The 144,179-nt window shown below is 35.2% G+C and overlaps 5 protein-coding genes across 5 annotated transcripts; 3 read left to right on the top strand and 2 right to left on the bottom strand.

The window, feature by feature from the left end:
• Positions 1–6,417: 6,417 nt before the first annotated feature.
• On the bottom strand, positions 6,418–11,845 carry LOC122307563 (ketol-acid reductoisomerase, chloroplastic-like). Its single transcript, XM_043120490.1, has 10 exons — positions 11,504–11,845; positions 10,875–10,967; positions 9,986–10,051; positions 9,685–9,825; positions 8,327–8,554; positions 8,131–8,248; positions 7,913–8,052; positions 7,630–7,797; positions 7,221–7,376; positions 6,418–7,007 (listed from the first exon to the last, which is right to left on the bottom strand). Exons 1-10 carry the CDS (start codon positions 11,795–11,797, stop codon positions 6,639–6,641), a joined length of 1,773 nt encoding a protein of 590 aa, XP_042976424.1. The 5' UTR covers positions 11,798–11,845; the 3' UTR covers positions 6,418–6,638.
• Positions 11,846–58,524: 46,679 nt separating this feature from the next.
• On the top strand, positions 58,525–66,072 carry LOC122307558 (pleiotropic drug resistance protein 1-like). Its single transcript, XM_043120484.1, has 24 exons — positions 58,525–59,122; positions 59,253–59,373; positions 59,483–59,571; positions 59,710–59,794; positions 59,887–60,046; positions 60,167–60,243; positions 60,587–60,640; positions 60,737–60,827; positions 60,908–61,209; positions 61,336–61,617; positions 61,738–62,054; positions 62,177–62,340; positions 62,437–62,540; positions 62,629–62,785; positions 62,868–62,990; positions 63,097–63,263; positions 63,361–63,693; positions 63,891–64,181; positions 64,272–64,355; positions 64,461–64,594; positions 64,736–64,963; positions 65,061–65,232; positions 65,352–65,606; positions 65,721–66,072. The coding sequence occupies exons 1-24, from the start codon at positions 58,824–58,826 to the stop codon at positions 65,976–65,978; spliced, it is 4,347 nt and encodes a 1,448-aa protein (XP_042976418.1). The 5' UTR covers positions 58,525–58,823; the 3' UTR covers positions 65,979–66,072.
• A 10,546-nt stretch (positions 66,073–76,618) lies between these two features.
• LOC122306361 (B3 domain-containing protein At2g33720-like) lies at positions 76,619–77,677 on the bottom strand. The gene has a single exon (XM_043118789.1). The coding sequence runs from the start codon at positions 77,675–77,677 to the stop codon at positions 76,619–76,621; it is 1,059 nt and encodes a 352-aa protein (XP_042974723.1).
• A 4,609-nt stretch (positions 77,678–82,286) lies between these two features.
• LOC122307559 lies at positions 82,287–93,096 on the top strand. Its single transcript, XM_043120485.1, has 6 exons — positions 82,287–82,440; positions 90,752–90,918; positions 91,322–92,057; positions 92,140–92,247; positions 92,419–92,588; positions 92,658–93,096. Exons 2-6 carry the CDS (start codon positions 90,823–90,825, stop codon positions 92,850–92,852), a joined length of 1,305 nt encoding a protein of 434 aa, XP_042976419.1. The 5' UTR covers positions 82,287–82,440; positions 90,752–90,822; the 3' UTR covers positions 92,853–93,096.
• Positions 93,097–98,638: 5,542 nt separating this feature from the next.
• On the top strand, positions 98,639–102,854 carry LOC122307560 (protein trichome birefringence-like 39). Its single transcript, XM_043120487.1, has 5 exons — positions 98,639–99,173; positions 99,268–99,439; positions 101,852–102,030; positions 102,110–102,268; positions 102,379–102,854. Exons 1-5 carry the CDS (start codon positions 98,872–98,874, stop codon positions 102,674–102,676), a joined length of 1,110 nt encoding a protein of 369 aa, XP_042976421.1. The 5' UTR covers positions 98,639–98,871; the 3' UTR covers positions 102,677–102,854.
• Positions 102,855–144,179: the final 41,325 nt, after the last annotated feature.

Here is a 144,179-nt window from a genome sequence, read left to right as displayed (position 1 = left end):
AAATGAGAAATGGCAGATGGGGAAGGGAAGGAACACCTGAGGGAAGCGTAGCAAAAGGGTGGTCGGCAGAGGCCCTGGAAAAAGGTCAGGCGATCCCTATCCCAGCTCAGGTATAGAAAACTACCGGAACAACTAGAGGCGACAAGATAGACTCTAGCTATTAGGGTTTGGAGTCTGCAGATCTTGAGGATAGTACAGATGTGATGAAAGCATATATCCTCTCTGTTTAGGGGGAAAAGACCGGTCGAAGACTAGGCAGGAAGATTTCAGGCTGGAAGATGAAAGGGAAATTGAAGAAAAAACTGGGCCAGACAAAGAGAACGAGCCTCACGAAACATTGGGCCTAACCTTAAAACAGAAAGGGCCCATCCCACTGGAGTTAGTTATCTCGGATGAAAATGGAGTGGAGGAAGTGTCGAACTCTATGCACAGGCTGTTAATGCAGAGAGATGCATGTAGATGGAAACGGAAGGCCAGAGAGCAGCAAAGGCCAACAACTTCCTCCATCTCCACAAGATCTCAAGGTGTTAAACAAGGTATAGAGGTAAGCCTTTCAAACTCTATCCCTCAAAAGAGAGTTAAGAAACTAGTTTTAGTGGACTTGTTGATTTCAAATAATGAATTCTCGGATAAGGTGGTGGCTGCGAGTCAGCCCCACCAAAAGCAATGAAGATCATAAGTTAGAACTGTCGGGGGCTTGGGAACCCTCGAACAGTTCAAACCCTTCGGTTACTAGTGAAGGAGAAGTTGTCTAATGTGGTTTTCCTTATGGAAACCAAACTAAATTACGTCAGATCAAATGGTATTGCAAAGTCTTTAAATTTTGAAGGGTGTTGTGTAAGTGAGGCAGATGGTAGAAGTGGAGGTCTCATTCTTATGTGGAAACAGAAAGACTTACTTGAGTTAGTTAATTTCTCAAAATACCATTTTAATGCAATGGTAAAAGATACCCTCAGTAATTTCAGATGGTTATTTACATGTTTTTATGGGCACCCGAATACCTCTTTAAGAAAACACACTTGGAGTTTACTTTATTCTTTCAAGCCTGGTGAAGAGGGGTGGGGGGTGATAGGTGATTTTAATGAGATTCTCTATAATGATGAGAAGGTGAGGGGAAATACCAGAAGTGAAAATCTCATGAGAAGTTTCAGAAACGTTTTAGAGGAAGGAAGCCTGTTTGATTTAGGGTGGAAAAGAAACAAGTTCACGTGGTGCAACCATCATGAAGATGAGTCATTCACCAAGGAAAGATTGGACAGAGCTCTAGCTAACCCAAGATGGAAATTAAAGTACTCAAAGGTTTCAGTGGAAACACTTCCAGCTATCTGCTCTGACCATAGCCCAATACTACTTTCTTGTAGTATTGAGAGGTGTTCAGTATCTAGATACCATTTTTCTTTTAAATATGAAGCCAATTGGATTAAGGAAGAAGGGTGTAGTGAGACAGTATCGACAACTTGGCAAGGCAGTAGTGGAGGAGAAACTGGTTTGACCAAGATCTTAAATAAGCTGGATAGAACAAGGAAGGGGCTTCAGAAATGGAGCAAAGATATGGTTAGAGATAGAAATAGAGCCATAAAGGAAAAGACTCAATTGTTGGGTGACTTGCAAAGCCGTGCAGATTCCAGGACTATGAAAGAACAAAAAATTTACAGCAAGAGCTTGATTTTTTGTTGGAACAAGAAGACACAAGGTGGAGGCAAAGGGCGAAGAGGCATTGTCTGATTAGGGGAGATAGGAATAAAAATTTTTATCATGCTTGTGTCAATCAGAGAAGGAAGAAGAACAACATCACAAGAATAAGAGATAGGGAAGGGACTGAATTGAGGGAAAAGGAAGAGATAGCAGCAGGTTTCAAGGATCATTTCACAGCAATTTACAAGTCGACACATCCTAGTTCAGCTTGTATTGAGCAAAGTATTCAGGGTTTGGAACCAAGAGTAACAGATGTTATGAAACAAGTGTTGGACAGGGAATTTACAACAAGGGAAGTGGAGGTAGCTCTCAAACAGATATCTCCTTTCAAGTCTCCAGGCCCTGATGGTTTCAGTGCAGGGTTTTTTCAAGAACACTGGGAAGTAGTGGGCCTTGAGATTTCAAAAGCAGTTCTGGACTTCTTTAAACCAGGTAGCTTACCAAGGGACTTAAACCACACACACCTGGATTTAATCCCAAAGTCCAGCTCACCTGTCTCAGTACATGACTTTAGGCCAATTTCTCTTTGCAATGTGGTCTACAAGCTTATCTCTAAGGTTTTGGCAAACAGAATGAAAGGCATGCTGGATAAGGTGATCTCGGGGAATCAAAGTGCCTTCATTCCCAAAAGGTTGATAACAGACAATATTATGGTGGCTTATGAGGTCCTTCATACAATGCAAACATAACAGAAAGGAAGAGAAGGAACCATGGCAATAAAGCTAGATATGTCAAAAGCCTACGATAGGGTGGAGTGAGACTTTCTTGAGACTGTGTTACTAAGATTGGGTTTTGGACAAAGATGGACAGATTTATTGGTGATATGTGTTAAAACTGTCTCATATTCAGTAATCATAAATGGAACCCCGAGAGAGACTATTATTCCATCAAGAGGACTAAGACAAGGTGATCCCTTGTCACCTTATCTGTTCTTAATATGTGTGGAAGGACTTAGTGCCTTGCTTCATCAAGCTGAAAGTAGAGGACATATTAAGGGAATGGTTGTAGCAAGGAGGGGTATTAGGATTAATCACCTCCTTTTTGCAGATGACTGTGTGATCTTTTGCAAGGCAAAGCTAGTGGAATGGTACATAATCCATGACATATTGGTTCAATACAAAAAAGCTTCAAGTCAGATTTTAAATAAAGAAAAAACCAGTGTCTTCTTCAGTTCCAACACAAGAGGGGAAGCAAGGGATTTCATCTTACAACAGGTGAATGGCTCGAGGCGCAATGATTATAATAAGTATTTGGGCCTACCTACAGTGATTGGAAGATCAAGATACAATTCTTTTAGAGGCCTTAAGGAAAAGATATGGAAGAGAATAAACAGCTGGAAGACAAGATTCCTATCTACAGCAGGCAAGGAAGTCTTGATAAAAAGTGTACTTCAGGCAATACCAGCATATGCCATGAGTGTCTTCAAGCTACCAAATTTGTTGCTAAAGGAGATTGAAGATTTATTAGCCAAATTCTGGTGGAGTAACAAAAGAGAAGGGAGAGGCATCCATTGGAAAACTTGGAAGTTTTTGAGTTCAATTAAAAATCAAGGGGGTTTAGGCTTTAGGGACCTCAACTATTTCAATAAAGCACTTCTGGCTAAACAGTTATGGAGGTTTTTGAAGGAACCAAATTTGTTAGTTTCTCGGATTTTCAAACAAAAGTACTTTCAGCACAGTGACCTTGTGGAAGCTAAACTAAGAGGCTCACCCTTTTATGTGTGGAGAAGTTTATGGGCCAACTTGGGACTGATAAAGGAAGGTATGGTCTAGAGGGTGGGGAATGGAAAGAGCATCAACATCTGGAAAGATAAGTGGCTACCTTGTCCACTGACTTTTCAAGTTCAAACCCCTATAAATATCTTTGATACAGAAACCAGAGTGGAAGTGCTGATTGATGAAGAAACTAAATCATGGAAAGAAGAGGTGGTGGCTGCAGTTTTCAGAGAAGAGGAAGCACGAGTGATCATGACAATTCCTTTGAGCAGTAGAGGGGCCAGTGACAGAAGAATATGGGCAGCTTCAACAAGAGGGAATTTCTCAGTAAAGAGTGCATATGTGTTGGAATCCACACTACAGAAAAGAAACGTAGGTGACACATCTTTTAGTGGGTCTGTTAGTGGTCAGTCTGGGGTCTGAAGGTACCAGGTAAAGTTAAAATGTTGTTATGGAAGTGTGCTAATAAGATCCTTCCTACTAGAGATAACCTTTACCGGAAGAATATAAGAGAAGATAATATCTGCCCAGTTTGTTTGAGAGAACCCGAAACAGTGGTGCATGTATGCTTGGAGTGCCCTGCAGCAGCAAATGTGTGGGGAGGGATTTCTGTTTTCAAGAAATGGAGGAGGAACTAACATGACTTTCAGTCCTTATGGGAGGAGATGGAGATGAAATTAAAACAGGAAGAACTGGAGCTAGCTTCTATAGTTTTACAGTCTTTGGTTAAGGAGGAATGGTCTGGTTTTCCAAGATAAATTTCAGTCTTCAAATACAATTATCACTGTAGCACAAGCTGATCACTCAGTGTATAGGGAGGTGTTGACAGTAGTTTCTGAGATAATAGCTGGAAGACATATAAGTGACTCTAGACAGGCTTGGAAACCTCCTTCATGGCCTTTTTATAAGGCAAATTTTGATGTAGCCTTTGATAAAGCAAGGGGAAGAATGGGAGTAGGAGTGGTTGTAAGGGATTCAAAAGGGGTCCTAATTGGGAGTCTGGTTGCGCCAAAGGAGCATGTCACCTCGGCTTTCCAAGCAGAAAGTTATGCTCTTCACAGAGCTATGGTTTTCTGTATTGAATTAGGATTGATACATGTGCTTCGAAGGGGACGCTAAAGCTGTTATTGATTCTGTTAATTCAGAAGCAGAAGACAACTCTTGGTGTGGCCAGATGATTGAAGATATCCGTCAGCTTATGGCAACCTATCCTGTGTGGAAGTTGGTTTTCATTCGCATAACTGCAAATGTTAGTACTCATGTAGCAGCTAAGCTAGCAAACAATGTATCTAGTGAGAGTGTATGGCTGGAAGATGGCCCAAGTGAGATTAGAAGATCCATCATGGATGATTTAGTGTGTAATGTACTAGTTCAACCCCAGTAATGAATATGTTTTTCATTTAAAAAAAAAAAAAATAGTCCAACAACATTATATGAAAATAATGCTATTTGTATCACACAAATCAGGGGTGGCTATATCAAATGTGATAGAACCAAGCATATCTCGCTAAAGTTCTTTTATATACATGAGCTTCAGAAAAAAGCAGTGATATTGATGTCAAGTAAATACGATCATGTGATAATTTAACGAATCTATTCACTAAAGCATTGCCAACATTAAGAAGTTGGAATACAACATTAGAATGTGTCAATTCAAGGATATTTTATTGTAAACGATTGGAGCTCTACATACTTTTGAAGGAGAGACAATAATCAAATGAATTGTACTCTTTTTCTTTCACTAAGGTTTTTTTTTCTATTGGATTTTCCTTTACAAAATTTTAACAAGGCAATCCTACAACATTTTCAAGGTACACAAGAATATTGTATTATTTTTCCTTTGCCCTTGATATTTTCTCATCGGGTTGACAAGGTTTTAATGAGGCATATTTCTTGTGTATGGTCATCTAAGGGAGAGTGCAGTAAATGTATACATGAACTTGGTGAATAACCAATTAGATTCCACCATTTAGAATTCTAACCCATTCATGTATCAACTATTGGGTTCCTAAATTCTTGAATGTATCCCCATTTCATATTTGCCTTATCCCCTTATGCCTATAAAATGGTATCTTGAGAAACATTTATACAACATAAGAAATTAGAAGTGAATGATATTAAGCTCTTGAAGAGCTATGTTGATATTACAATATTTGTATTCTCTTACTTCTCTTTAATTTCACAACTGTTAATTTTTTCAATAACAACCACACAATTGCTTTTAGCTTTAAGAAGTTTGTGTTCTATCTTATGGCCATTAGTTTCTTCTTCTTCTTTTTTTCTTTTTTTCTTTTAAAAAAGCATTTTATTAATATGAAAGGATCAAGACACATAAGAAAAGAGTGGAGTTCCCTGATAAACAACAAATACAGTGCAAAAATAGAAATTAAAAGGATTTATGGAACCAATAAACTAATCTCCACCCATTCCCTACGAAGTGAGAGCCATCTTAAACGATTTTTTACAGTCCGTATAACAAACCGTGGTGCTATTGTTGCAAATGATAGTTGTTGTGTGCTGCATCTTGTTGTTTTAAGTTGTAGCCAAACGAGGTGCGATGCGACAGGGCGTGGTCGCGCATGCGGGCTAAGCTGGGTGTGATTTCTAGAGAGCTTTCATTCTCAAACATGAAATATGTGCAATGCAAAAATACTTCAACATTGTCAATAACACGGTCTCAAAAAATCATCTCCCAAATAATATTTTTTTAAAAACATAAAGAAATTAAGAACCACCACCCCCTATAGTTATGGCTGCCACCTCAAGATGGCCAGTTTCGCTTTTCTTTACTATTTATTACATCTCTCATAAAAATTCTACTAAAAAGCTTTTACAAAACACTTTCAAAACCTCTTCTCGAAAGTTTTCACCACTATTGATGAACATTTCCCCAACCAACATCCCAAACATCCCATGTTTGTATGGTAACCAGGGGAAAAAAACATAAAATACAACCTTACAACCTTATAGAGACGACATATTATCCTAAAAATGTCCAACAGCATAATTTAGTCAACAGCACTAATAGAGCAGTGCCACGTTTCCTTCAATCAACAGTCAACAAAGAACATAAACACATAAGGGCTATTTATATAGATCTAAAAACTTAGCCAAGCATGTTAGATTTGAGTAAAAGCTACAGCACTCAGAATTTTTAGAACAACTCACCCTCAAACATCCTTCAAAAAGGAATTTTATTTAGCCATGATCTAGCGTTATACCCAAGCTTTAATTGCTAGACTGGCGCAGCTCTGGTCTAACAAAGTCTGCATCTGGGGGCACCGAAATGTCAACTGTAGGTCTCAGTTGAGCGCATACTTCAATCGCTCCATGCACAGGATCTGATAGGAAATTGCTGATGAGATCCTGGTTTATGAGTGCACCGTTGTCCACTGCAACCAAGGCCTGCTGAGTGATGATGTAATCAAAACGTGGAGCCCATTTCCTTGATCCCAATCGTGCTGTTGTTGAACAATTATCAACCATGAAAGAAACTCCACGAGCATGCATAAAGGGATTCAAGGAATCAACCGACTCAATCACACTTTCATTAATGATCTCAGAGTATGAGTGCCCTTTCTTCCTCAGTATCTCAATCTGGAGTTTTTAAAAAGAATATTCGAAAGAAATATGTTAGATAGCATGCAGAAAAGATTTTGTTCTTAGTCAAGAAAGCTTCAAAACTCAAGCATTGACAGTGTAATCAGATCCTATAGACATATACATGCAAATGAAACTTTTATTTTTTTGACAAGTATACATGCAAACTGAACTTCACGGTAGCTTCTCCTTAATTAAGGAGTTTCACACCTGCGCCATCATTAATGCCACATAAACACCAGCAGTGAAAGGATATAATGGGCCAAGGTCTCCTGCTGGCCGAGCTAATCGGACACGTTCACCAACTTTCCACATCCGAGTCTGATCAATTTTACCCATTGGGAAAGCTGGTAGACCATCTTTTTCCTGTAAAATAAGGCATAAGCAGGATTACTAAATATAACAACAATGTTATCCAAGTTAAATTTAATGATAGAAAGAGCTGAGACAATCATAAATGTTATATATATATATATATATTATATGTTGAGACAACCATAAAGTTTTAAAAGTAATAAAATAACAAATTCTCGGGTGGTACCACATTGAGATCACATATTAACTTCCCATCACAAATATATGAGAAAACAACTTTCAATAAATATAAGAGAAAACGTACATAAAAGCGACGCCCAGCCAACACAACACTGCGGATCTCACTACCACTGGCCACATCTTCATAGCATTCATACAGGATGTCCATGCAGGGATAAAATGATGCACTATACGCGGACTCAAATTCCCTTTTGCCCTCTTCAGACAAGGAGTTGTATACAGCCAACATACCCTTTAAGGAAGAAAACATCAAACCATTATCAATAAAGATACTCCCACATAATACATATAAACACAGATGCAAAAGAAAAAGATAGAATTTTGCAATTTCAGCCCTAGAATCCAACCTTGGTTGAGATGGTCTTTGATATTATTCCTGTGATGCACTCAACAGTGTTCTTGTAAGCCAGATCTTCACTCATTCCATTTTCTGTATACCTTCTAAATAAGGACTCCACAATTCCATGGACGGCACCAAGCAAAATGCCTATAGTTCACAAGAGCTAAAAGTTAAGGATCAAGTATTAAAGCAAAACGATGTAACACTGTAGGAAGCTACACTCACCACGCTCCCCAAAGATGTCACTCTTATATTCCTGCTCTAGTGTAGTGGCAAATGTGAAAGGAGAACCAAGAGCAACTGACCATCCTAGGGCAACATCTGTGGCTCTACCATCAACGTCCTGCAGAGACTCTGAATAATCAGTTAAGACGAACGAGAGAGAAAGAGATAGACACAGAGACACAGATAGATAGGCCACCTGGTGAACTGCAAAACTTGAATTAATGCCTGCACCATTTATCTCTTTGCCTTGGACATAAAGTCTCCTTACAGAAGGACCCATTCCCTTAGGGCACACAGCAATGACACTAATTTCCTTGGGGAAATCACGTCCCATTGACTGCAAATGGCCTAGAAGAAAACCATGTGAAAGCCCAAGAATGCTGTTTGGCTTCATGTGGGAGAATACTTTCTCATAATTATCAGCCTGAAAATTTTGTAAAATTAAATCCATTTAAGTGAAAAATCTTAATATTGGGAACAAAATAGAGCAGCATCAAGGGAAAAAAATGCCTAAATTAAAGATAAATTCAACTCGTTTAACAACCTTTCGACTAGTGACAGGTGATAAAAAATAAAAATAAAAATAAAAAAATCATAAAACTCAAGAGTGAATATATCAACACAGCAACTTCAAACCAACACAAAATCGTGTCACAACAATAATAGCCAAAGAATGGACAGAGAGATAAGGTGCAAATATGCAGACATTTAATATAGCTAAGCATTGGACCAAGGTCATCACACGCAATCATGCAGAAATTCTGAGATAAGAAATCAACATGAAATTTCAACCATCAAGTTTCTTCTTCTTCTTCTTCTTCTTCTTCTGTCAGGTTTTGGGTTTGCTCATCAATGGTCACTAGTTCAAGTCCCCTCAGGCCCACTGGACTTATCAGAAAATGTCCAACAAGGTTGAATTGAATGCTTGACGTCACAAACATTAAGGAAAATGCAACTTTTGTAAGGCCCCGTTTGGTTTCACATTTGATCTCAACCCAACTCATCCCGTTCATCTTACCTCATCTCAGCATCTAAACACCATTCAAATGCAAACACTTTCCAATTTCAAATTTTCTAACTTTTCAACTTTTTCATCTAATCATTACCCAATCATTACAACTTTCCCATACTTTCAAACAAAACACAATAAACAATTGAACTTTTTCAAATCTCAAAACAAAAATAATAAAAATTATATTAAAAAATTATATTCTAACAATACTTTAACTTTATAATATTTTTATTTAACTTTTTCTCTCATTTTCCAAAACCCCATAAAACATCTAAACTCAAATTATTTACCTACTATCCACAAACTATCTCACTACTATTCACAGATTTTTTATCTCATTTATATAACCAAACAAAGCCTTAAGTTTCAAGCATGTATTGCAGCAGGAATAAAATGTCTTGTGTTCTTTCTTATCCATTTTTCTTTCTACATCTGATTTTTTATGCAGAAGCAGTACAACATTTTACACCTCACACAAGGGGAGAATAAAAGGTTTAAACCAATAGTCAGGAATATAAAATTCAAGTGTACAATCAACTGGCCTGTGCAGAATCAGAAATCAGCAGCAACACAAGATCACTTCCTGAGACAGTTTCCCACATATCACCTAGAGTGCCATTCTCTTCAGTAAAGCCAGCTGCACGAGCTTCAGCAAAAGAGCGGGAGCCCGTCCTCAGCCCAATCTGTATTAATAGATTAAAAAAATCATTCTTGGAGAGATACAATACATCTCATATGAACCATCAATTAATTAGAAGAAAACAAAATTCAACCGAAAAATAAGATAGGAAAAACCACAAACGAACAAAATCCATTAGAACTTATGAAAAAAATAAGACTCACCTTGACCACAATATCAGATTTTGCTTCAGCGAGAGAATCCCTCAAATTCTGAGCTTGTGCGGGGCCCTAAACAGAAGAAAGAGAGATTACCATACCGATACAGAGGAGAGATGTCCAAACTTCCATTTGACAAGAAATTAAGGGCAAAAAAGTTATAATTTGTGGGGGAGAAAACACATTATACAAGCATAAGAAACAGTTAATGGCCTTTGGGCCAAATGGCACCAGCAGTCTCCATAAATATGGGGTGCTGGAGGAGCAAAGAGGTAAGATTCATATGGGTACGTGAGTTGATTTACATACTTTTTTTTCCTTTGAAAGTGCATAAAAAAAAAAAAGCATAAGAAAGAGACACTGCATAGAACAGCTAGCATGTGGTAACTTTAGTAGAAAAAAGTAACTAACTTACAAGTATCCGTTAATCAAGTGTAGAAAAAAAAAAAAAGTAATTTGTAATCAAGTACATTTTTATAAGTAAATGAATTTATTAGAGACCAAGAGGGAACAACCCAGATACATAAAAAGTATTCAGGAAAAAGCAACCAACTTAGGGGAACGTCAATCATATACTGCAAATTATTGCTAAATTATCTTCTAAAAAACCTAGAGTAAGAAATAGCAACACCGACTAATTGGGAAAGATTTATTAGTTCCCAATTCACCAACAACTTAAATCTCTATATATAACTAAGATTCATACAACTCGTACAAACAAAGTTATAATTCAGATAACAATCCTTTCAAAACTTAAAAGACACGTTCTTGGCACAAAATTCACATACCTCTGCGAAATAGCAGCCAATGAATACAAAAAACAACGATTCACATAAAGCAACGGAAGTAGTTATTTAATTAACCAAGAGATAATATTGAGAGTAATTAAGTCTACCTGTGAACCCCAGCCAATAATACCAATCTGCTTAATCCCCTTGAACGCATCCACCAGCAAAGGGAACAAATTTCTCCCTCCTCTCACAATATACTGCATTAACAATTATAAAACACTAATGCTTATAAAAAATAAAATAAATAAATAAATAAATAAAAACAATTATATAAACTAAAAAAAAAATATATATATATATATATATAAACTATAAAATATCATTCATGATATACAATAGAAATACCCATATATTCATGCGCAAGAAAACTTATGAATAAACACATGTATATGCTTCCGAAAAGAATCGATCTTGCTTGTAATTGTACTTTATTTTCCTCGTGCTCTATGTATACATCCAACGTACCAAAAGTTTTATCAAGTCAAGAAAATTTTCCCACAAATTTTTCCCACAAAAAAAAAAAAAAAAAAAAAAAAAACCTAAACTTTCCTTTTGGTTCCCGAGAAAGTGCCAGTGAAAATTAAATTGAAGATTAAGGCAAATCATCAAGAAATGCCGACATTTGATCGAGTAGGTAATAAAAAAACTAGCAATAATTTTCCACACTTCCCCTCATACATTTCCAGAGACTACGCGAGAGAAAGAGAGCGATAGAGAGAGAGAAATCACGTACTTCGTCGTTGCCAGCAAGGTTGACATTCTCCTTCTTAAAGACCTTGGTCTCGAAATCGAGCAAAGTCAGGGGCTTGATCGCCGGCACCGAAACCATTTTGGCGCCGAGAGCGGATCCACCGACAAAACCAGGAGTAGTAGCTCTGAGAGCCTTCAGGCCCTTCGAAAACGACGTCGCGAAACCAAGACTGAAGGGCTTAGAGACGGGTTTTGGGGTTTTACAGATCGACGAAGACGAAGACGACGTTCGCACAGAGAGGGATGAAGAGAATGAGGAGGTAGCTGCCGCAGCCATAAAACACCGAGCAAAGCGTAGGGCGATACTGTAGAAGGCTGACGCTTAAAAACAGCTGCTAGGGTGGCCTCTACGCAAAATTCATTTATTTTTTTTTTAAATCATAAATTTTTAATATTTTTTTATATTTTTAAAAATTATCAAAATAAATATCACTATATTAACGGTCTTATTTTTTTTTTTTTTTAAGATAATCGATCTTCATAAATTACAGATAATTACACTAAGTTATAACAAGCGCACAAATACTTTTTTTTTTTTTAAATAAGAAACTGATTTCATTGATATAACTTAAATCAATTTAGAGGTTACAACATAACGAATGCATGAAGGGCATTTTTCAATTTCATGCATATCCTCATCAACTAATAATGCAGACTTGGCAAGTATGTGGGCTACTTGGTTTGCCTCGCGAAAGACATGTGAAGCTACCCAAATGCATTGACTTGCAAGACAATATTTAACATCTTCAATAATAAGGCCCTTGTACTCCAGTCAGCAATGTTCTGGATAAGCTGGTCGACAACCTTCTGAGAATCTCCCTCGAACACGACGTTGGTAATGTCCATCTCCTTGCAAAACAGTACTGTTAAAAGTAAGCCCAAGGCTTCAGCATCAAAAACACTACCTGGAGATGGTCTATTAGCACGTAGAGTACCCATAACACACCCTCTATGGTCACGCACAATAGCTCCCACACCCACTTTTCCCCCCTCTGAACTAACGGCAACATCCCAATTAGCCTTGTAGGTGTCAACAGCCGACTTCCTCCAAGGTTGATTCCTTGGTGGGATCTGCTCCGAAACTAGAGGAGCTCTGTTCGCTTCTTGGTAAGAAGACAATGCACTCTTTGCTTTATGCATTACCATGTTAGGGGAAACAAATTCTTGTCCGTGAGTATAGGCGTTCCTCCTATCCTAGATTTCACGCAGGGTGTAGGCCACTACTTCTAGATCAGACATGATCAACTTCTTGGTGAGGTCTGCCCAGATATTGATAAACAGGTCTGAACTTATGGACATCTTCTGCACTTTGATGAAGCTCGCAGCCCAAATATCTTTTGCTGCTCCACACCAACGTGTGTCCAGAGGTCTCCGGTTCTAATTGGCAAATAGGACAGAGGTTGTCCATCACAACTTTCCTTCTCTTGAGGTTGGCTAGTGTGGGAAGAGCTTCATTACATGCTCTCCAGATGAAGGATTTCACAGAAGGAGCAGTTTTCATTTTCCACATCGACTTCCACACCTGGGTTTCTTCTCTTTTGCTTGAGGATTCACCTTCTGAGTCATCCACCTGCTGCCTATGAAGATGATAACCACTTCTCATTGTATACTGGCCATTAGGTGTGAATAACCACACCCTTTTGTCGTCCCTTCCCCCTACACTGATAGGAAGTCTCTTAATAGCTTGGCATTCTGCATCTGAGAACATCTCTACTAATAGACTATCAATGCATGTGTGCCTGACAGAGTCAATGATATCACTAACCTTGGTACACCAACATTCAGGTGGCTTCGTAGATGCAATGCTGGAATGATGCATACCAGGCAGCCACTTATCATTCCATATGTCAATACTACTCCCGTTCCCTACTCTCCATGCCAAACCTGATCGCAAAAGGTACACCCCCAAAAATACACTTCTCCATGAATAGGAGGGGTTACTGCCTATTTTTGCATCAAGTATATCAGAATTTTGGAAATATTTCTATTTTAAAACTCGAGAGACCAAGGCTGAAGGGTTTTGGATCATCTTCCAGCACTGCTTTGCTAGGATAGCTAAATTAAAGCTTCTAAAATCTCTAAATCCTAGCCCTCCCAAGTCTTTTGAGGAGCTGAGTTGGTCTCAAGGCAACCATTGGATCTTCGAATGGTCTTCATTGTAACCCCACCAAAATTTTCTGAGAAGTTGGTTGAATTTTTGTGATACCGAGAGAGGTAAAAGGAAGATACTCATAGAGTATGTGGGTATCGCTTGGAGGACAGCTTTGAGGAGAATTTCATTTCATGCGGATGAGAGTTGCTTTGTGTTCCAGTTTACAATTCTTGCCCAAGTTCTATCGATGAGAGCATGGAATGCGGCTACTTTACCTCTTCCTCTCATGGCAGGCAGTCCGAGATATTTTTCCACTGTGCTGATAGCCTTTATATTTGCAAGTTGGAGGAGTTTTGATTGTGTCTCTCGGCTTGTGTTCTTACTAAAAAACAGGGAAGATTTTTCTTTATTAATGACCTGACCTGACACATTTTCGAAGTGTTTTAGGATGGTCAGGACTTCTGAAAGTTCACTTGGAGACGCTTGGCAAAAGAGTAGGCTATCGTCAGCAAAGAATAAGTGGCTGACTTTGGTAGGGCCCCTACCGATCGGTATACTTGTAAGAATTCCACTTGTCTCTGCTTTATTCAGCAAAGCAGTCAAGGCCTCTGCACACATTATAAAGATGTAGAGAGACAACGGGTCCCCTTGTCTGATGCCTCTGGTTAGCTTAAACCGTTGTTGCGGTTCCCCATTAACGATGATGGAATAAGTAACGTGATGCATTTTTGTACCATCGAAACCCACCGATGGGGGAAGCCTAGCTTGGTCATTAGGGCCTCCACAAACCTCCACTCTACTCTATCGTATGCTTTACTCATGTCTGTTTTTAGAGCAATGAAACCTCTTTTTCCTTTCATGTGTGCCGACATGGAGTGTAGCACCTCATACGCTACCAACGTGTTATCCGAAATAAGACGGCCAGGTACAAAAACACTTTGGTTGTCGAAGATGATACATGGAAGGATACTCTTCATTCTGTTTGCTATAATTTTGGTCACCAACTTATAACAAACGTTGCACAAACTTATGGGCCGAAAGTCTGTAACTCTCTTGGGATTCTGCACTTTCGGAATAAGAGAGATATATGTATCATTTACAACATTGATGGAACCATCTCTGTTCAGAACATTTAGTACAAATGAAGTGACTTTAGCTCCCACAATTTCCCAGTTTCTCTGATAAAATTACGCTGGAAATCCATCGAGTCTAAGGGAGCCCAATGGTTTCATCTGGAAAATTGCACTCTTCACTTCTTCAGCCGTAAAAGGCTTGGACAGATTCTCTCTCATGGAACAAGTGCACAAATACTAGGAATAGCAATATCATTTGTCCTGTTTGTAATCTCACAAATCAAATCTTATCATTTAAATAATGCAGATGATATAATCTACACACTGACTTAATAATAAAATAACTCTTTTCACAATGATATTTTCAAAATAAAATATTGAAACACCGCATTAAAATTGATGATAAGAAAAAAAAATGTTTTACCTACAAACAGATCTATAAAAGTAAACTCATAAATTAATATGATTTAATATAATGCATTAGACTGTAAAATGACTTTTTGTAAAATAGATTTAACCTATCATATAAAGTAATGTAAATTTATGAGTTTATTTTTATAAAATCTCTTTTATATATTTCTTAATTAAAAAAAATACTGTGCTATTAAGACCACTATATATGGCATATGGTCATTTCTTACCTGCACGAGAACTCCATAACAGGTTCTTTAACAAAATAACTAACAGAAAGAAACAAAAAATCATGATGATTAGAAAAGAAAGAACATGGCATTCTTCAATTTCATTAAGGGGCTATTTGGATTGAGAAACTATCTTATATCATCTCATTTTATCACATATTATCATTATAGTTTTTTTAAAATTCTCATACAAAATATAATAAACAATTCAACTTTTTCAAATCTCAAAATAATAATAATATTAAAAAATAATATTCTAATAATATTTTATTTAACTTTTAACTTTTATCTAAAAATATCTCATCTCATCTCACTATCTCGAAAACCCCTAATAAAACACAAAAAAGATACTTGATGAGCATATGGCAAAGATCAAACATAGAAGTAGTACTCTAACAACATGATATTAACCCACATCCTAACACAACTTCAGTAGATCAGGACAAATCTATATTAATTTATCCAACATCCAATTAAAAACTGGCTCAGATTGGTTACACAATACTAAAAATATAATCTCAATTTATCATTATAACTTTTTCAAATCCTTGTACAAAATATAATAAACAATTTAACTTTTTCAAATCTCAATAAAAAATTAATATTAAAAAATTATATTATAATAATATTTTATTCATTAATATTTAAAATATCTCATCTCATCTCATCTATATAACCAAACGGGCCTCGGAGATTTTGCTGAGCAACCAGATCAGCCCAACGTTGTAGAACACTAAAATGGAGAATTGAATCAGCGGGATTCCAATAAAGTCCAATGACATCCCCTTCCTTCAAGTTCCTCTTGTTCACAAAATTTTTGTGCGTCTTCATCAAAACATTACTCTTAGAGCTTTTTCACTTCTTGAGAACCAACTCATGTGTGGACTGAGAATCGTGATTCCAAACGTTATCGTGCATGCCTTCACTCTCAACTTATCTAATGATAGTAAAAAAATAAAGTCCCAACGGGAGCCACCAGGAGAAAGAGTAGCATTTTCCCAAGCTATCACACCCTATGTCGTAGTATATATCTTAAATAATTTACTATTGCCAACTCCTTGGAGATAAAGAACAAAAACATAATCGTCAAAGAGTAATGCTAGCTAATCGAAAAGACAGTGATTTTTTAAAGATGGAGAAATTGAAGAAACCCTAATAGAATGGAAGAAAGGAACAAAGGAGAAATGAAGAGAAAATACCGTGAGAGGAATAAAGGAGAAATACGTTCGAAAGAGGAAGAATTGAGGGAGAGAGAAAGCATTTTTTATTCACTTTGGTCTAGGTACAGTAAAAACAAATATAACCTCCAACCCCAAATTACTATAGCTAAAAGTCATATTCTTTTGAAGTTGCATAATCCAATATAGACTATTTTTGGGCTCTATTAGCGAAATTCCTCATTGTATTTGTTTTTTTATAATCCAATGAGAATGCTCTTAGAATTCCAAATGTAGTTTTTGTAAAAATATGGTTCCCATTAAGAAAAAATAAATTTTTTATACTTTTCCATTAGATGGTCCACTTTTTTTTATAAAGGGCTTGAGTGAGATTTGTGCATTTGAGACTTATATATATTATTTCTTAATGCCAAATACCATTAGATGATGCACATAGACCTCTTAAGAAAGATGGACAATATGTAAGGCTCAGGCCAGAATATTTTTTTTTCTCTCTCTTTAGAAGACCCTCAGAAACACCGGTTGTAACCTTTTTTTTTTTTTTATTTTTTTTTTTATCTTTCTTTCCCTTTTGGTTCTTTCTTCCTCCCCTCACTCTAGACTCTTTCTCCACCACGCCCAAAACTTTTCTCCCAATCTCATCCCCTTACTTTCTAACAGTTTATTTTTTGTATCTACCTCACTTTCAAAATTCCCTCAATAGATTTCATCTCTCTCTCTCTCTCTCTCTCTCTCTCTCTCTCTCTCTCTCTCTCTCTCTCTCTTTGATCTTTGGTTTTTGCTTGTTTCGTATTTCGCTCTCATCAGACTCTCCCTCTATCGCGTTGTCCTTTTTTCCTAGTAATTTTGGGTGTTGCGAGTGATGATAGATTTTCAGTTTTGGGGTTACTGAGACCCTCACATTGGTAAGCCTTTATCTCTTTTCTTTCTCTTTTGATAAATTCTATGTTTTTTTTTTACTATAAACTCTATTGAATAAATTTTCTTGCAGTTTGTGCTATAGCAAACCTTTATTTTCCATTGGGTTTTCCATCACCTACACGAAGTATAAACCATCCTTTTAAGTGTAATAGTGATTCCTTAAGTCGTTCGAGATAACTTTCATCGCGACACTCTTAGGTAAATTTTCTCTCCTGGTTACACTTTTCTTTGACAAGTTCATCATGTGACTCTTGTAAGGAGGAAACTTAGCAATGGTACTATTTGTTGGTGCATAGGACGGTGACTTCATATCTGAGTAGTGTTATTTCACTCTCTTATTCCCTTGGGAGAGTGTGGAGTCTTGCGACAACGTATAATGCGATAGATTTAGGATTTTTTATTTGACTTTTTTATTATAAAAGTTGTCTCATTTGATCACATGATCATGAAGATGAAGTAGTGGACTTTCCAAACAACCACTTCAAAGACAAAATGCAGTCACTACAGTCACCATGCCTTTAATCATGGAACTACAATCCCTCTTTTGGATTGTATAAAAATCACCACTTTGTGTAGCTCCCCCTTGGCGAGGGAAGGTCAAAAACATTTATTTATTTCTAGTGTCCATTTCTTTTTCTGTTTTCTATAGTCCTGCACTAGTTAAGAAATGGTATTTTTTAGGGTCCACCCCTTATTCATGTATTTATATATCTTTTAATTGTGATATATCGAACTTGTTTAAAAACAATTGTTAATTGGGAGCAAAATATATTGTACAAATAAGTGGGTCCACTTATCTAAATATTATCAGACTACCATATTAATTGGGATTGATATAATTTAGAGTATTGTTTTAGAAAAAAATAATAATTATTATTTTATAAGTTTTTATTACTAACTACATATATAGTTGAAAAAATAGCTTCATTTTATCAAACTACAAGAAATATGGCTAGTTCAACAAATTACAAATATTATAGAGAAAATTTTTATTTATATGCAAGCATGGAGTACACATACTGCATACTGCATATTGCTGGCATGGATGTATTTAGTTTGTAAGAGAAATTTACAAATTTAATTATTACGAATCAAATTGTGTTACATCAATTATGTAAATGATGCATTCTCCACACCATAAAATAGTTCTATTGTAAATATTAATTTTTGTCTTTTTATTTTTACTGATGTAGCAAATTTGTCCATTTTTTAACTCTAAATATTAATTATACATTTTTTAGATATGTCATCACTACATGATATCTAAAAAATAAGATTGAGGTTGTTAACGTCATGTTTCATACCCCCTTGAGTTGGGTCGCTCAGCCGGTCCAAGTTTTCACTTGATCTTGAGCCGGCACACCTATGGTGGCGTTGGGCCCGAGCCCTTGATGTCTAGGCCCAATGGAGTTGGGCTAGGAAGAGGTGGTGCAAAAGCCCTCGGCTGTACGGAATCCATGCGTGTGGTCATGGTGGTGAACAGTATATGAATGCAGGAAGAATAAAGAGAAGTAGATACATGGATTTACATGGTTCGGCACTAGGCCTACGTCCACAGGGTCTGGAGAGGAGAGAATCCATTATATAAGCTTTATTTATAGTCTCTCGGGATCTTTCATCCTCACTGTATAGCTAATTTGCAGATCACTCTACCGATTTAGACTCTGTCACTGGATGCCGAGTCTGGAGGTTGAAGAAACCATCCAGTGAAGTCTCTCAGAAGTCTGGGCAACCGTCCCTCGAAAAGTCCCCTCATAGATATCAGCAGAAGTCCCCCAATCCCCAGCCCTGAAGTCCCTAAAGATCCCCCTGTAGATCCCAGTAGAAGTTCCCCAATCCCCAACCCCGAAGTCTCGAAAGATCCCCCAGCTCTCTAATCGTTTGTCTCTCCCCTTTTATCTTTTCATATCCCCTTCTTTATATCACATCATCTTACTTCTCATGTCTTTTCTCCCATCCCTATCCATAGGCTTGACATTGCTTTCTCTCCTCCCCTTTATTTCCTTCTCCCGTACTCTCTCATTTTTTTCCTATTTCTTCCTCTATTGAAGCTCCCTTGGTGGGCTTGGGCTTTGAGGGCCCTCATGGGCCTAGGACAAAAATCACCCCTAACGAGGTCATCATCAATTTTTTAGTGAATTGAAGGATAAATTACTTACACCACGATCACAATAATGATCAATTTTGAATTTTTTTGAGAAATTTGTTAGCTACAAAGAGATTTCATTATCAAAGTAAATTTATAAATTAACAAGGCTTAATATGGTAGGTTAGATTGTAAAATTACCGGCTGGTTTGGATTTAGAAATAAGAATAGGTGATTTTAGATGAAAAATTAAAATTGAATAAAATATTAATTATTAGAATATTATTTTTAATATTATTATTATTTTAAGATTTGAAAAAGTTGAATTATTTATTATATTTTGTATGAGAATTTAAAAAATTTGTAATGATGAAATGAGATGAGATGTTTTCCGAATCCAAAAGAGACAACGTTGTTTGGTTACCCAATTCAAATGAACTGGGATGAGATGTTTTGTAGAAATTTGAATAAAATATTGTTATAATATAATTTTTTTTATATTAGTTTTCTTTTGAGATTTAAAAAAGTTTACTTGTTTATTATATTTTGCGTATGAATTTGAAAAAATTGTAGTAATTATATAAGATCAGATGAAATAGTTTGGTTTTGCGAAACAAACCAACTCTTGTGAATTTAATATATCATATGAAATCATATCAGTTTATAAGTTTATTTTTATAAGATTTATTTGTGACTATAGTACTATTCAAGTTTTTTTTTTTTACTGCCAAGATGAATGTAAAATTAAAGAATTTCAAAGAATTTAAAAAAGGAACTTTTCCAAATAAAACAGGCCCCGTATTCGGATTTGAAAGTGCCCAGAAATATACCTGTAGTTTTTCTCATCTAGAGCATCAAAGGAACCAAAAAAAATTAAAGATGGTTATAACCTAGCACCATGGATGTTGGAAATTACGACTTCAATGGAGGAAATAGCTTGGGTGTTGATTTCACAACGATATACAAGAACTTAGAGTTGTATGTACAGGTAGGTTTAATGTTCTATTACTTGACAATATCGCAACAAAAAATATTAATATATATACCATGCATGCATCATGGCCATGTCATTTATAAGATATTTTTCACTTGAAATATTGTCTTGCAAACGCATTAGGAGAAACAAGGCAATTATTGAACAATTGAACAAGCCTGCTCCTTTGACTTCAAAAAAAAAAAAAAAAAGAACAAGCCTGCTCCTGCTTCAAAGGACATCTATTTCCCAAGTCAATACTCTCAGTCGTTATTCACACAATGCATGGCATGCTTATGGAAACAACGCACGTCATTGGTCTGTAAGAATTTTATTTAAACTCTATGTTCCACATATCCATCTTAATAGAATTTGAAATAGCTCAAGTCTATCAGGTTAAAAATGAGTGATAACGGGATAAGAGAAATCCTAAAAGATAAGATTAAAACTCTATCTCTAATTATAGTCAGATACAAACTCTTAGATTTCTTGATGGTCAGAAATCTATAAATAGCAATGAGGGATTAAAGGGTTCTCACCTACAACATTAGAGTGCCTTTTGCCATCATGAGACACTTGTGAGGCGAAGTTGTTAGGGTGATCCTTCTCTCATAGCCAGATTTAATTCTTTATCAAACTGATGGAGAAAGGTACGCATTTATTTATTACTGTTTATTATTGTGGATCATATGAAATCAAAGATCAGTTTATTAATGTTCATGTTAAAATATTTAACATGTGGAATCAGAGCTTTAGGTTATAGATTTTTTATGATCTCAATATAATATTACACATGCCGTATATCATTTTAATATTTCTTTCGGTGATGAAAGATAAATATATATACTGCTCTACCGATATTATGCATCAACGTCACACATGCATAAAATTATATTCTTTTTTGATTCTGTGTAATATTATCACACTGATATTCATAATCTGTATATGAAATATATAGATAGTTGTATATGTGAATTTCTGTATATGAAATTGTTCCAATTTTAGAAATTCTAAACTGTTCTGTGATTAAACTGAATGATATTGTTTTCGGGTTTAATTAAAATATATATATATAGAACACAAATCTGGCCGCTGGGTCTAGTTTTACAACCGTGTGTGTGGTGGCCGTGGCTCTCATCGGCTGAGGGAGGTCAAGCGCCAGGCGGAGGTTGAGCTCCTCCTTGCCGGCGTCTCTGTAACGGCGGCAGAGGGCTCCATAGCCCACTGCCGAGGTATTTTCATGCTTATTAAAAAAAAAAAAAAAAGAGGGAAGGATGGTGCGGCGAGGAGGCTGAGAAACTCCTCGCCGGCGTTCCTGTAACGGCGGTAGAAGGCTCAAAAGCCCACTGCCGCAGAGGTTCTGTGTTTAAATAAAAAAATATATATATATATTTTGAAAGTGGAGAGGAGGTGGACCTCGGCGGCGGATGGAGGCTGGTGATGCCTTGCTGTTCTCCTCCTCGCCAGAAAGGACCACCATGAAATGCCATCAGTAGATGTGTTGCATGCTTGAGGGAAGAAGAACTCTAGTGCGGCGCAGGAAATATTTCCTAAGGAAGAAGAGTGATGAGTTTTCCTTTAGGGTTTTTTATGTTATAGACTAAAGGCTATGGGCTGAGGGATTCGGCCCAGTTTTTTCATTAAAACCGTTTTATGCTATAAGTTTTTCTGTTTGAGTTGTGGGTCAACTGGGCTTGACCCAAACCAAGATAAAAGAAAACAAATGGGCCAATTGGTGGCCCAGCCCGAGAGAAAAATAACGGGCCACAGTGGTGGCCAGCCCAATAAAAAAAAAAAAAAAAAAAAAAAAAAAGGACGGGCCTGTACAGCTCTGGCCCAAGTCAACGCATTCAGTTGACTTGGTCTCAGTCCGGATTGCTGAACCGGTCCGGTTCAGACCCGGACCGGACCGGACCGGTCAGATTATATTTATAATTAAAAAAAAATCCGAATTTATTTATTTATTTATATATACATGTTATTATTGTTATTTACATGTATGAAAATTTTATGCATGTTATTATTGTTAAATACATATATTAAATTTTATTAAATATCATGTGCATGTTATTATTACATACATAAAATGCATGTATGAATTGGCTCTTATTATCATGCTATATATAACTATTTATCCTATATGGACAAGTGATTTTCATCAAAATTAAAGAAAAACTTGGTTGCCCAAAGGTACAAGATTTTCTTCAATTTTGGTGAACAATCATTAAAATCCATAGTAAGGTGGATATGATAGAGTGAACAATTTTGTGTGTTAAGATCTACTCCCAAAGGAGGGTCTTGATGATACTACTAGTTCATCTATCAAATTAAGGTTGGAGTGAACACTTTGTGTATCAAGATCTACTCCCAAAGGAAGGTTTTGATGACACTATTAGTTCATCCATCAGAAAAGTTAGAGGGAACAATTTGTATGTCAGAGTTTACTCCCAAAGGAGAATTCTGATTATACATTTAGTTCATCCACAGAATTTAATATTGGTGAGAACACTTTGTGTATTAAGATCTACTCCCAAAGGAGGGTTTTGATGACACTACTAGTTCATCCATAATTATTTAAATTCTGATTATTGTTTATAAGTGTATAACTCAAAGCATTATGTGACGAATATTTTCTTGCAGTAAATGTACCGACATCATTACATTCACAAACTTCATCAGTTCCTGTTTTGAATGGCTCTAATTTTTCTGAGTGGGTTGAGCGAGTCAGATTCACCTTAGGGGTCCTTGACCTAGACTCATCCCTTACAAGTCCAAAACCACCACCCATCACTGAAGAGAGTAACAGGGATGAGAAAGAGTCATTTAAACAGTGGGAGAAATCAAACAGGCTGAGTCTGATGTTCATGAAAATGACCATATCTGAAAATATTAAAAATTCACTCCCTAGTGTTGAGGATGCCCAAAGTTTTTTGAAAAATACTGAGGAGAGATTTAAGTCTGCAGATAAGTCTTTAGCAGGAACACTGATGGCTAGACTTACCACCATGAAATATGATGGAGCCAAAGGAATGCAAGAGCATATCCTTGAAATGACAAATATTGCCGCCAGATTACAAACCCTGGGAATGAAAGTAGAGGAGTCCTTTATTGTTCAGTTTGTTCTGAACTCATTGCCACCTCAGTATGGTCCATTCCAAATGCATTATAATTCTATTAAGGATAAATGGAATGTGAATGAGCTGGCAAGTATGGTAGTTCAAGAGGAAGTAAGACTGAAACAACAAGGGCATTACTCTGCTAATTTTGTGACCAAAGAAGCTGGAAAGAAAAAGCACCATTATAGTAAAAAGAAACGAATTGGACCACCAAGAGGAAAGGAGCCTGGAAATGTTAATCAGGTTCAACATAGCAGTACAAAATGCTATTGGTGTGGGAAAAATGGACACATGAAATCTGAGTGTCAAAAACGTAAGGCTTGGTTTGAAAAGAAGGATAAGCCTCTTGCCCTTATATGTTTTGAATCAAACCTTGTAAATGTTCCTACTAATTCTTGGTGGTTAGATTCAGGTGCTAATGTTTATGTTTCTATAACCATGCAGGGATACCTTACAAGCCAAACACCAAGCCCTAGTGAGCGATTCATTTTTATGGGAAATGAGAATAAGGCTGAAGTTTTGGCCATAGGGACTTTTCGTTTAGTTTTGAGTAATGGTCATTATTTAGACCTTTATAACACAGTTTTTGTGTCTTCTGTGAGGCGTAATTTAATTTTCCTTTCTAAACTGGACTCTGATGGTTATTCCTTTTCATTTCACAATGGTAGTTTCAATTTGTTCAGAGACTCTTTATCTATTGGTTCTGGGTTTCTTTCCGATGGTCTTTATCGACTTTGTCTCGATAATACATTTATTCATAATACCTATACCCATAACCATGAAATGTGTATTGGAACTAAAAGAAACATGATGAATGAACATTCTTATGACTTGTGGCATAAGAGATTGAGGCACATCTCCAAAGGAAGGTTAGAGAGATTAGTAAAAGAAGGGATACTTCCGCATTTAGAGTTTACTAATCTTGAAGTATGTGTGGATTGCATTAAAGGAAAGCAAACCAAACATACTAAGAAAGGTGCCACAAGAAGTAAAGAGCTTCTTGAAATAATTCACACAGATATATGTGGACCATTCTCCACTGAATGTTTTGGTGGAGAAAATTATTTTATCACCTTTATAGATGATTTTTCACAGTTTGGATATATCTATCTGCTACATGAGAAATCTCAAGCTGTTTCAGTACTTGAGATATTTCTCATGGAGGTGGAAAGACAGTTAGATAGAAAGGTGAAAATCATCAGGTCGGATCGAGGTGGAGAATACTATGGAAAGTATGACGAATCGGGTCATAACCCTGGCCCATTCGCCAAACTTCTAGAACAATGTGGCATTGTTGCACAGTACACGATGCCAGGGACGCCACAGCAGAACGGTGTTGCTGAAAGGCGTAATCGGACTTTATTGGATATGGTCAGAAGTATGGTAAGCAATTCTACCTTACCCAAATCATTGTGGGGGTGAAGCCATTAAAACGACAACTTATATCTTAAACCGGGTTCCTAATAAGTCAATTCCAAAAACTCCTTTCGAGCTATGGACTGGTAGAACACCAAGTTTAAGACACATGCATGTTTGGGATTGCCCAGCAGAAGCGAGACTTTACAACCCACATGAAAAGAAATTGGATCCCAGAACAGTAAGTGGGTATTTTATTGGCTACCCAGAGAGATCCAAAGGATATAGGTTTTACTGTCCTAATCACAATCCGAGAATAGTGGAAACAGGGAATGCCAAATGCATTGAACTTGGCGAAATCAGTGGGAAAATAGAACCTAGAGATGTGCTCATTGAGGAAGTACGAGTAGATGTCCCCATACCTACATCCTCAGAAAAGATAATGGTTCCTCTAATTGATCATCACAATGATACATTGGAACAAGAAAATGATCACCCATCTCAGAATGATAATATCACTGATGAACCAAGTTCGGAGTTACCCGAACATATAGTCTTACGCAGATCTCAGAGAGATCGGAGACCTGCTATTTCAGCAGACTATGTGGTGTATCTCCAAGAATCTGAATTTGACATTGGGACAAGTGAAGATCCACTAACGTTTTCACAAGCTATAAAGAGATGTGATTCTAGTAAATGGATCGATGCCATGAAAGAAGAGTTGAAATCCATGGATCAAAATCAAGTTTGGGATCTCGTTGAGTTGCCTAAAGGGTGTAAAAGAGTTGGGTGTAAATGGGTCTTTAAGACCAAAGTGACTCTAAAGGCAACATCGAACGACATAAGGCCAGACTTGTTGTTAAGGGTTTCACCCAGAAAGAAGGCATTGATTACAAAGAGACCTTTTCTCCAGTATCTAAAAAGGACTCCTTCAGAATCATTATGGCATTGGTGGCTCATTTTGATTTAGAGTTACACCAGATGGATGTGAAAACAGCTTTTCTAAATGGAAGTTTGGATGAAGTGGTCTATATGGAGCAACCAGAGGGCTACTCAGAAAAGGGCAAAGATCACCTAGTATGTAGGCTTAAGAAATCAATATACGGGCTTAAACAAGCTTCCCGACAGTGGTACTTAAAGTTCAATGATACCATTACTGCCTTTGGATTTAAAGAAAACATCGTTGATCGATGTATATACCTAAAGGTCAGTGGGAGCAAGTTTATATTTTTGATCCTATATGTTGATGATATCTTGTTGGCTAGTAGTGATCTTGGTTTACTTTATGAAACCAAGGGTTTTCTATCTAAGAACTTTGAAATGAAAGATATGGGTGAGGCGTCCTTTGTGATCGGAATTGAAATCCTCCGGGATCGAAAACAAGGACTGTTGGGATTGTCTCAGAAAAATTACATAGAAAGAGTTCTTGAGAGATTTGGCATGAAAAGTTGCTCATCACTTGATACTCCGATATCAAAAGGTGATAAGTTTAACCTATCACAATGTCCTAAAACTGAGTGGGAGCGTAAAGAGATGGCAAAAATCCCCTATGCTTCGGTTGTGGGGAGCTTGATATATGCACAGATTTGCACGAGGCCAGACATCAGTTTTGCAGTTGGCATGCTTGGGCGTTACCAGAGTAACCCAGGGATGTCTCATTGGAAAGCAGCAAAGAGGGTATTGCGATATTTGCAAGGAACTAAGGATTACCAGCTTACCTTTAGGAGAACTGACAACTTAGAGGTAACTGGATACTCAGACTCTGATTTTGCCGGTTGTTCTGATAGTAGGAAATCTACTTCTGGATATGTTTTCCTACTAGCCGGTGGAGTGATCTCATGGAAAAGTATGAAGCAAACTATCACTGCTTCATCAACAATGGAGGCTGAGTTTGTGGCATGCTTTGAGGCCACAGTGCATGGTTTATGGCTGAGGAACTTTATCTCAGGGCTTGGAGTTGTTGACTCTATAGAAAGGCCGCTGAGAATTTATTGTGATAATTCCTCTGCAGTATTTTTCTCCAAAAATGATAGGTATTCTAAAGGTGCTAAACACATGGAGCTCAAATACCTAAGTGTCAAGGAGGAAGTACAGAAACAGACAATGTCCATAGAACATATTAGTACTACGCTTATGATAGCAGACCCATTAACAAAGGGTCTAGTAGCGAAACAGTTTAAAGAACATGTTGACAGAATGGGTCTTATGATGTAAACATGTTATTGAGCTCGTAGATCTTTTATTTTATTTTGGACACTTAATGATATCTATTATGGTTGTTTTGTTTCTGTTTTCTTGTCTTTCCAATTCTTTGTACATTGAATGGTTTGGAAGAATGGTGACAAGATAATGTCTGCAACAGACATGAATTGGAACCCAAGGCATTACAGTATTAGCCTTAATTATCCCAATTAAAGATCATGTAAAATTGGTTGCTGGTGTTGTGGTACATGGAAAGGAATTTGTTGATTATATAACAAAGGACCGCCATGACTCGCATCAGTAGTTGATTTAATATTGATATTACAGAATTCATGTAATGTACTTTGAGCTATGAAAGTTTCAGGAAATGAATTTGCGCAGTATGGTTAATTTCCTGTAATAAACCCATGAACGGAAAATATTATTTTATGGGCGTATGGGCCAAGTGGGAGAATGTAAGAGTTTTATTTAAACTCTATGTCCCATATACCCATCTTAATAGAATTTGAAATAGCTCAAGTCTATCAGATTAAAGATGAGTGATAACGGGATAAGAGAAATCCTAAGAAATAAGATTAAAACTCTATTTCTAATTATAGTCAGATACAAACTCTTAGATTTCTTGATGGTCAGAAATCTATAAATAGCACTGAGGGATTAAAGGGTTCTCACCTACAACATTAGAGTGCCTTTTGCCATCATGAGACACTTGTGAGGCGAAATTGCTAGGGTGATCCTTCTCTCATAACCAAATTTAATTTTTCATCAAACTGATGGAGAAAGGTACGCATTTATTTATTACTGTTTATTATTGTGGATCATATGAAATCAAAGATCCGTTTATTAATGTTCATGTTAAAATATTTAACATGGTCCTACTAGAGGAAACCCACCATACACTGCTGCAAGAATGCTTTTTATTGTTGTCGTAGCCTTGACATTTGGAACAATGGTTCGGCCAGCACTTCCCCACTTCGACAGTCCTCATCTTCGCTGCATACTCTCCATCGATATATATACCCAATTCATAACGCATAAAGGGAAGTTAAAGAAGGATTGAGAAGAACGAGAGGTTAATTAGAACCAAAAGCCAAAAAATATTCAGTCAAAACAAACCTCAGAAACAGAGCACCCCCAACCCCTCACCACACCGTGTACGTTGTTAACAAGCCTTGCATCTCACCAACCATCGGGTAGCACCATCATGTGGACGTCATTCTTGCACCAATTTTTGTCGGATCAAAGGAAGAAGAAGAACCCAAGCTTACCAACACTCGGATTGTATCAAGCTCCACCAGGAACCACCACCCAGCTGTATTAACCACCGCAAACCCCTGTTTTCAAGCTCCAAAACAGAGCACCCAACACTGCTTCTCCATTCTAGCCACCCGAAAATAGAGTTTCCTACCCTGGAGCCACTTCCTCCGTCGACCACCATCACCACTGAGCCCTTCTGCTACCTCCGTAGGTACACGCTGAGCTCCATCCATTTTCTCTCTCAATCCGCTCTCTCTCTAATCTCTCTTTCTCTCTCATCACTCTCTGTCACTCCCATGCTCAGCCACTCAGATCGAAGGTAGTGTCGCCGCACCACCGCGATCCGTTGTCACACACTCGCCGTCGTTGATCCACAGCTCTATCGTGCCCTGCTCTGCCACATGGTGTCTTTGTTTTCAGTTTCCTTCTTAGGTAAAAGGCAACTTTTTGGTTTTAGAAATATTTTACTAGAACATGTTACCAAATCAAGAAGCCCTAAAACGCCACTGCCATGGCTCGAGAGAACAAACCGAACAAGGACTAACACAACAACAACAACATTGAACACGAAGGGAAAAAGATGAAGCGTGTGTCTACAATCTACATGCAGAAATCAGATGGGAGAGAAGGAGATAGAAGTTGAAGTGAAGGAGCACGGAAATTAGGTTGGAGAGAGAGAGAGAGAGATAGAGAGAGAGAGAGAGAGAGAGAGAGAGAAGAGACTAGAGAGAGAGAGCTTTTTACTTTTCATTTCCCACTCGAGAGGCAGACAGACTTGTTCATGTCACCCAGCTTCTCAGTTCTATGCCTAACGCACCGTTTTATTTAAACTTGCCATGTTATTCAATTGGTACGCATCAGTGCACCAAGTTGCCTAAAGATAAAGAGTTTTCCTTATACTAATGTATCTTTCTATTTCAAATTGCAGTGAAAAGCAACAAAATAATCCCTTTAATGTGATGGGCTTTATGTATGCTGCCATTGTCTTCCTTGGCCTCCAAACTGCTTCATCTGTTCAGCTGGTTGTGGATGTTGAACGAACAGTTTTTTACAAAGAAAGAGCTGCTAGAATGTATTCAGCCTTGTCATATGCATTTGTGCAGGTAAACACGGAGACGAAGTTTATGCACTTTATCAATAATAATGAAAGAGATTAATTTGCACGTTGATACCATTTCCATGTCTTCCCACAGGCTGTAATTGAGCTTCCATATGGATCTGTACAAGCTTGTGGGAAAATTCATGGTAAAAAGCAGACTTTTGTGGGAATATCATTTTCCCACAAAATCTCCTTGTGGGAAGCTCGTGACATAATACTCACCGCAAAAAATAATATAGCCCACAAAAGGTTTAATTCGTAACCAATATCTATGTTTTCTCACGATACATCTTGTAGGGAGAGCCAATGAAGCTTGTCGCAAAAGCAAGTCCATTTTTGTTTATGCTAGTGGGAATAGGAGAAATTACCATGAAAGATATTGGTGGGTATTAGTATTGAGAAATTCTATTTGCATTCTCTAAGTGGGGACTGTATGTGCAGGCTCTTTATTAAATGAGAACAACCATTATTTTAGAAAGAATATTTTTGTAATGTTAAAGATAAAATTATCTAGGCCTGCATTACAATCCCCATTTGGGAACTGTACGTAACATTGCTCGTTAGTATTATCCACTAGAACATTTGTGGGAAAAAACTTCTTCCGACAAAAAAAAGTATTTGACGCGAGTTATCTTCACAGCAAATCTTAAAAGAATCCAAAAATAAATAAAAAATTAAAGTAAAAAATAAAAAAATTGTAAAAGCAAGAAAAGATAAGGCTGAGCCAAAAATTGTCTAATATAAGCTAAAAAAATTATATACAAACCTCCAAGATTCAAATTGATACTAATAACAATTCCTAAAAAATAACTAAAATTATGCTGACATGTTTACAGGAAAAATTCTTAATGAGAATCCAAGAGTAAAAAATATTGAACAATCTCCTTTTCTCCTACTAAGCAATTTTTGATTGATTCTACATTTGATAATAAGTAAATCTGAGCTAAGAATGGTGGAAGCATTTGGAATTTTCGACTGCAACTATCTTGTAAAGCATACAACTGGAACTGCCTTGTTTTTGCACTTATCCTTACCCATATAGTACTGTATATTGTTAATAAAGTACTAACATCCAAAAACCGAATGACGTCTGAAAAGCAGTGCCAATGAAGAACTTATCAGATCTTTCATTATTTGCATTTACATGTATACTTTTGGATTCAAATAATGCATTCTGCCCTTATGATAAATCCCAGGCAAAGTAGTTAAATACATGGGCTTGAGATCTAGTCCAGGCAAGAAAATCTTACCATCAATGATGATGCCATGACAGAAAGGAGTCCACGAGTACAAGTTTCACATCCGGAAGGATGTAAGCACGATAGGAAACCATCATTTCTCATACACATGACAGCCCTTGCCATATTCCTAGCATGATACCTTTTATTCAAGGGTGGGGGGTTACTCTGCCGCCCCACCTTGACCGCTGGGCTTACCGCCCAGTGTAAAAGTTTTTTTTTTTTTAATTTTTTTTTCATAATTTTTTAATCACTTTCTTAATCATTAAGTTAAAAAACAATACACCAATACATTTAAGATCTCTTTCTTAATCACTAAATAAAAAAATTATTTTTTTCCCGAGCGGTACATTTGAGAGGTACCGCCCGGGCGGCAAAATAGCTTTTTCCTTTATTCATTATTGCAGCATGTGAATGAAAGCGAGCAGCTCTTGCCATATTCGATGAAATTTTCAAGACATTTTTTTTTTATTAGTATTTTCAAAAGACAAATATTACAAAGGAAATAGTAATCTCAGTAAAAATTTCGATTACTTATCCAAGAAAATAGTAATGCCTAACCTTTTCCTGGTGCGTCAAGTCATTTATCTGGGTCTAGTGATAATTGATGACAGATCTAATATAATGAAAGTAGATGAGAGACCAAACTCATCTAGGCCAACAATGTATCCAGATCTAATCATGAATTGGAAGGATATAAGAGAACTCTTCTGACAAGTGAACTGCCATATAACTATTGTTTAATTTTAAGAGAGTTAGGAAAGAACCTATCAATAACTTGTCTTCCAGGGGCCATGGTAAAGAGAGAGTGGTAGTGGTTCATGCTCTGAAGGGAAGGATTAAAGGGCATTGTCGCTAAGCAGGAAGCAAACTTCTATTAGACCAATGAACGCACAAGCTTTACATAAAAACAAACAAATGACAGGCTTTTTTCTGCCAGGGAATCAGGTCTGTCATTGTCAACCAATCGGTCATTTGGCAAAAACCTGCCTCGACTGCAAAAGGAAATGAGTCAAATGGTCGTGTCACAAAATGTGTGAAAGTTTTCCCACGAATCATTTACAGCCATTACAAAGGAAAATTAACAACACTGCACCATAAACTAGCAATGATTAGAAAAATTAAAATACATCTCTACAACAGCTCAATGCAAGCGTTTTGCAAGCATCAAGACATGCAGAGGAAAAATTAAGATATTGGAACATCAAGTCAATCACTATAGCAATTATCAGGGATCTTATAATAACTAAGATATTGGTAAATATTAAATCGATCTAAGACCTATCCACATGAAGCTTCAGCTATCACACAACCTTCCTTTTACTCGTCAAAGTTCAGAGAGAGAATTAAAGCCTAGTGACCCAACAAATCAGCAACTTCCACATCTCTCAAGATTATTCATTTTAAAGGGAATTGATTTTTGTATCAAAATTCTAAACTCTTCAACTTTATTTGTCTGGTCCACATCTATTTTATATTTTTGTATCAAAATACTAAGCAACTACCTTGTAAAGCCAGTTGCTTGATTGAAGTGGCTGCCAGCTCTCAATTCACGACACAATTCCTTTTACAAACACCATATGAAGTTAAGTCTCTACTTCATTTTTACTAACACCTGTTGTGCATTCTGTTAATTCACTGCATTCATTATCAGTAACCATACACACATCTATCCTTCTTTTTGATAAGTGCACACATCTATCCTTTTTTAGAATCAGCTGGTACCGAACTAATTCAATCACCAAAACCCATTTCTATCAAGATGGGGGCTTTTTGTTTTTGTTTCATTAGCTAACTTGGGTATATTTTCAATACCAAAATTGAGAAATGATTACATATCTAAAACCAAGATCTAGAAAATCAGAATAAAAAAGGGGGATTTAAAGTTTTGGGGGATACCTCATTGAGCTTATTTCCCTGCGTCTGAAAGGACTGGGCAAGTTGTTTGGCGTCCGATGAATTAGAGGCATCAAGAGAAGCTAATCCCTCCCTATCGTTCTCCTTTATTTTGAGCTATGTATTGCTGCTGGGAAAAGAAGAAATAAGGGGGAATGGAAAATAAGGGAGAGAAACAGAGAGAAAGAGTGAAATAGAGAGAGATACCGAGAAGGGAAGGGAGGGAGGTTGTAGGAGGGAGGCCATCGGAGGGAAGCCATCGGAGCTAGGCCATCAGAGGGAGGGAAGCTTTCCAGTGAGGGTGGCGTGGCTGGTGGCGTTGTGCAGTCAGGAGAGAAACCGAGGGAGAACCGAAGAAGGGAGTGGGTATTGGGTTGGGGAAGAAAGAAATAAAGGGGAAAAATGGATTTTAATATTTAAAACTATTTGCGGCAATTACTTTTACCGTAACATTTCATAATTCCTTGCTGCAAAAGCACATAAGTCATGTTTGGAGTTTAAATGTGGAGATTTATTTTGGCATGATGAGCGTAACATTGACACTAAACCACAAGATCGCTTTATCTATAGTTTCCATTGCATTTCATGCACTATGGAACCTCTTTTCAGGATTCACTATACCAGGACCAGTAAGTATATTTATATTAGCCAATCAGTTTTTATATTATGTGCATAATGTAAATTAGTGATACATGCATGCATCTAACAATAACTGAATTGATGCTTTTCTTGGTCATCATGATCTTATGTAAATTGGACATGGAAAAGGCTTTTGATCATGTGAATTGGGATTTCTTGTTGTATATCCTTGGTAGGTACGACTTTGGAGAAAGATGGCGTCAGTGGATAAAGCATTGTATTACAACTGTCAGATCCTCTGTTTTGATTAATAGCACTCCCAAAGGCTTCTTCAAAAGTTCTCGGGGTTTGAGACAAGGGAATCCACTATTTCCACTCTTATTTATTCTAGTCGTGAATGTACTAAGCAGAATGTTGGAAGGGGCGGCAGATAGGGGTTTCATCTCAGTATCTCAATGGGTGGTTCTACGCATGGAAGCTTGACGGTTTCCCATCTTCTTTTCGCCGATGATATGTTGATTTTTTGCGACTCGGATATGGATTAGATTCGCTCCCTAAAAGCACTTCTTCTTTGCTTTGAAACTGTATCTGGCCTAAAGGTGAATTTATCAAAGTTGGAAGTAGTCCCCGTTGGTTCGGTCAACAACTTAAGGGAGGTGGTTGCCACCTTGGAATGTAAGGTCACATCCTTGCCTATGAAGTACTTTGGACTCCCATTGGGAGCCCCTCATAATTCTAAGGTAATGTGTGAAGGGATTGTCGAGAAAATTGAAAGGAAACTAGCTAGATGGAAGAAAATTTACTTGTCTAAGAGCAGGAGAATCACACTCATTAAAAGTACGTTATCTAATCTTCCAACGTACTTTCTTTCATTATTTCTATTGCCTGCAGGGATGGCGAGTAGATTGAAAAAGATTTTTCGTGACTTCTTATGGGGAGGGCTAGAGAAGACAAAAATTTCATTTGATCAAATGGGATAAAGTATGCACCTCATTGTCTTGTGGCTGGTTGGGCTTAAAAAATTTAAGAACTTTCAATAAGGCACTTTTCGGCAAATGGCTATGGCGTTATCATCATAAGGGAGATGCTCTTTGGAGGAATATTTTAGAGGTCAAGTATGAGAGTGCTTGGGGAGGTTGGTGCTATAAGGAAGTAAGAAGGGCTTATGGCGTGGGAGTTTGGAAACTTATCCAGAACAGTTGGGATGATTTCTAGCCAACTGCAGGTTTGAGGTGGGAAGGGGCATGCGGATCAAATTTTGGCATGATATTTGGTGCGGGGATGTTGTTTTGAAAAACGCTTTTCCCTCTCTTTATAGGATTGCATTTGATCAAGGCTTTTCAATAGCTGATAATATGTGCAGTACTGCTAACTCCATTACTTGGTCTGTGAGATTCCTATAACTGCACGGGATTTAGAAGTGAGAGACATCACTGATTTCTACAGAGTGTTGTATGAGCTAAAGCTAAGAGTAGGAAGGGAAGACAGATTACTCTGGACCTGCAGAGAGAACAAGAAATCTTCAATTCGTTCATACCACAAAGCCTTATCGACCTATTCCTCCACTGACTTCCCTTGGAAGAGCAATTGGAGGAGCAATGTTCCTCTCAAAGTTGCTTTCTTTGGTTGGGTGGCTTCACATGGTAAAATCTTAACAATTGACAAGTTACGAAAGCACAGACTCTACTTAATGGATTGGTGTTACATGTGCATATGAAACAGTGAATCAGCGGACCACCTTCTTTGTTATTGCGAAGTAGTTAAAGTTTTATGGGATGCAATCTTCTTGAGGCTTGGTATCGCATGGGCCATGCCTAGGAGAGTGATAAATTTATTGTCTTGTTGGTGAGGGATAAGGGACAATCGCCAGATCACAGCTGTATAGAAGATGATACCTTTATGTTAAATGTGGTGTACATGGGACGAAAGAAATGGCCGCTATTTTGAAGATAGGGAACACTCCCTGGATAGTTTTTGTAACAGCCCGCTAGTAATTCAATTGTGAAATTTCTATTGACTTTAGGAACCTCGTAAAGACTCTATAAGCTTTCACGAATCCACTAATCGCATAGGTTTTAGCCTGTCAACATAGTTAATGTTATCACTCACTATGGTGCCAGAAATGCGATTTTAATTATTTGAGATAGTTAGAAGTGTCAGAATACATTATAGTCTACACCACTAGGCTTAATTAAATATTTAGGATTTTTCAGTACTAAGTTTATTACATTTATTTTGGAGTGAATAGTAACTTCGGTAAACGTACTAAGCGCAGTGTTTTCAAAATCACAGTGTGAAATGTCCAAATTAGGTTAGCGATATTTTATTTGGACACTTGGCAAGATCTTATCCACACATAATGAATAGTATTAGATACTTGGCACAAAGAGAAACCATTAGATGGAATTGTGAAGGAAATCAAGGTGTGAGATCATGACACCTAAGCAAAATACACATTTGAAAAATATCTTAAGAATAGAGATTTAAAATACACATGGAAAGATTTTAGCCACCTTACTCTTCCAAGTCTACTCCACATTTGGAAAACATCTTAAACTGATTTTTGTAGATATTATTGGATAGAATATTTTGAGATAATCTTTTATAGATATTTTGGGTAGGAGAAAACTACACTCAACTCTCAACTCCAGCCTTATCATCTTCCTTATCTCATCCATAAGCATCTCCAGCCATCACCCACGAACTTATCTTCATTTACACATTCCTTTAAAAGAATATCAAACACTTTCTCTCGGACAGCTTTTAGGAGTTTTTTTGCACGCCCATTTCGAAATTTTTGTAAGTGTTTTATCATAAAGTCTCCTTCATATAAGTTGTTCCTTTTTGAGTCTAGTTTATATGGATATCTTATTTGTCCAATTTGAAGATCATTTGGTCAGTCAAATATTATATAAACTATAGAAAGGTCATTCTGGGAGATAAACTGGAGAATATGTTATAGTTTGGAGTTTTTGACCAAGCTAATTGATAGATATTGGTCCAAAATTTTTATGGAGTATTGTTAACATGTGTATATAACTACTGGTTGAGGATTTTTGCATGATTAAAGGTTTTGATGAAAGATTTTCTTAGATTTAGAAACTTAGAAACTGGAAGAGGAAAAAAGCAGTTTCTGTTTTGAGAAAGTTTAACTCTTTGGTGGTCTAAACCTATTCCAATGACTTTGATAATTTTATTGGAGGATCCTAAGCATCTTATATACATATTAGAATATTATTTTGAAGATATTTAATGTTAGTTTCAAAGATATGAAATTTTATGTAAAGAGATATTCAAATAAGCCAAAGTGTGGATGTTCTTGGCTAAATTTATGTTTTGGTTAATTTTTAACCATGTGATCTTGAATTAGAAGCTTATATATGTTTTAGGACATCTTTTTAAATCATGTGATGGTTTGGTTTGAAGATCACATATTTATAAGTCATAGATCAAAAGGTTGATCAAAACAAGTTGGAAACAAAAATCAATAGAAATAACATATGGGAATTTCGGCCCTATGGAGTTTTAATAGTTGTGATTAGTTTTAAATTTTTCTAAATTGATATTTGAATTGAGAATAAAATTTACATGAGGCATGTAAATTTTGGTGACTTTTGGAGTTAGTATGCAAAATCCTTAAGTTATGGGTAAAATGGTCATTTTCCTACATGTAGAGAGTAAAATGGAAATTTTACTCTTTAAGTTAGTATTTTCCATATTTCAAGTTATTAGTGATTTAATGCTAACTTTTAGAATCACTAATTACAGTTCCTCGTGATCGCACTTGAGGTTTTATAAGAAACGCGGAGATCGAGGTAAGTTAGCTTTTAACTTACTAGCAGTCTACTGTGTATGTGTGCTAAATAAAGGAACTACAGTGTATGTATGTGTGTTATCATATATGTCATGCCATGCCAAGTTAGCACGTAATTGTCTATTTTACAGAATTTATTCTGTCATCAATTTTTATCTGTTACATAATATATTCTGTCATGTATTACTGTACATTACAAGTATGTCATGTTAAATATGTGGTCTATTATATGTTATGTCATGTTACGAAATGTTTTTATCTCAAGTTGGTCATATATTTCAAGTTATGTTAAGTCAAGTTTGTGTAGAATACATGGGGCCACAACAATTGTGGAGTATGTATTTACACGTAGAATACATGGGGCCACAACAACTGTGGAGTATGTATTTTTCATGTTAAGTCAAGATTATGTAAAATACATGGGGCCACAACAACTGTGGAGTATGTATTTAACTACATTGTGATGTGTAGAATACATGGGGCCACAACAATTGTGGAGTATGTATTTACACATAGAATACATGGGGCTACAACAACTGTGGAGTATGTATTTTTCATGTTAAGTCAAGTTTGTGTAGAATACATGGGGCCACAACAACTGTGGAGTATGTATTTTTCATGCTAAGTCAAGTTTCAGATCAAGTTCATGTCAAGTCAAGTTCAGTTCATGTTTCAATTTAAGTTATGTCAATTATGATATGTTGTACGCTAAGTTATACTTTAATTACTTATGAATTTGATTATGGATTTATGCTTTTACTGTTATCCATGCATCATTTGTCTGTGTGGAAGTTTTTTGTTAATTTGCTGAGATTTGTAATCAAATCTCACTGTGGTAGTCCCAACTACCATTACCCCCGAATGGTAGATCTTGTTATAAGACCTGAAGGAGGATCAGGAGCTGACCAACTAGATACAGTCGACTGAACGACGGTGCGTCGTTAATGTTAATATAGTAGTTAAATTACTACTTGTACGATGGAGTTGCATCTCCAGTACTTTTTGGATCATAATCATTTTGGACTAATGTTATGATCTTAGTTGTTCAATGAGTCTTTATATATCAAGTATGTTTTAAGCATTTGGGATATTTTCAATTTGGTGCATAGTATTACTAAAGAAATAATTTATCCGCTGCGAATATTATATAATGTTAGATGCATGTTAGGAACATTGCATCTTATATGTCATGAACGGGGCAGGTAACCTTGTGTTACATGTCTCGACGCTTCAAATATCCGTCCAATCCCAAACGGAATTTGGGGGCGTCACAGTTTTAGAGATTTTTTCTTTCATACTTTATTGCTTTGGATCTCTTCTATTGTTTTGAACAAAACAAGTCTTAATGACTTGTATGTTACTATCAGTAGCACGTAGTTTTGTAATTAGGCTCTTTTTTGTGTACTTTCTATGTATTCGGATTTTGCCTATTTACGCAAATCAATAAAACTTCTTTTACCTATAAAAAAAAAATTAAACAACGTTAGCAGATACCATTTGGTGGAGATCGTATCAAAGTTTTGAAATCCGTTCCGGAGACCATTCCGGTCGAGGCACTGGAATGGAATATTTCGGTACCGGTACGTTTCGGTGTACCGTTTCGGAATTAATTATATATTATATATAAATATTTATATGTATATATAAACTAACAATTAATAAAATAAATACATATATATGTAAGTGTGTGATATGTATATATGTATATATATAGAAGAATTAAAGATTTATAAAATGAATATATATTGAAAAAAATCATAAACTTGAGTTAAGACACAAAAATAAAAGAAAAAAATTAAAGAATAGACAGATTATTAAAAGTAACAATACTTCTAGTGCACGGAAAGAGGTATTTGAATTCTAAAAGTACAATTTTATTCATTATTTTTCAACTTATTTACAAGAGAGTTTTTTTTTTTTGGACCGGAATACCGGAATTCCGACCGGAATTGACCGGAACGGCCGGAATTTGATCCGGAACGGAATAGACACCTATCCGGTTCAGGTCACTGTTCCAGTACGAAAAATTCCGGCCATTCTGACCGGAACGGAACGGTTTTTAAAACTTTGGATCGTATTGCTGGGCATGTCCAATAGCTTGGACCGTGTATGGATTGGTTGCTTCCCAGCCTGGAGATCGTGTAGAAAGACATGCTTGATACAGGTTTAATAGTCAAAGCTTTTGCGAGAAGTTATTTTGGATACAAACATGACTTCCTTGCAGAGGTAGCAGTTGGAGTTGTTGGGTTTGCAGCCCTCTTTGTAAGCATCTTCGGCTTTGCCATCATGGGCCTTAATTTCCAAAGTCGATAGACAAGCCATGCTTTGATTATATGTATGTAAATAAAAGATGTGATCTTAGCATGAATGTTAAGGGAAATAACGTCGATCTGTGCCACTTTCTGTTCCACAAATTCCATTATATATATGTATGATCATGTGACACTGGATATTTGATCGGGGAATTAGCCTAATATCCTTTTTGTTGACAATTTTGTGTGTGTATATATATATATATATATCTACTAGTAAGGGCAACGTGCGCTGCACGTATGCCCAATTGAAAAAAAAAATACCAGTTGATAAAAATAAAGAAAAAAATAAAAATAGTACAAAATAAATGAGAATGTGAGAAAAAAAAATCTAAACAAAAATTGAACATAAAATGATAAAAAGTGAAAAAAAAAAAACATAGACTTTACCTACAAGTTAACGTCTTATATTAATGTTCTTGAATTCGCTTGTTATCGATTTCATCTGCTTTCTCTTCTCTTTCTTGTCCTCTACTTCCTGATACATTTTTTTTTTTTTTTATGTGAAGAGGTTTTATTCTATTTTTTAATATTTATATAAATGCATATGTATTTGACAAAAATAGATGACATCACATGTTTCTTTTACGAATAATTTTTTTCCTCATCAGCTTGATTTTTTTAATAGATTTGTTCTATTCTTAGACATACTAACTACTTTAATTGATTTAATATAATCTGTATGAATTTATTTAGAATAAAATATTTAGTTCTTCTCCTTTTGCTATAAATGCTTCTAATATTTTTTATGTATTATATCTCCATATATATACATGTCTACATATATTTAACTGAAGCAACATCATAAATGTTTAAAATTTCTTTTTGTTAAACTTCTAATAGTTATAATTATATATTTAAATAGAACGTAGACTTATATATAAAGTCCATACTTTTTTCTTATTTTTTATTATGTTTTGTTTAAATTTCTTTTCTCACCTTCATTAATTTTCATATTAATATTGACATAAATATATAATGTGATAATTTCCTTTGTCTTCGATTTTTCAATTGCTTTTTTAAACACACGGGACCCACCATTAGTGAAAAATGAAAAATTTTCTTTTTTCTTGCTTTTGAGCGGAACTGCATGCTGGAGCGGAAGCCCGCATGTCTTTTTCCCCATTTTGTCTACCATAAGGACTCAAGGAGCTATCTCATAATATTCTCATTGAAATAATCGACCATCATTTTTTTTTTTTTTTTTTGCATTTTTTTATTTGCTAAGTAATTAGCTAGTTAGAACATTGGCGTTAGATTGATCATTTTAATTTTTAAAATTTTAAAAATATGTAATATTTTTACTTTTAGTTAATAACTCAAAATTTAGAATATACGTTGGATTAACCATCACATTCTTTATAATAATAAAATATTGTTATTTTTTTAATATTTTTTTAATTAATTTTTTATTTTATTTTCACAAACTTCACTAACCTCTAATAATTATATTCGTTTTCATTTTCACAATCTAATAATTTATAATATAACAATCTCATATGTACATAGATGCATGATAAAATCTCATAAATAAATAAAAATCTCATATGTACATCCCTCCGTGAGAAAATCCAACACTCCATCATGCTATCACTCTCACCTTCTTCTTCACTTGTTCGACATCAGCAAGTAAATCTTCCAGTGGAAGAGAAGGCAATATCAATACAAGCTTCATTACTGAGTTAGAACAAGATATTGGGAAGGCATTTTGATTGAATTGAGCACCAAAATGCTTTGAAGATACTAACTTCGACTTTGCCAACAACACCATCTGGTTTTCTCTGTATCTTTCTTTTTTGGAAGGAATGCATCTGCACAATATGGAACATAAACATAAGAAACGCACTTTATTGAAGCAAATTAAAACGGAAGTAAACATAAAGAATGTCTTCTAAAAGTTCAAAACAGAACACATTTGGGGAAAAGGATAATGCTTCTGATGTAAGGTCAAATGAAGCACATTTACGACAACCCCATTGACATCCTTAAATATATATATATATATATTTTTTTTTAAATTCAAAACAATTCTTGGAGAGCCTGGCATTTTTCTTCTGCGATTAATTGTCTTTATTTGAAGCATTATGGATCATATATATAATATATTTAATTCGAGGACTCATTGATACCCAACTCCTCAAATTATATATTATAATGAATTTAATTTTAGAGTTGGTGATTTGAGATTTGAGACGAGAGTTCCGCTTTAAAGTGGATTTACCTATTTTGTTGAGATTAACAGAGACCAATAAGATATAGACACGTAAGCTATTCACATAATAAGTTCTTGAGCTGCACTACAGCAGATTTAGAGTAAAAAAATCCTACCTTTTATTTCTTTCCGTTGTAGTTTTTTTTTTTTTTTTTTTTTTTTTTATTCCTCTTTCTCAGCTCACTCCGATGACTTCTTCTCCATTCTCAACCGCTACAATTTTTTCTTCACAACATCGTCAACCATTAGCTGACGCTGGAACAATTTTGCCGCCACAACTAGCAGTCATCCTCAGTTCTCCATAGTCTAAAAATAGTTTGTTTTTCAATTTTTTTATTTAGAAATGCAGCGTCGTCTTCTACCTATAAACACCAAAGAGTTTTTAAGTCTTGCCGCATTGTTATTTATTTTGAAGGGTTTTTTCTGTTTTTTATTTAGAAATTCTTGAGCATTGCTTGTTTAGTTCAATAATTTCAAAAATGCAACGCCGTCTTCTACCTTGAGAGGTTTCCAATCATAATTTCTAACAATGGTGGCAATCATGACAGAACATCCTGGAGATGAGAGCATAACATCACAAATACCAAATATCATAAAACGTCTGTTCTTTTTCATTAACTAGCAGAAACACCATCAACATCAATAATGAGAAAAATTGAACACTATCAAAATCAATCCATAGTTCATTGGAATGATCGCCAAAGATCACAGAGAATTACAAGAAACATCAAAGATTGCCTAGAACAAGTAATCATGGTCACTTGGCAAATGAAATTGCCAAGAATTTCGATTTTATTTTTGGCAAAATATCTCTGGTTGGAAGAGATAGTTGGTTTTGGGAGGTGGGTTTGAGCATTCATGGTCGTCATTCGGTGAGGGAATTGGCTTTAGGCAAATCCGTTGAAAGAGAAAGGGTGTTCATGGGATTGGAAGAGGGTGGGTCTGGGCAGCATCCTATGTTTTTGTGGCTCAAGATAAGTTTCTCAGGAGAATTACGTGGCAACATTTTATTAGTGGCTGTTTTTTAGACATCATCAGAACATGTTAGAAGATTTTCTCTTGAGATAAATAAAAATCTCGACGAAGGTGATGAAAAGCAATATCTTTTGATTCCGCTCGTTAATTATGGAATGGAGCTATCCAACCAAAGAAAATAACTTTATTTATTATTTTTTAATCACAATAATTTATATGCGACATTAATCAAAGTGATCTATAAATAAAATCTAATATAAAAAATACTATTATTCAACTTTAAATCCATCTATAAGGGGGAAAAAAAGTAATCATAAGAATAAAAAGTAGATCAATCTTATGATTAAATCCTTACTGTTGAATTAGATCTTAAAACCGTAAAATAAATGGCCTAGATTAAAACCCACCAAACCCTAGCTTTTTCCCTTATTTTTTCTCTCTCTCTCTCTCTCTCTCTCTCTCTCTCTCTCTCTCTCTCTCTCTCTCTCTCTCTCTCTCTCTCTCTCTCTCTCCAGATACCATAACCTCCCTCTTCCCTCGTCGGCCACCACCGCGACCAGCAGTCACCGCCACAACATTGATGGCATCACCCCACACCGAACCCCCCAATATCCGACCGTCTCTTTCTCTCCCCATAGCCATGCCAAAACACACAATTTCTCTCCCCGATTTCTCCCTCACAACCTCCTCCACCAATCGCCATCGCAAGTCGAAGGTACTACGAGCACACCACCAATGATGAGCTCCCCACCGCAAGTCCTATCTCTTCCTTACCGAAGCACTCTCTCTCTCTCTATCTCCCGGATCTCGTTAGATCCTTGTATCGTTGCCGTGGTGCACTGGCCCAGCCCTATTGGCCACAACACCACCGATTTCCCCATGCCGACCACCCATGGCAATCTCTTTACCCTACCCTAGGATCTCTCTCCCTCTCAAATCTACACAAATCCATGTAGCCACAAATAACACCGCCACCCAAGCCGCTTGCAGTGCCACAACGAGCCACCGTGGGCCTCCATGACTCGAGCCACCCCAATCTACATCATGGCGTCCTCCTTGTAGTCGGCCATGGCGTCCTTCTCCAACAAATATCTAAGATCTACATCATCTACACCTGCAAATACACAAAATATATATATATATATATATATATATATTCCTCTTGGATGTTTATATAAAAAATATGAGCACATGCTTCCGAACAAATCTGAAGCAGATCTAGAGAACAGGGCTAAAGATCTGCGGCAGATCTAAAAAACTACGGGGCCCAACTGCAAGTCAGTAATGGAGACCAAGACATCAATGATTTCTACTAATGGAGAGGGTTGCGGCTAATGGAGAAAGAAAAAGAGAGACGGTTGCCGAGAGAGAGAGAGAGAGAGAGAGAGAGAGAGAGAGAGAGAGATTTTCGTTAGTTTAAAAGCAAAAGGAATCCAAGGCAAAAACATACACATCCAGCTAGGAAGAATGGAAATTTGGAAAACAAAACAGGGGCAAAATGGAAAACAAAATTGTTAGACGAAAACTCTATTCATCCAACATTTGCATTTATATATACAGTAGATATAGCATGCGTGCAGTAGCCAGCTACGATTTTCGCATATAGCAGATTAATCGACTTTCAAATTTTATTGGAATTCAATGTAAAAGACCAGACGGAAAATTAAGTATAAAAGACCATATTTGGTTTTATAACCGGATATCCGTAACCGGTTTTAATTTTAAAAACAAAACAAAAAAAACCAAACCTAACACTTCACATTCACACTCACACCCTTACGGAGACCTCGACAATCCTCTCACCCCCTGATTGTCGAAACCCTAACTCTTGTTCATAGTTGGATCCATTGTTGCCGGTGACTAGAGTCGCTGCCGTCCAGTAATATTACTTTATTCTCCCAAGTTTTTCTCGTTATTCGGTATGTTCTCTCTCTCTCTCTCTCTCTCTCTCTCTCTCTCTCTCTCTCTCTATGTTTGTATATCAGTTTCCTCTGTCATTGCCCACTTTTGCTAGATCTGAGTTTTAGTGTTTGTATATCACTTTCCTCTCTCGTTTGGCCGTTACCCACTTTATCTAGATCTGAGTTCATATTTATAGATTTGAGTTTGTGTGTAGATCTATAAAAAGTAAAGGATTTTTGCAGTTGGGGCTACGACTTTTGCTTGGGATGTGAGTTTTTGCTCCATTAATCTCTCTAGATGCTTTGATTGTATTTATTAAACTTTTTTTTCTCTTCTTTTCGGTTTAGATCTGGCCATCTGGGTTTGGTTTTTTCCTAATCTCTAGTCTATTTTCGATTTTGTTTCTTACTATTAATTTATCTGGACGTTGTATGTCGAGAATCTGAAGTTCTCTATTTCTCCACTGCATTCATTTAATTTTTTTTTTCCTTCCTTTTAGTTTGGATCTAGGTTTGGAGAAATCTGATCAGAAACCCAGCATGTACTCCAGTTTTTTTCTCGGGTTTATATTAATTCTACAGTGATCTAAGCAACTGTGTTTGAAAACACATAAAATAGAAGAGGAAGTAGAACAGTTGATGCTTTTGCTGAGAAAGTTAAGAGTCCCATGTGGATAGTTTATTTCACACATTTTTTAACCATCATATTTTGTTTTTCTTACTATCTCTAGAATTTTATTTGGCTTTAATCTCTTTTCCATTCATATTTTTATTTCAGTTTCGTGGTTAGTTTTGGTTTTCAAGTGTTAGGTAAGATTTTGAAGGTAACCATTCGTGGTCAATGCATGAATGAATGGCTATATTAATTGTTGTGTCCTTTTAAGTATATACCATCCAGATTGATAACATTGTGAACTTTGTTAAACTAATACTAAAACTAGATGGATGGCTACATTATCAAGCATATCTTTTGCAATTTGAGTTGTTTCCCATTTTTAAATATCACGATCTTCGATAAAAGAGCTTTTGATCATACGTTGAACTAGTGCTTGTATCTGAATTCGACACCTGTCTTAATTATCAAAACTTGAAAACAATGTGGCTCTAGTGTGAAAGCTTCTTTAGATGTATACTTGATGCATCTTTGGTTAGGTCATGGCTGCTACCGGATCATAACAAAGATATGTTTGTGTTAATATAGAGAGGTAATGTAGTATTAGGGCCTGTTTGGGGTTGCATTATTAGTCTTAAAAAGTACTTAAATATTCTTAAAAGATATTTAATAAAAAAAATTAGGTTGTTTGGTCTTACATATTAAAGCACTTTTAATCTCAAATAAGCTAAAAAGTACGTTTGAGGAAAAGTATTATTTTAATACTTTTTCTCAAAAGTATTTTTTTGGATAATGCGGATCATAATTCGAATTTTAAAAAGACATTTAATGGACGAAAATATCTATACAACTTTAAGATAATTACAACTTTCAAACTTTCAACAATATGATCATAATCTTTAAAAATTTAAATAATCGTCATTTCTACCTCAAAAAGTATTTTTTTTTTTAACCTGTTTCCAAACAAACGTAACATGTTTGAAAGTGCTTTAAACATATGATTACTAAACACTTTTTAATAATAAAACTTATTACTTAAATTATAAGTTATAAATTCTAAAGTTATAAACTATATTTCCCACCACAATCCCAAACATGCACTTAGTTTTACCAACTGTACCATACTGTCATTTTAATTTCTTTCACTTTAATCTTGTGTTGATGTATTTCAGGAGACTCTTCTTGCTATATCAGAAAACAAAATTGGCTTGTTCCCAGATGTTGGGTTTGCACATATAGCTGTGCAGAGTCTAGGAGAAGGATGAGTTGGTATGCTTTTTGTTGTTAAAAGCATATGTTCCTTTTTATTTTACTGGAAACAATCCATTTCTTCAATCTTTAATCTTATTATGGGATCATGTAAAAAGCATGAGAAGGGTTGGCCACTTTGGAAGTGGTCATGAGTAAAAAACAAAGGCAAATAATCAAGAAATGCAGGGGCATAGTTGTCATTGTCTCTATACTCTTTCAGACTGTTTAACAACTATGTAGACCTACAAGTGCGTACCTTGGAATGACTGGAAAAAAGATTTCAACACCCTCTAATGCACTGTACAAACTTGAAGATCTCCATAATGATGTAGTTTGGGTACTAATAATTCTTCAATAGGCATGGTTTAATTATTTGCAATTCCTAATTGTTCCATCTATTTGTAATATATGTTATCGATAATACTGCACCATATTAATTTTCTTATATCAATACATGATTTGGCATGTGCTTATATCAAAACAATTCCCTTGTGCAATTATCCCAATTCCAGATTGAAGATGTGAAAAGTAGTAACATTGTTTATTTATTTTTATTTTTTTTATTGGTTAAGAGTAATGATATTGTATTAGTTTAATTAGTTGTTATGTATTATGTTTTTTTTATAAATTTATGTTTTGCAATGTGATGTAACAATAATATTATGTATTTTACATTTTAATTTATTTTGTTCTTTAAGTTATTTTTTAAAAAAACTTTTAAAAAGTGTTTAAATTAATTTATTTTTTAAAAAAGGCAATTTAAATATGATATCAGATTTTATTTTAAAAAGCAAAAGTGCTTAATTCTTTTTCAAAGTTATAAAGTTTTTTTTTAAAGTATTACAAAATCCGGATTCAATCCAAATATAACCAGGATATCCAGGTTTTAAAAAGAAAAAAGTAAAAAAATCGAATATCCAGTTTCATTTCGAATTGAATCCAGTTATACGCCCGAATACAGATAACTACCTGATTTTTGAAATCTGGATCTAGTTTCAGTTATTTTCATATATCCGAATCCGGATAAACATCCGTAATCTAGATTGCATTCTCCTGATTTTGTTTGTTTTTTTTTTTTTTTTGAAAAGATTCCTCAGAATTTCATTAATGAATATCTCTTCTATACAGCTTGTCTGATTCCAGCTCCTTCACAATGAAGGCTGGCATATCTTCTATCCAAACTTTCTATTCTAACAAGCTTAAAGCATTCCTAGCTAAAGTGTGTGCTACTATATTGTTTTCTCTGTGTGTAAACTGCAGTTTCCAATCTCTATTCTGTTTAAAAAGAATCTTTACATCTTCAATCACGGAACCAATGCTTGACATATCCTCTTCTTCCCTATTAACTGCCATAATAACAGTTTTTGCATCCCCTTCAAATATAACCTGCCTGATGTTAAGATCAATGCATAATTCTAGAGCTTTGCGCAGGGCTAAGCACTTTGCCACCATGGGGTCTTCCACATGACTCTATTGATCACATACAGCCACCATTGGGTCTCCCTCTTCATCCCTTATAACTATGCCAACTCCCATTTTTTCCTTTTTTGTTACTAAGGCAGCATCCCAGTTCACTTTTACAAAACCACCCACTGGTTTTTCCCATTTCTGCTTCTCTCTTGCAGGTCTTTGAACTTGCTTTTCCAGAGTTTGAGGGACCTGGGCATTCTGGTATTCTAATAAAGCTTCCTTTGCTGCCCTTATTGCTCCTTTAGGACATATCATCTTTTTTTCAAAGACAAAAGTATTTCTACGCAACCACACTCTTCTGAGTATCATAGCTACCTCCTCCATTTGGTTCTTATTCAAATTCTGCATCATTCTTTCCCATAACCCCATGAAGTCTTCTTCTTTTCTGCTCCACTTATGAACAAAACTTTTTGGTTCAGCCCATATGTCATTTGCAGCAGGGCAGGTCCAAAGCACATGCATTATAGTTTCATTCTCTGCATTGCACACTGGACATGACCTTTCTTCCACTATCTTCCTTTTAAACAGGTTTCCTTTAGTAGGTAGGAGATCGTTTCCAGCCTTCCATAAGAATAGCTTTATAACATTGGGCACTGTTAAATCCCACATGTACTTCCATCTTTCATCCGTATAGTCCCTCAAGGAGCTTTCACCCTTTTCCCTCTTTCTTCTTTCCAGTTGTAAGTAATATGCACTGCCCACTGAGAACACTCCCTTCTTTGTAAGTCCCCAATATATTTTATCTTTTGCCATCCCTCTACTTAGTGGAATTCTCAAGATCTAGTCAGCTTCCTCTTGCTTAAAGATGGCTCGGATTTTATTCTCATTCCATCCTCCCATTGGCTTGTCAATGAGTTCTTCAACTTTTGCATCTGCCTGCAAAACAGAAACTGGTGACTGTATAGAGAAAGATGAGGGAGAAGACAACCATTTTGTGCCCCATACATTTATCTTACTGCCATCCCCCACTCTCCACCTTAAACCTTCTTCTACAAGGCTTGTAGCATCCCATACACTTTTTCAAATGAGGGAAGGTTTTGAACTCAGTTTAGCTTCCAAGAAACTGGAGTGCTTGTAATATTTCTCTTTATAGATCACACTAGCTAAAGAGGATGGAAACTTTAAAAGCCTCCAACCTTACTTTGCTAAAAGAGCCAAATTAAAAGACTCCAAGTCCCTGAATCCCACCCTCCTTTCCTTTTCTGCTCTCCCAACTTCTCCCATTTCCTCCAATGTATGCATTTATTTGCCTGCTGCTTGCCCCACTAGAATCTCGAGAAAAGCATGTTTATCTTATAGCATAGCTTTCTTGGGAGTTTGAAAACTGGCATAGTATAGGTGGGTATTGCTTGTAAAACAGTCTTGATCAATATTTCTTTCCCAGCTTGGGACAAGAAATTGTTCTTCCAACTTGTAATCCTCTGCCATATTCTTTCTTTTAAAACTCTGAAAGTTTTGAAGCTGGATCTACCTACCATAGTTGGAAGGCCCAAATATTTCTCATAACTCCCACAAGCTACAGCCACCCCTACTTCAACTATCCTCTTTTTATCACCTTCCCTTGTATTACTACTAAAAAACACAGAGGTTTTTTCTTTATTCAGAAACTGCCCAGAGGCTTTTTCATATTTTTTCAACACTTCTTGCAGTCTATTCCATTCTTCTATCTTGGCTCTTCCAAAGAGAATGCAGTCATCAGCAAATAACAGGTGGTTTATACTCGTACCCCCTCTAACTACTTGCACTCCTTTTGTCAGCTTTTGGTCTTCATAAGAGTTCAAGAGGGTACTCAATCCTTCTGCACAAAGGATAAAGAGGTAGGGTGACAAAGGGTCCCCTGCCTCAAACCCCTTTTAGGCCAGAACTTAAGCCCAGGACATCCATTTATCAGTACAGAAAATGAAACTGTTTTTACACAGCTCATAACTAGTTTCACCCAATCCTTATGGAAGCCTAGCTTAGTCATAACAGCCTCCAAGAAAGCCCACTCCACCCTATCATAAGCTTTTGACATATCTAATTTTGAAGCCATACTCCCTTCCCTCCCTCTCTTTCTGAACTTCATAGAGTGCAACACCTCATAAGCCACCATTATATTATCATTTATCAACCTTCCTGGCAGGAAGGCACTTTGAGTTGGTGAAATAATGGCTGAAATGACATTTTTAAGCTTATTTGAAATAGTTTTAGAAACTATTTTATACATGACATTACATAGGCTTATAGGTCTGTACTCACTAGCTTTTTTTGGTTCTTTGCACTTGGGAATTAGGGCTATGTGTGTATGGTTAAGGGCTGGTTCCATAGGGTTCCCATTTAAAAAAGCTAGGGCAGAAGAACAAACCTCTTCGGATACCACCTCCCAATGGTTTTGATAGAAGCATGGTCCAAAGCCATCTGGACCAGGGGCCTTTAGAGGTGCCATTTGCTTCAATGCTTGTTCCACCTCCACTCTAGTATAGCTCTTCATAAGCTTATCATTCATCTTGGGTGTCACCTTTGCTACCAAACTTCCCAAACATGCTTCAATATCTTCTTCACATGGGTTTGTAGATTGAAACAAATGCTCAAAATATGCCCTGAAATTCTCTTCAATTTTTTGATGCCCCTCCCACTTCCTGTTATCATCATCATATACACTCTTAATGAAATTTCTTTTCCTTCTTTGATTGGCACATGCATAGAAATATTTAGTGTTTCTATCTCCATGTCTATACCAATTACATTTAGCTCTTTGTTTCCATCTAATGTTTTCTTTCTCCAGTAACAGGTTCAGCTCCTTCTTTACTTGTCTTATCTCTTCAATGTTACAACTACTTTCCTCTTTTTGTAAGTTTTGTAAAATTTTTGTTTTTCTTCTATCTCTCTGTTTCCCCCCCTCCTCTTTATTTTACTCCATCTTAGTAGAGCAGCCCCACTTCTTTTCAATAATTCCATGACTAAATTTGGCCTCGAACTTTCTGCATCTTTCTTCTTCCATACCTCTTGTAGAACCTCCTTACAGTCCTCCTCAAGAGCCCAGGAAGCCTCATAATTGAAGCTTCTCTTCCAAACCCCCGTTCTATTTTCTGGTTTTATCATGTGCATCAGCAGGGGCTTATGATCGGAGGTCCTGGCTTCCAATACCTCAACCCATGTTTCTTTATAATTCTGAATCCAAGTATGGTTTGTTATAGCCCTGTCCAATCTTTCCTTTGTGAAAGATTCATCCCCATGAGAATTACTCCATGTGTACTTATGCCCTTTCCACCCGAGATCATGCAAATTACCTTCCTGTAGGACTTCCCTAAACATCACCATTTGACTTTCTGACCTTGCTTTTCCCCCCCATTTTTCATCATTTGTAAGGATTTCATTGAAATCCCCCACTATGCACCAACCAATGCCTCTTGGAGGCTTGAAAGACTTCAACAAAGTCCAACTCTCTTTTCTTCTTGCAGTTTCTGGATGCCCATAGAAACAGGTTAGTAACCAACCTTTTTCTTCCTCCTCCTCCACCCAAACATTTATATGCCTTTGAGAGTAATTTACCACTTCCACTCTCACTTGAGCATTCCATAACAGTACCAAACCCCCTCCTTTTCCCACTACTTCTACCACAAAACAGCCTTCACTATTTAATCTCTTTTTTAAGTTTTCAAAACTTTTTCTTATAGACTTAGTTTCCATAATGAACACTAAGCTGGGTTTATTCTTCTCTGCCATATTGCAGAGATCTTGAACTGTCTGAGGGTTCCCCAACCCTCGACAGTTCCAACTTAGGAGTTTCATAATGCTTGGCGGGGCTGAGAAACAGCCACCGCCATCATGTTTGAGTTTTCCTCCTCTCCCACCCACTACCCCATTTCCCCTTCTTTTTAGTGCCTGTATCCTCTCCTGCCCCACCCCCTTCACAGCTTCTTTTTTTTTTCTGCATTTCACCTGAGAAAACAGCCTCACCCATCTTCCCTTTTACTCTGGCCTTTCTTTTCCATCCTCCCTTCTTTACTTGTTGGTTTTCTATCTCATTATTCCCACACCCTCCTACCTTACCCCCCTTCACTATCACCACATTTTTTCCATAATTTTCTATCACACTTAAAATATTTTCTGCCACAAACCCAGCCTTATTCCCGACCCCTTCCCCCTCAATATTTTTATTCCCTTCTTCCATACTTTTTTCTACTCTCTCCTCTTGACTTCTAAATATCTCATTATTGACCCTCTCCCCATCTTCTGCTCCTACCCCTCTTTTCTCACTCTCATTCTTCTTCTTGCTGTCAAAATTCCCCACCCCTTTTTGATTCATATTTTCTTCCTCCTTCCTCCACCAACTTCCATCCTCCCTTCTCCAAAAACCTCCACTATAGCCCCTGGTTCTGTTTAGTTGTTTAGCTCGCAACCATGAGCCATATTGATCAGCTTCACCCTCCTCCTGAACATTACCTCCATAACAGCCCTCCTCTCCGTGTACTATACAACCACAAGAGAAACAGATCTTAGGTAGTTTCTCGTAGGTAAAAGGAATCCAGTAACTAGATCCTTTGACCTTAATTGTTCTCCCTCTTGCAATTGGTTTGGTTAAATCTAAATGCAACTGTACTCTAATGTAGTTCCCCCAACCACTTCCATCCTCCTGCACCTCCACATCTTCGACCTTACCCACGGAGGCCCCTATCTGTTCAGCTCGACTTTTTGTCATACATGATAGAGGCAAGTCATGCATCCTCAACCAAAAACTCTCCGATTCAAATTTCACTCTATTTAAAGGAGTATATCCTTCAAATTCCTTAAGAGCTAGCAAGTGTTTGTCAAACAACCAAGGCCTGCCAGCCCACACCCTCTATTTATCAGCAATAGTCTCAAACATTAGAGCGAAAACATTAGATTTTACCTCTGCTAACTTCACGGCTTTGCTCAGTCTCCAGATCTTCGCTAAAGTGGCTTCCAGCACCTCCTTGCTAATCAATCTTGGTGAGCATAGCTTTCCCAGCAGGCTTCGCTGTTCTTTGTAGACTAGCTCAGTTGAGGGATCATCCTCAAGCTCTATGTCGACTATCTCCTCTTCTCTCAATCTGAGGCACTTCCATTTCTCCTCCAGTGACTCCATTCTCCTTCTACCGATTAGAAGCTCACTCTTTCCTCACAATAACTTCCTCTCTGCCGTAGCCTTCTATTCTCCCTCCTTCCCTAAACCACCGTAGCTCTGAGCTGAATTCCCCTACCTCGCCTGTTTCTACCAGAAAAACTCTCTCTCATTTGCCCTGTAACAAACTGGAAGGCCGTTATAACCACCCTCACGTGCCTATCGCACCCTTCCCACACCACCTCTTCTTTTCGAGAGAAAAGAAAGAGAGGAGAATTTCCTGATTTTGTTTGTTGGAAATTAAAGATCGGCTAGATTGCATCGATCGAGTACTTTCAATAGTAATTATTAATGACGGACCGTTGAAAGAAAACCAACCGGCCCATATTGATCGGTGGGTGTATATATGGCATATCTAGGCTGCACGTGCAGAAATTTCTGATAAGCCCAAGCATGCATGCAATTCTATTGTTTACGTACTGAGCTGGGCTGGCAATTTTAATCGAGCTAGCTAGAAGCTGGACCTATATATTGGTTTGGACCATTATGGACACGGTTCGCTCGATCGTGAGGGACCAATATTAATCGAATAGTATTTTTATTTTTCGTAATTTTAAAAAATATTATTTTGATGTTTATTTATGTTCAAATTTTAAAGTTTATTTTCATGAATATTTCTAACTAAATTTTCCTGAACATGTCTAGCTAAATTTTTAACTAAAGTCGAGGATAATTAGTAATATTATTTATAAGATTGATATTTTTTCTAATTATTTATTTTTCAACTTATTAGAGTCTGACTCATAATTTTGTTAAAATAAAATCTAATATCTTTAAAATAAATCATAAAAGATATTAGATTTTGTATCTTTAAGTGAAGAATAACATTATTTAGATATTTTCTTTAAAAAAAAGGTTTAAACAATTGTATTATTTTCTATGATAACAATATTGGTTTCTAAATTATCGTGTAGACGTTCGGAAAAAATTAATTATCAAAAATATATTATTATAAATTAATGAAATGCATTCCGAACTCTTATATCCTTATCCGTTAATAGTTTATTCATTGTTTAGATTAATTTGCATCTTTAAAATTTATTTGAGTCTTTTATTATGATTAAACTATTAAATTATTTTTTTCTTGTTGATTTATCGATTTTTACGAACTAGATTTGAATTTATTTAATTTATATTTGATTGATTTCCTAAGTTTTTACGGGTGACCTCATTCTTGCTAAACTATATTTCATACGATTCACACACTTACGAGTACAATTAAAAGTTCACAATAATCAATATCCAACAAAGAACAAACCCATTCTTTTAACAACGTTTTTCACCCTTTTTAGGACATGCACTTTAAAGTAAAAAGGGTGAAAAACGTACGTTGTTAAAAGAAGCGGCATCTCTCATCCCTGGTGTAGTGTACATAGATCATGGAATTCATATACATATGTATTTTAAGAAATAAAAGAGATAAAAATTGAATAGAAATATTATAAAATCAAAAAATTATCTAAAAATATAATTTTTTTACTTTTATTTTTAGCTTGAACTTTGTAAAAATTGTATTGATTTTTGTGTTTGAATAATGATTAAATAAAAATTAAAAATTAAAAATATTTTATGTATTAATAATGTTTGAGAATAAAATTATAAAAAAAAAATTATCGTCCAAACATCCCCTAAGTAAGTCATAATTATATACCAGAATAATATTATGAATATAAATATGATACGTAATTAATATTCTAACAACAAATTCCAACACTCCACGGAATGAGAAAAGGGAGGCCAGATGATCATCATGTACTAATTACTTATATATATGGTTGGAAACGGCACATGATGGGGCCAAGCCAGCCGTCTATGTGCATGCCACCGTCGAAGCCAGGTTTTGGTCCACACATGGGATAAAACCAATTTATAAGAGGATGAGATATACTAGAATATTGGGAAATCATAGCTTCAAAAACCTCGCGACATGAGGTGGTTGTGTGAATATGGGATCGGATTATTAATGAAGATAGATAGCTAGGGGAGACCCTTTTTCACAAAAAGAGATCTATAATATTATTGGTAATTGTATTATTTTCTTGAACTTGTTATTTTATTTTATTTTTTATTTTTTGAAACGGAATAACAATTATCATTAATAAATTTCAATTACAATGATCATGTATCACATCATTCAATACATGAATGGGGCAGTCCTCCATTCAAACACGTTCTCCCTCTATAGTAAGTGCATATTTAACCAACATGTGAGCTACTTTGTTGGTTTCTCTATAATTTAAGCAAACCTGCCAACCATACTTGTTATGCATCAATTGCTTAATGTCATGTATCATAACAACTGCCTCTAAAAAGTTTGTTATAGATGTTGAAATAGCAATAACTAGCTCATTGCAATCACCTTCAAATAGCACACTCGAGAAATCCAACTCTGTACAAAGCAACATAGCCCTCCTCAAAGCCATTGCTTCAGCTACGAAGGGTTGTAAATTTGCCTTTATGTTTGCACATAGAGTTACTTGAACTTCAACACTGTCATCCCTGATAATGACTTCTGGTCTAGATTTCTTCATCTTTGTGTCCACTGCTCCATCCCAATTAACCTTCAATTGATTCATGTCAGCCAACTCTCTTGAAATTGCATAAGCTTGCAATTGGTTTGGTGTAATTGGAGCAGCATTATAATCCTCAATTGTCTTCAATGCTTTATGAACTACATAGTTTGGTTTATCAAACCTATCCTAAAATATTAAAGCATTCCTTTTAACCCAAATGCTCCTTAGTATAGCTGCTAGACATTCAATCTCCTCACTCTATAACTTGCAAGTCACATGCTGCCATAATTGCCAGAAACTATCCATTTGAGTAGGCCACTTCCTTAATGGACTTCGATTCTCCCCTCATACATCGTTAGCAACTGGACAAGATCACATTGCACGAAGAGTTTATTCCTACTCTCTCTCATAGATAGGGTACAATGAAACCTTAACCACCTTTCTCACAAACAAATTAGACTTTATAGGTAAAGAGTCATGACGTGCTCTCCAAAAAAAGTGCTGTATATAGCCAGGAACCTTGAGCTTCCATAAGTATTTCCAAGCCTGCTCCTTAGAGTTCATCCTTGAACACTCCCCCTTCAAATGGTAATTCTTCTGCATTGCCTAATGATAAATTGATTTTACACTAAATTTGTCATCTTTAGACCCCTTGGTATCCTCTACTCCACATTTACTAACAGCTATATTGCTAATGACTTTTGGCTCTTGAGCATTAAAGATCTTATATACCAAACATCTGTTCCTTGAACTAGTCTCCCCATCCAATAACTGCTCCATTGTTGCTTTTTCATTTAAAACAGAAACTGGAGATTGGACCCTTTTTAACACAGGTAAAGGAAGTCATTTATCTTTTTATATCCTATTTTAGAACCAAAACCCACCCTCCAAGCTACACCTTCTTTTAACATATCCAAAGATGAGACCAAACTTTTCCAAATAAAAGATGGTCTAAGGCCAACTTGTGCTTGCATCACATTTACATGCCTGAAAATATTTGTTTTTCAGAATTTTAGCAACAAAAGAATGAGGTTGTTGTAAAAGTCTCCACTTCTGTTTCACCAACAAAGGTTTATAAAATGAGTCAATATTTCTAAACACCAACCCTCTCATAGCTTTTGTATCACCTATTCTGGACTATTTCCTCTATTGAATCTTTCTGTCATGTTGCTTATGACTCCTCCATTGAATCTTAAACTTGTTTTGAAATTGTATTATTTCCTTTCTTTTAAAACAAGAAAACATTAGTAATTGGTTGGAAACCTGATTGTGAGCAAGACCGGAGTTTGTACCTCATGCTTCCGTCGGTAATCGTTTATTATTTATAATTGAAAAAATTCTACTCATTATTTTTACACTAAACATTAAATATAATTTTTTTTTCTTATTAAATATGTAGTGTATGGATAATAAGTAGAAGAAATAAATTAATTTAAGAAAGAATAAAATCAAAACAAATTTTAAAAAAATTTTAAAAATAAAAATAAATATAAATATAGTGTGGGGTATGTGAGAATTATAAATATAAAAACTCATTATATTTTTCAAAGGAGAGAGAAAGAGGCCGGGTCTAAAGTTTTGCACGGTCAAACATCTTAAAGTTTTGACCTTTGCCACCAACCCCGGCGACCTCCCGAGGGGCCTGTGACTTGAAAAAAGTAAAGTTGATATGCCGAAAAAAGAAACCACATGAAGCGTAATTTAAAGAGGAAAAGTTGACAGTTGTACAGCAGCAGTACTAGTAGGGGTACTGGCTAATTACTTTTTTATGATGGTAGCGGCTAATTTAAGTGGGATAAATTAAAATTATCGTCATAAGATCGTATATATTAATTATGAATTTACTCGCATAATTAGAGTAATTAGTTGTCACAGTTCATCTCATGATTTAATTTCATTTATATATGATTGTAGAGAAAATTAATTAAGGAGATTTTATAATTTACCTAATTAATACTCACCATATATAATATACATGGACGAAAAATATGACCCACGTGCGTACGGGAGTCGGAAAACTTCAACTTTGGGAAAATAACGTGTCCACCCAGACGACAGCTAGGCATGCATTTCTCTTCTCAAAGTATAGAGGCAATTACTGTTTATTAGAAATTGAGATGAGTCTAATTAAATGATAAATAATAATATTTTATATATTAAATTGAGATGAATTTAAATTTGTTTAAATTAAAATGAGTTTAATTTTTTAAGTTGAAATGTATAAAGTAAATTGTAATGAATTTAATTTTTTATTAAAAATTAAAAAAATAATAAATTCTTTCAATAATTAAATTAAATTTAATAACCAAACACATCTTAAGTCAGAATTAACTCAAAAGTCCAGCGTATGGTGAGGTTGCAATATATATTAGGACGTTATCTATTGACTGGTTATCATGTATGGCTGGCTGCATTTTCACTTTCGCCCATATACAGTGTACGTCACATGTCATATATATATATATATGTGATGAGGTAAACGATGATGTGTATGACTTAATTATAGAGTGAGAAGCAAAAGTACGTGACTGCGCGCGATATATATGTTGGCATACATGCATGGGTGACATCATCGATGACGTGGTGACATCATATGTGTGTTTTTTTTCGTGGGAGGTGACATCATATGTTGGTATATGTTAGTTTCTTTATCTGATATTATGTTGGTATATATGCATGGTGACATCATCGATGACGTTCAATCAAGACAACTACTATTGAAATAGAGTCACCGCCAAGTTCCTATTTTTATTATCTTGGTTTCTTTATCAGATATTATTATAATAAATACATATTTATAATATTTCAAAAAATATAAATATATACCAACGTCAAGGGGCAGTCTTCTTATGTTTTGGTCTCATCTTCTTAATTTTGTGCAATTCTCGGTAGTTAGGGTGGTGGAGAATGAATCAGTCTGACAAGATTTGGTTTTCAGTTATTGTCACCCGTGACGTCATGTATTTTATAAAATTGAAGAATTCTTTATTTTATTTATTTATTTTAATCACCTAACAATGTTAACGTGAACAAAGAGACATGCAGGATGATCAGGATCAGTTTGCCAGCCGAGGTACGGCGACGTATTCCGTTATTTCAGCAGTGTCCCGCGTCTCAAAAGAGACGTGCGATTTTAAAGAAATCATGAATTTTCGTTGTTTCAGAATCAATGAACAACTGTTACTTCGAAAGATATTTCACTATCAAATCTGCCGTTCCTATCTTTGGCACTTCTAAAGCCACCATGTATGGACTTCAACCTCTCTATAAATACGGCACCCAAACAATCTTCATTGAAGGGAGAAAGAACAAAACCCAGCGAACCATAATTGGTAACCCATTTCTGCCTTTCCGGGTTCCGTTTCTGAAATCTTCGCCTTTATTTACTTGCATTTCCAACAAATTCTACAATGGAGAGTGGTGATATTTACAACGCGTCGATATGGAGAAACAATACCATGGAAGTTTTCTCAAGGTCTTCACTGGAAGAAGAAGACGAAGAAGCTCTTAAATGGGCAGCGCTACAGAAGCTTCCTACTTTCAATCGTCTGAAGAAAGGTTTGCTGACTACGCCGCAAGGCGAGGCCAGTGAAATCAATATACATGATCTTGGAGTTCAGGAAAAGAAGAGTTTAATGGAGAGGTTGTTGAAGGTCCCCGAAGAGGATAATGAGAAGTTCTTGCAAAAGCTCAAGGATCGTCTCGACAGGTAACTTTAATGTTATTTATATTTATGTAGGTTTTGTTCATTCTGTTTATCCAACATTTTTTTTTTAAAGTATGTTTAATATGAATTTTCAGTAATGTTTTTTTTTTTTTTTTTAAATTCAATTTCTCAGAGTAGGAATCACTCTTCCGACAATTGAAGTCCGATTCGAGAATTTAAAAGTTGAGGCAGATGCTCATGTTGGAAGCAGAGCTCTACCTACATTCTTCAATTTCTCCTTTAACATTCTTGAGGTAATTAACATTGTGTAAATATGTAATCCTTTTTTTAATACTGTACAAATATTGACGCTTTCCATTGTCATTAGTTTTATACAATTTACTTTGTCCTTTGATTTTGAAGGGTTTCTTGAATTATCTTCATATTCTTCCAAGTAGAAAGAAGCATTTGTCCATCCTTCAAGATGTTAGTGGGGTCATCAAGCCAAGCAGGTGAGGAGGCAGTCCTTGTTCCGATTATCTGAATGACTTCTCAATGTTTGATAATCTCCCTCTTTAATATTTCACCCTCAGGGTTAGAACTTTTGTTTTACTCTTTTAACATGGTTCGTGTGTGACGTTTTCACATAGAATGACGCTACTTTTGGGTCCTCCAAGTTCTGGAAAGACCACGCTCTTGCTGGCTTTGGCTGGAGAGCTCGATCCTGACCTGAAGGTATAAAAGTTTAGGACTCTTTCAACATTTTGGATTGCATATTGTTATTTTTGGTTTTATATCTAATATATGAAGCGGAAATTATCTTTCAGTTTTCTGGGAATGTTACTTATAATGGCCACGAAATGCGGGAGTTTGTACCCCAGAGAACTGCTGCCTATGTCAGTCAGCATGACCTCCATATTGCCGAAATGACAGTAAGGGAGACCTTGGCCTTTTCTGCAAGATGTCAAGGGGTCGGATCACGTTATGGTTAGGATACGGATAGGCCTTTGTTTTTCTTCTATCCTTCCTTCATTGGACTCTTGAGGCTGTAATCGAATTATTTATTTGATTTAAACTTGACCTTTGTTTTAACACCTCCTACTGCAGAGATGCTGGTAGAGCTAGCAAGAAGAGAGAAAGAAGCAAATATTAAGCCTGATCCTGATATTGACATCTACATGAAGGTAAGAAAATACACTGCCACTTACGTATCGCATTAGGAGATTATAGCTTAATGTATACGTATAATTATAGCATAGTGACGTACCTATTTAGCTTGATGATTGTTTTATAGATGAACAAGTCGTTTATCTTGATGGAGGGGAATACTCTCTCTCTCTCTCTCTCTCTCTCTCTCTCTCTCTCTCTCCCCTTCACACAATATTTTCGTAGTTACTGAGATATTACAATGGCAAAAACAGGCGCCTTCCATTAATGTGTTATATGTGAAAGCTATGTTCAAACCAGAAGAATAATTTTTTACATTTGCTTTTGAAAACCTTTTTTTAAATGGGATTGTTAATACAGGCAGTAGCAACAGAAGGTCAGGAGGCCAGCGTGGTGACAGATTATATTTTAAAGGTAACATCCCTGCAAATTGTTACATAACGAGGAAAAGAGTTTATAAAATCCAAGGTAGTTTACCACGGTTCATGTCTCATCCAATCCACTTTGCAGGTTCTGGGATTGGAAGTCTGTGCAGATACTTTGGTTGGGAATCAAATGTTACGGGGTATATCTGGAGGACAAAGAAAGCGTGTAACAACAGGTAATCATTCCTAGTTCAATGTGCACAAATATATATTTTCTGTGCGAACGATGAAATAATCTTCAGATATGAAATTATAGGGGAGATGTTGGTTGGACCATCTAAGGTGCTATTCATGGATGAAATATCAACTGGTCTGGATAGCTCGACAACTTATCAGATTGTGAATTCAATCAAGCAATATGCTCACATTCTCAATGGCACTGTCGTGATCTCACTCCTCCAGCCGGCACCAGAGACTTACAATCTTTTTGATGACATTATTCTCCTCTCTGATGGCCAGATTGTATATCAGGGTCCCCGTGAGCAAGTTCTTGAATTTTTTGAATATATGGGCTTCAAATGTCCTGAAAGGAAAGGGGTGGCCGACTTCCTCCAAGAAGTAAGTCTAAACATAGCTTTTTTTTTTGTTTGTTTCTGAAGCTAACAGATATTATTATCTTCTAAAAAGAAGAGGACTGCATGCAAAATCTTATAGTCGAATTCACACGTAACCGACTTGTCATAGGTGACGTCAAAGAAAGATCAGGAGCAGTATTGGGCAGCTAAAGATGAGCCTTACAATTTTGTAACAAGCAAGGAATTCGCTGAGGCATTCGAATCGTTTCCTGTGGGACGGAAACTTACAGAAGAGCTTGCAACTCCATTTAACAGGGCAAAGAGCCACCCAGCTGCTTTGACAAATAGAAAGTATGGTGTTAGAAAGGCAGAGCTGTTAAAAGCTTGCTTATCAAGAGAATTCTTGCTTATGAAGAGGAATTCGTTTGTCTACACCTTCAAGCTCATCCAAGTAAGTTTTTAGCTTCATTTTGATTTTGTGTATTATATATTTATATATAATGTATGTATGTATGTATTACATTTCATTACACATGATTGTGATTAAATTCTACCTTTTCTGTTCTTTTAGCTTCTAATAATGGCCCTGATTGCAATGACAATTTTCCTACGGACGGAGATGCACCGCAATTCAGTGACCGACGGAGGGATCTACGCTGGCGCTTTGTTCTATGGTGTTGTTGTTATCATGTTTAATGGTACAGCTGAGATTTCCATGACAGTAGCAAAGCTTCCGGTTTTCTTCAAGCAAAGGAATCTCCTATTCTATCCTGCATGGGCATACTCTCTTCCTTCATGGATCATCAAGATCCCTATCACGTTTGTAGAAGTTGCTGTCTGGGTTTTTATCACTTACTATGTCATTGGATTTGATCCAAGTGCTGGAAGGTAAAAGATAAGATAAAAAAAAAAAACAATCACTTCCATTATTAGCTTGTAAAGAGTTGTTTCAATCTCTTTTCTCTTTTCTATTTGAAATGATTTATTTGCTAATCATGTACATATTCCAGGTTTTTTAGACAGTGCCTTCTGCTCGTAGCTGTTAATCAGATGGCTTCTGCATTATTCCGCTTCGTTGCTGCAATTGGTAGGGGGGACCTGATTGTTGCCACCACATTTGGTTCATTTGCACTGGTCATGCTGTTTGCATTGGGTGGCTTTGTCCTGTCAAGAGGTATAATTTAATAAGTTCATAATACTGTATGTGGCCTCTTTCGTTATTGGACTGCAGCCTACTTAATGCTTCTTTTGTCATTGCTTACTCCCACAGAGAACATGAAGAAGTGGTGGATATGGGGTTACTGGACGTCACCTTTGATGTATGGGCAGAATGCTATAGTGGTTAATGAGTTCCTTGGGAAGAGTTGGAGACATGTAATTTCTTGAACTAGTCAATGTACGGCCTTTTCTCTTTGTTATCTATAATAATTGTCTGACATTTGTACCCATTTTTCTGTTAAAGGTTCTCCCAAACTCAATGGAATCACTGGGAGTTGAAGTGTTGAAGTCCCGTGGATTCTTCACACATGCCTATTGGTATTGGATAGGAGTAGGGGGATTGATTGGATATATTTTAGTTTTCAATGCTGGCTTCACTCTGGCGCTCAATTACCTCAATCGTGCGTTACTTCACTTTATCCGCTTCCATACATACGATCTTGTAATGTTATGTGTAGTAATTTGCTATAAACAATTGTGCAGCATTGGGAAAGCCACAGGCTGTTAAACAAGAAGAACCTCAAAGCAATAGGCACGATGACAGATCAGGACAAGCTGGTCAGTCATCACGTAGAGGAAATAGCTCAAGTCACCAATTCAAAATAGGTGATATATCTCATGAGATACATCTGTTTGTGTGTTTCTATTCCGCTATTCTATTCTTAATTTATGTTGTTTCTCTTAAAGCCAACTGAATTTTGTGGACCTGCAGAGAGTAGAATTGAAACTAGCATGAGAAGTATTTCCTCTAAGTCCTCATCTGTTAGTGCGGAGGATACGGTAGAGGTCAGTCGGAATGGGAAAAGAGGCATGGTTCTTCCATTTGAACAACATGCCATTACCTTTGATGAAATTACATACTCGGTTGACATGCCACAGGTAACTTGCAGCGATTACAAAATGGTTTGTAAATGAAGTGGATTTTGTTTCAACTTTCAAATCTATAATACACTATTTGTTTAAAACGACTTTGCAGGAAATGAAGATTCAGGGTGTTACTGAAGATAAATTGGTGCTCCTGAAGGATGTGAGTGGTGCTTTCAGGCCAGGAGTTCTCACAGCTCTGATGGGTGTCAGTGGTGCTGGTAAAACTACTCTGATGGATGTGCTGGCTGGTAGAAAAACCGGTGGATATATTGACGGGAAGATAACAATTTCTGGGTACCCAAAGAAGCAAGAGACGTTTGCTCGAATTTCTGGATATTGTGAGCAAAATGACATCCACTCTCCTCATGTTACTGTCTATGAGTCCTTGCTCTATTCAGCATGGCTCCGCCTTTCGCCTGATGTTGATTCTGAAGCAAGGAAGGTTGGTATCTAAAATTGGAGACTTTTATATTCAAATGCTGACTTTGTTTCTGTATTTTCTTATTATATTCTAAAGCTTTATCAACCAGTTGAAGATCTCTGGATGACAAAAAAAAATTGGAGTCACCCCCATAAGCTGCATGAATTCTTAAACCAGCACGTGTAAAGCTAATTTTAAAAAATGAAAAATGATTGCAGATGTTCATTGAGGAAGTTATGGAGCTCGTGGAATTGAAACCTTTGAGGCAAGCATTGGTTGGGTTGCCTGGTGTGAATGGCCTTTCGACTGAGCAACGCAAGAGGCTTACCATTGCAGTAGAGCTAGTTGCCAACCCCTCCATAATTTTCATGGACGAACCAACTTCCGGGCTGGATGCTAGAGCTGCTGCTATTGTCATGAGGACTGTGAGGAACACTGTGGACACAGGAAGAACAGTTGTGTGCACCATCCATCAGCCAAGCATTGACATATTTGAAGCATTTGATGAGGTGAGGAATACTAATCAACCGAATTGTTTGGAACTTTTGGGGACCTTATCTTCTGTAAACGAGTATGACATATTTAACATGAAATTGCAGCTATTCCTAATGAAGCGTGGGGGTCAGGAGATATATGTTGGGCCATTGGGTCGCCACTCTTGCCATCTAATCAATTATTTTGAGGTATGATCTCAAGGACCATCAGGAGATATGTACAGTCAAAATTATCCTGTAAATCGTTTTCTTTCTGAGAGATTTTGCTAATACATTTACCTCTGCTACATCCAGGGAATAGAGGGAATCTGTAAAATTAAAGATGGTCATAATCCAGCGACTTGGATGTTGGAAGTTACTTCCTCAGCACATGAAATGGCTTTGGGAATTGATTTTGCTAATGTGTACAGAGAATCAGAGCTCTACAGGTCGGTCTAATAATATACCTGACTAAGTTTTAAGACTGAAATAATATCTTTGTTTCCATCATCAAAACTACTAAAATAAATACAGTAGTTATGTTGGAATTTTTTAACAAAACTTGTACTATTGAATGCCAAATATTACAGGAGAAACAAAGCACTTATTAATGAGTTGAGCAGCCCTGCTCCTGGATCAAAGGACCTCTATTTCCCTACACAACACTCGCAGACATATTTCACACAATTCATGGCTTGCTTGTGGAAACAACACTGGTCATATTGGCGCAACCCGCTGTATACTGCTGTAAGGTTTCTCTTCACAACCATCATAGCCCTGATGTTTGGGACAATGTTCTGGAATCTCGGCTCGAAAACGTGAGTTACAACTACAGAACTAAGCAATCCACAAATGTGCAAATTCTTGTAATATCTTTGAGCTTTTGAGTTGAATTTCAAACATTGATGATCGCAGGACAAAGAAACAAGATGTATTTAATGCTATGGGTTCGATGTACACTTCTGTTCTCTTTATCGGTGTTAAAAATGCCAATTCAGTGCAGCCAGTGGTGGCTGTTGAACGAACAGTCTTCTACAGAGAAAAAGCAGCAGGGATGTATTCAGCCTTGCCTTATGCCTTTGCACAGGTACCTACAATTTTTCCAGCTACGATATCCTATTTCTATTCAATCAAACGCATGTGTAAGACATCAACTTCTCAATAAGATTTAAACCCACGTTTATGCAATTTCATTTTATGTTACAGGTTCTGATTGAGCTCCCATATGTTTTTGCACAAGCTGCGGTATATGGTGTCATAGTTTATGCAATGATTGGTTTTGAATGGACTGCAGCCAAATTCTTCTGGTATATATTTTTCATGTATGTCTCCCTTTTGTACTTCACTTTCTATGGCATGATGACTGTTGCTGCGACACCAAACCACCACATTTCTTCCATAGTTTCCTCCGCATTTTATGCACTATGGAATCTCTTCTCAGGATTTATAATCCCACGACCTGTAAGTTCTTACACTCTCAATTCTTTCAAGCGTATCTCTTTTTCATCTTCTATATTACCCTCGAGTAATTTTTTTTTTTCCTCATCTTTCATTTTCCTACCTGGTAAAAAACAGAGGATCCCAATTTGGTGGAGATGGTACTCATGGGCATGTCCATTAGCTTGGACCCTTTACGGGTTGGTTGCAGCACAGTTTGGGGATAAGAAGGACATCCTTGATACTGGGGAAACAGTGGAAGATTTTGTGAGAGAGTATTTTGGTTTCAAACATGAGTTTGTGGGAGTGGCTGCAGCTGTCGTTGTTGGGTTTGCATTACTCTTTGCATTTATCTTTGCTGTGTCCATTAAAGTGTTGAACTTCCAGAGGCGATAGGATTTTTTTTTTTTTTTTTTTAATTTTAATTTTTTATTTTTAACAAAAACTTGTGAAGTTCTTTGTATTTCTTTGATAACATACATGTATCATATGGCACTGCTTCATTATATAACCAAAAAAAAAATTAAAGAAAAACAGAGTGTCTCCTACGGTCCTGCCCAAACAGCAACATTTCAGTTTTTGGACTAATCCCATGATAGCATGACATGGTAAAACAGCGAATTTCTTCAGCTATACATGCATCTAAAGCATGGTGTACAAGCAGCTCCAGCCCTCATGCCTTCATTACAATACCTAACTACATTGAGCGTGCTTTGATGCTAATGTCAGTAAGGTGAAAATAGATTCACCAGATAGAGCAATGACTTCCATCATTCATGTTAATATGGCTAGTGAAATCGAAGATACCAACATGGGGGGATATGGACAATGAACGCACGGGTTAAAAGCAGAAGCGATGATTGACATTTGGTTATAATATAAATGTTACAATGAAAGTATCGGCACTCGTCTAAGCTAGATGACAACATGATATTAATCCACATCCTATCACAACTTCAATATTTTAGTACAAATATATATTAATTTATCCAGCATCCAGTAAAAAACTTAAAGATTTGGTTGAGCAATCAGATCAGCCCGACGTCGTAGAACACTAAAATGGAGCATTGAATCAGAGGGATCCCAGTAAAGGCCCACGACATCCCCTTTCTTCAAGTTCCTCCTGTTCACAAAATCTTTGTGCCACATATTGATCAAAACGTAACTCTTAGAGGTTTTCCACTTCTTGAGAACCAACTCGTGTGCGGACTGAAAATCGTGATCCCAAACGTTAATGCGGATGCCCTCACTCTCAACTTCTCTAATGATATCGGCATCCAAGAATGGCAAAACATGATGCCTGACCCAAGTTGTTTTCAGCAAGAGCCGGCTCATATTACCAAGATCACTCTCCGTTAGTGTCTTCTTGATTTTCCAAGGATCCTCCATGGCAGTGGGTGTCCTGATCTCTGCGTGTAGATCATCTTTGTCGTGGCGCCGCACTCTCGTCCTCGCAGTCACAGCATTGGAGGTCACTGTAACCTTGGAATTGTAAGAGATCAGTACTGTTGGGCTATCTTCCTTTGGATTAATAGCAGAGTTTTTCACGGTTTCGCTCTTCTTGGGATCAATCTTCCATGTTTCATCAAACGGCTTCAGCGCCGTTGAAACTTCTTCAGGCCTGTCTTTCACGGTTTCGGTCTTCTCGGGATATTTCCATGATTCATCGTACAGCTTCAGCTCTGTTGAAACTCCTTCATGTGGGTTCTCAGTAAATAGCTCATGGATCCTCGCAAAAGAGACAAGAGAGCTTCTAGCTTCAGGTGCTTTGCGTTTCTTGGCTTCGATCTGAACCCCAGAAGAGAGCGTTAACTCTGTTGAAACTAGCCCCTGGTCAAACCCGCAAGAGAGTTTTGATTCCATTGAAGCTACTTCGCTTTGAAACCTGCAGGAAAGCGTCGATTCCGGCACGGAAACATCATTCTTAGCAAGGCCGTGTTCCGAGTTGTGGTCATGAGAGTACTCTGGCCTCACGGCCACGGTGGCACTTGGGGTTTTGGGATTGCAGAATAAAACCGAATGATCTGCACTGATCAGATTCCGTAATCGACCAGAAAGTAATCCACGGGTGGTACCAGATTTACAAGAAAATTCAGGACGTGAACTCTTCATCACGTTGAGAGAGAAAGAAACAACCGAGAAATTTGTTGGGTTATAGGTTATGAGGGGAGCGGGACTTATACAGGCGTCGGAGATCTCCGAAAGCTACTCCTACCAGGACAAGAAATCCTTACGTCGAAAGGATTCCTGCAATTCAAATCTCGTAAACTCATTTCAATATATATCTCCCACCGTTGAGCTGGAACTTGCTGCATGCATGCAAATTAATTCTAGAGTAATGCTAAATTATAAAGTCTTAGATGGTGTAACTTTAAAACCAACTTCTATCGAAAAAAGTATGGTCCATTTAAAAAGATTTTTTTTCTAATATAAATTTTAGATTTATTCATTTTTTTTTTTTTTAGATAGAGGACATAAGACTTACACATCCTAAAACTACAAATATTATTTCAGTGTCCGTTGGTCGATCGGTGGAAATTGTCATGTGTTTGTGAAATTACAAAGCCACACAAGAATTTAATTTCGGTGGAATTGAATAATCTCTTAAGAAAGTTCATTAATTTTATGTTTCTTCGTCACGAACATAAAGAGAAAACTCAATTTAACATTTTTAAATCTCAAAACGATAATAATATTAAAAAATAATAATCTAACAATATTTTATTTAACTTTCAGCTTTTATTTAAAACCATATTCTCATGATCTCATCTCACTATTCAAATAATGAGGCTACAACCTTAAACCTCGTTTGATTATACAACTCAGATGATGAGATGGGATGAGATATTTTGTTGAAAGTCGAATAAAATATTATTATAATATAAATTTTTAATGAGTTTTTTTTTTTTTAATTTGAAAAAGTTGAATTATTTAATAAATTTTGTGAGATCTTGAGAAAATTGTAATGATTATATAAGATGAGATAAGATAATTTAGTTTTGTAAAACCAAACTAGCCCTTAGTGTAAAGTAGATTTAATATATCATATAAAATTATGTTTGTTTGTAAGTTTAATTTTATAAGTTTACTTTTATATTTGTTTGTACCTTTACTTTTAATATATCATATGAAATTATGTTTGTTTGTAAGTTTAATTTTATAAGACTTATTTGTGATTTTAGTATTACTTATATTTTTTCACTACTAGGATGTAGGGCTGAAAACTGACCAACCGGTTTCGGTTTTAGGCCTAAACCGAAACTGGCCAGTCCTTCAAGAAATAATGCATCAACCAGCCGAAACTGACCATGCTGGGGGAAGAAAACCGGCCGGTTCCTTTGCCGGTCAGTTCGCCTGTTTGGGCCGTGGGTTTTGGGCCCAGTTTTGGACCTTTTATCCAATATGTTTGGACTTTTTTTTTTGGTTATATATATATTTTTCCTGAATTCATCATCTAACATCTTTTTAATTTTTTGTTCTTAACTAATAATTCAATTCATCATCCAAGATCTTGTAAATTCATCATTCATCATAATTCATATTATAAATAAATAAAAATAATAAATAACCAAAGCATTCATCATATTAACTAACTAGTTACTATATTAATTACTACATAATTAAAAATAAATAAAAACAACTTCACTAGATATCTAGTATTACATATTATAAATTTGAAAAACAAGCCAGGTTGTCTTAAGCATAGTAAAAATACAAATAAAAAAATAACATAAATAAATGAAAACAACTTGTCTTAAAGACTTAAACATAGCAACAATGCAAAAAATTAAGAATATCGATCTTCGAGTTTACTCATTATTACTTCAAGCCATCAATCTTCAATCGTCAATACTTGTCATGTTCGATTGTGCGGTCAACTCTATAAGAATAAAATATTAAATGTTAGTGAATTCATATTATGAAAAATATGCAAAATTAAATTACAATGAAAATTTGAAAACATTACCTGATTCTACTACAAAGTTCTACACATTATCCATAACCTCTCGGATATCAATATATGTTGCCGGCTGCCTTAACTAATTTTGAGTGCAAATAAGTGCTTCAACAGTTCTTGGAGCCAACGAACTCCCAAAAAGGATCAAGCACACGACCTCCCGTTATAACAGATTCACATTATATACACATTATACGCAACAGATTCAATATATATACACAACAGATTCAATATCTATAAACATTATACGCATTACACGATATATATATATATACATTATAACAGATTCAATATTATATACGATTTATATATATAATATATATATTATATATGTATATATAATATATATAACAGATTAAAATTTATAATTATATATATATAAAACAGATTATATATATAATATATATAATAGAAAAAAGATTATATAATATATATATATAACAGATTATATAATATATAGTATATACTATACACTAAAAAGTAAGAAGAAATGAATAATACTCACAGAGGCCAGCTTGCGAGGGAGTCACGGAATGCTGCGCGGTTCACCAGTTCAGCTCTGCGTTGCTGTTCAACAGAGACCGTCACAGAGACAGAGACAGACACAGAGAGAGAGAGAGAGAGAGAGAGAGAGAGAGAGAGAGAGAGAGAGAGAATCAGGGGGGGAGCAGAAGAGAATAGGGAGAGGGAAGGGGGGAACTGGAAACGGGAAGGGTAATAACCCTAACCTGATTCCAACCAAACGACGCCTTTTGGTTGAGACCAAACGACATCGTCCCACTTATTTTTTTTTGTTACCCACTTAAACAAAACGACGTCGTTTCATATGAAGCGGCATTTTTTTATATAAGATATATATTTAAAATATATATACGGTCGGTCGGTTTACCGGTTTTCTGTGTGGGCGAACCGGGACCAAACCGACCGTGATCGGTTTCTATTTATTTCTACCACCGGCCGACCGGTTCTTCCCTGGTTCCGGCCGGTTCCAGCGTCCGGCGGTCGGTTGTAGGTCGGTTCGCCGGTTTCTTGTACATCCCTACTAGGATGAATGTAAAATTAAAGAATTCCTAAGGATTTATAAATAAAGGTGTAACCAGTTCGGTTTTAGATAATATCTAGGACCGAACTGGTATGTATCGATTTTGTATTTTCAATAGCAATTATGTACCGGTTATCCCCCAAACCGATATGTCCGATTTACCGGTTCCGGTCTGGTTTTCCCGTTTTAATATATTAAGTATATTAGTATTACTAATGTATTTATCAAAAGAAATATATTAAGAATTTAATAGGCAATAAAATGTATTTAATATATATATATATATTTTATATTTAAAACATATGATCAAATAAATATTCATGTTTAAGATTAAAATGTTATGTTATAAATCATAATATATTATCTTATACATAATTATATATTATATATAAAATATATTATAGATAATATTAAAAATTAATAAAAATATATATAATATGTGAACCGGTCTGGTTCGGTGTTAAAAAATATAAAACCGATTTTAGACCGGATTTGACCAATTTTTAAAATGAAAAAACCGATTCCAAACCAAGCTGGTCGAAAATCGGACCGAACCAACTGGTCTGATTTTTCGGTTTGTCGGTTTATTCTTATACCCCTATTTATAAAAGGAATTTTTCCAAATAAAACAGACCCCAGCCATAATTCGAAAATGTTGAAACTAGTGCTTTAAAGTTCTAAACATATGTATCAAAATCGTGTCCTTTGTATATAACGAGGAATGATTGCAAGCTAGTTTTTTTTTTTAGCAATGTAATTAAAAGAATAAATAGACATGTAATTTTTTTTAATGGAAAAACCAACTTCATTGAAGATAACAAATATTACAAACATTTATCAAACTAAAGGGCTTGAGAAAAAAAGTTTGGAATAATCTTCCCACATTTTAATATTTTCAACATTCCAAGCATATCGTGTAAGACTGTGTGCTATCGAGTTACCCTCTCTAAATACATGTGTGAAAGAACAAGAAGCAAAACAAGCTTTTAGTCTCATAACTTCACCATAAAGAGCTCCAAGTTCAGAATCAAGCATATCATTCTTGTTCAAAGAATCAGCAAGCAACAAATAGTCAGATTCCACAATGAGATTCATGACGGACCTACCAACACACATCTGCATCCCTCGGAACACAGCCAGGAGTTCAATAATTTCAAGGTTGTCCACTTCATCCTCAGCCTTGCTGCCATAAGCACTTCACCCTTATTATCCCTTTAAATCATCCTAATACTAGCCTTCTTAAAGTCACAAAACAAAGCCCCATCAGTATTAAGTTTCAAGTACTTAGTTAGAGGTGGACATCATTTGAGATGTTTCTTTACTTGTATAGGAGTCTGTTCCTTTACGGAATGGAAGCTTCTCAAGAGGCCAATGGCATGTTCAGTAACTTGTTTTATGGGTAGAGCTACATTCTCGAAGATCTCCTGGTTTCTTTCATACCAAAACCCCCAAGACAGAGAACAAAACATAGCCAAACTGTCATAATCCTTCATTTGACAAATTTGAGATACTAAATCAAAGAATTTAACAGTCGGGTTCATAGGCAAATTGGGACTAAACTTCTTCCAAGAATTTCAAAGAACATTGTAGCTAAACACATCATGATTTAAATCCTCAACTGGATGCTCACAGAAACTACACTTTGCTTCATTTATCACATTTTTCTTCATAAGATTTGCCTATATTGAAAGACCATCTTTACATGCTCTCCAAGGAAATTTTTTAATTTTATTAGGCACTGCTAATTTCCACAAGGCATTCCAAACAACTTGTTGTGTACCCCTCTCTGAATTCTCTACCAAGCCATCCCTCAGGTGGTTTGATATAGACCGATAGCAGCTTCTAACTGTAAATTACAGCTTCTAAATAGACATGTAATTAAATTTTACAATTTTAATAAAGAGATATGATATTTGCAGTTTTAGGTATATCATAAGGTGTGTAAGTCATATACACTCTTTTAAAAAAAAGAATAAGTGCATGTTTAGGATTACAGTGGAAAATATAGTTTATAGTTTTAGGGTTTATGGCTTATAACTTAAATAATAAGTCTATACTTCAATAGCTATTTACTATTTGATAAATATGTATTTAAACTACTTTTAAAAAAAAGAATAAATATGAGATTTACATTAAAAATTAATTTTTTTAATAGTTGACTACACTATTTTTTAAATAAAATATGCAAAATTTATTTATTTTAAAATTGTATTTAACATTACTCTTAAACAAAAGTTTTATTGTAAATGTTTTGGAGCAGAAGAACTGAACCTGAAAACAGTGATAGGATACACAAAATATAGTTTTGCTATATACAAGCACAGTCGCGTACTAATCTGTGTACCAATATTGATTCATTCATACTTAAAATTTAAATTAATACCGTTTTCAATAAAATCTACTTTTTCACCAATCATATCACATTGGTGTACAGATTAGTGCACAATTATATTTGCAATTATATTTTTTCCACAAAGTAAAGGAGCATACCATTCCTCTCTTTCCCTTTTTTTTATTTTTTATTTTTTATTTTTTATTATGTCCCCATGCCCCATTAATGGGGCGACATGGACAATTTTTTTTTTTAAATATCAAAATAAAATGTTGAAACAAATAACAACCGACATCTTGAAAATAAAAAGTGCCATGCCAACATGTTATGTCGGTAAAAATTAAAATAAAAAGAAATAAGATAAAATAAAATTAATATTTTTTAAAACTAAACTTAAATAAAAAATACATAAAATTTTAAAAAAATAAAGCTATAAACAAACCAAAAAAATTAACATAAATTTAAACAAAAATCAATTCAAAACGTGTAAAAACCACTTTCATTTTAGATATTTTGATTTTATTTATTTTTTGAAATAAAACTTTTTATTTCTTTAATGATTTTATTTTATTTTATTTTTTGAAATGTTGATTGCACATGGTTATCACCCAAGGCATGACACCTGTATATATTAACGTCCGAGTTCATTCCTTCCAAGCTAAAACAGCACCTTGCTTTATTGGTTACTTCAAGATTTTATTATCATTTTGTTTCTTAATTTCCTAACTTCATAAATAAATAAATAAACAAAACAAGTTTAGGTCCAACTCAAACCCCCCAAAAACCTTAAAACAAAAGTAACCTCAAGATGTCGTTGTGATTAAAAAATACTCTTAATCCATCTTATTTTATTTTATATTATCTCATTATTATAATTTTTCTAAATTATTATATAAAATATAATAAAAATTTAATATAATAATAATATTAAAAAAATAATATTTTAATAATATAGGTTCACGAATATAGGTTCTAATTCATGCCCACGAAACGGCCTACTTTAGAATGGGCTTAAATTACACCTTTGTCCTATTGAGCAGTGATAGGCAGGTAGCTTACTGTTTGTTTAATTTAATGTTGACATCTTATGATACTAAACACTTTGAATCTGATATAAAAGAGTAATTTTATATATAATTATAAAGTGTGTAAATATTATGTAATTATTTTAAAAATAAATAAAATTAATTATTAAAAAATTAATTTTTTATGTAAGTTGTATATTTTATTTAATTTTTTCAAAATAATTACTTAGTGATTACACAATTTACGATTTCAAATATCTTTACTTTAATTAAAATGTGTCAAAGTTAGTGCATGTTTGAGATTGAGGAGATTAATTTAGCTTTTAGCTTAAGGCTTATAGTTGAATAATTTAAGTAATAAACATTATTATTAAAATGTTATTTACTGTTTAGAAACCATATGTCTAAAGTACTTATAAACATATTACATTTGTTTGAAACCAAATTTTAAAAATATTTTAGAGACATAAAAGGTCATTTGATTTTTTAAAAATCATAATCATATTCTTGATAGAAATCAAATTTTATAATAAAAAAATGAAAATAATTTAAAAGAATTTTCAGTATTTAAAATGAAAAAAAAATCATTTCATAAGTGAGATAGCAATACAATAATGCATAAGATAAGAGTAAAGTTATAATTATATAAAATTTATATCAGTATTTTTGCTCATTCAAATTTTATTTTAAAAGTGTAACAACATTCTGTAATATCTGGAAAAGTAAATTTGAAGAAAAACATCAAATTTGATACTTTTCCTAAAATGTACTTTTTAATTTTATTTATATTAAAAAATAATTTAATATGTATAAATCAAACAACCTAATTTTATTATTAAAATACTTTTAAAGCTATTAAAATACTTTTTAAACCTCTTGACACAATCCAAAGATGCCTTAATGTAAAAAGTAGATGTTTTGTCCATAAATAGTAACAACTTAAAGCATATGCCAATGATGTGTTTTAAGTAGATTTATATAATATATATATATATATATATATATATATATATATATATATATGTATATATAAACCTATTGGTAATGAAGAGCTTATACTGATAAAAAAAAGATGGTTGACCAGACACAAGCGCAATTGACTTGACACAAATTCAAATGATGTAAATCTCAATGACTTATTTAGCTATGAGTAGTTTATGTATACTTACTATTTTTCTTATAAAAATCTTACAAACATTGATTTTTTCAGTTTCATTTTAAAATTTAAATTTTATTTACAATTTTATAATTTTTAGCATATCAATAATTGATACCTAAAGAAATAAATTTTTTTTAAATACAATTAATATTTTTTTAATTATTTAAATCAAGATAGAGTTGATTTTTTTTTCGTGATGATCTAATAAGAATATGTATCATATAACACGGATTGTCATCCCTAATTTAAAATGATACTAAATTAGGGATGATGCTGCTCGCCTCTCAAATGATCAAAATTTTGATTGATATTTATTTATTTTTAATTTTTAAATTTTATTAAATAAAAAAAAAAAGTTAAACCAGTCATTTTCTATTCACAAAACTAAAAAAAAATAGAAAACAAGAAAAATTCGGTCAAATATGGGCTGAAACCCGCTTTCAAGTTATCATAGAGGAGAAATGAAATAACAGATTTTTTTAAAAAGAAAGACAAATCCCAAAAGCAAAATGGATCATATCATAATTTAGACCTCATATAAGACCTGTAAGTTCTTATACTCTCAATTCTTTCAAGCGTATCTCTTTTTCATCTTCTATACATATTACCCTCGAGTAATTATTATTATTATTTTTTCCTCATCTTTCATTTTCCTACCTGGTAAAAAACAGAGGATCCCAATTTGGTGGGGATGGTACTCATGGGCATGTCCATTAGCTTGGACCCTTTACGGGTTGGTTGCAGCACAGTTTGGGGATAAGAAGGACATCTTTGATACTGGGGAAACAGTGGAAGATTTTGTGAGAGAGTGTTTTGGTTTCAAACATGAGTTCGTGGGAGTGGCTGCAGCTGTCATTGTTGGGTTTGCATTACTCTTTGCATTTATCTTTGCTGTGTCCATTAAAATGTTGTACTTCCAGAGGCGATAGGATTTTTTTTTTTTAATTTTAATTTTTTATTTTTAACAAAAACTTGTGAAGTTCTTTGTATTTCTTTGATAACTTACATGTATCATATGGCACTGCTTCATTATACAAAAAAAAAAAAAAAAAAAATTAAAGAAAAACAGAGTGTCTCCTACGGTCCTGCCCAACCAGCAACATTTCAGTTTTTGGACTAATCCCATGATAGCATGACTTGGTAAAACAGCGAATTTCTTCAGCCATACATGCATCTAAAGCATGGTGTACAAGCAGCTCCAGCCCTCATGCCTTCATTACAATACCTAATTACAATCAGCGTGCTTTGATGCTAACGTCAGTAAGGTGAAAAATAGATTCACCAGATAGAGCAATGACTTCCATCATTCATGTTGATATGGCTAGTGAAATCGAAGATACCAACATGGGGGGATATGGACAACGAGCGAACGGGTTAAAAGCAGAAGCGATGATTGACATTTGGTTATAATATAAATATCGTCTAAGCTAGATGACAACATGATATTATCCCACATCCCAGTACAACTTCAATATATTAGTACAAATCTATATTAATTTATCCAGCATCCAGTTAAAAACTTAGCGATTTGGTTGAGCAATCAGATCAGCCCGACGTCGTAGAACGCTAAAATGGAGCATTGAATTAGAGGGATCCCAATAAAGGCCAATGACATCCCCTTTCTTCAAGTTCCTCCTGTTCACAAAATCTTTGTGCCACATATTGATCAAAACGTAACTCTTAGAGGTTTTCCACTTCTTGAGAACCAACTCGTGTGCGGACTGACAATCGCGATCCCAAACGTAAATGCGGATGCCCTCACTCTCAACTTCTCTAATGATATCGGTATCCAAGAATGGCAAAACATGATGCCTGACCCAAGTTGTTTTCAGCAAGAGCCGGCTCATATTACCAAGATCACTCTCCGTTAGTGTCTTCTTGATTTTCCAAGGATCCTCCATGGCAGTGGGTGTCCTGATCTCTGCGTGTAGATCATCTTTGTCGTGGTGCCGCACTCTCGTCCTCGCAGTCACAGCATTGGAGGTCACTGTAACCTTGGAATTGTAAGAGATCAGTACTGTTGGGCTATCTTCCTTTGGATTAATAGCAGAGTTTTTCACGGTTCCGCTCTTATTGGGATCAATATTCCATGTTTCATCAAACGGCTTCAGCGCCTTTGAAACTCCTTCAGGTGTGTCTTTCACGGTTTGGGTCTTCTCGGGATACTTCCATGATTCATCGTACAGCTTCAGATCTGTTGAAACTCCTTCATGTGGGTTCTCAGTAAATAGCTCATGGATCCTGGCAAAAGAGACAAGAGAGCTTCTAGCTTCAGGTGCTTTGCGTTTCTTGGCTTCGATTTGAACCCCAGAAAAGAGCGTTAACTCTGTAGAAACTAGCCCCTGGTCAAACCCGCAAGAGCTCTTTGATTCCACTGAAGCTGCTTCGCTTTGAAACCTGCAGGAAAGCGTCGATTCCGGCACGGAAACATCATTCTTATCAAGAGACACGGTGGCACTTGGGGTTTTGGTATTGCAGAATAAACCCAAATGATCTCCACTGATCAGATTCAGTAATCGACCAGAAAGTAATCCACGAGAAGTAATCCACTGATCAGATTCAGGACGTGAAATCTTCATCACATTGAGAAAGAAACGTCAACCGATTTTGTACGTGTTAATTTGTTGGGTTCTAGGTTATGAGGGGAACGGGAATTATATAGGCGTCGGAGATCTCCGAAAGCTACTCCTACTAGGACAATAAATCCTTACGTCGAAAGGATTCATGCAATTCAAATCTGGTAAACTGGTTTCAATATATATCTTCCACCATTGCGCTGGAATTTGCTGCATGCATGTAAATTAATTCTAGAGTAATGCTAAATTATGAAGTCTTAGATAGGGTAACTTTTACGTAATTTTATTGAAAAAAAGCATGGTTATTAAAAAAGATTATTTTTTCATATAAATTTTAAATTTATTTATTTTTTTAAATAAAAGATATAAGACTTACACATCTTAAAATTATAAATATTATTTCGATGTCTATTGGTTGGACGGTGGAATTGTCATATATATCTTCGTAAAATTACAAAGCCAAACGACAATTGATTTTTGGTAGAATTGAATAATCTCTTAAAAAAGTTCATTAATTTTATGCTTCTTCATCATGGACATAAAGAGAAAATGCGATTTAACTTTTTTTAATTTTAAAACGATAATAATATTAAAAAATAATAATATTATTAAAAATAATATTATAATAATATTTTATTCAACTTTCAACTTTTATTTAATATTTAATTTTTAACTTTCATTTAAAACTATCTTTTCATCTTATCTTACTATCCAAATAACGAGCCTACAACCTTAAATCTCATTTGATTACATAATTTATATGATGAGATAAGATGAGATATTTTGTTGAAAGTTAAATAAAATATTATTATAATATAATTTTTTAATATGTATTTTGTTTCTAAATTTGAAAAAGTTAAATTATTTAATATATTTTGTGAGATTTTAAGAAAATTATAATGATTATATGAGATGAGATGAAATAGTTTAGTTTTATGAAACCAAACCAGCCCTTAGTGTAAAGTGGATTTAATATATCATATAAAATCATGTTAGTTTATAAGTTTATTTTTATAAGATTTATTTGTGGCTATAATACTACTTATATTTTGTTACTACTGCGATGAATCTAAAATTAAAGAATTCCTAAGGATTTAAAAAAGGAAATTTCCCCAAAAAAAAAACAGAACAGACCCCTTAATCGGATTCGAAAGTGCCCGGTACTGGTGCTCTAAAGCTCTAAACACATCTATAAAAATTGTGTTCGTTGTATCTAACGAGGAATGATTGCAAGCAAGGTTTTTTTAGACATGTAATTAAAAAATATATAGACATGTAATTAAATTTTGTAATTTAAATAAAGAAATATGATATTTGCAGTGATCTAATTAGGTATATCATAAGGTGTGCATAGTCCTATACATTCTTTTAAAAAAAGAATAAGTGTATGTTTGGAATTACAGTTGGAAATATAGATTATAATTACTTTAGAACTTATAACTTATTACTTAAATAATAAGCTCTATACTTCAAAAACTATTTACTGTTTTATAAACATATATTTAAACTATTTTTAAAAAATGAATAAATATGAGACCCATATTAAAAATTAATTTTTTAATAATAGACTACATTATTTTTCAAATAGAATGCACAAAACTTACTTATTTTAATATTGTATCTAACATTATTTTTAAATAAATATTTTATTGTGAATCTTTTGTAGCAAAAGAACTAAACCTGAAAACAATGATAGGATACACAAAATAAATTGAGAAATGTTAAAGCTCCCGAATTCGAGAGCTTTTCTTTTTAATTGAGAATCTCTCTCTCTCTTTACTTAGTGATTAAATAAATATTTTTTGAGTAATTTTGTGAATTTTTATTTTTAAAAAAGTATTTAAGGGTATAAAAAATGAATAAAAAAAATCAAAAATCAGAAAAAAAAAAGCTGATTTGGTAGGTACTCGGGACACGATTAGTTTCGTTAAGTGCAGTATTACTCAAATAAATAAAAATCAATTCAAAACGTGTAAAAACCACTTTCGAATCTTAGATATACAAAATTTAAAATATTTCAAAATTATAAAAAATATGGGCCGCCCATTGTACTTTGTACAATGATTAGATGAGTGGCTCCATTCGGCCACCCGAAGAGTGACTTTTGAGGCCAATCCCATGGTTATCACCCCTTGTTGTAGTCTTTTCTTTTCTTTTTAATTTTTTTTCTTTTCTTTATTTATTTTTCTAATTTTAAGCTTTTTAAATATTTATTATGTTTTTTAAGTTCATTTATTTTATTTTAGTTTTTGAGTGCTTTCTATTTTTTATTTATTTTACTTTTTAATTTTGGTTGTTTGATCTTTTTTGTTTGTTATTATACTTAAGTATATTTGTTTTAATTTTTATATATTTTAATTTTATTTATTTTTTGAAATAAAACTTTTTATTTATTTATGATTTTATTTTATTTTTTGAAATGTTGATTGCACATGGTTATCACCCAAGGCATGACACCTGTATTAACGTCCGAGTTCATTCCTTCCAAGCTAAAACATCACCTTCCTTTATTAGTTACTTCAAGATTTTATTATCATTTTGTTTCTTAATTTCCTAACTTCATAAATATATAAATAAAACAAGTGTAGATCCAACTCAAACCCCCGAAAACCCTAAAACAATAGTAACCTTTAAGAGGTCGTTGTGATTAAAAATATTTTTAATCTATCTTATTTTAATTTATCTTATCTTATCGTTATAATTTTTTTAAATTTTTATTTAAAATATAATAAAAATTTAACTTTTTTAAATTTTAATATAATAATAATATTAAAAAAATAATATTTTAATAATATAGGTTCACGAATATTTTACGTAGGTTTCATATTTTATTTATTTTTCTTAAAATAATTACGCGATAATTACACAATTTACGATTTCAAATATCTTTTCTCTAATTAAAATGTGTTCAAGTTTATTGAAAATAGTCGTTTTGCAATGTTAATATATACTGTTGTGAATGAATGCTTTGGACACTTACGAAAATTTTTGCATGCTTAAATTTTGTGGAAGTTAATCAAAATGGTTGTCCATTTTAGCTTTCTGGTTTAATCTTTTACATTTAACAAGAAGAAACAAACTATGCTCAATTAGGAGAGGATAAAAATGATAAAAAGATCATTTTCCTTCTCTCTTATGGAAAATGATAAACGATAAAATTAAGGATTGTGTTTAGCAACTCAATGAAAATATATAAAGCAATTGTTAAATATAGAGTTTTAAATAAAATTTGGAAAATGCTATTTGTACTTACAATTTTTACTTACATAACAATACGTGCTAACATGTCAGTTGTTGATATTTTAAAAATTATAAAATTTAAAATTCAAAATTTAAATTAAAAAAGAAAATTAATGAAATGGGTCTTGTACGTAAAATTGGAAGTATATGTAATATTACTCATAAAAATTTTATACTCTGTTGCCAACTTCAATTGTTTATTAATAAGTATTAGTGCACGTTTGAGATTGAAGAGATTAATTTAGCTTTTAACTTAAGACTTATAACTGAATAATTTAAGTAATAAATATTATTATTAAAATGTTATTTACTGTTTGAGAACCATATGTCTAAAGTAATTATAAACATATTACATTTGTTTGGAACCAAATTTTAAAAATATTTTAGCGACATAAAAAGTCATTTAATTTTTTAAAAATCATAATCATATTCTTGATAGAAATCAAATTTTATAATAAAAAAATAAAAAATAATTTAAAAGAATTTTCAATAATTAAAACGAAAAAAATCCTTTCATAAATGAGATAGCAATACAATAATGCATAAGAAAAGAGCAAAGTTGTAATTATATAAAAGTTATATAAGTATTTTTGCCCATTTAAAATTTTTTTTAAAGTGTAACAGCATTCTGTAATATTTAGAAAAGTAAATTTGAAGAATTTGATATTTTTCGTAAAATGTACTTTTTAATTTTTTTTATATTAAAAAATGCTTTAATACTGATAAAAAAGATGGTTGACCAGACACGAGCAGAATTGACTTGAAACAAATTCAAATGATATAAATCTAAATGACTTATGTTATGCGTACGATTTTTCTTATAAAAATCTTACAAACATTGATATTTTTCAGTTTCATTTTAAAATTTAAATTTTAAAATTTTTAATATATCAATAATTGATACTTAAAGAAATAATTTTTTTAAATATAATTAACATTTTTTTAATTATTTAAATCAAGTTAGGGTTGATTTTTTTTTCGTGATGATCTAACAAGAATCTGTATCATATAGCATGGATTGTCATCCCTAATTTAAAATGATTCTAAATTAGGGATGATGCTACTCGCTTATCAAATGATCAAAATTTTGATTGATATTTATTTATTTTTAATTTTTAAATTTTATTAAAACTAAAAAAATAAGTATAAAAAAAATATAAAACAAGAAAAATTGGGTCATATACGGGCTGAAAAAAATAAAATTGTGTAGTCATTTAAAAAAAATAAAATTTATTATTAAAATATTATTTTTTTTTAAATTCATCACGTAACGCTAGTATAATCACATTCAAATTATCATTTCTCATATATTTTAATGGAAATTCTGAGATTATTACACGTGTCAACTAAAAAAGCTTGAAGAGGCCCTGGGATTTGTCTCTATACGTTTCTCTGTCCCTCGCCCTCGGATGGTATTTCTATCTAATAATGATAACATACCACTGATAAATCAGCCGAACGAAATTGGGTTTTATACAAATGCTCTGAGGGCTTCTGTGGTAGGTGCTCGCCATCACTCTTAGCACGTAAGTTCCGAGGCTTCAGATTATCATCTTTATTGATGCATACGAAAAGGGGTTTCTGTATGTTGATCATATTTTCTCTGCGTTATTGAATGTTTGATCATATTATTTCTTTATGGTATATATGCTAGATTTTTTTTTTCGTTTTTGCGTTTGCTGAAACTACTCTGTGCTTCTTCTTTTTCTGCTTATCTTGATTAGCATGTCTTAACATAGTTGAAAAATTATGTAAAATTAGTACCTTTAATTTTTTTATTCCTTTGTTATGATCTTTATTTTTTATTTTTTATTTTTTTTCGTTGGTGAAATTGTGGAATATGGGGGTTATGTAGCTGACCTTGGGATTGTATGTAGTAATTACTTAAAGGGTTTGAAGGGAAGTTTTGGTTCTTGGATGGGTATGCTTGGGAAATGACCGGCGTTGGTTTCATCTACTGTTTTCCTGTGGTTGGTTGTATTTTTCATGAAGAAAGATATTCTATTGTGAGTTCTTCGTCTTCCTTTGGATGATTGCTAAGGCCAGTACCGTTTGTTTCTAGACTAATGACTTGATACTAATACTACTCTCGTATGATGATGGAATAACATCGCAAATTAATTCGTTAACTCTTTTCCATGTTCGAACAAATGTCACCATGTCATACGATTTAATATTTTTGGGGTTTTGCTGATTTGAAGCAAGCTAAACGTTTTTGAGCTTGTGATCTTCAAGGAATTAATGAGGCATCCTGATCATACCGAGGACATCATACCCCATCACTTTACTTGTTTGACTTGTTAAGCGAGTGACCATTGCGAAAAAAATTCTAGCATCTATTTTTTGGAATCCCATTGTTGCTTTGAATGTATAGTGATTATTGTTTGAAAAATTACTTAAAGGGTGATGGGAAGTTTTGGTTTTTGGATGGGTATGTTTGGGAAATGACCAGTGTTGTTTTCATCTACTATTTTGCCGTGGTTGGTTGTATTTTTCATGAAGAAAGATATTCTATTTGTGAGTTCTTCTTTTGAATGATTGTGAAGGCCAGTAGTTTTGTTTCCAGAGTAATGACCTGATATTGATACTACTCTTGTATGATGATGGAATAAGCATCACAAATTAATTCGTTAACTCTTTTCATGTATCTGTCCATGTTTGAGAAAATGGCCCCATGTCATACGATGTGATATTTTTAGGGCTTGGCTAATTTGAAGCAAGAACGTTTTTGAGCTTGTGATCTTTAAGGAATTGATGAGGCATCCTGATCATACCAAGGACATCATACCCGGTCACTTGTTTGAGTTGTTAAGCCAGTGACTATTGCAAAACAAATTTAGCATCTATTTTTGGGAGTCGTGTTGTTGCTTTGAACATATAGTGATTATTGTTTTTATTTTGTGAGACAAACTGTAATGTGGTAGTTTGGAGTTTATTTGAACTGAGTTAGGCCCAAACTTGTGTCTACTGGATTTGCTGTGGTATCCATATATTAGTGACTTTTAGGGTCGAGAGGGTTATATGTAATGTCTTTTATATCATATATGGCCTCTATGTGGTTTGTTGACATAATTAGAGGGAATGGTACCGTCAATATAATTTATTAAAAGTATTGATGTTATCTTACATGCAATTAACTATTCATGCGAGTGCTGCTGCATTCTTTTGTATATGATATTAATTAGGGGACGGAGCCACAATGGACTTAACTGGAATTGTTGTTGTTACCTTGAATGGATAAAAATCTGTTAGACATCTCAGGGCTGCTATAGCTGTTTTTCTTTTCACTTGTATAACTATCTAATTTAAGCAACAAACAAGCAAAAATGCGCCCCTCCCAAGTGGGAAAAATATGCAAGTGTGCTATTGAGGTTGGGTCATGGTTGATGGGCAGTAATCTGTTTCAACATCTCTTGGAGGAGAAACATAATTAAAACACTGTACTAGAGAAGATAAGCTAGAGGGTTTTTATTTTATATATTTATTTCCCAAGTCTTTGAGGGGATGGGGTTGAGGGGTGGCAGTGTGAAGGAGGCATGGGTTGGTGGTTGGTGGTGGAATGCAACGGTAGATCTCTTCTCTCCCTGTCCTTCTCTCTGTGTCTGTCTCTGTCTCCCCTGCTTGCAATTCTGCAAAAGTGAAAGAATTATTTACAAAACCTTGTGCCTGTTATTAAAATAATGAGAAAAAACAAGGATTTTAAAGAAAATGTGGCTTGCCTGTTTAAACTTGTCATTTTAGACACTGAATCACATTGGTTTTCTGTGTGTCATCATTGCATTGTGAACATTTGAACTGAAATGTGTGGTAACTTTTTATGGGTTATTGGTTTTTAGTGAACACTGAAATCCCTAGTTTATTCTTATTCTGTTGCCTCTTATAGATGCTCCTTTGGGGTAAGAAATGAGATTGCATTGCGGTCAGGGATATTTTGATCTGGATATTTTGATCTCATAAAAATATCATTTAATCTAGCTTCTGGAAATGTTTATAACTTCATATATATAACGAAATCATCCATGCAGAAAACTACATGAGTGCAGTGGTTGTCTGTCATCATTGAATTTGTAAGGTATCGTCTAAATAATTTTATATATTTTTTTTCTAAGTTAATATATTATATTAATAAGAATAGGCATAACCTAAGTACATAGAGGAATACAAGAGTTTACACAGTTAGGAGGAAGAAATAGAAACAAGAAAATCATGAAAATCTAGGGCATCGAAATCTACAGCTTTTGCCCAAAGGAATAAAGTTTTAACAGAATAATCTAATCTCTTCCAATGAGCGCTCCTTATCTTCAAAAGTCCGATCATTTCGTTCCTTCCATAGGCACCATAGAATACATTTAGGAATCATCTTCCACACAACTTTGATTTGTGGAATGCTGCCCAGATTCTTCTAGCTGGCCTGAACCTCGACTAAAGTAGCACGCATAACCCAAGCTAACTCCAATCTTCTGAAAACATCATCCTATAAAGACCTGGTGACCTCACAATGCAGTAGAAGACGATCCACAATCACACCATTCTTTCTGCACACACTGCACAATCCACAAAAATCACCCAGCATTTCGATAAGTATCCATAGTCAAAATCTTGCCCAAAGAAGCAGTCCAAGCGAAAAATACCACCTTGAGAGGTGCCTTATTTCTCCAAATACTTTTCCATGGAAAGTGATTGTGCTGCAGATCTATGAGGGTCTTATAAAAGGAACGAACAGAAAATTTACCTTTTCTAGTGGGTATCCACCACAACCTATCATTTCCCTGAGTTCTTAATCTCATGGCGTACAAGAGTCTGAAAAAATCAGCAAAGCTTGCAACTTTCTAATCATGGGCCGCCTTCATAAAGTTCCCATTCCATTAGATTGAGCCACCATACATCTCCATGAGGTTTGCCACAAATGCTTCCTCTTCACATGGAATCCTGAAAACTGTAGGGAATGTGTCTTAAAGGCTCTATCTTCGCACCATAAATCATGCTAGAATTTTATTTTAGATCCAGTGCCCATCACGATTCTAGTGTGTCATGCAAAAACACTCCAACCTATTCTAATGTGCTTCCAGACTCCCACTTCATAAACCCCTTGTACCTCCCTAGGACCCCCACCCCCCAAAATACCCCCTACTTGAAATCATTCACCAACTTCCATAAAACTTCCCTCTCCATGTTATACCGCCACAACCATTTCCTAAGAAGAGCCCGATTGAATACCCTCAAATTTCTAATTGCCAACCCTCCAATGGTGATTGGAGAGAATACCTTATCCCACTTGACTGGGTGGAACTTGAATTCATCCTCCAACCCACTCCAAAGGAAATCATGATGGAGTTTCTCAATTTGGATCACCACACTCGTTGTAATTGGGAACATATAAGAAATAAATTGGTGAATTGGACAGAGTGCTCTTTATTAGTGTGGTCCTACCTCCTTTTGACAAAATACAATCTCTTCCAACCTGTCAATCTACTTTCAATGTTCTCTATTACTTCATCCATATAGATTTAGCCCTGAAACCAACATGGGAAACGAGGAGACCTTATATTTGAGAGTGTTGGCCAACATCTAGAAGTTGAGAACATTTCCAAGTGGAACCAACTTCGAGTTGGATAAGTTCCCTTTCAATTTGGACATAGCTTCAAAGCAAAGTAAGAGTGCTCTTAAAGAATGAATCTGATTTTGCTCTGCCTCACAAAATATCGAAGTATCATTTGCAAACAATAAATGAGAGTGTTAAGAGTACCCCGATTGGTGTCACCAACCGAAAACCCAACTATAAAACCACTTCCAACCATAGTATACATCATTCTACTAAGTGCTTCCATAACAATGACAAAGAAGTGGGGACAAAGGATCTCCATGCTTTAGACTGTGAGAGCTGTTAAAGAAGCCAACTGGATTGTCATTCACCAATACTTAGAACCTTGTATAAGATACCCGGACATAATTTGCCCATAAAGTTTGCTATAATAATCAATAAATTCATGTGATTTATGCCTTTTGTGAGCAATATATCCTAGAATAAAAGATTATTTGGTTATTCACTTGATAGCGTGTATTGCTTTGGGGATTTGCTAGCTGAGGTCCTCCATGAACATTATCAAGACATAGGAACTGCTGGCTAGTCGTAAACATTGAATTCTGGTTGTGTTTTTGTTCACCATGATGTGGCTCTTTTCTGTGCAAGCTGATTTTTTATGGTGTTAATACACTTTTGACCCCTGAACTACCAGGTGTTTCACTTGGCACTCAACATTGCTAGGGCTTGTTTGGCACTCATCTCATCTAAAAAATTCTCATAATTTCTTTCCCAAACATCACTCAAATACAAACACTTTTCAACTTCAAATATTCAACTTTTTCATCTAATTATTACCTAATATTACAAATTTCCCTAACTTCCAAACAAAACACAAAAAAAAATTACTTTTTCAAATTTTAAAACAAAAATAATATTAAAAAAATATATTCTAATAATGCTTTACCTTTATAATATTTTTATTCAACTTTTTCTTTCTCATTTTCCAAAACCCAATAAAACATATTAACTCAAACTATTTTACTACTATTTACAAACCATTTCATTACTATTTACTACTATTTACAAACCATTTCATTACTATTTACAAAATTTTCATCTCATCTCACTTTCCAAACGAGCCCAAAACTCATGCAGTATGCTCTCCAACTATTGAAACTTTTAAAAGAGCATATTCCGTTAAGATTTGATGTAATAATTTTTGCCACATTGATCGATTATTATGCAGTATTTGATGATCTTCATGCCAATTGTGAGTTTGAAAGAAGTCTTAATGCTACCTTCACGATTCTCATATTGAAGAAACTAAGGGTAGTGGGTGTTAAGGACTCCGTCTCTATTAGGTTGCCGAGTGGGTTTACAAGATCGTTTATGTGGTTCTAACTAGTAGGAATGTACGGTGATAGACAAGATTTTCTTGAAACCTTAGCATACTGTTGTTAGAGGAAGAAAAATATTGGACTCTGTTCTTGTAGAAAGTCTATATAGTAGGCTTAGCTTTGGAGAGGTGTTATACAATTAGACGTTGAAAATGTTGATCATGTCAATTGGGATTTCCTTTGATACTTACTGAGTAGATTTGGGTATGAAAAAATGATGATCTTGGATAGCCAATTGTATCCAAATGGTGTTCCCCACCCTTCTCCCCCCCCACCCCCACCCCCAAGTGATTGGAACTCCATTTGGTTTCTTTGGTAGCTCTTGTGGCATTGTATCTCTTGGTCCCTTTTGCCTTTTTCATTATGATGGAGGCACTTATCAAAATGAAAATGTTATTTGCTTTAGTTTATGGAGGTTTTCTATCAGGTTTTTCTGTCGGGGCTAGGAACTTTGGTGTTCTCAACATATCATATCTTCTGTATGCAGATGACATTGTGTTGATTTGCTGGGTTAGTCTGAGTCAGATTGCACTTTATTCTTGTGTTTTGAAGAACTTTCCAGGTTGAAGCTTAATTTGGCTAACTTTGGGTTGGTTCCAATGGTCAAGTTATCAGTTTGAAAAGTTTGGTAGGTCTTCTAGGGTGCAACGTGTCCTCTATATTGATGAGGTACCTTGGCCTTCTTTTTGAGGGCCACTTCAAGATCAAGGCCATTTGGGATGGGTTATTGAGAAGATTGATTGTTGGCTGGCTGGTTGGAAGAGGATGATTTGTACAACGGAGTATGATTACTTGCATCAAGAGCAACCTTTCTAATCTATGTTCGTATTTCAAGTCTCTTTTTTCTCTCCCCTTTGGTGTAGAGGTCATATTTCACCTAGTAAATTTTGAAAAAGTATGTTTATCATCAAGAGCACCCTTTCTAATCTCTGTTCGTATTTCAAGTCTCTTTTTTCTCTCCCCTTTGGTGTAGAGGTCATATTTCACCTATTAAATTTTGCAAAAGTATGTTTTCTGCTCGAGGAAGGTAGATAAGTTTGGAAACTGTTTGTGTTTAGTCATGCACTCTTGGGAAGTGGTTTTGGTGGTATTAGAATGAAAGAGTCTTTTAAATTAACGTCCAGTACTTATCAAAAAAAAAAAAAGAATGAAAGAGTCCTTGTGTAGAGTATACTGTGTTCTAATTGTGGATGCATGTGGGTTGGCTGGTGTTCTAATGATGTACAAGGGCACCATGCTGTGGAAGAAAATTAGAAAAGGTTGGGGGAAATTGTCTACCCATTCTAAATTTTAGGTGGGAGACGGATCCAAGATCAAATTTTGTTATGATTGGGGGTGTGAAGATAGGACTCTCTAGGAAACTTTTCTGGTTGTGTGTAGTGTTGCTTATGCGACTGATGCTTCTATGGCAGTATATTGGGAGATATCTAGTTATTTTCCCCAATGGAATATAAACTTTATCAGAGTGCTCCAAGACTGTGAAATAGATGCCTTCATTGCATTCTTTAATCAGTTATATTCCATTAATTTGAGACGAATTTGCGAAGATAAGTTTATTTGCGCTTTCCAAAAAGGGGTGTTATGGTTCGCTCTTTCTATGATGCTCTCATCCCTCATGATAATAATCATTTCCCTTGGAATAGCATTTGGAGGTGAAAGATCCCTTTAAAGCTTCTATTTTTGCATCTGCAGGAAATATTCTCAGCATAGATAATCTAAGGAAAATACACTTTGTGGTGATTGATTGGTGTGCATGTCCAAGAGGAGTGGGGTGCCTGTTGACCACCTTTCACTCTATTACAAGATGGCCAGTGCTTTATGGAATGAATTTTTCGGACCAGTTGTTTTGGCTTAGTTCATGCCCAAAGGAGTGGTGGACCTTTTTCTCCCTTAGAAAGGGTTTAGGAAGAAGCCCAAAAATTGTAGTGGCTTGGAAGATGGTTCTTATTTGCCTAGTAGGGCGTGTATGAAGGGAACAGAATGATGAAAATTTTGAAAAGTGTGTATGGACATTGGAGGAGCTCAAAATTTTACTTTTTAGTACTCTCTTTGTTTGGCCAGCATCTATAGACTTTAATGGGCTAAACCCTTCATGATTTTCTTTTGTCTTTTTTCTCTTTCTAGCTAGATGACTCTCTTAAACCTTGTGTACTTGGATGCGCCTTTTGTGTTTTTAATGAAGCTTTATTAGTTATCATAAAAAATTGTGACACGCTGACATCTTAGGTGTAGTTTGGATAATGAGATGAGATGAGATGAGATGGTTTTAAATAAAAGTTGAATAAAATATTGTTAGAATATTATTTTTAAATATTATTATTGTTTTGAGATTTGAAAAAGTTGAATTGTTTATTATAGTTTGTGTGGGAATTTGGAAAAGTTGTAATGATGAGATGAGATGAAACTGTTTATGTATCCAAACTAAGCCTTAATGGTCCGACTTTGATGGATTGGTGCTTTTACCCAGTTCTTGACAGTTTGAGAGTGCATCATGTTGGTTTTAATAATTTGGGGTGCAAAGTGCAAAACACTTGGTAGTTCAGGGTGAAGTGTATCTAGCCATTTATATTGATCAAAAGTTGCATCCTTTTTCTTACCAACAGGAAATTGAGTGGACCTACTATTCCCAATTTTAATTCTTCATTCTTTTTATTTATTCTTTTGGTGGTGTGTTCCAGGGTGCTCGAATGAAAATGATTGAAACACCCTACATACATTCACGCTTTGGTGGTCTCATTTTTTATTCTTTCCTTTCTCCTTTTCCTTGTTTGCTATACTCTTTTTGTTAAATCTTTTATTTAGCTTGGATATCATTCGTCAGTAAACAAGATTGTTGTTCAGTGAACGGACCTTAGGTATTACTTTCTTTTTAGGTCGAACTATGTTTGGTCTAATTTCCTACTGTATGTCATGCAGTAAGAAGTGAAGGAACTATTCATTACCATACTGTCGAAGAATTCCAAAACCTCTTCTAAGAAGGCTTATGCATGATCGCCATGGATGTAAAAGGTATAACCTGGGTTGGGAACATATACCAGAAGTTTGAAGCTATGTGCTTAGAGGTGGAAGAAGTAATGTACCAGGTATGGCTTTTTGGTTAATTTGGCCTTTAGCTGTCCTCAAATTTTTAGTAGCAGTAGTTTTCTACTCCTTGCACGACTGCTCTGTCTACTAGTACTGTTACTACTACCTGACCTGTTATTTCTACTTTGACCGTATTTGCCTTGGTCTTCTTGTGAGACTCTTTTCGTATTAATTTTCTTTTTCTCTCTCTAGATGCTATCTGTGGTCATCTGTATGAGTGCCCCCTAATCTTGGTATATATATTGTGACCATCTGAACTCTTGGGCTTGATAGCTTCATTACTAGCTAAACATTAACTTGTATTATAATTATTTTTGGGTGTGCTTAATTGCTTCTAATTTTAAATTTTTATTACTTTTTGGGAAAAATTATGGTATTATTATCTTTTTTATTTTGGTACAGGACACAGTCAAATATGTTGAGAATCAGGTCCAGAATGTCGGGGAAAGTGTTAAAAAGTTCTATTCTGATGTTGTGCAAGATTTGGTTCCCCCATCTTCAGTTGATCCTGTGAAAGCTCTTGCCTCTGACTTATCTGTAGACCAATATTCCGATGTTGGGATCCATAAAAATTTGAAAGAAGCTGTTAAAAAAGTTCCTGTGAGAGTTGATGTGGATCATCTAACTGAGAATTCAAAAGTAATTGTTGGTATGGATAAGGATTTTGGCCGTGTACCATCTCTTCGAAAAAAGAAATTATCTCCATATTCTGTGGATTCTGTGAAAGGAACTTGCCCCAAGTTGTGTTCAGGACAACATAATAATGGAAGTATCTCCAATAACTCAAACATGGGTGTCAAAAATGGTCCAGGGCATGACAACTTTTCTGCAACTGAGATGTCGGAGGGAATCGTAAATGATCTGGGCAGAGCATCATCATGCCTTGAACTTCTGAAAGAAAATCATGGAGCATCATGTGACCACACAGTTAAGATTTCAGCTCCAGCTTTGGCTGAAGTTAGAGGCTTTGACTCCATATCAGAAAGTAGCAATGCACTTGAAAATGCTGGTGATCATATGAGTGATCCCTCAATTGCTAGTGCATCACCTGACTTGAGTGTTTTGGCTAGCTTCGTTAGAAACGAAGGAAAAGAAATGAGACTTCCAGACTCTGATGGCCTTTCAGCAGAGCCAAATGGTGAGTATTTTCTGGGTCACTTTTTTGCTATAGTTTTCCTCCACCTTTGCTGGTTGCTGTCTTTTCACTTCTGGTTTCGCAGCTGTAGACATTTGTACATTTAATGGGGCAAGTTCCCTTGTGGGCTTGTCACTCGATTCTGAAGTACGGCACAATGAATTTGATGATATGGAGGTTGTCTCTCATCCAGGTATATCATTGCATCTCATTTAAATCCTTCACATAAACCTCTTCCTCCTAATTTTTGAAAACAGGAGAAAGAGTTTGTACATATCGGTCTTTCTGATTTTGTTTTATATGAAAGTGATGAATGTATTCATACCTATTGCATGTTGCTCATTTTTACTTGTAAATCTTGCAGAAAGATCAGATGACTGGGGCTTGGATGGAATTGAGAGTACACTTTCAGAACCAGGAGTGGAAACCAGCCAACAATATGTTCAATTAAAGCTTGAGGAAACCTGTGTTCTTGTGGATGGAGATGAGCTTCATTTTGTACCGCACAAGGAAGGCAAACGCAGGCCATACAAGGTGCTCTCTCGCTCTCTCTGTGTGCGCATAGGTTGCATTTGTTTGTTCTAATTGCTGCTTCTATTTCAGAAAAAGATACGGGAAGCATTTTCTTCAAGAATGAGGTCAGCAAGGAAGGAGTACGAGCAGCTAGCAGTTTGGTATGGATATGATGGAGAATCCAATCAGGCATCCTCAGATAGTTCGATGGCAACTCATTCTGTGGTGGACACAAAGGAAACTAAAACCCAAGAATTCTCTGAAACTGAGTGGGAGCTCCTTTAGATTCCAGTATGCAACTTTGTGTAAATATTAGTCAACTTCAAAGCTTATGCAGGCTCCCATTGCAGCAAAGATTATGAAGGTATGATTCTGCGGAAGATTGACAGTAGTTGCCAAAGTTCCACGTGTTACAGAAATTACCTGTGATAATTTATAAATAGTCTTATAATGGTCAAGCCCTTCAGGATGAGGGTTAACAGCAGATCTTTATATGCCTACTAATATAATGGACAAACGTTTGTGCTCAGCATTGTCAATAAATGCTGTATTATCTCAAGTAGTGAACAAATCTCGATCCATTTCGTCTGTTGCTAATGCTGATTTGTTTAGAAGCTTCCAGGGACCATAAAAGCCAAAATCCACAAAGCAGCATTAGCAACAGATGCAATGTTCATAGTTTCTTCTCGAGGGAAGCCTTTGAGTTTGTGTCCTTGTGAGTTCATCCCCAAGTGAACACCCCTTACAGGTCTTGGTTAGGAAGACGAGGGCAGCATATAAATAGCCGAGTATGGGACCATTGCCAAGTCCGCTAATGAATCTGGGATTTATCTTGGAGAACCAACTTTCCATCCTCTCCCCTGCAAGATGATATTATTTGCCATTAAAGTCCTAAAATCATCTATAGAATATTATACTCTTAGCAACCCAAATTGTTATATTACTCCACCATGCTCACTGACCGCCGATCTTTTAAGGCCAGGAAGAAGTGCCGCCAAAAGATTAGGGTGTGGCCCTCACATGTCGCCATATATTTCAGCCTCTACTAACAAAATGTGCTACATGTGCGGCACAGTTGAGTCTCTCTCATGTTCAGAAACTCAAAAACAATGGGTGAGGTCTACGAGCCACTGCTGCCGGGTGTTTCTATTGTGTGCGGGCGTTGATCCCGGTCGTAACACTTTAGTTATCCATATATATTAGTGCTTTCCCTCATTAAGATTCTAGAGGAGGAAAATGTGGAAACTTATCACCAATACGGGGACAGTAGATTGTAGTGATCATTTCTCGGTAGCGGCTTCAAACTTCATCCGACTATCAATTGGACTTCAAACTACTTTGCTTAGCGATTCTCTCTTTAGCATAGATAAGGAACAAGAGGTCGGATCCAACTTAACGGACTTTTGTCATTTTTTCTGTTTTATGTTTATGCTACATCTATTGAAATTGAGTTTTTGTTACATCTATTGTAAAATAAACTAAGTACATTAACCAATGGCTGCTGGGCCAACGTACAGTACTAAAATGTATGGAAGTGGATAAGCTATATATTATTAATTAAACTGTAGAGGGTGGTTGAGGTTTGAAAATGTGTAAGCAAGAATAACACATAAAACTCCAAGAGTAGGAGCTTCTTCGAAGTCTCTATTTGTTTCTATGGAAATAAATGGGAAAGGGCACATGGCTGGCTGGCTGGCTGGCTATCATTGAGTTTGTCTGAAGATGAAAGAACATATATACTGTCCAATTAATCATGTGTCATCTTGCTTTATGAGTAAGGTATAGTCCTTCACTTATAAGCAACTTCTAATAAACATACAGTCAACTACTTCTTCTTTTCTCTCTTACTTTCTCCTCCTCTTTTAAGTAACTTCTAATAAACATATAGCCAATCCTCATTCATCCTGTCTAAAACAAAATTATCATTGATTGATTCTAACTCCCAATCAATCATTCTAAACCAGTACCATATATATTGCTAACATTGAGATATGGAATAATTGAGAATTTTGAATAATTGTCCGAGTTGTAAAATAATAATAATAAAAAAAAATTCTATTATAAGGTTGGTGTGTAGAACAAGATAATAAAATGCTTATATTGATTGCATAATTTGATTTGAAAAATAAAGTTTTAAAATTTAAATTTTAGTATTTAAGTTATGCGGATGGTATGTTATATACACTGACTTAATAATAAAATAATCCAATTATTTATAATTATCCATCTTCTTCAATTTCCTTTCTCTTCTCTTCAACCATTCCCCTAGCATAGTATGGTTAGGAGTTAATTTTTCTTTTTTCTCAAATTTTTGTTCTCTTTCGTCCTCCATCTATTACCATTTTCTTTCTACAGAATTCGTTAGAGGTTAACGCAAAGAGTATTTATTTATTTTTAAAATAATAATACGTCCAATCGTAGAGTGTATAAACACTATATAATTCTTTTTAAAAAGAATAAAATATATTCTTAAAAAATTAATTTTTTATTTTATAAATTTTATATTTACTTTTTTTAAAAAAAAAATAATATGACATTTATGAATTTGTGAATTAACGTGTCATTGGGGCTCACAATTCATTAATTAATTGTTAAATGCATTTTGTCTTATTTATTGTTTTTAGAATGAAACTTCTTTTGCACGCAGAGAAATATCGGGTCAGCCTTTCTGGCACAATAGGTACAAGCAGTACTGGGCCCTCATCTCCTACTTAGGGAAAGTAACATTTTATTTTTCTGATAAAACAGATACTTGGTTGGTTGATTAAATTAAAGAGAAGTCAAACTGAATTTGGACAAGTTTCTCAAATACTTATGCCATCTTTGATTCTTTATGGTAAATAATAAAATGTTTAATTTTCTAATGGGTAGCGGAAGGAAGTAAAAAACAAAGAAAAGGAAATTACAATTCAAAAGGCATGTTGACTTGGATAATTTTGCCGTTGAAAATGGGTGATTCACCGTCTTAACAAGATTTTCCAGAACACCATTACATGCAGCTGTCCTGCAATATCATCTCGGCATTTAGTTTATAGAATAGCTTATAATATATAGCTCGATATAAATGAAAATCTGGGGGTCTGTTATCAAGAGAAAGACCAAACATGCAAGTGATCACAATATATATATATATATATATATATGGGGAACATTGAAGAGAAACGTTTCTGTAAAGTTGGGGTGGAAGCCGCCTAGCATAGGATCTTCTTGGTCATGACTTTGTTTGAAGATGTGTTTGGATTGTTGTTCCAAGAGTAAGGAAAATGACTAATTTATAATTTTTTTTATAAATATATAAATATATATACACACACACACACACATGAAATGAAGGTATTTTTTAAATATTAGAAATTATTTTTAATGATGTAGCGTGACTACATTGATTAATTATAAGAGAATTACAAGTGTGTGTAAAAAAAAAAGGACAAATGAAAATCAAAGTCCGTCATGCTTACAAAGGAAGGATGTACCTCTATCTCTCTCTCTCTCTCTCTCTCTCTCTCTCCCCCCCCCCCCCCTCCTAATTGTCTTCAAAAACAAATCATATATTAATGATGTCAATGATCACCAGTTTGTAATGGCAGGTCCTATAACAAGAAAAAGCAAAGCATGTTATAATGTCAAAGGTATAGATGAGTTGATTGGATTAAAAGAAAAGAAACAAACAGTTAAGAAATCGATCAAATTAAATAAATGGCTTTAATTTCAGGTTTTCTTAGCTGATATATTCTATTATAAGCGATTGTTGCAATGATTCAAAATGTTATGGATTAATACTCTGTTTTAAGTCATGTTGCACTAATATCCCATAGCAAAAAGAGGCCCGTTGATGCATTTTAACATTGGGAAATTCACGAGAGAACTTCACCTTCTTTTTAAGAGACATGGGAGCGACGTATACCCTAATATATAGTTGGTGGGGGATTGAACTCCTAACCTTGGACTGTATGTATTATCCTTAAGGATTAGAGATGGTGCCATCCGACAGCCATTAATGACTGAAGAGCTAGTGTTCACGAGTTGAAAATTTTGAAAATAGGAGGCCGAGAAAAAGCACGTGGGAGGTGTATGTGACATAATTAGGAGAGCGCAAATACATGAATGCAGGGGCATGCACAGTACGTAGATCAGGACCAAAAACAAAACAAAGAAGAAAAACTAAACAAAATGAGACCATGCATGCATACCGTGGGCGTGGGGAAAGGATGAAGGGAGCGGGAGAGAGTGTTCAGGACGTTGCACGAAGAAATTACTTGAAAAGTACACATCTGGCGGCATCTCATTGGATTGGTTCTAGATAGGAGCTAGGGTGATGAAAAGGGCACATTCTTTCGATTGGTTTCTTTTGTCAGAAATCCTAAACCCAAGGAATGTGAGTTTAGAATTAGTGTCCGAATCTCATTTTTTTGTTTTTTTTTTTTTTTTAAAATTTAATGATTTTTTTTAATGATATTGTGAATTTTTTTATTTAAAAAAAAAAAAAAAAAACCTGTTTTGCCTTTCTCGGTGGGTTCCCAGGCTGGGAATGCTACTCTTCTTTATTCTCTTTATTTTATAATAAATTAAGCTGCAGCCATGTTTGAATATAAAAACTGGTCTGCCTGTCCTTGAAAAGAGAATGATTAATTTGCAAGCCTTGTCATTCTGTGCATGTCTTATCATCCAAATTAGTTAAGAGTTACTACCCCAATCATCATAACAAATTAATTATAATACGCGTTAACGTACAAGCTGGGAAAATGAAAGGACATTCACTGAATAAATGCCAGATTAAGACTTTCCAAATCAGTATCATCCTGTTTCAGAAGAGTTCCGAATTCGAGACCCAAAAACTGTCCCGAATATTCTGTTAACTAACGATGAAAGGACGTCGAAATAACCCATAGACTACAGCTAATTTATCCCCGGCCTCCACCTCCTTTGCTTGGGGTTAGTCCATCGGTACTTTAGCCCGCCCTGATCCCCTTACAAAGAATCCCAAGATGAGAGGACAGTAGCCACCTCCTTTTCATTGGGGTCGAAGGTCTATCTCTCCCCTAAATATCACTTCTTCGAGTCCTGACCAACGCGCATGGGTACGTACCTGCGAGGATTTGCCCAGCTTGCAATGTTAAATCGGAAGGGAATTGTCACCCTTTTATTTTTTTCTATAAATGTTAATTTCTTTATTAATTATTGTTGAATTTTATTAGTTTTCAATTTTGTTCTTGAACTTTTTATTTTATTACTTTTATAGTTTTCTAAAATATTTATTTTACTACTCCTCTTATGATTAGTAAGACCTGTTATATGGTAAGTCCTCAATTACCTCTAAGAATAGAGAATGAAGCATTAATTTGTTGTATCGAAGGGAGGTAAAGCTTAAAATAAGGAAAATATTTTAGTCATAAAGAGATTATACAAAAATTAACTTATAAATTAATGTGACTTGGTGTTGCAGTAAGTCAAATCGTAAAGTTAATTTATTATAAAATATATCTAACGGATTCTATGAAACTATATTAGTTTATAGATTTATTTTTTATAATTTCTTTATATCTATATCAATTCTCTTAAAAGAAATGGGTTTGATTATGTGAAATCATGAGTGGTGCCTTAAAGTGAGACAACTCGATCATGATTCCTTAAAATTTTTTAACCTACACTACCTTCTACAATTTAGAGAGATATACATAATATGTAGACTACACTATACTTAATGTTACCCTTGAAGTCAACATGCAATCTTAAATGTAATCGTACCTACATGTTATGTTTATCTCCTTTTGAATTAATTATGCATATAAGGTGTTTGAAATAAAAGTGATTAGAATCTCAGATGAGAGAACCGGCACAACCCGACAAGATTATACCTTGATTCCTACAAATTTCAAATCATATAATATGCATGCAACTTGTAGGCAGAGCAATATGATACATATTTTTCCACGTATCTCCGTTTTCTTTGAAAAGGGCTCTTGAAAGTTGAATCGCACACCAGAAAATAGCTATATAAAGCATATTGAATTCCATTTTTCCTGTTGGGGGTGTTGTCTCCCATCATTGCCCTTGAGAATCAAAATCATCATAATTCCAAAATTTTCAAATCAAGTAGTACTATTGGACAACCCCACAGGCCCCGGTTTAAAAAATCCATCTGAATATTTCACAATTCCCATTAGAAATTATTTAAAAAACAAAATAGAAAAGCCTCCCCATCACCCTTCCCTTCATTACGCATTATAAAAAGACTTGGTTTAGACAACTTTTTCTCTACTCCTCGTCCTTTTCTTGACTTCTTCTGGATCGCAACCCGAGGAAAATGGGATTCCTGCCATTGTTTCAAGCCTTGTTTCTCTTCCTGTCTCTGTTTTCTCATCAATCAGAAGCTGGGGATCTTATTTCCCTCAGCAATGCAACCAATTCCAGTACTCCTGCCAGAAAACTTGCAGGTTATAACTGCAACTTGTTTCGAGGAAAATGGGTATACGATTCTTCATACCCTCTCTACTCCGCCTCTTCCTGTCCCTTCATAGATCCACAATTCAACTGCCAGAAGTACGGCCGCCCTGACAACTCCTACCTCAAATACAGATGGCAGCCTTTCTCCTGCGCTTTACCCAGGTACCATTTTCTGCTATACTTTTGACGTTCATGCTTGTATTTATTATGCATGTGGATTGATGTGCAGAGGTGAATGAGTGTTGAATTGGCTCAGGTTTAATGGGTTACGTTTCTTGGAGAAGTGGAGGGGGAAGAAGATTATGTTCGTGGGAGACTCCCTGAGTTTGAATCAGTTTCAGTCTTTAACGTGCATGATTCACGCATGGGTGCCCAGGTCTAAGACAACCTTCATAAAGAGAGAGGGGCTGGCTTCAGTGACATTCGAGGTGAAGTAATTTCTGGTTTTTTGCTTTTAGTTTGTGGTTCGATTTTTCCATGCTGAATAATTAGCAGCAGTCATATATTCATCATGGTGACTCATCCTGTGCATGCACGTCTTCCCCTTTTTCTCTTTACCTTTCTCTTTTGACAAAAGGTAAAGTTCTTCCGTTTGAATTTAAGTTCATATATATTTTATAATTCCACCGATTTTTCTACTTATAATGAAGAAGAAATGAACTGTTTTGCTTTGTTCCGATAGGAGACCTTATGGTACCATGCACAGCACTTCCCTTTTGTTTTTAGGGTCAAAACCTGCCTTTAAACTGCTTTAAATAATTAAATTTACTCTATATCTATTTCTCTAACCGAATAAAAAATAAATAATGCTACTCATTATTTTTTTAATTATTTTTTTAATATAGTATTAAATGATTATAAATTATTTATTATATTTTATTTATAAAATTATTATTTAATATCGTGATGATGAGTGAATAGATTTTTTGGCAAAAGAATATTTGAGGATTATTTCATATATGGCTTGTTCACGAGTTTCACCTTGCTCACGGCGTTGAAAGGGCGGCAGCGTGGGCTAGACTTAGGAGGCCATGCTTAAGTTCAAACTTTGTAGATATATGTGTGTGTGTGTAATGCATTAAAGTAGAGCGTGATTGGTGGTAGGGCTTTCCAGTTTCCCTCCACTATCATGTGGGCCGGGGACTCTGCATGCATGTATGTCAGGTTGTTTGTATGTGCATGGTAATTAATGATTGTCATGTTAATGCAGACGAAGTTGCTCTGCTGCTAGGGGGTAATGAATCGGTTTTGAATAAAATTTAGTATCGAATTCTATTTGTACTATTTTATATTTTTTTTAAAATCGATACCCTCTTAAAATGCGTAAAGAATACTTAAAAAAGGGACTAGACATTAAACTTTTGTAATTATATATAGAAGTCAGCTAAGCGGGTAGTCAATTATGACAAGGGACTTTGGTCCCCCGGCCCTATGCTATATAGTTAATTTTGAAGTATTCTTAGGGCAAACTCGGTCTAGCTAGGTGATGATTGATCATGAGACCTGTTTACTGAATTAAAAGTTGATTTCCGCTTACTGATTTAAAGATTTTCAAGCAGCAGCAAATGGGGTTGTAAAAAAAAAATAAAAAAAAAATTAGTGAATAAATAAATTGGATAGGACCGAATCGATGAATTTAGTCCAGTATTGATTTTAGTTTTTTTAAAATTGATTAAAATCGATCTGATTTTAAGTTTTCTTTTTTTAAAATTGGACTGGACCAATTCTTATATATAAAGTAGTTTTGTATTATATGATAAATTACTAATTAATATAATATTAATTTTTTAAATCTTATATTACTATAATTTATTGTATTAATAATTATACTAATATTATATAGTGTATATTAATAATTATACTAATACTATATCAGTATATATTATAATATATTATAATATATCACTATATTATATATTATATCTCTAAATATGATTAGCTGCATTATTTATTTTTAATATAAAATAATTATTTTGACCAATTATATTAATAAAATGTATAAAAAATACATAAAAATGATCGTATGTAATAGAACTAATATAATTAATACACCAGAATATTTATATAAAAAATAAAAATATATAATATATAAGATAATATCATATTTACAAGAAAAAAATAAAATGGAGTCCTTCAACTTACAAGTAATTAGTGTGAATGATACACCCACTTTAATGGCATAATATTTACTTTAAAAGATTTAAATTTAAAATTAATATCTCTTGTAAATTAAATTATATATGTATCTTGGACTTTCTAAAAAAATTGTATAAATCTAAAATCATAAAAGAATTTTATTAAAAACTGACGTGATTGTATCAATGGTGGGGTTCTGTCTATTGTAGTTCTTAATGAGCTTTGTTCGTATATAGGACAGCTAGCTGATAGCCTGATCTTACTTAGACGTCCCTATACATAATATAAATATTAGTCATTAGTCAGTCATGAATAATGTAATTTAAGTTTCTTTATTAATTAAAAAATGTCGTGGCTGTGGTGTAACAAAAAAGGACCACTCGTTCCCCGTGGCTACATTGATAAGCCGATCGAGTTCTATGCTTATACGGCATCTCTTTCTCCTCAAAGCTGCAACGTGGGAAGTCGGACCACCATATATACTCTATAATGATAGTTGGAACTAACTGTTAAAGTGCACACCAGCAAAAGCCAATAGCAATAATTCATGATCTGACCTTTTCTCATAAAATTGACTATTTTTTAGACATTGACATTACAATAAGATTGTGAGTGTAGTTTGTTTTCTTATTTGGCATTACTGGAGACATTATTCTTTATGGAATCATTTTGAATGCTATCGTAATATACTCTCCGGGGGACAGGGCTATGGAGTTAAAATACTGCTGTACCGCACGCCATACCTGGTTGATCTTGTTAAAGAGAAGGGCGTTGGGCGAGTTTTGAAAATTGATTCCATAAAGAGTGGCAACGCATGGAGAGGCATGGACGTGCTGATCTTTAACTCGTGGCATTGGTGGACCCACACTGGGAGAACACAACCGTAAGATCATTAATTATCACATTTGGTCAATGGGTTGATGAGATGTTTACAAAATCTGAGATGTTTGCTCATGTTGTAGGTGGGATTATATGCAAGAGGGGAATAAATTGTACAAAGATATGAACCGGATGATTGCGTATTATAAAGGCCTCACAACCTGGGCTCGATGGGTCAACCTTAACGTTGAGGCTTCCAAAACCAAGGTCTTCTTCCTCGGGGTTTCTCCTACCCATTACGAGTATGCAAAAACCAACTCATCACATCATCATGAGTACCTTATAATTAATTACTTTGTAAGTGTATGTTCTGATCATTAACTGTGGTGTTCGCATGATTGATGTTGAATAGAGGCAAGGATTGGAACGAACCTGCAAAATCGTGCTCCGGTGAGAAACAGCCATTCTTTGGTCTAAGGTATCCGGCAGGCACACCCATGGCTTGGGTGGTTATAAACAAAGTGTTGGGCAGAATCAAGAAGCCAGTCTCCTTTTTAGATGTCACAATGCTCTCACAATATCGAAAAGATGCGCATCCTTCAGCTTATAGTGGTGAACATCGTGGCACTGCTGACTGCAGCCATTGGTGTCTCCCAGGGCTGCCAGATACTTGGAATGAACTCTTATATGCGAGACTCTTTAGTAATTAGTCTAATTATAAAGACACGGCTTGGCAACCCAATTGTTCTAAATTCTAGCTAGGAGCTCAATTTCCATTTTTCTTGTGGAAGTGGGCATGCATGCAATAAGAGGGGAAGTTCATGGATCAGTACTTGTAAAGTAATTTTTAGATTATTTTGGAATAAAGTTGCCTTGAATTGCAGGTGATATATATACCTTGGAATTAAAATTGAAACGCTCTGTATTTTAGCATTGCTAGTTGAAAGAACTTGTGCGATCGATGCTTGGAAATAGCTGAATTGAAATGAAAAGTGGCCTATCAAAAAGTTAAAAAAAAGGCTTTTTATAATTCTAAGGGGTGTGATCACACCAAATAGTGTACCCATTGGATTACACCTATCAATGAGGATGGTTTCCATGAGAGTGTTGGTTGAGTAAGTGTCACTTGCTAATGGTTGTGTCTCTTACCAACAAATGCCTTGTGGTCTATAAATAGAGACTATTCGTGCATAATTTGTATACTCGAAAACTCTCATGTCTATCACTAACTTGTGGGACAAATACCCTCATGGGAGTGTCACCATTTTGCCAAAATCTTGTCTATTTTTGTTCTATAAATCCTAACAGTGGTATTAGAGCCAGCTTGTCATGACAGAGGGATAATTGTTTTCTTGCATAGAGAAGACCATCAATAGGCAAATGCTGAGTTTGGCAACCATACTTGCATATTACAATCATCTTCGTAGACTCGTAGATCCAATGCAAATTCTTTTCAAATTACATTGGGAGGCCTTGAGTATATAGGGAATCTTCAGAATTTGGTAAGTAGATATTATTTTGAAGAAAACTATTGGAATATTTCACAAAAAGGCGAAAATCAGTTTTGCCCGAAATAGAGAAAAGTGAAATTTTTTCAAAAACTATTTTGGTTGGTCATCAAAGTTGCTCACCACCGTTAGAGTTCGAGAGTATTTGGGACACATCAGAAATAGGGTTGCTGTTGTCCAACTCATCGGAGTGAGGTGAATATCCCACTTTCACAAAGACAAACCTCCTTTGGGCAAGAGGAAGAAGACTATTGTGTTGGTTGAAACAGTGCCATTTCAACCAATGATCATCAATATAAAAAACTATCATGCTAAACGACAGTGTCGTTCAGCTGAGTGGAAAAGAAATCGACCACAAAATTTGACATTTTGGCATATTTGGGGAGCCAAACACTGCATCAGACGACACCTTTTCGAGGACCTTGGAAGCCATCCATAAGAAACAGCATGACATCATTTCAGACAAATCGAATGATGCGATTTTGTCTAGACCAGGCCTTCACCAAAAGGTAAGAATTCGAGCCTTGCCTCCAGCCCACTTCATTGAAGCTTGTGGGCTCATAAGGGACTAGACCCAAGCCCATGCCCAAGTCACCAGCTTGTAAGCCAACCCACAACTACAAGCTGCGGGCCCAAGTTGAAGACTGAGCCATGTACCGAGCCGTTGACCACCAGTTTTCTACGCCTGAACCACGTTAAACCTCCTGACTTGGTTTTCTAAATCGGTTAGGAAAAGTTTTGATTTTTTTTTTTTTCCGTTCTGGGTTGTTTTAAGCTCAATTTGGTCCATTCAAAAGCCTTTGTGCTCCGTATTTTGTATTAAATCACTATAGGGCTTCTGTTGGTCCAAATATTGCCATAAATTCCTTGAAAGGGGAGAAATATTTTCAATACTCAATCAGGCCATCACTTCCATTATTCTCCTTATTTAAAATATAATAAGAGGATGCTAGGCTGCCACCTTGGATTAAATCTAAGGATTATTATTATTATTAAGTTTGTAATAATTTTATTTTCTCACAAATTGAACTGTTGTATTTAATTTATTTACAATAGAACACATTTATTATTTCTACATTTTGTTTGTTACTTTTTAAGGTTTATTATTTATGGCACTGAAAAAAAGCATCGATCCCTCGGTGATAGAAAAATTAAATGGAAAAAATCTTCGAACTTGGAAAAGACAGAGAATTTTTCTTCTAACTCATTATGTACGTTAAAAATACCGAAACCTTCAAAACATGTAGAAAATGACTCGAATGGAAGTGAAAGCAACGTATGAACCAGAGATAAATTGGAAGAATAGAATGCTTGGACAAAAGCATTGATTTTGTATTGTGTAAATGATAATATTATTCCTATCTTTGAAGACTATGAAACTGCCAAAGAGATTATTGAAATAGTTGAGGCAAAGTGTGGTTTAAGGTTGGACACTTATATATAGTTATTATTAAATAAGTATAATCGAATGTGCATGAAAAAGAATGATGACATAAGTGATCATGTACTCCAAATGGAATTGATTGCAAAAGAATTATACAATATTGATCATCCTCTCATTGATAAAATGCAAGTTAGAACCATACTTAATAGTCTTCTTTCATCTTAAGATCATATTGTTATTTCTTTAACACATAGTGGAAATGAAATAACAATGAAGATGTTTCCAATACTTTTAATACTTGAAGGAGAAAGGATGAAAATGAGGAATAGATGAAGTGAATTGTTTAATTTGATGATGGCTCAGGACAAACGTCCTAGATAAAATAAAATGAAGCCAAAACAATTTAAGAAAGAGAAATGGTTGAAAGAGAGACACAATAAACCATTTACTGGAAACTGTTTCAAATGCAAAAAAAATAAGCATTACAAATCACAGTGTCTTAGTAAGGGAAAACCACAAGAAAGCAAGAAAATTGTGATGACAACTTCAGAAGTAATGCTCGTGGAACTAGCATCAGATTGAATGATGTGCTTGCATATATCATATCATGTGTGGTACATAAATACTGGCTTCCAAAAATCTGGCTTTAATAATAATATATATAACTAGTTAACGCAAAGTAATCCTAATTTATGATCAGACTACTTACCCCGTGGTGCTGATTCCAAATGTTCTCTTCGTAACTTGTTATTGAGTAGAAGAGAGGATGCGATGGACTGGAAGACTGAGCTACTAGCGACCTCTATATGTTTGCTCAGAGGCATGATGGAAAGCTTTGGTGGAGGTGGAAACCACGTGGGGTTAAACGTGGATGCTCTCAGTTTTAGAAAGAAAGGTTGCGATACTGTGTTGATGTATTTTTTTAGTTTTTATTTAGAGGGAGGGGAGATATATAGATGTGAGAGGGTGTTTGATCTGAAGTCGATCACCGAGAAAAGAGGAAGGGTGACTGACGTGGAGGCTTTTGTGAAGGTCTAAAACTGTAAGAGGAAGTTGTAAGGGTATGATTGTGATATCACATATGATAAGGATATGGTAGGTGGCGTATGAGATCACACATTGCTTGAGAAGAAGAAGTTCTTACTCTTTATAAAGTTTTAATGGGGTTTCAATTGTATCATTAACTAGCTTTTTGGAATATAGGTCATGTGATTTGGATATTCCATTAGGGCGTTACAATGATCTACCGCTTAAATAATATGATACTTGTGGGATCGAGAGATGGAATCTAATGATGAATTTAAACATGTACAATTTATCCTATCAATGGCTAAGATTTTAGTAACTGTGAGAGTTTTAGATAAAAGTTGATGCTAAATTTTAAGAACTCAATGAATGGATTTGGGTTCAAAATTTGATAAAAATATAAACTAATAACCTAACTACATTTATCCTTTAAAATAATAGTAATAATCTGAATTAAATCATTTATGATAAATATTAAAATTAAATAACTAGACTAAAACTATCTTATGCCCTAATATGAGGACCCATACGTTACAAATCTCTCCCTTTAAAGAAATCTCATCCTTGAGATTGAACATGTAGGGATATTTGTCACTCATGTTGTCCTCACGTTCTCATGTGGCTTCTCGCTTAGTGTGGTGTCTCTAGAGTAATTGTGACCCCATCATCTGAAGCCTCGGCGTCGTCCGCGGTGAGAGAAAATACTCATGTTGTAGCTCCATATTTGTCCTCCACTCCTTCCTTGTAGTCTTATTTTCTTAATAGGGCAATCGCGAGCTAAACGATTCAACTTCCCACACTTGAAACATAAATTTTGGCCTAATAAACACTTTCCCAAGTTATTTTTTGTTTCGCATATTTGATATGTAGGGTAAATGTGTACTGCTGGTGGTTGCCTTTAACAGTACTGCTGGTGGTTGCCTTTAACGATCATCAAGATGAGGCCTCTTATCCCTATGTGATGCTGGTTGAAGTTGTTGCTATTGGCACTTCCTTTGAGTATTGTAGTCGATGCTCTCTTGAATGTCTTCTTCAATGATGGTAGCTCGAGTGACCAAATCTATGAAACTCCGAATCCTGAGGGCACTAATGCACTCTCTAATTCTGCAATCCAGACCGTGCTCCAATTTCTTAGCCTTCTTCTCCTCGTTCAGAATCAAATAGCTAGCGAAGTGTGACAACTCCATAAATCTGGTAGCATACCGATCTATTGTCATTGCTCCCTGGGTAAGATCTGAGAATTGAAGGGCCCTAGACTTACAAAGAGTTTAAGGGTAGAAGTGCTCCAACAATGTCTTCTTGAAATACTCCCATGTGATAGGGACTCCATTTCCTAATTCCGTCTGCAAGACTATACGTGTTGACTTCCACCACTTGTTTGCCATGTTTGTCAATTTGAAAGCAGCATAAGTCACTTCTGATCGTTTATGCAGTAAAGTGCCTTGAAGATATGCTCCAATCGCTTGATCCAGCTCTCTGCATCCATGGCATTTCACCTGCCATCGAAAGTAGGGGTGCTAGCAAGAGAACTGTTATTAGGTACAACAGGCGTGCGGGGTCTAGGTGCTGCAAACTAGTCATTAGCCTTTGATTGAAAAAATTGAGTCGCAGTTGTGACAAGTGCCTCCAGGTTTTCATTTTGGCTAGATCCAGAAGATCCCTCCTGGTTTGGATGGTTCCTAGTGAAGGGGGCCATATTTTGAAGCTAATATGATTAACTTGTATCTCGTTAAAAGTAATAATAATACTAACAACAATCCTAGTTCTAATTATTAAGATCCATAAAGTATCATATTTTAAATTTAAATAATTCTACAAATAATCGTAAAGTACATAAAAGCCGCATAATCATTTGGAAAAAGAGTGGGATCTACTATTAAAAAATTAATTTTTTTCATGCGGGTCTTATGTTTTATTCACTTTTTTCAAAGTGATTTTGCATTAGTTGTACAATTTATGGTTGTAAATATCTTTTCTCTTTAAATTTAATCTCTATATAACTCGCAAGTGGGTCAAGATCATCCTAGGTACCCTAGAATAATTTCTTAAAAGATTTTTTTTTTAAATATTGCTTTTCATTAAAACAACGTTGGTAGAATCTCTCAACTGGCTTTGATAACAAATTGTAACACCCCCTTCCCGTAGGTTAGGGATGTCACGTGTTTTCATAAAAATAGCCCGGCAAGAGATCTCTTTTTTTCTTTTTCTTTTTAATAAAATAAACATTTATTTCATAAAAGAAATATTTAATAAAACATGTCTCCAAAAATATTAAATAAAAAAACTTAAATAACTAAACAAACTGTCTGTCATAAAAATAAATTTATTTTAAGAAGTCTGGAACTAAATCAACTACTCCATCTAAGCTCGGCCCATCTGCTTGTACTCATCATCATGCTTACTGGGGTAGTTTGAGAATATAAAACAAACTAAAATGAGTCAATGACTCAGTAACAAAACCCATCATAACGTAAACATACTTAATTAAAGTTTTTCATAAAATATTTTATACTAAGAGCTTAAAAATCATGGTAATTCATAAGTATGCTTATGCCATGCATGACTTGCCTTGAATTATCAAACTTATCATACTTATTTTACTGGCCCCACTTAAACCCTGTGTGTAAGGTTGTGCATTGGCCCCATATCCGGCAGCTACAAGGGAAGCCGCTAATATTATTCAAGCATACATTGGTGGACCACGCTTAGCTCCTCGGCTTGCACATTCACCCATAAATTGCATTAGTACCATGCATGTAATGACAATCTTATTAATTGCTCCAAGCTTATATTACACTTGATCTTATGAAAACTTACGTGTCTTATGCAACGTGATATACATGATATGTATAATATAAATATAATTATACTATGTGGAATGAAACATGATGAATGACGTGCTTGCATATATCATGGCATGCGTGGTATATAGACACTAGCTTCCAAAAAATCAGTTTTAATATAATATATATATATATAACTAGCTAACGTATGGTAATCCTAATTTATGATCAAGCCACTTATCGCGTGGCGCTGATTCCAAATTTTCTCTTCATAACTTGTTACTGAGCAGAAGAGAGGATGCGATGGACTGGAAGTCTGAGCTACCAGCGGCCACTATTTGTTTGCTTAGAGGCACAATGGAAAGCTTTGGTGGAGGTGGCAACCACGTGGGGTTGAACATGGATGATGCTCTTAGTTGTAGAAAGAAAGTCTACGATGCTGTGTTGTTTTGTTTTTTTAGTTTTTTTTTTAGAGAGAGGGGAGATATAGAGACGTGAAAGGGTGTTCGATCCGAAGTCAATCACCAAGAAAAGAGGAAGGGCAATAGACATGGAGGTTTTTGTGAAGGTCTGAAACTATACAAGAAAGTTGTAAGGGTATGATCTACTGCTTGAATAATATGATACATGTGGGATTGAGAGATGGAATATGATGATGAAGTTAAATATGTACAATATCTGATTAGTGGCTAGGATTTTATGAACTATGAGAGTTTTAGATAAAAGTTGATAGTAAATTTTAAGGAGAACTAATGAATGGTGGTAGTAGTAGTAGTAGTAGTAGTGATAGTAATAATAACTAGACTAAAACTATCTTATGCCCTATGTGCACAATTCATGTACTTAACACTTTTGACTATGAGGTGACAAACACGTTAATTGTGAAGACCTTCCATTGCAAATACTTGTACCAATTATCAACGATAAAACTATCTTATGTCCTAATTTGAGGATCCGTATGTTACAAATAGAAACCATTTGTGCACAATTCATGTACTACACTTTTGACTATGAGGTGACAAACACGTTAATTGTGACAACCTTCTTCCATTGCAAATACTTGTACCAATTATCAATGATTTGAAGTTGTGTAATTAAATGCAAAAAACAAGTATTTGCAATTATGAAAATGTCGCTTGTAGCGAGCAAAAGATGCAACAAATATTAATGAATAATTAACCCAGTGTGAATTAAACCTGGTCCTTTACATTTTAATGGAAAGCATATGCATCAAGTTTCAATTGAATTATTGATACACACATTCATGTCACTAGATTATATGCACTAAAATTAAAAAAAAAAACCTTAAATTTTAAAAATACTGATCAATGCCTTTTGGGGTGGCCTACTCCTACTGCCACCTCTCATGTCTAAGGTACTAGTGGAAGACCACCCTAGTTGGGATGGATCTAGCCACCCTGAAGGGCCACTGCAATCTCAGGGTGACCCTCGCCACTCCATAGCATTGGTGGCCAAATCCATCTCAGTAGGGGCATCCATGGCCATAGCCAAGTTACTCTTACTCTCTTTCTAAATATTTTAAGGTTAGGTTTTTACTTGCTAGGTATAAGTGTGCTTTTTTATTTTTTTTAAGAGGATGACAGTACTCTAATTTTATTGATAGCCTTCACTTGTTACAGAGGAAAATCGTGGTTACTAGGCATAAGTGTGCTTATAATATACTTTATGTAATAAAAGACTTCTATTTCAGTTCCCAAAATAAGGGATATATCATGTATATGAGATACCATAGAGGCTAGCTCCAATACTGTCCTTATATGGATTCCAGCCATCAAAGTTAATTGGGTTGAAAAATTGTATATACATTGTGATTACCCAAAACAAAGTCTCCATATGATGAGCTTCAAAGTAGTCTCCATCAAAAGGAATGTTGACGTGGCAAACATATGCCATGTAAGATCAATAGTCATAGAGAGAATCGATATGATACGTAACTCATGTAACTTGCAATAGGCATGACATCAACATAAAAATAAAGTCTAATTTAATCAAACAAACTAAACCTTTCATTTAACACCGGCATATAATCATAAAAACATAGTTAATAAATGAAACAATATAATAACATAGAATCTAGAATATTCAATCTAAACGGTTGTATCATTCCCAATGATATGAGGTTCTTCTATCTAAGCTTGACCCACCTTGTAACAATCTGTTAGAAATTTAATGGTGAAATTTCTATAGATTTTAGTAACCTCATGAAAACGCCATAATTTTCACGAATCGACTAATTGCATTAGTTTTAATCTGTCACCATAGTCATATTATCACTCACTATGGTGTCAGAAATGTGATTTTATTTATTTGAGATAGTTATAAGTGTCAGAATATGTTATGTTCTGTGCCATTTGACTCAATTGATTAGTTAAGATTTTATGACGCAATAATCTCATTTTTAGTTTTTGGACGATACGCTTGTTCGAAAATGCGTTTTTGTTTTTTTTTAGGCACTTTGGGGTAGATTTTTGTAAAAAAATTGCATAATTAGACTTGTATGAATATTTAAGATTTTTCAGTGCAAAGCTTATGTTTCACATTCCCATAATGAATAGTAACCTTAATAGTAACAGCTAGCGCAGTATTTTTAAAATCACAGCGTAGAATGTCCAAATTAGGTTAAATAAGTTTTATTTGGACACTTGGCAAGATCTTAGTCACACTTGGTGAATAGTATTAGACACTTGGCACCATGAGGAACCATTAGATGGATTTCTGAAGGAAATCAAGGTGTGAGATCATGTCACCTAAGGAAAACTTTTTTCATCTGATCAACCAAATTGTGCTAGACCAAAAACGATTTCAACCCTAACAAAACCCTAAATGGTTAGAATCCAATTGAAACCCCAAAAACTTGGTTGAAACCAAAACCCTAAATGGTTTCCCCAAACCCTAAAGTTAGCCTCCAAATCCATTTTGATCCGATTTTTAGCATTGTATTTAATCATTTGATTAAATCACTTCCACATGCTATTAATTCTTCATATCCTTGTTATGACATCATTATCCAATCTTTTAAACCTTGAAAATTTGATTGGATCAAGAAAAATTAGATTTTGGCTTGATAGCATCCCAACCCTAACTAAACTCTTTTCAAATTCCAAATTGAAGCCCACTTGGTTGAGGCCTACTAAGGCCTACGAATTTGGCTACTTTGGCAAAAAGTTTTGAAGAAGTTTCTTCCCCCATATGGCAAGTCATCCACTTCCTTTGGCTGCACCCAATAGTACCTTGATGTGAAGAAGAATCCACCTCATCACCCTCTATGTCTTACACCTGTAGGAGGCAATCGTTGCCCCTCACTATTGTGATATCCTTATTTTATGTGTATTTTTATTGAGTGATTTTATTTAAATTATTATAATTAATGATTTTCTTATTTTAAATTAAAGGTGATTTTTGTAATATTATTTTATGATTTTTAAGTTGTGAAATTATTTTAACGTGCTTTCTTGTTATTTATTATTATATTATATTTTAATTATTTTTCATTTAAATTAGTTATTTTTGAGCTTTAAAATTATTATGTTTTTGGGATTTTATTATTTTATTTTAATTAATTACTGCATTGAAATTATTTTATTTTATATACGATTTTGAAAATAATTTCGTTGGATCAGTTTCTTGACCCAAGTTATGAGGGTTAGATCTCATTTCTTTCCCTTCATTTTTCTTTTTCTATTATTTTCTTTTTTCTTTTTCTTCATTCTTTTTCTTTTTCTTCTTTCCTCCTTTGCTTCTCTCTCCCTGTGCGCGTGACCTGTTCCTTCCTCTCTCTGCCTGTTTCCTTCGTCAACCTCTAGCACCGCCATGTGCCGCCATGGCCCTCACCGCCTAGTTCATTCTCTTCCCCTTCAGCCAATGAACGTCCCCCTCAATTTCAGACCACCCCGTATAGCCGTTAGCCACTACACACAGCTGGAAGCCACGACCTCCTTTTCTTCCAACTTCGCCGTGCGCCACCCATTGCCGACACTATTGCTTCCATTCTCTTCCCTATCCACTGGTGATCTCACCCTTCCATTTTCAGCCCCCCAAATGCCGCCGTTAGCCACCACGAGCTCCACCAAGTCGCACGGTTTTGTGCTCCCCATGTTGCCGTGCCTCCGCTGTTGGCCACTACTTTTTCACCACATCATCATTAGCATCCCAGCTACCTAACCCACCCAACCCCAGGTTCGATCTGTCACCAGTGAAGCTCAACCGAACCTCTCTCTAATTTGGCCTTTTTGGCCTTCCACAGCTTTGTGCCGCCACCCACGGCCAACTGCCAGTTCCATTAGCTTCACTAACATTTCTAAGTCCTACCCTAGCTTTCTCTAATCTTCGTTTGCCTCCGTTGAAATTTGGGTATGTTGTGACCCAAGGCCACAGTGCATTTTGCACTGTGATGTTGCCTTTTCGCCACCTTTTACAGCTCATTGATCCTCTGAAAATTATTTTATAGCGCTGTAAGTATTTTCTGAACAACTCTTGTGATTTAAATATATTTATGCTTTAACAACTGTTCTGTGATTGGTTTGTTGTGTCGGACTAAATCTGAGGAGTTTGGGGGTCGTTTAGAATGGAAGACATAGTTGTTTGTTGGATTTGATGATGCTGGGTTTTGTTGGATATTTTTTGACTTGTAGCATGCATTACACAATGCACGCATAATCATGTTTGTAAAAATGAAAACTAGAATTTTTGCATATTGCATGCATGTTCATGTTTGTAAAATGGAAATTGAGTTTTCAGGTAAAAAATAGATTTTTGGGTGCATGTGTATCACGACCCCAAGTTGAGATGAGACATTATCTTGTTGGAGATCATCTGGTCACTTGGGAGTAAAAAATATTAAGTGACATCTCCTGGGTTGTCGCTGGGCGACAATAGGCTCGGACGATATGGTAACACTATCGTGCGGACTCCGTGATCCCTCGGCTAGTGGGGGCGGTCATGGTATGCACTGGGCATAGAACTGGGTATTGCTCGTTATGAAGTCATATGCGTGGTCGTTACCTGCAATGTGGCTTCAAGAGCCAGAGTGTGCGGATGATTCCTATGGGAGATCATGGTGCATATGTTAAAATTGGATATTGGGCCATTTTCTGAGAAAATGGTAGGTTTTGATAAAGTGGTGTTATGTGGGCTATTTTCTGGAAAAATGAATAGATTTGATGAACTGGATTTATGCAAACTGTTGCCCAGATAACTAACATAAGAGGGGGGGTGAATTGAGTTGTATTAAAAAAATAAAAATTATAAATCAAATATATAATATAAAATATAAACAAAATATGAAATAACAATAAATATAAAGAGTAAGGGTAAGAGAGAAGCAAACTCAGTATGTTAACGAGGTTCGGCCCCACTGCCTACGTCCTCGCCTCAAGCTACCCCTTGAGGATTCCCAAATTCACTATTCAACCTCTTTCAGGTGGAGATAAAAACCTATTACACCTTTGAACAACACCGCTACAAAGGATCCGTGTAGAACACCCTCTACACTTGCAATCACCTTATACGTGGTGATTCAACTATTCCCCGTGTATAATACTTTCTACATGCACAATGGTTATACACACCCTTTTTCTGATACAAAAGCTGATAGTGGGTAGGTTATCAGAAAACACTCCTCAATGAGTGAAATAAGAACAATACAGCGCAAACTATATCTCTCAAAATGAACATGGATTAAGGCTCAATGCTTAGAGAATAGAGAATGAAAGTTTTGAATGAATGTTGTATACTCTTGGTGTTGTGAATGTGAAGCTCTCAAATGATCTATTTATAGGCATATGAGACTTCATATTCAAATTTAAAAAGATTCACATGTCAAAGACAACATCATTCACTTTTTCAAAAAATTCAAATAAAAGGTTCTTCTTTTTCAATTGTCAAAGACAACATCATTCACTTTTTCAAAAAAATCAAACCTAATCTTTTACTTTTGGCATATAACAAAATGAGCACACTTTCCTTTTCAAAAAATTCAAACCTAATCTTTTACTTTTTGTATATGACAAAATGAGCACACTTTACTTTTCAAATTTTTCAAACAAAATCATCTACCTTTTGAATAAGTCTAAAAAAGTATCAATCACTTTTGAAAATATTCAAATAAAACATGCACATGTGAAAGATGACAATTAATCATCTTTAATATTTTCAAAGTTCAACCCTTTAATCAAGGCATGCACATGCAAAAGATGACAATCAATCATCTTTCAAAATTTTCAAATTTAATTTTCAAAAATATTCATGCACATGTGGAAAATGTATTTTAATGCTTTATGATAAAATATTAATTTTGAGCATTAATCCTAATTTTGAATTTTAAGAGATTTACAACATTACTCTATGACTTTAATGTGAACTTGTTTCCTTCTTGCTCATGCTTGGTTCTTTGATGTGCTTGATTCTATTGTGTGAACAACTTGAGCTTGAAACTCCTTTATTCTTTGAATTCATTTGTTATCATCAAAATCCATGTGTAGATTTATAATCACATGAAACTTGAAACCTTGGGTTCAACAATCTCCCCCTTTTTGTTGATGACAAATACTTGATAGAACTTGAAACCTGTATTAATACTAAAGCTCCCCCTGAAAATATGCGTTAATTTTTCAGACAAAAGTATAAATATAATTTCAAGCATATATAACAAGTTTAGTAATTTAAACAATGTTAATGTTCTAGTCTAAAACTTCTCCCCCTTTTGGCATCATTAAAAAGGATCGGCAGCAAATAAATAGACTAAAGAAAATGATGCGTTTAATAGTCACTGTAGATAGTTGAAAAAAGAAGCCATCCGTGACCCGAAAAATGCTGCAAAGTCTCGAGGCCTAACTCTATGAGTTTAGTGCGGCTGGAGATTTAAACAATCGCCTGATGTTGTTGACAAATGTGATTGAAGGCTCTGAGTCGCTATAAAAAAATGATCATTTTCATCTATCGGATGCCAAAAAAATAATCGCTTCTTGACCTGAGTTCTGTTTTTCCACAACGATAGAATGGCTGAGCAATTCTCTTCCACTAATGTTCCAGACTTGAATCAGGAACCCTTGACTCATCAATCATCAATCTTCTCTCCTGAGGCCGTTAATACCATGATAGGAGCAGTGAACCGTTTTTCTAGTAAGGCTGATTCTGAGATTATTGCAGAATCAAGAATGCTCAGTAGTCAATATGCTGCCTCTGTTATAATCATGTCTCAGAGGTTAATGGCGAGGGTGAGTGAGATTGATCATCCTAACATGCAAATATTTGAGTTACGTCAGAAGCTTGCTAATAAGGATAGTGAGAATAAAAGGCTAAAGTAAGAAAACCAAGAGTTGAAAAAATTTGCAGATTGGTATGCTCATGATCTGCAACCACGAATAGAGGAACTGGAATGAGAAAGGGTTCAGATACAAAGTCAACATCGGCAGATAACAGCAGAGGTTCATCGTTTACTAGAAAAATAGGGACAATCTACTGTTAATCTCGCTGGCTTAGTAAGAAAACTTTTGACAATATGTGTCCAGCATATCTTGTATTTCTTTTGACTAAATAAGATTTGAAGAGACAATAGTTTGTCTTATTCTTTATGCTATCTCTATAAAATCAATCCTGAAGTTCATCCAATCCGCATCAAGTTTTCATCTCATCTCTATAACTCATCTGCATTCCTTCAACATTCTCGTTTTAAGCCTTCTATTCTTTTCTCAATGGCTCATTCTTCTAACATTTCTCTAGATCCATCCATGAGGCATTCTGCATCTCAACCTCCTGTCCTTTCTGCAGCTGCCATTGGTGCCATGTTGCAGCAAGAAAATAATAATCTGACTAACAAGTCAGATTCTGATGCTATTTATGACTTGGTGAGTCTTGAGACTCGCTACTCTTTCTCTATTGTTGCTTTTTCTCAGCAGCTACAAGCCAAAAATACGAAGTTGAAAAGCTCAAAGAACAAATTGTTATACTTCAACGAATTGTTCAAGAGTCTCACACAAGGGAAGGAATCATTCGGCAGAAGAATAAACAATTGAAATCTTTATTTGATTCTTCATTCCGCTTGCCGGTTCCCATGGATAAGAATGACATGATATTGTATGAAGAGAATGAGCGTCTCAAACATGAGGCTAAGAATCTCAAGTTTATGTAAAAGTATTTAAAAAATCTATCTCTATTATTATTGACTCTGGTCTATCTTTTAAGAGATATTCATAGCATGCATCATACCTATTTCTCTTCTGATCATACATAATCTATCTTCTGGTAAAGGTTTTGTGAAAATATCTGCTAACTGATCGTGTGTGTTTGTGAACTCTAATATTATATCGCCTTTCTGCACATGATCTCGAAGAAAATGATACCTTATTTCAATATGCTTAGTTCTAGAATGTTGTATTGGGTTCTTTGAAAGATTTATAGCACTTGTATTATCACATTTGATTGGAATGTGATTATACATGAGTTTAAAATCTTCAAGTTGTTGCTTCATGTAGAGGACTTGAGCACAACAACTACCTGCAGCAACATATTCTGCCTCAGCAGTAGATAGTGCAACAGAATTTTATTTTTTACTAAACCAGGAAACTAGTGCATGACCTAAGAAATGACATGCTCCACTAGTGCTTTTTCGATCTATTTTACAGCCAGCATAATCTGCATCTGTGTAGCTGATTAGATCGAAAGATGTGTGTTTAGGGTACCATAACCCTAGGTTAATTGTACCACTAAGATATATAAGAATGCGCTTAACTGCAATTAAATGTGATTCTTTTGGAGATGATTGAAAGCATGCACATAAGCACACACTAAACATAATATCTGGTCTACTGGCTGTTAAATATAATAAGCTACCAATCATACCTCGATATATCTTCGAGTCAACTGGCTTACTGGATTCATCTTTATCAAGTTTAGTTGATGGGCTCATTGGTGTTCCAATTTCCTTAGCATTTTCCATCCCAAACTTCTTTAGCAATTCCTTAATATATTTTGATTGATTGATGAATGTCCCACTTTTTACTTGCTTAATTTGCAATCCGAGAAAGAATGTAAGTTCTCCCATCATGCTCATCTCAAATTCTTCCTGCATAGTCTTAGCAAAAACTTGACACATATTTTCATTAGTAGCACCGAATATTATATTATCAACATAAATCTGAATCAAAAGAATATCATCATTTTCATATTTAATGAAAAGAGTTGTGTCAATTTTTTCTCTTGAAAAACCTTTTTCAATCAAGAAACCACTGAGTCTCTCGTACCAAGCTCTAGGAGCTTGTTTAAATCCATATGGTGCTTTTGTGAGTTTGAAAACATGATTTAGGGAAATATGATTTTCAAAACCTGGAAGTTGCTCAACATATACCTCTTCATTTATAAAACCATTTAAGAAAGTACTTTTAACATCCATTTGAAAAAGTTTGAAATCTTTATAACAAGCATATACAAGTAGCATTCGAATAGCTTCTAATCTTGCGACAGGTGCATGTCTCATCATAATCGATTCCTTCTTCTTGATTAAAACATTGGGCTACAAGTCGAGCCTTATTTCTAGTAATGACTCCGGACTCATCTTTCTTGTTTCTAAAAACCCATTTTGTTCCAATAATAGTATGATTTTTGGGTCTAGGAACAAGTGTCCAAACATCATTTCTTTCAAATTGATTCAACTCTTCTTGCATAGCTAGAATCCAAGATTCATCAAGAAGTGAGTTATCAATATTTTTGGGTTCAATTTGAGATAGAAAAGCAGTATGATTGCAAATATTTCTAAGAGATGATCGAGTACTTACACCTTGTGAAGGTTCTCCCAAAATTTGTTCCACTGGATGATCTTTCACAAATTTCCACTGTTTGGTTACATCTTGTATTAAATTTTGATGATCTTTCCTGATGGCTCCATGTTGAACTTTCTCTATTGTTTTCTCTTTGTTGAGATTGAGACTTTCCGTGTTATTTATACCTCCTGTTTCTTCATCAATAGATTTCTTGGAGAGTGGAGAATTAGATTCATCAAATACTACATGCATAGATTCTTGTACAGTCAAAGTCTTTTTATTGAATACTCTATAAGCTTTACTATTAGTAGAATACCCGAGAAAGATACTTTCATCAGATTTTGCATCAAACTTGCCTAAATTATCCCTGTCATTCAAAATAAAACATTCACATCCAAATACATGAAAGTAATCAATGTTGGGTTTTTTCTCATTCCAAAGCTCATAGGGGGTTTTATCTAACTTAGACCTTAGCATAACTCTATTTATAACATAACATGCAGTACTTACCGCTTCGGCCCAAAAATAACTAGGCAAGTTGTTCTCATTGAGTATTGTTCTAGCCATCTCTTGAAGAGATCTATTTTTCCTCTCTACTACCTCATTTTGTTGAGGAGTTCGAGGAGCAGAAAAATTATGTACAAAACCGTTTTCATCACAAAATGTTTCAATATTTTTATTAACAAACTCTTTTCCCCTATCACTTCGGATACTTGAAATAGTATAACCCTTTTCATTTTGAATTCTCTTGCATAACTTGGTAAAGGCATTATGTGCCTCATCTTTATGAGCAAGAAAGATGACCCAAGTATATCTAGAGAAATCATCAACAATAACAAATGCATAATATTTTCCTCCTAGACTTGCAACTCTATTTGGTCCAAAAAGATCCATGTGTATCAGTTGCAATTGTCTAATAGTGGAAATATGTTTCTTAGTTTTAAAAGAAGTTTTTGTTTGTTTACCAAATTGACATGCATCACAAATTTTGTCTTTAAGAAAATATGTTTTTGGTAAATTTCTCACAAGATCATTTTTTGAAAGTTTGGAAATAAGTTCCATGTTGGCATGACCTAGTCTTCTATGCCATAACCAACTAGTTTCATTTTGAGCTGAAAAACAAATTGCATCTTGTGGGGTAATTTCTTCAAAATCGATTGTATAAACATTGTTACTTCTAAAAGCAATAAAACAAATATTACAATCATGATCATTCAAAATAATGCATTTATCCATTTTGAAAGTAACTGTAAATCCTTTATCATATAATTGACTTATGCTCAAAAGATTATGTTTTAAACCTTCAACAAGTAGAACATCTTCAATTATGAGAGAAGATTCATTACCAATTTTACCTATTCCTACGATCTTCCCTTTTGAGTTGTCTCCAAATGTCACGTGTCCTTCTTCTTTAGATCTAAGATCAAAAAACTTAGTCTTGTCTCCCGTCATGTGTCTTGAATATCCACTATCTAAAAACCATTTGTTTTTGCTTGTGGAAAGACTTCATGCATACCTATAAAAACAATTAAAATGATTTTTCTTAGTACCCAAGTTCTTTGGGTCCTTTGTTTATTAGTATTAGAAGAAACAAGATTTTTAGGTACCCATATGGCCCTAATAGTCATTGTATAATTTCTTCTAATAGGACAAGTATGATAATTATGACTATTTCTATTACAAAAATTGCAAATAGCATGTGACATATATGAAAAACTTGAATGATTATAATAATATCCTTTTTTGACAAAATTATTTTTATGAAAAGAATTTTGAATATTAGTCTTTGATGTAGAATGATTATCAAAGAAATTTTTATAAGGTTTGTATTTTTGTTTTGGCATATATCCCAAACCTGCATTGTCAAAAACACATCTTTGACTACCAAGAAGTTTTTCAAAATTTCTTTTTCCATTCGTAAAGTTTTCAACAATATTTTCTAAATCGGTTTTCTTCTTATTCAATTCAAGATTTTCATTTTTCAAAATGATACTTTCTTTTCTTAAAATTTCAATTTCATTTGTTAAAGAAAAATTTTTCTTTTTCAAAGCAGTATATTTGATACCCAATTTTTTAAATTCCGCATAAACCTCTTCTAAAACATTTTGCAATTCTTCATATGAAGGATTTTTAATATTATCAAGATTTGTTACCTCAATATCATCTTTAGCCATAAGACAAAGATTTGTTGATTCTTCATTGCTTGCTTTACTATCTGAGCTACTTGAATCATCATCCCATGTAGCTTTCATTGCTTTCTTGCCCTTGTTTCGATCTTTTTTTAGCAGAGGACAATCTGTCTTGATATGACCAGGTTTATTGTATTTATAACAAATTAAAGTGTCATTTTTACCTGAATCTTTCTTGAAAAACTATTTGAAAGATTTCCTCAGAGGAGTTCTATTTTTCTTCAAGAACCTCTGAATTCTTCTTGTTATCGTCGCAAATTCTTCATCTTTATCATCATTTTCCTCATCTTCATCACTTTCACTTTCATGAGGAACAGCTTTAAGCGCTAAGCTCTTCTTTGGCTTTCCTTCTTCTTCTCCTCTTTTCAATGTGTACTCATGGGTGATAAGTGACCCGATGAGTTCATTGATTTCGAGTTTCTTGAGGTCTATAGCTTCAAGAATTGCTGTAACTTTTGATTCCCAATGTTTTGGTAAAGAGTTAAGAATTTTTCTTACTATCTCCAGTTTGGAATAAACTTTGCCAAGAGCTGTCAAGCTGTTTATGATGTTAGTAAAATGAGTGTGCATACTAGAAATAGATTCATCATCATTCATCTTAAACATTTCATATTCATGAGTAAGAATATAAATTTTTGATTCCTTGACTTGCGAAGTTCCTTCATAAGTTACTTCCAAGTTATCCCAAATTTCCTTTGCCGTAGCGCAATTCATTATTCTATTAAATTCATTTCCATTAAGAGCATTATATAATAAATTCATAGCAGTTAAATTTAAAGTATAAAGTCTATCGTCTTCATGATCAAACTCTTCTTCTTCCTTTTTGACCTTTACTCCATCAACCACTTTTGTTGGAATATAAGGTCCATTTACAATACATTTCCAGATTTCTCTACCTTGAGCTTGAAGAAATATTCTCATTCTAACTTTCCAGAATGAGTAATTATCTCCACAAAAGAGTGGAGGCCGACTGCTAAATTGACCTTCACCAAATGAAGCTGCAATGTTAGTCATAAGATCTTAACTCAAAAGATAGTTAATCTTATAATAGAGCTCTTAGCTCTGATACCAATTGTTGCCCAGATGACTAACACAAGAGGGGGGGTGAATTGAGTTGTATTAAAAAAATAAAAATTATAAATCAAATATATAATATAAAATATAAACAAAATATGAAATAACAATAAATATAAAGAGTAAGGGTAAGAGAGAAGCAAACTCAGTATGTTAACGAGGTTCGGTCCCACTGCCTACGTCCTCGCCTCAAGCTACCCCTTGAGGATTCCCAAATTCACTATTCAACCTCCTTCAGGTGGAGATAAAAACCTATTACACCTTTGAACAATACCGCTACAAAGGATCCGTGTAGAACACCCTCTACACTTGCAATCACCTTACACGTGGTGATTCAACTATTCCCCGTGTAGAATACTTTCTACATGCACAAGGGTTATACACACCATTTTTCTGATACAAAAGCTGATAGTGGGTAGGTTATCAGAAAACACTCCTCAATGAGTGAAATAAGAACAATACAGCGCAAACTATATCTCTCAAAATGAACAAGGATTAAGGCTCAATGCTTAGAGAAGAGAGAATGAAAGTTTTGAATGAATGTTGTATGCTCTTGGCGTTGTGAATGTGAAGCTCTCAAATGATCTATTTATAGGCATATGAGACTTTATATTCAAATTTAAAAAGATTCACATATCAAAGACAACATCAATAATTTTTTCAAAAAATTCAAATAAAAGGTTCTTCTTTTTCAATTGTCAAAGACAACATCATTCACTTTTTCAAAAAAATCAAACCTAATCTTTTACTTTTGGCATATGACAAAGTGAGCACACTTTCCTTTTCAAAAAATTCAAGCCTAATCTTTTACTTTTGTTATATGACAAAATGAGCACACTTTACTTTTCAAAATTTTCAAACAAAATCATCTACCTTTTGTATAAGTCTAAAAAAACATCAATCATTTTTGAAAATATTCAAATAAAACATGCACATGTGAAAGATGACAATCAATCATCTTTAATATTTTCAAAGTTTAACCCTTTAATCAAGGCATGCACATGCAAAAGATGACAATCAATCATCTTTCAAAATTTTCAAATTTAATTTTCAAAAGTATTCATGAACATGTGGAAAATGTATTTTAATGCTTTATGATAAAATATTAATTTTGAGCATTAATCCTAATTTCGAATTTTAAGAGATTTACAACATTACTCTATGACTTTAATGTGAACTTGTTTCCTTCTTGCTCATGCTTGGTTCTTTGATGTGCTTGATTCCATTGTGTGAACAACTTGAGCTTGAAACTCCTTTATTCTTTGAATTCATTTGTTATCATTAAAATCCATGTGTAGATTTATAATCACATGAAACTTGAAACCTTAGGTTCAACACAAACCATTTTCTAGAAAATTGTGGTTTTTATGTTAGGCTATTTTGGGGAAAATGGCGGATGGTTTTGGATTGGATATATTTTTGGGCCAAAATGGGATTTTGGTGTGCGTTGATGAATTATTCTTTTCGACAAAATGATGATTTTTGGGTCTCATGCATAGGGCATCATATTCCTGCATTTTGTTAGGCATGAATATATTTTTATTTCGGTATTTTGTTTGGATTATTACTTACCTGCGGTACCGTTTCTTAGTACCGTAGATCTTGGTGCAAGTGAGGAGATTGAGCTTGAGGATGCGGCTCTGTCAGAAGAGTGATCGGGGGATCACTCCCTTATGGGTTGTGGCTTATTTCTCGATTTTAGTTATTGCTTTTGGTTTGTATTATGTTTTTACTGGTTATTTGTAATATTTTGATATACTTGTGTTTAAGCGATTTTGTATTTAAACAAATTCTGGTACATAGTTGAATGACTTTATTTATCCGCTACGTTATTTTTATTGTACACTTTCACTTGTACACACACTTGGCACTTGGCGATGGAATGTGTGACCCGTGTTATCATCATTCCGACGCCTCGATTTCCACATGTCTGTACGTGGGAATTGGGGGTGTCACAACTATTCTCCACTTTATGTAACATAACCACCTCTAATCAAAGACTCATTCAAGCCCATAACTCCCCCTCTAGAAGTCTAAAGTCGTGTAAGACACATTTTACTCACTTTCATCACTTTTTCACCCCATTCTTAGAGAGAAACCCAAAAGAGCTCTCTCTGGCAGATTTATGGGTCTTTTTGCATAGAGATTGTCGACCATTTGTAAGTATTTTCACATGATTACTCTTTCATAAAAGTTATTTTTCTTTGAGTATAGTTTCCGTAAATATATTATTAGTCTCATTCCATGATGATTTGGTTGGTCAAAAGTATTTTTAACCATGGAAATGTCACTTAGGGTTTGAAACTGGAGAGTAAGTTATGTTTTGGAAATTTTGATCAAGCTAATGGACATATCTTGGTTCAAAAATTTTATGGAGTATTGTTAGCATGTGTTTATAATTGCTCATTGAGGTTTTGTTGCATTAATAAAGCTTTTGATGATATATTTTCTTAGATCTAGAAACTTGAAAACTAGAAGTGGAAAAACAGTTTTTATTTGGAGAAAGTTTGAATATTTCATGGTTTGATCTTACTCTAAAGGTTTTAATATTTTTATATGATAATCCTAAGTCTCTTATTTGCATGTTAGGATGTTAGTTTGAAGATATTTAATATTAGTTTTGAAGATATGATTTTTCTATATAAGAGGATTTCGGTTAGACCTAAGATTTGATGTTTTTGGGTTAGATCCATGTTTTATTGATTGTTAGCCATGTGATTTTAAGTTTGATGGTTGGATCTTCTTTAGGACACATTTTTAAACCATGTGATGTTTTATTTTGGACATATCATCTTTTTAAGCCATGGATCAAGAGATTGATCAAAGTTAGTTGAGAAAAAGTTTCTGTTTTTGAACTAAGTGTAAAACTAAAAACTCCAAGTATTATTTTGTGATTTTTGGTGACTTTTGTGTGATTATTTAAAGAATTTTTAATCTTAGAATGATGTTATGAATATGTTAGAAGTAAGATTTGATTTTTTTGGAATTCTTGGAGACGTTTTGATTTAGGGTCAAAGCTTGTGATTCAAGGATTTGCTATTTGTTTGGGTCTTTTTTATAAAAAGTTTGGTTTTGATGATTAGATTTTTATTAATTGAATTTTAAAATATGTTCTTAAATTTAGGATAGGAAGATCTTTATCGCAAAATTTTTGTTTAATAACAAGTTTTGAAGTTAGAAGAAATTGTAACAAAAATAAGAGGAATGACCTATGAATATTTCGGCCATAGTGAGTTTCCCATAGTTTTGAATTGTTTTTAATTTTTCTGAATTGCTATTTAAGTTTAGGACAAATTTACAGGAGGAATGTAAAGTATAATAATTTTTGGAGTCAAGATGTGAAATCTTTAAATTATGGGTAAAATGGTTATTTTTTCACATATAGAGGGTAAAATGGTAATTTTATCATAAGTTGTCTCTTTTACACATTTGTAATTGTTAGTAAATAAATTTCTAACATTTAGAATACTCTCTTACAGTTCTTCGTATTTCGCGCTTTATTTTCTTAGAACGCGACAATCGAGGTAAGTTAGCTTCTAATTTACTATCAATTTACTGTGTATGTGTGATGGGTATGAGAACTACAATTTATGTGTGTATGTTATCATATATGCCACGTCATTACATATTTATTTGTTACGCATGATTTATTCTGTCACGAATGCTTATCTCTTATATAATCTATTCTTTCATGTTTTGCTATATGTTATAAGTATGTCATATTACATTATGTCATCTGTTACATGTATGTCATGTCACATAATATTCACTATTACATGTTATGCCATGTTATACAATATTGTCTATTACATGTTATGTCATACTACGAAATATTTTTATCTTAAGTATGTCATGTCTCTCAAATTACGTTCAAGTCATGTTATGTGATGTCAGGATTTCTGCCCTTTTGTATTCTAGTCACATTTCATCTCGAATACAATTGTGTATTTTGAGAATAGTTAAGTTTCAGTTATTAGTTAATTTGTACTACGGTTAATGATGACACATGCTGCCTGATATTGCGGTTAAGGCTATGATCTGCCGAGTATTAAAGTGAAGGAGTATAATCTGCCGTCCTACAAATGGATAAATCAGTTAAGTTGTATTACGGTTAAAGATAATACGCATTGCCTGGTACTGTGGTCAAGGTTATGCGCTGCTGAGTACTATGATGAAGGGGTATAATCTGCCGTTATGTTAAGTTCAAGTTCATGTCAAGCTTTATTTTCATGTTCACCTTCACATTATGCTATCCTCACGTTCACGTTATGTTTCAAGTTTATATTCATGTCATGTTATGTTCACGTTCATATTATTTTTCAAATTCATGTTTATGTCATATTATGTTGACTTGCTCAAAATTGAGTAGTACAAAGGCTCTTTTAAGTGCAGGAGAATATCGCGTAATAATGTGGAAGAAAAGAGATGGGCAGCAATAGTGTGGCGAAGGAGCTCTAGAACTATGCTGAACAGTAAAATTTAGAGTTGGCTAAAAACCAGTCTATAACTCTCTAGCAAGTGTCCGTTCTCTTCTCTCATTCTCACAAAATAAATTGGAGAAAAGACTATAGGTGGAGGAGGAAGGATGGGCAGCAACAGTTGGACTAGAGGGCTCTACAACTGCACTGCCATCTCCCTCTCCTTACCTGAGTTCTCTAATAAAATAAAGAAAACTTAGAAAAAAAAAATTATATTATACTATGCTATAGCTCTTTCGACTGAATGATCAAGGCGCTTTTCAGTTCTCCTTCAATCCTTTTTATAGGTGTCTACCTAGTGAAAATGAAAAGTGAGGTTGGTTGAGTATGTTGAATTCGTTGAAGGCATGTGGGGTCCACGTTGAAGACAAGCCAAAAAGCTTGTCTGGTTGAATTGAAGAGTCAAAAGACTAGTCTGCTAGTTTGCTGTTTTTTTTTTTCCATGAAGTTGTAGGTGTGTCAGGAGCATGGATGAGTCCAAATGCGTGATCCCGAAATGTATTGGTGCATTGAAGTTTCCATGTGATTTCTTTCATGTGTAAAAGCTGAACTACTTTTCTGTTTATTGAAAAGAAAAGCAACGTCGGCTAAAGTCCATGTGTTGGTGTCTTGCGTCCAGTCAAAAGCATGTGTGTCCTGGTTCCCCTTTCCAGCTGGGTCCCTCGTCCAAACCTTAGCTGCGTCTTCAAGTCCTCATCAAAATGAAGCTGCCCGTTCCACTCCAAAGCTCCCTCCATTCGTCAATTCATTTCTTTCCTAATTTACATTTCTCGCTCCCTCCATTCGTCTGCTAGCACCATGCCTCTAGGCATGCTCTGCATCCCAACTAGTCCTGCAAGAGTTGTAGCTTTCTTCTTGCTATTTTGCGTGTGGTCCCCCTTTGATTTTCTACCCAAAATCAGCTGGTCATTTTAGTATACATGCATTTATCCAAAGATAGGAACTCAGAAACTAGAAACTCAAAGGAACGACTTATTATTTAAAAATAAAAATAAGAAAAAGAAACAACACACTAAGCATAAACTATAATATTAATTAATTTAAATCACAACTTATATTTATGCCTATTAACCATTTTTCTATTTAAAACCAATAACAAAATAATAAAACAATTAAACATATATTAAATTTTAAATTTAAAAAATATGCAATAATGTAGCTCAATCATATGCTCAGGTTCATGTTATATTCAAGTTCATATTCATGTTATGTAAGTTCACATTCAGTCTCATTTTCATGCCCATATTATGTTAAGTCGCATTATGCTTATTATTTTATGCCATGTTATGTTAAGTTATGTCATACTTACTATTGATTTTGATTGTGCATTCACTCATTTATTGCCATGCATGCATCATTAACTTGTGTTTAAGTTTCCTATTAACTTGCTGAGATTTGTAATCAAATGTCTTCATGGTAGTCCCAACTATTATTCCTCCTGAATAGTAGGCGATGTGTTAGGATTAGAGAAATGAGCAAACATGGGTAGACTAGAGGAGGTTGACTAGACGCCGCAGACGCAACGCGGAGCTTACAACCTCCTTAGTTAGGTTTTTGGATAGTATTTTGGGCCTCGTTAGTAGGGGCGTACATAAAACCGATACACCACCCTATACCGACTGGAACCAACCTCAGGACGCCGGAACCGGTCGGAACCGGCCAAGAACTGGCAGCAGTCAAGGGAATTTTTAATGAACCAACATCGGTCGATTCGGTTTGCGGTTCAAAGCTAAATAAACCGATGAACCGACTGACCGATCTCTTATATATTTTGTTTTCCCTTTTTATATATAGAAAACGATGTTGTTTCACTTAGGGTAAAATATATATAAACGGCACTGGTTGGCTTAAGCCAAAAGGCACCGTTTCGTATTAGGGTAAAATCCTTACCTTTCCCCCTTTGGCTTTAGATTTTTTGAAAATCTCCTACACGGCCGCCGATCCCTTTTCCCTACGTCTGGCCCTCTCCCGCTCATTGCTCAGCTCCTCTGCGTCTAGCCCTTAGATTTTTGTCGGTTTCCCAGCCTCTGCTCAACGCCCCTTCCTCAGCTCGATGCCAGCCACTTCTTGGGCATTTAGAAAGGTATGTTTAAATTAATTTGAGATTGGAACATTTCATTTTCATGGTCTCCGAATCTCTATTGTAATTTGTAAGTTAAGATTGTATTTTATCTTTCTAAATTATTTAAGTGGCATAAATCATGTAGTTGAATGAATGCTTCGATTTTTATTAAAAAAAAAAATGCCGTGAGGTTGTAGGTGTATGGTGGTGTGAAAAATGTGAAATTTAACATGTGAAAATGGAAATTCAAAATGGAAATTTAACATAGAATATAGATCAAAATGACCTTGCACATAGATCATCATGATCATCAAGATCAGACAAGAATAGAACATCTAAAATTATGCTAAGCTGTATCTACAAAAACCCAATTTCAGATCGTTTGTTTGATAAAATTATGCTTCGATTTTTATCTACAAAGGTTATAACACTGTATTGGTTTGTTAGCATAAACCTCCAGACATAGGACATTAATTTTTGCATGGTTTAACTGTAGATTATAAGTATATGAAACATAGTAACATTTGGGAAATTTTTTTATAAAATGTTGTGATAGACATTCTTTAGCATATTTATTAAATATGGAATAACTATAAGACTATTGTGAGTGAGCTAATAATCAGTACAATTACCTCATCTATGGTGAGCCCATTTAAGTACTTTTCTATGTGCTCCTTGATTATTGTACTAGTTCAATAGTTTGATCGCCATATATTTTACCATCCAACTGTATCAACTATGTTTGTTAATTAATTTTGAATTTAATGTTTCACATATTAGATAGATTCCTCATCAACTCCAATTGATCTTGATAATGATGAACAAATCGTTAATTTGGGAGAGACCTAAACACCAAAACATTCAAGTGCCCCTAGTAGTACTTGTCCACTTCCTAGGAAACAGAAGGGGAAGGACCCATCAGTTGTTTGTGATCATTTTACGAAAGTTGAGGGTTGTCTCATAGATAATCCGAAGGCTAAGTGTAGCTATTGTTGTAAGATTTACGCTTGCCGCTCAAAGAGGAATGAGATTTCAACTATGCAAAACCACTTATCTACATGTCTAAAAAATCCTCATAAACACGGGCCTCTAGATAGATATCAACAAATATTGGCGAGTGAGGCAAGACCCGAAGAAGGGATTGGAGAGAGTGATAATAGTGTGGTAAGGAATCTTGTAACCCACAAATATAGTGAAGATGTAGTGAGGTTGGCCATTGCGGAAATGATAATTATTGATGAATTGCAATTTAGAATTATTGAAGGACAAGGATTTAGGAAGTTGGTTTGGTTACTTGAACCAAAATTTAAAGTGTCATGCCGTGTCACAGTTGCAAGAGACTGTATGAAATTGTTTACATCTGAAAAAGCCAAGCTTAAAAAGTTGTTTAAAGATGGGGAGATGAGAGTTTCATTGACTATTGATACATGAACATCAATACAAAATCTGAATTATATGTGCCTAACTGCCCATTTCGTTGATAATGATTGGAAGTTGAAGAAAAAAATCATTAATTTTTGTTTAATCCCTAATCATCGAGGGGATACAATTGGAAAATATATTGAACCTTGATTGGGGCATTGATAAGATATTTACTGTGACTATTGATAATGCTAGCTCAAATGATACTGCAATTTCTTACTTGAAGCATTTTTTGACGGGGAATGTGTTGAGCGGGAAGTATATGCATTTGAGATGTTGTCTTCATATTTTAAATCTTGTCGTGAACAAGGGTTTAAATGAGTGTAATGGTACCATCGCAATGGTTAGAAATGCGATTAGATATGTGCGCTCCTCCCCTGCTAGATTAGACAAGTTTAAGAAATGTGTAGAAAAAGAAAAAATTGATTGTAAAAAAATGTCGTATCTTGATGTGCAAACCCAATGGAATTCAACTTGCATAATGTTGGTTGCAGCTGAGAAATTTGAAAAGCCTTGTAGGCAGATGGAGAGTGAGAATTACAATTTTCTGTCTTACTTTAATGAGGGACACATAGGGTCTCCTAGATCAGATGAGTGGGAGACATTGCAAGTTTTTGTGAAATTTTTGAAGATGTTCTATGATGTCACTTATCAATTTTCTGGGTCCCTTCATGTCACGGCAAATACAAATTTTGTGGAAATTTGCATGCTCCAAAAAGAATTGGTTAGGCTGATTCAGAGTTCTAATAGTTGTTTGATGAATATGGCCATAAGCATGAGAACGAAATATGATAAGTATTAGGGTTCATTGGATAAGATGAACTTGTTGTTGTTGGTTGTCGTTGTGCTTGATCCTCGAAATAAGTTAGGGCTTCTCACTCGCAACTTGAAAAAAAATTATGATGAGACCCAAGGATTACATTTGGTGTCTAGTGTGAGATAGTTACTATTCGACTTATACGATAAGTATAATGCTACATTTGGTTCTACCTCGAGTAGCCGACATCTATACGCACAATAGAAAGTGAAGACTATCAAGAGTCACAATTGTATATGGATTGGTATGAGCTAGATAACGAGATTGAATCTGCTACTTCTAAAATAGAGGTGGACCGATATTTATCTTTTGATTTGTTGATCTGGTGGAGACAAAACAAGGCACTCAGTTCATCTTTTGATTTGTTGATCTGGTGGAGACAAAATGAGGTTAATTATCCATGCTTGTTTCCACTGTTGCCTCAGAGTCAACATTTAGTACATGAGGGCGTGTACTGGATCGGTTTCGGAGTTCATTGGCTCTGAAAACAAGTGAAACACTTATTTGTACTTAGAATTGGTTGCAACATCCGTCGGCGCCAATTAATCTTCGAGAGACCATGGATAATGTGGAGAGTTTTGTGGTAGAATCTGGTAATGTATTCATTCAATATTCATTTATTTTTATAAGTTAAATTAATTTATTTCTTGATTATCCAAATTTATTAATATTTGATATTTAATCTGAATTTTTTTTCATATTTATATAGAGTTAGGAGCACAATCAGGCGTTACAACTATTGAAAGTTGAAGATTTTTCGAATATGGAATGAAGAATTAAAGATCTAAGATTTTAATTTTAATTTGTGATAGTTGCTTGCTTATTGCTTAAAAAAATTTGTGTTGGTTTGTATTTGTATTAAACATCTACTCATTTAGTGGACACTTTTATTGATTACTTAGTAGTTAGTAGTTAATAGTCATTAACTAACTTATTAGATTTTAGAGTATTATTTAGTAATTACTACTTACTATTATTTAGTAAAATATTGTGAATATTGACTAATAAATTCACTAGATTGAGTAGAAAAAGGTCAAAAAATAATTGAAGTGAGCAAAAAAAACCTTATGAAAAGGGCCCCAAAACAATGGCCCAAACCACTGAATCGACCGGAATCGGTTCCGGTTGATTCCACCCCTTTGAACGGTTGATTGTCGGTTGGCAAAACCAGATTTTCTGGTGGTCGGTCGGTGGTCGGTTTGGCGCATAACCAAACCGGTAGAGTCAGTTTTCAGGCCTACTCGTTAGTTGAGTTACGTGAATTACTCGACGAACTGGCCCAATAGTATTTTTTTAGTAATGTAAATATGTAGCCCGATCTCCCATGTTTTGAGATTTTAGTCTTCTGAGACTTGTATTGTAATTGTGGATGTTTATTTTATTAAGTATGCATGGTGTGACGCCCCCAAATCCCACGTACGGACACAGGGAAATCGAGACATCGGGATGATGATAACACGGGTCACCACCCTATCGCCAAGTGCCAAGTGTGTGTACATGCAACAAGTGTGCAAAAGAAAACACGCAGCGAATAAACAAAGTCATATAACTAAGTACCATAATTTTTCTTTGTTTAATACAAATCCGTTCAAAACATATATAATAAAATATTACAAGTCACAAATATTGTTTCAAAACTAACTACAAGGCATAAACTCCAAATCAATACTCCGGCGGAGCCGCCTCCTCAGACTCAGTCTCCTCCTCCTCATCGACCTCTGCATCAAAATCTACGATACCAAAATGGTGCCGCAGGTAAGTAAATATCCAAACGCCACAAGATAAAAACATATTATACTCAATAATATGCATGGAAGAATGCCAAATGCACATATTCTATAAAATCACATTTTTCCACGCACGCCAAAAGTCTCATTTGGTCCCAAAAACGTATTACTTTCCAACTCACGCCAAAAGTCACATTTGGCCCAAATCCAACTCAATTCAATAACCAATTAATCCGAACGCACCATGACCTCCCCAAGGGGTCATCCGCACACCCTGGCTCCCATCGTCACACCACGGGTAACGACCATGCGTGTGACTTTGTAACGAGCGATGCCCAGTTCTGCGCCCCGCGCATACGTAGCCAAGCATCTTCTAGCCCTCGCCAGCGAAGGGCCACGAAGTTGGTACGAGAGCGTTACCATCCCGCCCTCTCCCGTTGTCGCCCAGTGACAACCCAGGGGACGTCACTCAGTATATTACGCTCCTGAGTGACCAGAAGAGCTCCACCAAGATAATACCCCATCTCGGCTTGGGGTCGTGATACACACGCACCTGAAAATCCATTTACACAAATAACACTGGATTTTCTCCATTTAAAAGAAATGCACATGAATGCATCATGCAATGCACGCCTCAAAATACAAACATCCAACCAATCACAAAAACAACAAAACCAAGCAACTCCGTCCTCAATCCACCCGACCCCCGAACTCCTCAGACTCAGTCCGGAATCAACCAGTCAAATAATTTATTGTAAGAGCAAAAGTATATTTAAATCTAAAATAGAGTTTGGAAAATAATTATAAAGCTATAAGGTATTTTTCGAAGGATCACGACGTTGCAAACAGAGGAGAAAAAGCAACGTAACAGTGTATTTTACACTGTGGCCGTGGGTTGTAAATTACTCACTTTCGAACGGGGACAAACCAAGACTCAAAATTGATAAGGAATGGCCTAGAGATGTTTATGAAGCTAAAGGAAGTGAGTTTTGGCTGTGGGTGGCGGTGGAAGTGGCGGTGGAAGTGAAAAAAGGGGCAGATCGGAGTTGAGCTCGTGGGAGCTGCTCCGGCATCGGATCAGGGCTGAAAAAGGGTGGGTTAGGACGGCAAGAGGTAGGGGATGAAGTGGTGAAAAAGTGATGACCAAAAGTGGAGCAAAGGCGCCGGAAATGGCCAAAAGCCGTGCGGCTTAGATGGCCTATAGGGGGTTAATGGCGGCACGGGAGGAGCTGATTTTTGGTGTGGTGGTGCGCCGACCGGAGGGGAGTCGACCAGTGGGGGCGGTGTTGGTCGGATGACGGTGGTCTGGGCTAGAGAGCTGGATGATGATGGAAGAGGGAGAGAGAGAGAGGTCAAGCGCGCGGGAGGGGGAAGAAAGAAGAAAGAAAAAGGAAGAAAAAAGAAAAGAAGGAAAAGAAAAAGAAAAGAAAAAAGAGAAAAGAAAAAGAAAAGATGAGGGAAAAGAAATGAGGTCCAATCCTAACCTCCGGAGTCCAAAAACTAATCCAACGAAAATGATTTTAAAAACTATAAAACGACTAAAATAAATTAAACACCACATCAAACTAAAATAAAACCAATTAAAATACAATAAATTAAAATAAAAGAACCAATATATTAATTAAATTAAAATACTCATTCAGTGAAAATATACGTAAAAACGGGGTATCACATCCTCCCCCCTTAAAAACAAATTTCGTCCTCGAAATTTACAAGATCAAACATTAACTTAAAACAAGCCACATGATTCCACTGAGACCAAGTTTAAGATATGTACCGTCCTTTACCCAAACAAATAGGGGCACTGCTCCCTCATGTCTGCTGCTCACTCCCAAGAGAAATCTTGGGCTAACGGATTCCCCCATGCCACCTTTACTAGAGGTATCGTCTTGGATCTCAACTGTTACTCTTTCCAATCCATGATCTGTGAAGGAACAACCTCATAAGTAAGGTCCGGTTGCAACTGAATATGCTCTGGGTCGACGAAGCGCGGCTCTTGTTGTCCAAAATTCTTCTTCAAGGATGATACATGGAAGACATCGTGAATATCCCCAAAATATTCTGGCAAAGCAATTCTATAAGCGACGGGCCCTACCTTCTCCAAAATCTGAAAAGGGCCAACATATCTCGGATCCAGTTTCCTCCTTTTACCAAAATGCTTAACTCCTTTCATGGAAGAGATTTTGAGATAAACTCAATCACTTTCTTCAAAAGATAACTCTCTCCTCCTTTTATTTGCGTAGCTTTTCTGACGACTCTGAGCTGCCGCCATTTTATCCCTTATAATTCAAACTTGGCTTTGCATCTCTTGAATTATTTCGGGCCCAACTATTTTATTCTCCCCTACTTCATCCCAACACAATGGCGATCTGCACTTTCTCCCATTAAGAGCTTCATAATAAGCCATTTGGATGGACGCATGGAAGCTATAATTATAAGCAATTCTATGAGTGGCAAGTGATTTTCCCAACTCCCTTGAAATTCCATAACATATGCTGGTAACATATCTTCAAGGGTCTGAATAGTGCGCTCTGATTGGCCGTCTGTCTGAGGGTGATATGTAGTACTAAACTTCAACTTAGTACCCAACGCTGCCTGCAAACTTTTCCAAAATTGAAATGTAAACCTTGGGTCCCAATCCGACACAATACTCTTCGGTATGCCGTGCAACCGCACTATCTCTTTCAAGTACATGCGAGTCAACTTACCCAAGGAATCAATGTTATTAACAAGTAAGAAATGAGCACTCTTAGTTAACCGATCAACAACACCCAAACCGAGTTCTTCTCACTAGGAGTCTTCGGTAAGCCCACTACAAAATCCATCGTGATGTCGTCCCACTTCCACTCAGGAATAGGGAGAGGTTGGAGCATACCTGCGGGTCTTTGATGTTCGACCTTGACTTGACGGCATGTGTGACATTTCTCAACATGCAAGGCAATATCCTTCTTCATTCCTTCCCACCAAATTTTTTTTTTCAAGTCCCGATACATCTTCGTACTGCCAGGATTAACTGAAAAAGGGACCGCATGAGCTTCTGCCATAATTCACTCCTTAAATTCTGAATCTTTGGAGACCACTCTACGATCTCGGAATTGAAAAATTCCATCTTTATCCATACTATAATGCAACGGCCTCGAGATTTTCTGACTCTTTTTCTAATATCCAAAAGCTTCGGATCCTTCCTTTGAAGAGTCTTCAATTCCTCAAAATTAGCTACTCGAATATCAAGATTTGAAGATAATATTTCCTCTTGCTGTGAACTTTCAATAAGGAGTCTTCTTATCCCGCAAAGTAAAGAATCCAATCCTGACGATTCGGCTTCATCTTCCAAGTGCGACTTTCGACTCAAAGCATCAGCAACTATATTTGCCTTCCCTGGATGATACTTAATCTCGCACTGGTAGTCACTGATTAACTCTAGCCATCGCCTCTGCCTCATGTTCAGATTCTTCTGGGAAAACAAGTGCTTCAAGCTCTTATGATTGGTGTATACTTTGCAAACTTCCCCATACAGATAGTGCCACCAGATCTTAAGAGCAAACACAATCGCAGTCAATTCTAAATCATGCGTCGGATAATTCTTCTCATGATCCTTTAGCTGACGAGATGCATAAGCAACAACCCGTCCCTCCTGCATAAGGACATATCCCAATCCAAATTTAGACGCATCGCTGAAGACTACAAAGGCATGTGCGATTCTGGAAGTGCCAACACTGGTGCAGTTGTCAACCTGTTCTTTAATTTTTGGAAACTTATCTCACACTTGTCTGACCAAATAAATTCTGCATTCTTTCTAGTCAAAGCAGTGAGAGGCCCGGATAAGCGAGAAAATCCTTCCACAAATCTCCAGTAATATCCGGCAAGCCCCAAGAAACTCCAAATCTCACGCACGGTCGTCGGACGCTGCCATGACAAAATGGCTTCCACCTTACTAGGATCAACAGTCACCCCGTCTCGGGAAATCACATGCCCAAGAAATCTGACTTCCTCCAACCAAAATTCACATTTGATAAGCTTAGCATACAGCTGGTGTTCTCTCAATTTCCCAAGAACTAGACGAAGATGATAAACATGCTCTTCAAAATCTCAGGAATAAATTAAAATATCATCAATGAAAACTACCACAAAAGAATTCAAATAAGGTCTAAATATCCGATTCATTGAATCCATAAAAGCGACAGGGGCATTGGCTAATCCAAAAGGCATCACCTTAAATTCATAATGCCCGTATCTCGATCTGAAAGCAGTTTTGGGTACACCCTTGTCTCTTATCCTCAACTGGTAGTATCCTGATCTCAAATCAATCTTCGAGAACATAGCTGCTCCTTGAAATTGATCAAACAAATCATCGATCCGTGGGAGAGGATACTTATTTTTTATGGTCACCTTATTTAGTTCCCGATAATCAATGCACATTCTGAGGGTACCATCTTTCTTTTTAACAAACAGCATTGGCGCACCCCACGACGAAGTACTTGGCTGAATAAACCCCTTATCTACCAACTCTTGCAACTGAACCTTCAACTCTTTTAATTCAGCTGGTACCATATGGTAAGGGGCTTTATGTATAGGGGTAGCTCCAGGTTCCAAGTCAATAACAAACTCCAATTCAAGAACAGGGGTCGACCAGTGGGGGCGGTGTCAGCCGGACGGCGGTGATCTGGGCTGGAGAGCTGGACGGCAATGGAAGAGGGAGAAAGAGAGAGGTCGAGCGCGCAGGAGGGGGAAGAAACAAGAAAGAAAAAGGAAGAAAAAAGAAAAGAAGGAAAAGAAAAAGAAAAGAAAAAAGAGAAAAAGAAAAAAGAGAAAAGAAAAGGAAAATACGAGGGAAAAGAAATGAGGTCCAATCCTCACCTCCGGAGTCCAAAAACTAATCCGACGAAAATGATTTTAAAAACTATAAAACGACTAAAATAAATTAAACACCACATCAAACTAAAATAAAACTAATTAAAATACAATAAATTAAAATAAAAGAACCAATATATTAATTAAATTAAAATACTCATTCAGTGAAAATACACGTAAAAACGGGGTATCACACATGGATTATGTTTTAACTATTTGAGATATTATAAATTTGGTGCATAGTATTGCTGAAGAAAAAATTTATCCGCTACGAATATTGTGTAATGCTATATGCATGTTAAGAATATTGTATTTTATATGTCATGAATGAGGGCAGATAACCTTGTGTTACACGTTCCAATACTTTAGATATCCATCCGATCCCAAGCTGAATCTGGGGGCGTCACATACCTGCTCGAGTATATTGATTGTTCTCCGTACTTGGTGATTGAAACATAAAAGCATACTAAAATGAAATGAGGACGCAATAAGTAATGCACCATACATGTAAACATAATTTAAACATGGTTTTCTTTGAAACACATGAATGTTAGATCAACATGCCAATGAGGGGTGTCAAATCGTGTTTACGAGTCGTGTTCGTATCGTGTCAAGGTTTGTATATTATACTATATGGGTCAACCTGAATATAATCTGTTAAACTTATCGTATCAAAATTTTAAACCCTAACACGACTCATTAATATAATGGGTTGACATGACATGACCTGTTAGTAAATACTACGAAATAGGTTAACATGATCCAACTTGTTTCAACCCGTTTATGTAAAAGGGTTAAACAGACCCGAAATTAACCCATTTAACCTGATTAAGTTTAGCATAATTTTATATAAATGTTAAAATACAATATCTATAACAATATAAAACTAACTACATTCAAAATTCCAATCCAAATAATAAAAATATCGAAATTAAAATTCTAACAAATTTTTAGGTATAAATGTATAATTGTAACTTCAACTTTCTTAAGGGTTATAATGTGTTGGCCTGTTATCAACCCGTTAAGTAATTGTATCTTAACGAGTCAACTTATTTTGATATGAACCCATTAAGACTAAACCTAAACTCGTTATTATTTTATTGTATTCATGTTGGGTTAATGGATTGTATCACATATTGCTACCTCTACATGCCATACATCATAAAGTAACTATAAAACATAAATAATAGAACTCATAATTAACCTACTAGCCTATTCATGCATAACTTAATAACTAGCCTTTCACTTATTTTATTCTTATCTTATCGGCCAACCCAAGTTAACCTAGCGTGCATGGTTGTGCACTAATCTCACTGCCTATGGACACAAAGGAATCGAATCACTTAAGTTATCATAGAACACTATGGTGGATCACAACCTTAACTAAGGGCTTTGTGTGGTTTGCACATGCATCCACATTTAAATTGTGACGCCCCCAAATTCCGTTTGGGATTGGACGGACATTTGAAGCGTCGAGACATGCAACACAAGGTTACCTGCCCCCGTTCATGACATATAAGATGCAATAATCCTAACATGCATCTAACATTATGCAATATTCGCAGCGGATAATTTTTTTCTTTAGCAATACTATGCACCAAACTGAAAATATCCCAAAGTACTGGAGATGCAACTCCATCGTACAAGTAGTAATTTAACTACTATATTAACATTAACGACGCACCGTCCTTCAGTCGACTGTGTCTAGTTGGTCAGCTCCTGATCTTCCTTCAGGTCCTGTAACAAGATCTACCATTCGGGGGGAATGGTAGTTGGGACTACACAGTGAGATTTGATTACAAATCTCAGCAAGTTAACAAAAAACTTCCATACAGATTAATGATGCATGTATGACAGTAAAAGTATAAATGCATAATCATATTCATAAGTAATTAAAGCATAACTTAGCGTACAACATAGCATAATTGACATAGCTTAAATTGAATCATGAACTGAACTTGACTTAGCATGAACTTGCTCTGAAACTTGAATTAACATGAAAAATACATACTCCACAGTTGTTGTGGCCCCATGTATTCTACGTGTAAATACATACTCCACAGTTGTTGTGGTCCCATGTATTCTACACAAACTTGACTTAACATTAAAAATACATACTCCACAGTTGTTGTGGCCCCATGTATTCTACACATCACTATGCAGTTAAATACATACTCCACAGTTGTTGTGGCCCCATGTATTCTACATAAACTTGACTTAACATGAAAAATACATACTCCACAGTTGTTGTGGCCCCATGTATTCTACGTGTAAATACATACTCCACAGTTGTTGTGGCCCCATGTATTCTACATGTAAATACATACTCCACAGTTGTTGTGGCCCCATGTATTCTACGTAAACTAAATATACTCAAGATGAAACGTGACTGGAATATGAAAGGACTGAAACCCTGACATAACATAACGTGACTTGAACATAATTTGAAATACATAACCAACTTGAGATAGTAACATTTCGTAACATGGCATAACATATAACAAACAACATATTTAGCATGACATATTTGTAATGTATAGTAATACATGACAGAATATATTGTGTAACAGATAAAAATTGATGACAGAATAAATTCTGTATAATAGACAATTACATGATAACTTGGCATGGCATGACATATATGATAACATACATACATACATTGTAATTCTTTTACTTAGCACACATACACAGTAGACTGCTAGTAAGTTAAAAGCTAACTTACCTCGATCTCCGCGTTTCTTATAAAACTTCAAGTGCGATCACGAGGAACTGTAATTAGTGATTCTAAAAGTTAGAACTAAATCACTAATAATTTGAAATACGGAAAATACTAACTTAAAGAGTAAAATTTTTATTTTACTCTCTACATGTGGGAAAATGACTGTTTTACCCATAACTTAAGGATTTTGCATACTAACTCTAAAAGTTTCCAACCAATCAATTACTTTAAACGTTAATAACTATAGATAGAGGTTTATACCATCACGATGCACATCGCACGGTGCATCGCCATACAACACGGAGTACACTCCACGTATACTCCCTTCCTTCTACGCCACACATCACTACAGCACACGTCACACGACGCGTCTCTGCACTACACAAAATACGCTCCACGCGTACTCTCTTCACACATCATGCCATATCACAACTACGGCATCCATCTCATATCCACACTTCATGGTACAATCCACAATACTATAATTCAAGCCCAACACTTCACAACTACATTTCGCTTCACAACTACGCAGCGAACTCCACAATTATTAATTACGCATTCTACGATCCAATCAATCAACTATTTTAAACGTAAATAATTAGAGAAAGAGGGTTATACCATCGACGGGCTAACCCGTGCATCGCTCGCTGCTCGTCACGGTTATGCGTCGGAGGAGCGTACGTGGCGGTAACACCGCGTACGGTGGCTGTCCACCACGTAAAGTGGTAGTTTGAGCTTGAGAAAAGCTAGGTGTGGCCTTGGAAGGCTCATGGTGGCCTCTTGGTGGTCAAAGGTGGCGGAGCACGTCGGCATCATGCTGTGAACAGTAAATACGAAATGCTAGGTGTTCGCTTGAGGTGGATGAAAGCCATAGAACTTCATGGGAAGCTAGGGAAAGGTAGAGGAACATGTGGTGAAGCTGTGGTGGCGAGGTGGTGGCCATACGGTGGCTGACGGCGGCGGATCGGCCGTTTGAAGCCATTTTCGGCCTTGGAGAGTGAGGGAGAGTGAGAGCTCCACATAGCTCCGTTGGCCATGAAATTTCTTGGGGAAGTTCATGGTGATGAGAGGAACAAGGTGGTGGTGGTGAAACACCATGGGTGGCCGTGTACGGTGGTGCACGGCGGTGCAACCGAACGTGTGTGTGTGAAGACCCATCGGAGAAAAAGTGAGAGTTAGGGGAAAAGAAGGACATGGGGAGGAAGCCCTTGACATGGTGGTTCTAATGGTGGTGCTTGGTGGCCGTTTCAACCGTGTATGGTGGTCCAAAGAGGTGAAAAAAGGTTGAGGACCCATTTCTTTGAAGGAGGAAAGAGAGAGACTCGGTGGCTGGTAAAGCACACCACCGGTGCAGTGGAGGTCGCCGGTGAGGGAGGATCACGCCGGTGTGGGAGGTGAGGCACGGCGGCCGGAGGTGGCGCCGGTTGGAAGCTTGGACCGAATGGACATGGAGGAGCAAGTTCACGTCGGCCATGAAGAAGAAAGGGAGGAGAGAGAAAAGAGAAAAAGAAAGAAAAGAAAAATAGAAAAAATGAGGAAGAAAAGAAAGAGGCTTGGATAATTAATCTTAGTCCTACGTTTCGGAATCTTCAAAAGGATCTAACGATGAATTTAAACACTGATTTGAAAACGCGTAAGTGTTTTATTTTAATACAACACTTAAATAAAACACTAAGAGAAATTAAGATAGAATATTATTTTATAAACTAAGGTTTATAAAATAATATTTTCTTCATCATTATATAAAATGATAAAGTATCATTAATTAATCAAAGTGCATAAAACACTTAAACAAAACACTGAGAGGAATTAAGATAGAATATTATTTTATAAACTAAAGTTTATAAAATAATATTTTTTCATCATTATCTAAATTGATAATGTATCATTAATCACTCAAAGAGGATAAAACCATTTAATTTAAATAAGAGTTTTCAACGTAAAGTTAAACCTCTTAATATTTTAAAACAACTAAAATATTTAATATAAGATATTATCCACAATTATAATATTTTCAGAGCTCATTAAAATATTATAATTGTGCTACATTAAAACATACTGATCTAATAATACTGAAAATATATTCTATAGATATTTTCATAATATTTAAAATATTCGTAAGCATTAAAATATCTATTTTATTTTGAAATCCGCAAGATAGTTTTCAGAACACGCCATCGAGATACAGTACGTAGAATAAGTTTCAATACGTAGATCGAAGCTTATAAAGAAGAAGAAGAAAGGAGCGGATATTACAATAAGCTAACTTATAGAGTTTTCACGGGGTTTCCAATAGAAATTCCTTAAATTAAATTTTCTAGCGGGTTGTTACATAAATTGTATTGGTACCATGCATGTCATATGACATTTTTTTAACACTTAGGGTGTATTTGAGAACAAGAGTATTCTCAGCTATTTATTATTGAGGAATAAATTCTACATTACATGTAGATAAGGTATTGGATATGTTTATAAGGTTGGAGCATACCTTTCTTGTTGAACTAGTTTTATAAGATGAGTTAGACTCATAAATTTCTTCATGGTATTGAAGCTAGCCACTAGATAAATGAGGGCCTACACTACTTACCTATTGACAATGACTAAAAAAATACTGGCTTATACGTGAGTGAGGGTGTTGAGGAATAAATTACACATTGCCTGTGATGATAAGGTCTTGGGCGTATTTATAAGGTTTGAGCAAATCTCTTTCTTTGAACCGATTTTATAAGATAAGTTAGACCTATAAATTTCTTCATTCTCAAATATTTTCGAATGTTTTCTTTCCTAACATAACTAAAAAAAATATTTTTTAATTTCAAATTTTCAATTTTTTCATTTATTTATTATCTAATCATTACAATTTTTCCAAAGCCCCAAACAAAACAAATAAAACAATACAAGTTTTTCAAATTAAAAAAATATATATTAAAAATATATATATATTTAAATAATTTTTAACTTATAATATTTTTATTTAACCTTTTCTCTCTTATTTTCCAAAACTTAATAAAATATCTTAACTCAAACCATCTTATTACTATTTATAGATATTTAGAGATATTCTAAGTATTGAAATGAGTTTACCTCTTTTATATATTTCCTATATAGTCATTTCTATAGTTCAACCTCTCATTTTGATTTCAATATATGAAAAGCATAGATGTAAAATTACTAGTACTTATGAATAAATAAAAACTTGAAATTTATTTGCTTCTTTCTTATTGTTTACCACACATTTTTTTATCACTTCATTCAAAGTATTCTTAAAAGATCTCAATTTAACTATTTACTTCAAACTATTCGACCCCTCCAAATTTATAGTCCTGACTTCGTCCCTGAACGTATCGATCGGGAGTCCAATATTTCAATTGTATAGTTGGAAACCGAATTAATAACATAAAGGTTATGTCACTTTTCAACATTTATTATCTAAGTTAAAGGAGTAAACTTTAACCCAGAACTCGTGACTGATCCTCTCGACCTACCCCATAAAAGTTGTACCTAAAAATAGACATTTCTCTGTTGTTACACACCTATATATTTGCATGGCATGACAGCTTGGTTCAAAGCTCAATTAACGTGTAAAATTCATTTAACTCTAATGCCAAATACACGTACGTACACACGTACACGGTACACATGATATAAATTATATATACTAAAATGATATATATATATATATATATATTCACAAAATAAGAGCAGCCATTGATAAACTTTGGTAAGAGAATTAGGGTTGTAGCACAACATCATTTATCTAACAAGTAAGCTCTTATACAATTTATAGTTTAATTTTCCATATATAATTCAACATTACAGTACTCAGTCATCTGCCGGGTACCAAACAATACCCAAAAACATTAACCTCACCAACAAGAAGTAATTCCAGCCACCAAAGTCAGGGTGCAACAATGGACACATTCAGAAGAAAATGAACATCTTTTTTTTGAGTGAAATTCAAAAAGGGAAATTAAGAAAATGAGTTGGCAATTAGCAGTTCACTGCTGCCCCATTTTGTGCAGGTGGCAACTGGCAAGAGGATCAAAACTGGTTAACAAGTCGGCAAATCTGCTATGGGGAAAATCTCCGGCCCACCGGCCTTAAACTAAATGTCTTCCTCGAGTTAATATATTTATTATATGTATCTTAATCAAATATATATGCAAGAGTACTTGTTTCTCATGTCTAGCTTCCTCACGCTTTCAGGTAGCTTCATTCTTTGTGTGGTGAAGCCTAAAGCAACTTGACCATCGGGATAGTTTTCTTGCTTGGAACCTACGCTTTCTATGCTAATTAATACTTCTACTTGAAATTCTTCATAGGTTAGATCGTCCGGCCATTACCGGAGAGGCTCGTGTTAACACATGATGAGTGGGGTATGGGAAATACTTTCG

This window comes from Carya illinoinensis, chromosome 4, assembly GCF_018687715.1.
Source record: "Carya illinoinensis cultivar Pawnee chromosome 4, C.illinoinensisPawnee_v1, whole genome shotgun sequence".
NCBI lineage: Eukaryota > Viridiplantae > Streptophyta > Magnoliopsida > Fagales > Juglandaceae > Carya > Carya illinoinensis.
This window is presented reverse-complemented; position numbering and strand designations above follow the sequence as displayed.

What these genes read in the sequence shown, in the direction of transcription:
- LOC122307560 (XM_043120487.1), top strand. Translation starts at nt 98,872, where the DNA reads ATGGGATTCCTGCCATTGTTTCAAGCCTTGTTTCTCTTCCTGTCTCTG. An exon ending in TGGCTTCAGTGACATTCGAG is followed by an intron (nt 99,440 to 101,851) that starts GTGAAGTAATTT and finishes TCCGGGGGACAG; the next exon opens with GGCTATGGAGTTAAAATACT. An exon ending in GTTTCTCCTACCCATTACGA is followed by an intron (nt 102,269 to 102,378) that starts GTATGCAAAAAC and finishes GATGTTGAATAG; the next exon opens with AGGCAAGGATTGGAACGAAC.
- LOC122307558 (XM_043120484.1), top strand. Translation starts at nt 58,824, where the DNA reads ATGGAGAGTGGTGATATTTACAACGCGTCGATATGGAGAAACAATACC. An exon ending in TTTGATCCAAGTGCTGGAAG is followed by an intron (nt 62,055 to 62,176) that starts GTAAAAGATAAG and finishes TACATATTCCAG; the next exon opens with GTTTTTTAGACAGTGCCTTC. An exon ending in GATTTATAATCCCACGACCT is followed by an intron (nt 65,607 to 65,720) that starts GTAAGTTCTTAC and finishes GGTAAAAAACAG; the next exon opens with AGGATCCCAATTTGGTGGAG.
- LOC122307563 (XM_043120490.1), bottom strand. Translation starts at nt 11,797, where the DNA reads ATGGCTGCGGCAGCTACCTCCTCATTCTCTTCATCCCTCTCTGTGCGA. An exon ending in CAAAGACCATCTCAACCAAG is followed by an intron (nt 7,798 to 7,912) that starts GTTGGATTCTAG and finishes TCTTCCTTAAAG; the next exon opens with GGTATGTTGGCTGTATACAA. An exon ending in TGGCTGGGCGTCGCTTTTAT is followed by an intron (nt 7,377 to 7,629) that starts GTACGTTTTCTC and finishes CTTATTTTACAG; the next exon opens with GAAAAAGATGGTCTACCAGC.
- LOC122306361 (XM_043118789.1), bottom strand. Translation starts at nt 77,677, where the DNA reads ATGAAGATTTCACGTCCTGAATCTGATCAGTGGATTACTTCTCGTGGA.
- LOC122307559 (XM_043120485.1), top strand. Translation starts at nt 90,823, where the DNA reads ATGATCGCCATGGATGTAAAAGGTATAACCTGGGTTGGGAACATATAC. An exon ending in CCTTTCAGCAGAGCCAAATG is followed by an intron (nt 92,058 to 92,139) that starts GTGAGTATTTTC and finishes CTGGTTTCGCAG; the next exon opens with CTGTAGACATTTGTACATTT. An exon ending in GCAAACGCAGGCCATACAAG is followed by an intron (nt 92,589 to 92,657) that starts GTGCTCTCTCGC and finishes CTTCTATTTCAG; the next exon opens with AAAAAGATACGGGAAGCATT.